The following is a 144,179-nucleotide window of genomic DNA, read 5'->3' as shown; positions in this document are numbered from 1 at the left end:
AGAGTGTCGATTAAAGCATATGGATGCCAATTAAGGTCGAGACCGTTCCCGTCGTAGTTGCCTATAAAGGCTTGATATACCACACCGAGTCGTATATTGGCATCAAACTTAACATGATCATTCATTCATTTATTAAACATTCTTTTCACAATCATTCCATTATATAACATGATAACTTGTGTATCATAACATAGGTAACAGATATTGTGGTACAAAAATGTCTAAATAATCATCATTCAACAATCTAAACATGAGTCATGAACATTACTTTGATTCAAACACATCACATACATTCAAGTGGAAAATACATAAGATCAATTTAACGACTTCAAAGAAATAATTGAGTAATCCCACTCATCGAATCAATAGTACAAGGGTTTCAAATCACCCAATAAGTCTTGATTTCCTACAAAGGGTCAAAAATCAGTTTTAGTGGGTGATCTTTTGTAATCAAAGACTGACCACAAACTCATTGCACTCCTGAACTGAAATTTTACAAAAACTCAAGGTAGGGGTCTCGTGGTCAATGCTAACGTTCGATCATTACTTCGACCATCACAAATAGAATGCCCCTTTGGTCTATCGGTCGATCTATGGTTAACCAAGAGTCCACTGTGATGATCCGATCGACCGTCTCGACCGCAGGCGAAAAATTTCTGCTTGAAGGAGCAGAACTTCAGTGGGGATGGGGATCATTCTAAGGGGTTTCTTCAACCCATCAATACAACTTTTCATTCACAAACTTGGGGCTCAAAAATGAGTTGAGTATAACCACGAAAACCTCAATTAAAACATGTATTTCTCTATTTCATTAATTTAACATTTTATTAGATAACTTACCAATAGAATTTCAGATGAACTCCTTTTTAGGTCAAACCTTTGTAGAAATCTTAACATCAAAACCATAGCACGATCAAAACCCATCTCAACATTCTCAAATTAACTCTAAATTCCACAATATATTTCATTCATCTGATGCTTACCTCAATAGTAATCACAACATCATCAACTCTTTCCCTAAAACTTTAAATTGATTAGATTGTCTTCAAGAAACTAAAATTCAGACCAAGCACTTGATGTTAGCACCTTCCTTGTTAGAAATCCTCACTTGATCATCATGCAACACTAAGATCTACAACAAAATACTTTGAACAATTCTCAAATGAGGATACAAACCCACAATTCCCTATTCAAAGTTAAATGACCCAACGGTAGGTTTGTAATATCTTCATTGGTCATACAAATTTCCACATTTATCCTTAATAGATTCCATTTCCATTAACCATATGAACCAATGAGCATGTATGTAAACCGCACCAAGCTCTTTCTATCGAAGAATACCCTTAGGTCTAAGTCATATTATGTGAGACCCCGAGTCTCAATTCCAGGGAAATGCTTGAGTTTTAGTATTTTAGTATAAAACTCTACGGATTTTCATATTATAATATAATACATAACTAATTTTTATGGAATAGAATGCATACTATAGTAATATATTTATATGATTTAAGTGATTTCATATGATAGACATATAAATAATGTGGATATAATATAAACTTTCATATAGGATATGTGATTTTGGGTCATTTAAGTTATGGATGGTTCAACCAATGGAACTGGTCCAATAATGGAATTATTGCACTTAAGGCTTGGGAGTGGTTTGGTTCAATTGGAGTGAGGGGTAAATTGGGTTCAATATAAGTGACATGGGTTGGATGGGTAGGGGGTTGTTGACCAAGGGTAGGACTGAGAGTGAAAGAGTTAGGTGAGGCTGCATGAGAGCCTATTGGTAGGAGTGTGAGTGGGGGCACTGTTGAGAGTACTGTTCACCATGGGTAAATTAAGAAAATTTATAAGAACTTGGGAAATTACATCATGTGCCATTTCAGTTGAGTTAGTTGGGTTAGTTAATAGGCTAATTAGGATCATCAGAGAACTAATTAGAGTTATACCTTTTTCCTATACATGATTCTATTAGGGATTTACCTGAGAAAAAGATTCTCTTCATGAAAGAAAGAAGAAGAAGAATAAGAAGAGAGTAAGAGAGGGAAGTGAGGAAGAAGAAGGGGGTAGAGAGGTATGGGTTGTGAATGTTGTTGTAGGTGCTCACACATACTAGAAAATAGAAGGAAAGGACTGGTGATAATGGTGTTAAGCTATTCTCACCATAGGTTCAGCTCAGTTAAAGGCTTGAAGTTGTTGCAGTTGCAAAACAAGAGGAGGTGGAAGATTGTTGTAGAAAAGGGTATAGTGGATCCAATGCTATGGAATTTCTAGGCTAGCATCTGGCATTTTCAAGTCTCCTTGTTAAGGAAATGTTGCATGCATGATCAAATCACCATTTGGAGAAGTTCTTAGAATGTTTAGGCAGGTGGAATCGAGGTTCAAGTGAGCTGTGTATAATAATCTGAGTTCTAAGGTATTTCTTCTTGATTTTGATGATTCCTTGCTGTTTATTTGATAGGTGTTTAATTAGAGGTTAGGATGTATTTTAGTAGTTGTTAGAATGCCCTTAAAGTAGTCTTTGAGTAGTGGAAAGCTCGCGCCATGGCTGGGGAAGAAAACCCCCTTCGAACCCTACCAGAGTTTGAGCTGAAAATCAGCTCGGATCCATCTTCTAGGCTCTATCGGCGAGCCGTTAGGATAGCGGTGGTCACTGCTAGCCTCTGAAACTTTAAAACTCGCAGAACTAAAACTTTCAGTGGCTAATAGATCGCATAACGGCGAGTCCACTAGTCTTATCGGCAATTTGTTAGATGCCTGGGTTGGTTTGGGTTGGCCCTAGGGCCTAGTGGCAAGTCCGATAGGTTACCGGCGACTCCGTTAGGCCCCTGGATGCTTTTTAGCTTGTTTTTTTTTGGACTAAACTGACGGGGATTGTAATGGGCGACACCTATAAGGACTCTAACATACTTTACTCCCCTTTTTCTATGAACATAAGGCAATGGCACAGACAGTGCGATGGAACCAAAGTGAGTAAACTCTACCTTGAGGTTTACTTCTCAATCTTGTTGTGTATATAATTATGTGAATACTTAAGCAATATCCTGTGAGTTTGATTAGATATTTTTAACTTGTAGGTAGTATGGAGTTGTGGAAATACTTGATATCATGAAATGTTGTATTAGGTTCATGTTCATTTTAGAAAATCCTTTATATTGATTTGGCTCTATACTTGACGATTATATCTTGTGATTGGGCTTCGTGTGGTACAAATCCTTAAGAGTTAATTGATGCAGCGAATGATATATTGTGTAGCACCTATAGGCATATGTTGTATGAATGATATTGTTATGAGGTAGAACATGTGAGTTATTCAAATCTTGCCAATTGTTGGATTGTATAGAAATGTAATGGGCACTATAGGGTGAAAATTAAATAAATTATTTAAGGTTGTAAATGAATGAGGGTTATGAATGTATTAAATGTATTGTGATTGGCAGCAAGTGTGCGTTGTGTTATTACTTGTGCTTGTGGATGATATGATTGTTAATGTGAGTCCATCTCACTTGAGGAGTGAGAATGAAAATAATGAAAATGTATACAATGTATTACGAGTGTTACCTCATCCAGCGAGGGAAGTTACGAGATGAGATGTTAATATGGATACCTCATCCAGCAGGGGAAAGTTATGGGATGAGAGTACTATTTGGATACCTCATTCAACCGGGGAAGTTATGGGATGAGATGATGTCAATGATGTATTGCATCTAGTGGGGGAAGTTATGGGATGGTGGATACAGTGGACCGAGGCCACGTGATCATCGGCAAAAGTTATGAAGTATAGTGAAAGTTAATGGTTCACCCCACTGTGTAAAGGTTATGATTGTGTGTAGCCATGTGAGAATGGCTAGTGATGGACTATTGTGTATTGATTGAGAATGAGTTTAATGTGACCTCCATCCACCATGAATGTGTGGAGATGGAGCAATGACTTTATCTTGATTTTGAAAAGGTTTTAAATGTGTGAGAAATTTATAATGTGTGACTGTCGACACCTTATTTTGTCTTCCCCCCAGAGATTTCCCGTAACGATAATGAGTACCCTCCAAGGCCTAGAGCCGTTGTATCTGAGGATGTAGTGTTAGTGTGCATTGCCCGAATCCATCTACTGATCGTCAATTCCCCTTACTGGAGCCCAAACCAGAATCTCCAAGACCTTCGAGTTCCCTTGGAAAGGCTAGCCCTGACCCAAACCCTTTGGAACCAGCCTGGCCTAGCATAGAACCTGGCCCAAATAGTCCATTTCATCCCTATCGACATCGAAGCCTAATTCGACAATCAAAGGCCCCGAGTCGACATCGAAGCCCACCTTCCACTGGCATTGACATATTCCATTTCACTGTGCAGCAGTGCATTTCTACTGTCTAACTTGCTTCGACATTCAAAATTTAGCATTCAACATTCAAACACCACTCCTTGATGTCAAGTGTTGTTCATCTACAACCACTCGATGTTGACCTCACCCCTTTTCAATGTCGACTCGGCCAATTTCAATGTCGAATCTCTGCAAATCCGAGAAGTTCAAACTTGCCATGTTTAGCTCCGATCTCTATTCCTTTCACGACCAAGCCTATTTGGCACCTTAGATCTCAATCTTGGCTCCCTTAGGCCCCAAGAAACCACTCCTAAGGTAACTAAACACATGTTACCCTCCTATTAGATCCTACCTTAACTTTACACCCACCTTTGATGCAAAGACCCCTACCTTGGATGATCCAGATCACACCTAGCATCCGTACACGAATTTGGAAGTGCACACACTAATCTACATCTATAGATACACCCCCTCTCACATTGAGGAGGATTACTTGGCCATTACATGCACTTCACATGAATTTTACTTGGTCCCTAGTTCATAGAGAGTGCTCCTTATTCAAGAGCTTTGAGTTCTAGCCTTTGGCCCTTCACCTGGCCTTAGTCTATTGCCTCTCCCCTTGCCCTTGAGTATTACTACAATCCACACTTGAGACTTCAAAATCAAGCATAGAGACATCCACCCGATGATTTTGGTGCTTGGACAATGAAGTGTCGCATACAAAGAGACAAGAGAAGCCCCCCTTTACAAGCGACGAAACTTGCACAACGTACAAACTTCCTGAGTTACAAAAGGGAAACCTCCAAACCTCCGTTTTATCCGTCTTCAAGCTAGGTAAGCTATTCTCTTCATTTTCAAACTTCTTTCTTCCATTGTTTTCTCACTTGTTCCATTTTGCATCTCCAGAGGAATGTGATCCCATCTCTCTAGATGGTGGTCACTCCTCTTCTCTCTTCATTCCTTCTTTACTTTCGTCTTGTAGATCTTTTGCATGCATTCTCCCATGAACTTCATCATTATAGTTTAGGATCCCCATGTTTGCATCCATCTTACAAATATTGTATGTTTTTGTATGTTATATATATGTCTTTCATGTATCTTTAATTTCATCCTACTCATCCATTGTCATGTCTTTTATTTTCTCCATGTTGTGCATTTAGATTAGGTCGTTTCTCTTATTTACATGTATCCATCATTTTATCATGCTTAAATTAGTGTCATTCATGCTTAAGTCTAATAGGTTTTGAGTCCTTTACTTTACCTTTCTGTATACTAACCCTTGCCTTGCAGCTAAACCTTCGGGTATATGTTTCTTCCCTTCATCTTTGTATTTTATTTCTTTACAGCTTTCTTTGCGTTCTACATTCTCTCCATAAGCATGTTATATCATTACCTTACCTAGCAATAGAAAGATCGGCAACTCTGGGCGGACTAGGGTGCCTAATACCTTCCCTGGACCTTAACTTGACCCGTACCCAGAATAATAGACCATTTATTCCCAAAAAGACGTTACATGAGAGTCATCACATTATAATTTCGGGTCCTAGACCCTCCTCTAGGTGGCGACTCCCTAACATTCAATGACACCTCTCTCTTTTCCCCCCAAAGAGGGAACTAGGTGAAGGACACGTGGCGATCCCCCGTAATCTATCATTTATCCTCATAGTGACCACCTCACCGTGAGTGTGGGGGTGGTGTTAATTTAAGAAAGAGAAAGAGATTTCGAAAGACTTGGTCTTCGGTGTGAGAATGATATTTCAAATTATGGTTTTGAAAGAAAAGACAGCATGAGGTTATTTTAGATCATCCGGTATTTTTTGTTGATGTTTGGATTGATGAGTGGGACTTAGAGTAGGCTTTACTCACTAGCCTGTGTTGCTTATCCCATGGGGACCCTTCTTTTTAGTCTTGCGTGGGATTTGCCTCAAGGACTTACTGTTGTTGGACTGTTGGAGCTTCTGCTACAAAGACTAGTGTCATTCATTTAATAATTGAATCTTATAATAAATAGATATATGTGTAGCATGTCAATCGGTTACTGTTAAGATGTAACTATGTTTTCATTACTTTCGTTGTGTTGAATACTCTGAGGTTACTTAGAGTGAAGTTGAATTAGTGATTTATGTGTATGTTATCTTCCATTACGGTGTAAACTTTGAGATGACAAAGGTTAATTCGTCATTGAATGTGATTTATGTATTGTGTCATACTAAAGGACCTATTTCCTAATAATCACTCCTGACCGTATGGTCATCACCCGTGAGGGTGGCACCTTTCCCTTATCCTGGGACTAGGGCGCTACATATTAATACAGCAAACAAGATGACTTAAATTGAACCATTATTGAACCTAAATGAACCAGATCATCAATAAACCCATAATGAAACCAACCTATTAAATTACATCAAACCATATTACACTAGCCTTATAAATCTCAATTAATCACCTTATACAATTCCAATAGTCCATCAAACATGAATCTAGTCAACTATGGCCAACTCCAACCCGGTCCCGTCGGTACACCTGCAAACATAAAATTAAAATATAGTAACTTAACCAAGATTAAGTATGGGGCATTATAGTGATTGGAGTTGGATTATCTCTTTCTTCAGTGGGAAATCATATTGTGATGTTTTTAGTAAGCTTGCTTTGGTGTCATTGTCTATCATATTTGCTACGAAAGGAGTATGAGAAAATGGACTGATAAGTCTAGGTCGAGTCCAGTAGTAGGCTTGGTTCTTGTTCCATTATTTTTTTTTTATAAGTAATTACAAAGAGAGCCAACTCAAACCCAAGCCAAGATCACAACTCAAGCTGAGAAGCAAAGAAGGATCTCTTTAAGAGGACATACACTAACTGGCGAACCAGGTGGGGAACCAGGAACAAAAGAAAGAAAAAGAACTAAGAAACCTTAACAAAATCTAAGAACTACTAGCCCAACACACCTACTATAAAGACGAAGAGGCCACGAGACCCCATTTCTAAATAAAATTACAAATCCTTCCAGATCTCTTACCCTTGAGTAGAAGACCACTACATCTGTCCTTAACTTCACTTTGAATCTCCACTAGTAGTTAGGATGGATTTTGATTTTTGGAGAAAGGTTCTAGCATTCCTTTCATACCATAGATGGCATAAATTAGAGCATAAATCAAGGCACACAACTTTACCAATGAACTCCCCATCGAATTTTATAACCACTCCTCCTTAATGATGTCGAACAAATGCTACGTCTCAATGGAGAGCAAAGGAAAAATTTTTCTAGCAAATAGACTTCAAGTACGAACAAAGGAAGAAGAGGTGGACTATATCTTCATCCCCAGTCAAGCAAAGGCAACAAAAGAAAGGTTTAAATATATTATTTTTTCTTAGTTGATCATCAACAGTGGGGAGTTCATCACTGTCGGGGGATTTCTCCAGTAAACCAAATATTTTTGTACCAAGACACAATATCATTACTATGACGAAGGACTTCTCAAGCATACTTAGAAGAAAACAAACCAAAATTGGAAGGAGTCCACACCACTTTATCTAAAGCATCCAAACACATACGAATGATGGAGGGCAAAGCAGCCCACACTTGCATCAAATCCGAGGTAAGGGAATGTATAAGAATCCAATTGTCATTGCATGAGATGGACTGAACCTTCACCAATTTGTCCTTATTCGAACTCCACTATAAGGGATCACCCTACTGATTCAGTAGGATACTATCCCTATTTTTTTTTGCTAAAGTTCAGCAAATGAATATTATTAAAATAAAATAAAGAATGAGAGGATACAATCTATTGAAATTACCATTCCACCTTCGGCATGACCATCGGCTAAACAACAACTCAACCAATGACAAACAAAGAAACACTATGAAAACCTATCTAGGCCTCATTTGAGCATCCCATAAAATATCTAAAGTTACAAAATTCGGCGCTCCATCCCAGCTTGTTGATGTCGTAGACTTTGCTGCATATTTGGCTAGTTGATTTGCCATTGTTAACTTCACGATGACAATGAGTTACAAACCAAGTGGAATCATCCAAATATTTCTTGAGAGATCTCCATTTCTGTTGAAATAACCAAGGGATAGAAATATACTTGATGCAGTACACCACTGACCGTTAGTCGCATTCCACCCAAAGTTTCTCTACATTCATGTCCTTCGCCTGTTGTATGCCTACAAAAAATGTAGCAACTTCTGCCTGGAAGTTCGTGGACACTCCTTCATAAATTGCAAAGTATCTAGAAGGAGTTCCATTACCATTGCCCAAGATTCCACTTGCCCCCAAACGGCCTGGGTTGCCCAGTGAACACCCATCAATATTGAGCTTACAAAATCCACCCGTTGGTTTATGCTAGAACACTTCCTTAATTCTTTCTTCTACTGATAGAAAAACATTAATATGAAGACTACGAGAGAGAACCAGATCAACCACCGACCTGGCATTGATGGAGGCCACCATAGAGAAATCCACTAGATCTCTGAACACCGCCTTAGACACTGCTACACATGACCTAGATAGATTATCAAATCTCTGATGATTCCTTTCAGACCAGAAATGGAATGGAATAAGAATAACTAAAAGAGTCCAAAGCTTACGAAGTGAAATAGCTGAAGATTTTCTTTTCCACCAAGAAAAAAGCTCCTCACTAGAAGGGAAACCTATCCAAGCTATATTAAAAAAAAAAAAAAAATTTGGTGTCTCAATTTTCCCTGTTCCTGACTTCATTAAAAACTATTATATTGCTTTCAATTGGTGTCTCAATTTTCCCTTTCCGGAAGCTATCCCCCCTAATGGTTTGCCTCTTGTTAGCAGTGTCTCTTACACCCCTTTTTCAGTTCTTCTCCCCTTTTGGGATTTTTTATAGCTAAGTTTTTTTGATAATATTTATTCACAAAAAAAAAATTCAAATATGGGCAATATAAAAGAACACTCACTATTCTTAACTTTTTTTGGTAAACACCTATTATTCATAAAATTTTCATTATTATTGCAATGCATCCAAAAGCCCAACTTGACACAGAGAAGCATAACTACTATAGTTTATTCCAATCGTCATATAATTTATAGTTTCCCTTTTTCCATGTTCAGACCCTATTCATCACAAGGTACAGGTGGGCGGTTCAACACTAAAAAAGCGCAGCTCTCAAAGCCTCTTGTCCTAGCAAAATCCAACTTCTTCACCAATTTCTAGTCCTCTACGTCTTACAAAGGCAGTATTCCACCCTTTAGTATGGACATAAGAATGCCCATTCTCCCACAAATATCAAGATCTCTCACTGTAATCTATAACTATTCACGATGGTTAATTAAGTTCTACTCCTCAGAAAGTAAGAGAGGCAAGATGTGCTTTTTCACTTGGTTTCTGGGCAGTACAACTTGGCTATAGGAAATGTATCTTGCACTACGAACCTTCTTGATGGGCCATTTTTTCAACAAATCCTTGAATTGAAAATCCCTGTTGTTGTTCACTTCTTGTGAGGGAACGTTGGGGTTGAAGAAGTCATAGTAAAGGGTTCCCTTCATCATCTTCTGCTTCTACAAAGAAAAGAGAGAGAGAGAGAGAGAGAGACTCATAATACACAATGACATAAAATTTAATATCGATAACTGGCGGCATCTACACAAGCTTTACAAACTGTTTGAGTCTAACATTCCTAATGTCTAGAAATATATAATTACAACAATTACACAAAAAGTTCAAAATAAGGTTTTTACAATCCACATCATATAATATTGACCAAAATAAAAATCTTTGCAAAAGAAGCAACTAGGTAGGTAGGTACGCTCAACCCCTATCCCTAAATAAGCACTCCACACAACGGCACTCTATATGCACAAGATCTGAAGATGATGAAACATAGGGGAGTGAGCTACAGCCCAGTGAGATGGAACATGCATAACTATGCTAAAATTAAACATAAGGTCACATGTTCCATAAATCAAACATTTAACATTTAAAGTCAACTAGGTCAAAGGTCACTACAGATAAGCTGCCAGAGCACTAATGAAATAAATAAGACATGTCATAGACCCTTCGATCATGGATATACAACAACAAGAAGCTTAGCCTTATCCCAACAAAATGTGGTTGGCTACATGGATCCTTGCAAAATAAAGTTAGGAAAACTAACTAGAAGTAAGAGGGGAGAAGAAATGCAGAGATGAAAAGTGAGAAATTAGAAATGAAAGTAAGAGGAAAGATGCACAACCTGTGAAGTAAGGAAAATCTTAGCTAAATAGGATCGACAACATAGATCCATAACCTCAAATAAGCTCTATCTATAGTCATAATTGGTACAAGGCCAGACTACGCATGTCATTCCTCATAACCTCTCATATGGTCAATTTAGGCCTGCCCCTAGCTCTTTCAACTCCTTCAATCTAAATCAGATCACTCCTCCTTATTGGGGCGTCTCCAGTCCTTCGTTGAACATGGCCATACCACTTCAAATGAAATTTTAAAAGCTTGTCATTGATTGGGGTAACTCCCAAATCAGCTTTGATATGTCCATTCCTTACTTTATCCTTCCTAGTCTTGCTGCATATCCATCTTAACATCCTCATCTCTGCTACACATAGCTTCTCTATTTGGCACTTCTTAATTGACCAACATTTTGCACCATACATCATAGTCGTTTGGACAACAGTCCTACAGAACTTTTCTTTACACTTTAAAGGAATATGACAGACACACAATACTTCGGTTGTCCCTCTCCACTTCATCCATCCCACTTTAGTTCGCTGCAAAACATCTACTAACCTTAAAGCCTCTTATTTCAGAGCATATCTCCCACATCTCTAACTTAGCATTAATCCTTGCTTTTGTCTCATCCACCAAAACGATATCATCGGTGAAGAATATACCCCGGGACATCACCTTGAATACTCCTGGTTAATCCATCCATGATAAGCGTGAACAAGTAAGCGGGTTAGGGTTGATACTTGATGTAACCCAATTGTAATTGGGAATTCCTAGCCCTGACGTCCCACAGATCTCACACTAGTCACCACACCTCCGTACATATCTTTTATTACATCTATACATTTACTCGACACCCCTCTCTTCACAAGAACATGCCTGATTAAGTCTCTAGGGATTCTCTCATAGGCTTTTTTCAGGTCGATAAAGACCAAATGGAGATCCTTCTTGCTAGCTCTATATCTTTCCATGAGCCTCTTTAATAGGTAAATAGCTTCTATCATGGATCTACCTAGCCTAAAACCAAATTAGTTCTTTGAGATATGAGTCTCTTTTCTCAGACGGGCTCCAATAACCTTCTCCCACAGTTTTAATAACCTTCGATCATGGCTATAACCTTGTTAAATCCCATTCACTACTTCTTTTTAGGGTGGCACATTCATTCCGTTCATGAGATACCATTTTTGAGGTAGACACTCAATCCATTTCATTCATGAGATACCACTTTTTAGGGTGGCACCCAATCCATTCATCTCATATACATACGAGGCATTCCGCTAGCTAGGCAGAGCATCTTACTCAAAGGTAAGTATGGGTACCATAGTCCTCCAGAGTGGTTTCAAAGGTTTTTGGGGTCCCTTGGCAATAAGGGGGTTCCAAGATCAAAATTCATATATTAAAATAAAAGGAATCACCACTTAGGATTCGGGCCTAGGACCCAATAGGGGTAGCCCCATCTATGGTGAGTGGAAAGCACTACCTGATTTCATATGATCTGGTAAGAGATTCTGGGTAATTAGTCAGGTTATGAGAATGGGAAGGTATTAGCATCCCATCTTGCCCGATTAAACAGATTTTCTACTAGATGCTTGATTTCGAACATTCTTCCATAATTATATGTCCTAGACCAACATGCAAAGCTAATTTGATGTGCATCAAGTTCATAAAGAGGAATTAAACATGATACTTGAAAATGAAAATACTATTATGTATGTTAAAATAAACTATTTTAAAGAACAATAAAAATTAAGTTACCTAAGCATGCTTTGAAGGAAACTAAAATGTAATGTTTTATGGATAAAACTTATTATTTACACTAATGCAAGATGCTCTAATGTCTACATTTTATCAAAAATGGGGAAAAGAAAAGATAATTAAACATACTTGCACATGAAAAATGCGAAAAACATAAAATATGAGTTGTCCCCCCGACTCAGGTGGAGACAGATGATCATCTCTCCTTCCTTTTATCAGGCAAAATGAGGGCTATGTGAAATGAGTTTTGCTACTGAGGCTTCAGGCAAAGTAATGGCTGCAATGGGAATCTTGCACTTGGACTTAGGGCAGAATTCAACTGAAAGTAGAACTATCGGTACTAAGATTTTAGGTAGAGTAACAGTTTGAAAATGGGACTTTCGCTACTAAAACTTCGGGTAGAGTAATGACTTGAAAAAAGACTTTTGCTACTAAGACTTTAGACAGGGTAAAAGTTTGGAATGAGACTTTTGCTACTAAGACTTCGGGTAGAGTAATGGCTAAAAATGGGAGTTTCGCTACTTAGACTTCGAAAAGAGTAACTACTTGGAAAGTGGCTCAAATGTGGACAAAGTTAGTAAAAAGTGGGATTTTAGGTGATTTGGTTCAAAGACAAGGTGACAGGAGCAGTAGTTGCAAATGGGGACAGATAAGACTTTAGGGCTTTAGGACATGAAAAACATGGGAAAAGGTGAGGGGAAACATGAATCCCGAGGTTGGGGGAGTCCCCCTTCAAAATGGGGGGGGGGGGGGGAGCAGGGTTGTTACACTTGGCATGTATTATGTTAGCATGAAAAAAAAACATGAGAAAACAAAGCTACAGAAAAAAATGCAAAACAAAAATAAGGAAGAGGGATCTATACGTTGCCTACTTATATTGTAATTTTATATAGGCCAATAACGGGCAATAAAACTATGCATGTAAATGGATTGTTGAAAATTTGTAATCAATTCATATTCATATCCATTTACATTTAGGGGAATACGTATTCAAAAATTCATTTCTAGTAACTATCAAAATCCATTTGAAAGTTAATTGGATGCGGATATAGATATTTCATAATGTATATTATCCAATCCGTTTAAGTCTGAATATAAAACTATGAATAGATAATATTTTTATAAATATAATACTAAAATATCCTTATCAATTCACTGTTTACAAATACTAAAACAAAAAAAAAGAGATTCATTAGGACATCTATGTGATTTCAAATATGGACTTTAACATAAATCCTAATGGGGTAGGGAATTCAACCCTTCATCCTTCTCATTTCTTGAAGTTTCATCTTCTCCAGCTCTCCGCTGCTCAACACAGACAATTGATCACAACATTGCTGTCTTCGAACTCATGGCTCCACTCTCCAATCCCATTAGGAATATAAATGGATGGTAAAAATTTGTATTTGATTCATGCTCATATCCATTAGGGGAATCCATATTTGAAAATTTGATTTTCGGAAGTGTAGATGTTGAATTTTGTCACCCCCTGGTAATGACAACAACGGGACACAGGCAATCATTGGCACCCCACTCAAAATCGGACCAACTGTTAAGAAAGTCAAAACCTTCATAAAACCTAAGCAAAGTCCCCTAAAGTTCCCAAAACCTAAGCGAAGTCTGTGGCACCGCTCAACTGTAGGAACCCTATAAATAGGGGTCTCCCCCATTTTGAAAGGAGAACTCCCCCACCACAGGAAGCGCATCCAACCCCTCTTCCCCCCCCCCCCTTTTTCATGCCCAAGAGCCCTCTTTTGAGCCCTCTTTGAAGCCTTGTCCACTCCCATTTGAAACTTATACTCTTGTTACCTTGTCCGTAACCCGAGTCACCCAAAATCCCACTTTTTACCATTCTTGACCACAGTTGAGCCCCCTTTTTAAGCTGTTATTTTGCCCGAAGTCTTAGTAACGAAAGTCTCACTTCCAGCCATTACTCTATCCGAAGTTCGAGTAGTGAAAGTCCCATTTCCAATCGTTACTTTGCCTAAAGTCCGAGTACTGAAAGTTCCATTTTCAACCGTTACTTTGCCTCGAAGTCTGAGTAGAGAAATCCATTTCACATAACCTTCATTCTATCTGATAAAAGGAAGATGAATTGATTGCCTGTCTCCACCTGAGCCGGGAGACAACTAGTACTCTGTGTTTTAAGTATTTTTGTGTGCAAGTATATTTTCTTTCTTTTTTTTCCATTTTTGACCAAAATGTAGGTCATTAAAGCATTTTGAATTAGTGTAAATAATAAGTTTTATCCATAAAACAATACATTTTGGTTTCCTTCAAAGCATGCTTAGTTTACTTTATTTTTTCTTGTTTGTTAAAATAGTTTATTTTGGCATTCATATTAGTATTTTTATTTGCAAGTGGCACGTTTAATTCATTTTCATGTACTTGATGCACATCAAATTAGCCTTGCATGTTGGTTTAGGACATATAATTATAGGAGAGTGTTCAAAATCAGACATCTAATAGAAGATCGGTTCAACCGGACGAGATTGGGTGCTAATACCTTCCCGTTCTCATAATCAAACTACTTACCCAGAATCTCTATCCATACCATATGAAATTAGGTAGCCCTTTCCACTCACCATGGATGGGGCTACCACTATTGGGTCCTAGGCCTGAATCCTAGGTGGTGACTCCTTTTATTTTGATATATGGAGTATGATCCCAGAACCCCTTGTCGCCAAGGGACCCCGAAAACCTTCAGACCCACTCTGCAAAGGTAGATTGAACCCCTCTCCGAAGGACCACAGTACCCATAGGAAGCTATCTGAATCCATTCGAAAGCAAATAGGATGCATATACAAATAGTATAATATTCGATTCAAATTTGATCCATTTACATCCTAAATTAAATATTTAATGATAAAATCTTATTGTAACATTACTAGTCCTTTTAAGATAATACACATTTTTTCAATGAGGATAAATCATGCATTTCATATAGTTTTATATTAAATACTGCATCCAATAACTTTCAACTTTTTTGAAAACTTTTTTATCCCCGTATTAAATACTACATTAAATAACTTTTGAAAATAAAGCAAGGGTAATTAAAAGAAGGGAGTGGGTTCTTTAAGCAAGCAAGGTACTCTACACCTTCTCACATTTATGTTTTTAATCATTGTTTCTCACACTTTTAAGTAAATACTAATGTGTGCTTAGGCTCGGAGAGTGATAATAAGAAAAAATTATTATATCTTAAGTATAATTTGTAACTTTGTATACAAAAATGAGTGACCATAATTACAGGAAAAGGCCAAAAGAGATTCACAAAAAGATAATAGGGTAGGAGGGACAGTAACAGATATGAGAGTATCACCCAGGGAGTCTTTTTTTTTTTATGAGAATAAAGAAGATATAATGACTAAAAATAAATTACAAACAAATAGAAGTAATATTATAACCTCTACCACTACAATAAGTAAAACTTACAGTAGTGAAATTGTTTGTTTCTTCAACTAGTTCTATATAGGCATCAATAAGGTTCCATGGAAGGCTTTGAGAGTTTGTAGGTTTGAAAATATTACAAAGATTCCTGTTCCTAAACCCCACTTTCTTAATTTTAATATTCAATATCTTTGCCTTTCTCCATCCTTGTAATATTCCAAAAAGTTCTGCTTCCTGGTCATCCTTTGTATGGAGGCTACCTGCATCGATTAAGATACTCTTGCCATCTATCAAAATATTAAAAGTCCAACTGGTTATGTTAGAGACTGGTTCATATATTCCCGCGCCAATTAAACCAAGGAATTTTATATTGGGGTTTGGAGGCAATAATATAGGAGATGAAACATGTGTGTGATGTGTATGATCCAATATAGTTATCTCCTTTGTTGGAGGACGAATATGCATATCGAAAATCCACTTCATCAAATCACGAATAACCAACATAGGGTCTGCCTTAGAAGAACAAAGGATGATTTTGTTTCTTACAGACCATATGAAATAACATGTTAAAATAAAGATAGAAAAAAAACACAAATTAAGGATTGTTTGTCAAAAGGTTCTCGAGCCAAGGAGTATCACCTAGGGAGTCTTGTATCTTAATAAAGTAAGGGACTAAGTGTGTTGGCAAAGGATGTATAGGATTCGGCAAAAGAATAGTCACTTGTTCATTTGTTGTCCAGACTTCACCTACTTTTATCTTGATATGAGCCACTTGCTCTAATCCCAATAGAAGACCCCACACATCCTCTTCCAATTCACCAGCTTTGTCCAAGACAACAATCAAAACAATATGGCCGTCTAACAAAATGGAATATGTCCACCCCACTTTGTCTAGGACCTTGTTAGATGATCCAATGAAAATTAAAATAGGATACTTCAAAACAGGGATACACTGCAAAAAACAGAAAGTTACAATTTCTTAATTCACCACTCTGGTCTCTGGTGATAACACAGTTGCACCCATATCAAAATGGAAGATAGAGAGCACCAATGAGAAGACAAGAGACAGATTTAATGCATACATTTATACCTAGGCGCAAAACTTTTCTTCCATTGCTTATGCTTCAAGGCAACTAAAGGACTACGAGAAGAACTACCCTACCCATGACTTGGAGTTGGCGGTTGTGGTGTTTGCTTTAAAAATTTGGCGTCACTACTTGTATGGCGAGAAGAGCAAGATCTTTAGCGACCACAAGAGCTTGAAGTATTTCTTCACTCAGAAGGAGCTGAATATGAGGCAGAGGTGATGGTTAGAGATGATGAAAGACTATGACTGTACCATCCAGTACCACCCAAGAAAGGCGAATGTGGTAGCCGACGCACTCAGTAGGAAATCACAAACCTTTTCTCTGGTAGCGTTGACAGTCAACAAACAGCTTATAGAGGAAGCCAAAAGGATGGAGTTGGAATTATTAGTTGATAGTACCACTATGTCACTAGCCGCCTTGTTAGTACAGTCCTCATTGGCAGAGAGGATTAAGGAAGCTCAATCCACCGATTCAGAATTACAGAAGCTGATAGATGGCATTCAGGGAGAGATGCAAGAGGAATCGGATTTTACATTATCTGGGGATGGTACACTTCGATTCAGAGGTAGGTTATGTGTACCTAATGATGAGCAGTTGAGGAAAGAGATTTTAAATGAAGCTCATTGTTCTCCATACTCGGTACACCCCAGCAGTACTAAGGTGTACAAAGATTTGAAGATACACTTTTGGTGGATAGGGATGAAAGCTGACGTGGTGACGTTTGTGTCAAAGTGTCTCACATGTCTGAAGGTCAAGGCAGAGAGACATCGACCTTATGGGCTTTTACAATCACTTCCAATTCCAGAATGGAAATGGGAACACATCACCATGGACTTCATCACAGGTTTGGCCCGAACTGTTAAGGGGGTTGATGCCATTTGGGTGATTGTGCATCGGCTCACCAAGACCGCACACTTTATTCCGATAAAGGTGACCTATACTATGGACAAATTAGCAAAGCTGTACATGGACTATGTTGTTCGCTTGCACGGGGTTCCAGTGCGCATTATTTCAGATCATGATCCCAGATTCACATCGAGGTTCTGGGGTAGCTTCCAGCAGGCTATGGGGACACTATTGAATTTTAGTACTGCTTTCCATCCACAAACAGATGGTCAGTCAGAGAGGACCATACAAACACTAGAGGATATGCTCAGAGCCTATGCCATTGATATGAAGGGTAGCTGGGATGAACATATCTCCCTCATTAAATTTGCATACAACAACAATTACCAAGCTACTATTGGCATGGCACCCTTCGAGGCACAGTATGGGAGAAAGTGTCAATCACCATTGCACTGGGACAAAGTGGGTGAGCGAAGGATATTGGGGCCCGAGTTGATACTGACTACATGTGAGAATGTAGACTTGATTCGAGCCCGAATCAAGGCAGCACAATCAAGACAGAAGAGCTATGCGGACTTGAATCGAAAGGACCTCGAGTTTGCTGTGAGCCACAAGGTATTCCTTCGAGTGTCGCCAACCAAAAGGGTGTTATGGTCAGGTAAGAAAGGGAAGTTAAGCCCTAGATACATCGGGCCATACGAGATCCTAGCCAGAATCGGACCCATGGCATACAAGCTGGCACTGCCACCATCACTGGCAGGTATTCATGACGTGTTTCATGTATCCATGTTGCGAAAATATATTCGGGATCCGGCCCATGTCTTGACCTAAGAACCGCTCGAACTATCTGAAGACCTGACTTATGTAGAGGAACCGGTGAAAATCCTTGAAAGGAATGAACATAATCTCCGCAACCGTGTCATCTCTTATGTGAAAATACAATGGAGGAACCATTCTGAAAGAGAAGCATCATGGGAGTGCGAGAGTGAGGTTCGGGCAAAGCACCCTCACTTATTTGACATGACAGGTAAGCCTTAATTTTGAGGATGAAATTCTTATAAGGTGGGGGGGAATGTTAAATCCATGCCCAAAACCTAGTTTAAAGCCTGGTCTGACCGGTCGGGTTTAAACTTGTGTAGAGTCATCGGCGGAGTACTACAGGGAGTTGTGGGCGATGATGCTCAAGCCATCTTATAAGATCATCAATCGAACGACAAGTGAAACCGTCGAGGATAGGTTCATCGATAGAGACAGGGGGAAATTTATCAAAAAATGGAGCATTCTGGGCATTCCCTCCGTAGGCGGACCCACAAGGCCCGGCCCAATTCGATGTACCACTTTGGGATGACTGGGGGTAAGTCATACCCACATGTTCTATTATTATACAAACATCAAGTGGGCTTAGGACTACAAGATCACCCTACCTAGAAATAAAATCTGGCCCATGGGCCTAAGTGAACTCTAAAGCCAATAACCCAAAGGGGCCTAAGAGTAAGACCTATCCAAACAAGCCCTAGGTAAATAGACCTAAGTACTTAGACCTACCCCAAACACACCCTAAGGCATAAATGGGTAAAGTAAATAGGAATCCAAGGGTTCACTATTCACTTCACCAAGAGGAACCCTAAAATGAATTTGAGAGGAAGAGAAGGAGAGAAGAAGAAGGTGGGAGGAGCACCCTTTCACCTCACCTCACCATTGAAGGTACACCCTCCTCCATCTCAATTTCTCCCTCTCTTTGTTGTCCTTGGAAGGGATCATGGAAGAGTAATGTCCTCCCATTAATGGAGCTCTACCTACCAATGAGGAGTGCCATCAATGGAGGACATTAATGCTTCCATTCTTATGCTAAATGAACTATAATGGCCTCTTTGCTTCCATCAATGTTAACCTAAGACCATTTAGGTAAACCCTAACCTGAGAACTTGTGATTTAAGGTTTTCCTTTGAGACCTTGAGCTATGCCCACATGGCTATGTGTCAAACAACTCATGGAGGTTTGATTTAGCATATCTTCCCCTCTTGTGCACCTCCATGAACCAAAAACCCCTATTATGTATGATGATCCATCAAACCCTTGGGTTTGTAGATCCATGTGATTGGAACCTATGAAACCCTAACTTGTGGTGTCCCTCTTGACCAATAGATCATAAAGAGCCATTGGTAGAAACCATTTTGGATTAAGAGGCAAAACTCACAAAACTAAAATGGCATTTGAGACTCAGATAAACACCGAAAGATGCCATCGGGCACATAGGAAGATGGAGCCCAAGTGACCATCTTCCTGTCTAGAGGCTTCCATTTGTCATTTCCTCTGGGGAAAATACCGGAAGATGACACAGGAAGATGGGTGCAGGAAGTTCATCTTCCTGTCCGAGGAAGTCCATCTTCCTGTGTCCTATTTTGGGTTTTTAAAACCTTATCGATACCCCCTCCTCTTTTGAACACCTATGTGCGGGCAATTCATGCATTTTAGTGTAATCTTAGGGCACCCAAGCACGGAGGCCGTACCATGTTCTAGGACGCCAGACCCCTCTTAACGCGTATTCGGTCCGGATCTCAAGGTGAGGAAATCGGATACTCGAACCTACTTGCATTTTATTATATGATTGTCATACACGTACATGTATGTTTACTTATCAAAAAATCTATTGTTTAATGATGGAAACTCTTCCATGTTGAGTGTAGACACTAGGTTGCACTTTACTTTCAATTACTATTATGATGTGATATTTGACTGAGAATATGGTGATGTATATTGTGAATGACAATGTTATGCGATTTGACAATGATGGAATCCATATGTTATAGTGTACGTACACCACTAGACAGTAGGTGTTGTGGCTAGGCTTTTCGTACCCAGTGCTACGACCCTTGCCAACAGGGATTTACGTGTTGGATGATCCCCCACGGGGAAACCAGCAATTCCGATTGAGGATTGGGATCGACGATTTCGATGGAGGATCGAAACCGTGGCATGGGATTAACCTTGGGGGTTTACTGGGTAAACCAGCAATTTTGGTTGAGGTACTGGGACCGGCGAGTCCGATCGAGGACCGGGACCGGCAAGCTCCCTACGCAACTCGGGTTTGACATCGCCGGATAGGCCATTTGTGAGAGATGGAGGGCCGGGGATGCTACCTAGGGTGTTGCAGTAGCACTGTACTTGGCTTAGAATTAGATTTAGGTGCACATTGTTATTGTTTATTTCATCATGTATATTGTCATCCATGTATTTAGTAACCAATTGCATGATTCGATTTGCTCATTGGGCTCATTCCTCGTGGAAACCCTTTTTTTTAGATTGTGATGCAGGTGTGGAGGAGCCGATTGGCTTAGAGTGCGTGGACCCTTAGGGTGGCAGTGGCGAGGATTGGTGGGCCCCTGAGGTAGGGGAACATGGACCTGGCTGCTACTGCTAGTCGTGCTACTTGGGAGAGTAGCGTTATTTGGTTATTTGGGCTAGTGGCCCTTTTTGATACATTATATTTTGCTACATTGATTATGCTACTATTATTTTGATTTCCCATCATGAGCGATGTATTATCTAACTATTATATAATACATAAGTTCTGGTGGGAATTGTCGGTATCAGCCAATGTTTGGATGACTTGAAATGTTAAACTTGGATAAACTGCCACAGTTATATATTAAGTTATAACATAGATTCTGCTACTCTGATTTTGGTTAAATAAATATATCTCATCTTTATCTTTGAATTATCAGGTGTGGTTTGGATGAGTTAGCTTAACTACTACATCTGTAATCCTGACAGAGGTGCGGGAGTGTAGTTGTACGCTCCGGTCACAGATTCCGATGGTTTGGGAATCAGAGTGTGACATTCTTGGCTCGAAGATTTCTTTCCATAGAATGAACCAACTAAGATGCAAATTAAACCCATCCACAAAGTAACCATCGGCTCCTGTCTAGCCTTCGAGGGTCCAAATTAAAACCCTTATTAGATTTTACTTGAGGAGCAAGGGATTACAGCTCACACACAACAACATATCATTAGCTAGAGTGAGAGGAAAGTTCTAGGCTGCTCGATCTCACCTCTCTATACAATCTCTACCTGTCTTTCCGATAACTTCATGTGACATTTCCGAAAACACATACAAATCAACTAAGAGTGTCAATTGGGCAGTTCGGTTTGGTTTTTTTTTGGTTTCGGTGTGAGTTCAAGGGAAACTGAAATCGAATCAATTTGGTTTCGGTTCGGGGGTTGGACTTGGGTTCGGTTTGGTTTGTGATATCGGTTTCAATTTGGTTTAATTTGGTTTGAAAACCTAGTATAATCTGATTTTGGGTAGGGATTAGGTAGGGTTTTTAGGGTTCAAGGGTGGTCAGTTTCAGTGTCCGGTTCGGTCCTATCGATCGGGCCAATTGGTGGCCCGTCGGTTTAGCTCGAATGAAACTAAGCCGAATGGTGTTCTAACCCGTAAACCAAACCCGAACCAATAAGGCCTCAATTCGTTCTGGATCGGGCTCGATTGGGCCGGGCCAGACCTGTTTGAATGGTTTGGTTTAGGTTTTGACACCCTTAAAATCACCCATGATCAAGAGGCCCATCACGATCTGGGCCCATTCATCATCCTCTTTTTTATTGGTTTTTTGCTCTAAAAACCTACATTATTCATATTTATTGATTGATTACTGTTCAACGGACATGATCATCCCTCATGTGGAAGATTCCCCAATACATGGGATCCAAAGGGCATCTTTAGGGGGGGGGATACGGCTGTAAATAGACCACACCATGCATGCTATGGGGCGTTTCAGTATTTTTGGAATGACCCCAGGCCCACTCAACAAGTCCATATTGCCCTACAAATCTGCCTGACACCATTTCAACGGTTGAAATTAAAGTGAACCAAGTCTAGCTGAAGTTGCATGTTGAACCAACCTAATCCAATGAAATTTTACTTTCCAAAACTAAAATTAAATTGAATATTCGCTATTTGAATTAAATGGATAATTTCACACAACTCAACCTAATCGAATGGAATTTTCACTTTTGAAAACCAAAATAGAATTGAATTTTCACTGTTGAAATCCCTTAACTGTACTAACAAGAGGGCAAGAGATAGATCTCTTTAGTGGGTTTCACATTTTGTCTGAGAAGAAAGAATATATGTGTAAATCTCACAACTCATTATGTGAGAGACAGAGATAAAATCACAACTCTGGTGCATGGTATTATGTATCGATGTTGGATCAGCCATGTCCGTCGATTCATATTGATATCTGTCATGACCAATATGATATTGATCGGTATCGGAACATGTGAAGGTAAAATGGTCATTGAAAAACTCAAGTGTAGTACCAACAACTGCCTAGCTCAGTTGGTGAGCCGTGGTGCGCTTCATGCCCATGCTCACTAGGAGGTCTCAAGTTCGAGTTTCTTGGCTGGTACCTTATCCCCTCCCCGGTTCGATCCCCCCCCCCCCCCCTCTATACAAAATATATATATAAAGCTCCCAATTCCACACAAAAAAAAAAAAAACTCCAGTGTAGGTCTTTTGAAGGTTAAAACGGTCCAATCTGACTTAATAGAACCGATACATATCAATATTGGTATTTATATCTGCGGTGTCTGTTACACCAAAATTGCCTCATGATCAAAACTCATCCAGTAAATAATTCCTCTTATCACAATGGGTTTCAAATAAACATTGCCTTGAAGAAATGGATTTTGATTTTTGACGAAAGATTCTAACACTCCTTTCATACCATAGGTGGCATAAAGTAGAACAAAAATCAAGGCACACAAATTTACCAATGAACTCCCCACCAAATTTCATAGCCATTCCTCCTCAATGATGTCAAATCTTCTAGCAAATAGACTTCGAGAATGAACAGAGGAAGAAGAGGTACTATATATCTTACCAAAAAAAATTCAAATATGGACAATATAAAAGAACACTCACTATTCTTAACTTTTTTGGTAAACACACATTATTTATAACATTTCCATTATTATTGTAATGCACCAAAAAGCCTAACTTGACACAAATAAGCACAACTACTATAGTTCATCCCAACCGTCATATAATTTGTTTACCTTTTTCTCATGTCCAAACCCTATTCATCACGAGGTACAGGGGGCGGTTCAACACTGAAAAGCGCAGCTCCCGAAGCCTCTCGTCCCAGCAAAATCCAACTTCTTCACCAATTTCTAGTCCTCTACGCCTTACAAAGGCAGTATTCCACCCTTTAGTAAGGACATAAGAACTCCCATTCTCCCACAAATTCAATTGATACTCACACATTGTATCAAGGTCTCTCACTGTAATCTGTAACTGTTCGTGACGGTTAATTAAGTTCTGCTCCTCAAGAAGTAAGAGAGGCAGGATGTGCTTTTCCACTTGGTTTCTGGGCTGTACAATTTGGCCATAGGAAACATCTCTTGCACTGAGAACCTTCTTGATGGGCCATTGTTTCAAAAAGTCGTCCTTGAATTGGAAACCCATGTTGTCGATTCTAATGTTCACTTCTTGTTCGGGAACTTTGGGGTTGAAGAAGGCATAGTAAAGGGTTGGCCTCATCATCTTGTGCTTCTGCAAAGGGGAGAGAGAGAGAGAGAAAGGTTAGGACTAAATTATAACAAGATCTGATCTGAAAGCGAAGGATCGAAGCTAAAAACAGTATTCTAGATTTATTTCTCATGGAAATTGATGAAATGAGTAAGAAAATATACTAAGAACTTACGTTACCATTTTATTGATTTCAACCACCAAAATTTCTTGCAATTGCACCATGCCATGCCTGGTTTTGACCATTTCATAGTGGAAGTGGATTGAGAAAAATTAAATTTGGAGCAAGAGTTCTCTGTGCTGGGAGAGGCTAATGGGAGCACACACGGTGGCATCAACAAGGTGGTTACTATCACTTTTCATGGGGTGAGACGGTCATTTTTCCTCCTCTATGTCTGGGCGCAGGACAAACACTCCCCCACAAGACATCTCCCTTAAATTTATCATAGCAAAGGGGAGTGTTCCTGACATACATTAGTTGTGACATGATTTCCCTGCATCACCCACTAGCTACTACCTGCCTTTCACTTAGCGGTCGGTGATGTAGTAAATCATGTAAACACCTCAGCAATGTTACCAACGCTCCCTGAATTTGAGCCTTCTCTGGTTCTATCAACCGGCTGATCAAGCTCTGAGATCTGATCTCTGGAGCACTTCTGAGTATGGAGAACCAGAACCTAATATTATCAACCAAGAGAAGAAACCAAAGAAGGACCCTAAGCAAGAAACAGTCTTAAGTCATAAATGCTAATGGAAGTACTGAAAAATTACCACAAATAAGAATTAGTGTAACAAAGAAGCATATTTCCATTATAATCACATGACTGATTGGAAATTGAAAATTTTCCAAATAGTGGTCTATTCCATCTATGCAATGGTTAACATGTTTATTTTTTTGGTAAACAATGGTTAACATGAAAATTCATCATTTAATGGCTATCGATTGTAGAAAGCCTTCCAAGCTTATCTGTGCTAGGAAGAGAGGAGAAAAGAGGAGATCAATGGCAATGCAACAACCAAGACAATTCACTGCATGCCCATGAGCATCATAAGCAGATTCAAAATTAACTTTTTTTTTAAAGTGGTGTGCTTCACATCCTTGCAGATTTGAGAAAAGAATACTATTCATATAACTATCAATATTGAAGTTTGATAAATAATTGATACAAGAATCATAAAGAAAAATTTTCAATAAGATCTTTCTCAAGATACCCAATTTATTTTAAGCTAATATTAAGATATATTAATTTATAAAAATCTTTACATGATAAATGTTACTTTTATACAAATATAGGTGGTTAATCTTAATTGAAGTTGGTAGTATGATGCATTATTCTTTTTAGTATTAGGAAGTAAACTTCTTTTATTTTCATCTATTAGGCTTAGTAATAAGAGGCCATGAAAGGTTATTTTCACTGTTCTACTTTAAAAGGCGATTATAATTTAAGAACAATGACAAAGGGATTTCTTTTTTCACATAAGATGACATATAGTTAAGAATCAACAATTTGTTAATCCTTTTATATACAATTTAAGATCCTTTTCTGTACTAGTTAAACAAATTAAAGAGAACTATAAATGAGTATACATAAATACTTCGATGCCTTTAGGTCTCTCTCACAATCTTCCTCTCCCTCAACTTATCCCCTCTTTGCCCAACGAGTTGCAAAGAGACAGCCGAGAAACCTTTACCATAGAATTGGGGATGGTGCTCACATTTTTTTTTTTTTTTTAATCTTCAAATACATATGGGCAATTACTAGAGAGGCGATATGGGGAGAAATAGTGACTTATCTCAACCCTATGGCCTACGTAGGTTCTTTAGTGTAATGTTAAAATGTGGCATGGTTAGATTATACAGTAATCTAACATTTGTGATGATCTGGTCAACTTTTCCATTTTGATTGAGTGCTGAGTGACCCATATCCCGGCCACAATCTATGATTGACGATTTCAAAACTATCATTTTCTTAGTTTCTAACCTGAGCAAGGTACATGGTTAAAACTTGTTATTATTATATCAGCTCGACTTTGCCACCTTTTCCCCTGTATATTCTCTTTTATTTCTTTTGAATAAATGTTCTTTACCTATCAAAAAAAAAAAATGTTCTAGTTTTCATGTGGATCATTCAAAAGATTAAAAAGATCATCAGTTCAAATGGTGTGAGTTCTATTGAGTTGCCTGGTGTAACACTCCTTTGAAACCTACAAGATGCAAAGGAGGTGGACTACATGAAGAACTACAACTTCAGATCATTGGTCATGAGATTTTTACATTGAACGTATAGCTTAGATTAGTAGATCTACTAATGGAGCAGCAAACTAAGCACTATTGCTGTCATAAAATATAAAAGTTTACAAGCATTCTCTGCCGAAATCAGCTTAAGATTGCTCACCTTAATTAAGTGCTCGCAACAACTCTCCTTGATGAATATGATCCAACCTTCCTAGGGCTATTTTGATCCTCTATGCAACCAAGATAACGAAAAGGAGAATTATCGAATGAAGATAACCAAGAGAAGAAAGAAAGAAGACTCTAAGCAGCACAGTAATATGAAAGCTGACTAGACATCCCACATATATATAGGTGGAGGAACTTGGAGTCCACCTAACAATGAGCTAACAACATACCAAAAATTCCTCAAGCTCTATACAGAGAAAGTATGTAACTACAATGGTCTAAGCTGAAACAAGGAAACAGATTGGTCCCTTCTCCCACTCTCTTTGGGAAAGGATTATTCTGAGATGTGAATCTAGGAGAGATCTATAGGAAGTTTCGAACATGAGTGGTGATGGATTATTTCCTCCTTCAATGGAAAATCTTGTTGTGACATTGTCAAAAAGCTTGCCTTTTGTACCACTATATATCATCTGGCTTGAAAGAAACTTGAGAAGATGGACAAACAAGTCTAAGATTTTTCAGATGATCTGAGGCACCATCGAATTTGAAATTTGAAGTAAAATTGGCATCGTGGCCCATGGTCCTCCGGACTCCCCTAGAAATCGCTTTATTGTTTCTTCTTAGGATCTTACTATTTCCTCTTTGGGCATCTCGTTTCTCTCCTTCTTCCCCCCCCCCCTCCCTTTTTGGAGCCTTGTAGATGCACTTTTGTTGAATGACTCAATGTAATGCATTCATGAAAAATGGCAGAATAATCCCTATAGCACAATGGGGTACACATGGTTGTCTATGCCAAAATACTTTCTCCTTTTAAAATGCCAAGTCATTGACACATGACAATAAGTTGTCTATGCTAGAAAAGTGTCTCCTTTTCATGTAGATATTAGTACTAGAAATTGTTGGAAGAGATATACATGAAAAGAAAGGAGAGAGGAGGAAATAAAGGTAAGTCCTAGAATATGGTTAGCTGGCCTTCCTTACCCAGCTCCATAAATGGGTTGTATGAGGAGTACTCATCGATACAAATCCCCTTAATGGATTACACCGTGATGGGATATGAGTGTCAACGATGTTACACCAATCTTTACGAAATCCCCTTTAAATGATCACTACTTATTTGCTGATTCTGAGTCGTGTTCTTTTCTGGTGGAAATATGCATGAAGGGTAAAAGTGGAATTGCATTTTAGAAAATATTATGGACAACTTTAAAATTGCACACAAATATGCATGATGACCATACATACTTTTATGTTACATGAAATCACTGATATGGCCTAAATTCATTGTGGACATGTCATGACAATTTTATGATGTATATTTATCCTATTATGGAGAAAGATAAGACATATTAAATAAATATATCTAAAATAACAAAGACGGGTTACATATACAAAAACATGATAAGCTGGATCATATCATACTTTGTGATTGTAAACCATAAAAACAACAAGTGTACATTTGTTAATATATTTTTTTTATTTCTTGAATTAAAACCTAGAAATGACATCTATGTCTTAGAAAGGATGGGAAGCATGCACAACATGACATATGCATGTTAAATAGTGGCTATTGATCTTACAATCTCAAGCACACCGAAAAGAACATCACACATTGTTTTGAAAAAATTTATGTATTTTGTACATTTATTATAATTTCTGAATAAGGGTAAAAGGAAAAATTACCAAATCTTGATCTTGACATTGAATTTGACTCACAGCAAAACACTTACATACTAAATCAATCATAAGATTTAACTTAGAAATAATCAGAACCCAAAACATGCTCCATAGTTTCAAATTTCACAAGTTGTTAATATATTCATAGGGGCAAAACTACCTAAATAACCACATTTAGACCCCTGGAAAATCAGTGAACATCAAGCACAATGGGGGACACGTTGCATAAGTGTTTCAAAGTTTTTGGAACACAACAACTATTTTTAAGAATTATTCTCCTAAAATCTTCATGTTTTTATTGAGAGAAATCTAATTAAATATAAAAATAGCTCCAAAATTTAGGGAAATTACCCATTAAGTGTGGGAGTGTCCTAGCTCAGTATATGGACCTTTAGATGGTTGGAATCTACCAAATGCCGCTCCAAGTGTGGTTGCTTCACATGCAAAGTATATGAACCAAGGGTATATAGGAAATTTTATAAAAATATGGGGGAGGTTATCAGAGTGTTGTAAGTTTTCCTTGAAAGAGGGAAACAAGAGCTACACTCCTATATTTTTTCATGAACTTTGTCCCTCTCTAAGCCCTCCAAATTGGGGGCTATTTATAGCCTCAAAGGTGTTTGATGAAATGCCTTATTTCCTATGTCGAGCAGCCTGCATATCAATTACGCATCTCTTTCTGGAATATGCATTCTCGGGCCAAGTTTGGATGGAGTGCCTCTATTACTTTAATGAGAGCTGGGAAGGGTTCCCAACTATGGAACTCCTTTTTTCATGGTGGAGGAGAAAAGCCAAGGTTGCATGCCTACCCGTAACTTGGGAAGTAATGCTGGTTATCATATGCTATAATTTATGGATCGAACGCAACATGAGAAGGTATGAGAACTCAGCGAAAATCCCTAAGCAGGTGGTTAGGCTTTGCTTTGATAAAATCACGAACAGCAGCACAATACGTGGGGTGCAGGTAAACTCCATACACGCGCTGGTTTTGGCAAGAAATCTATGGCTCTCAATCAATAGACCAGCAACAAGGAATATCATTGAGGTACATTGGAAACAACCTCCCATAGGCTGGTGGAAACTCAACATTGATGGATCCTCAAGGGGTAATCCAGGATCGGCAGGAGCAGGTGGAATCTTCTGTGATCACAGAGGAGCAGTAGCAAGATGTTTTGCGGCTTTTTAGGGGGTGGGAACTAACTACATGGCAGAAATGGAAGCGTTCTTTGTTGGGATGAACCAGGCACAAGAGCTGAATATGGAAAGAATTTGGATTGAGAGCGATTCGGCTGCGGTGGTAACTTGTATTCTTTCATGCAAAATTCCTTGGTGCTTGCTGCAAAAATAGTGGACTATTTCACCATTCCTTGGTTCAATCCATTGGAGCATGACTCATTGCTTCAGGGAAACAAATGTGGCAGCGGATAAGCTAGCGAACTATGCTGCAAAAGAGCAAACAACCAACTTCTGGAGTTCTCCTCCAAGGTTCCTTGCTCATGCAATCTCCTGGGAAGCATCCAGGCGTCCATATTACAAATTCACTTAGAATTTTATGGCACTGCTTCAAATAGCAAGGACGGATCACTCTTGTTGGAGAGGCTGAGAGCCCTTACCTCTCGCTTAAGTTTAAGTTTTGGTTATTTCATTTAACTTTTCTTGTATATTGTTTCTTTTACATTTCACTTAATCAATACATTGTTGATCTTTAGCAAAAAAAAAGAAATGCCTTATTTCCTATAACCTTCCCGCAACTAGGGAACCTTAACCGATTTTTTTTTGGTAAATATCAGCAACGTATATATTAGAATTGTAATGAAAATGTTACATAAAGAAGGAGTACAAAATCAGAATGTTTGGCCTTACCTTCCCACAATGGAAGAAGAATAAGGGCTGAAAACACCGTCCACTGCAGGCTAGAATCTGTAGTAGGGCCTGCCTAACGCTTCCCATTCGACTGCCTGGGCTATGAATGAGGGGGCAGCAGTCCAGGAGAAGGACTCTTGAAGCGTTACTGCTTTCTTGGCTAGTACATCCATTGCTGTATTTACCTCACAGTAACAATGAGTTATGCGCCATTGAATGGAGCCAAGGTAGTGTGAGACTGACCACCAATTCTGCAGGTAGTACCATGGGAATGTCTTTGAGAGAACAGTTGTGACCACTGAAGTAAAGTCGCATTCTACCCACAAGTTGCCGATTTGTAATTCTTTCGCTACCTTGATACCTTTAAAAAAGGCGGACAATTCTGCTTTATAGTTTGTTCCCACGCTTTGGAAAGTGGCAAAGCATCTGAGGGGTGAACCAAGGTGACTTCGAAAAATACCCCCTGCACCTGCAGAACTCTGATTTCCCAGTGAAGAGCCATCTAAATTCAGCTTTGTCCAGCCTGGGGGTGGATGCCGCCATTTCACCTCTAATACTGAATTTAGTTTTGGTCTAGTAATAGCTACTTGGAACTTTCTGGCCATTACTAGATCTACAACCGATTTCACATGAATTCCACCAAGGCGTGAGCAATCAGAGACCTCTTTTAGGCACCGCCTCACCACTTGCATCGGGGTTCCTCTAAGATTGTTAAATCTTCTTTTGTTGTGCTCTAACCATATTTGTTGACAACCAATGATCAGAAGGACCCACCAAACTCTTCCTAAAGGGACAATCTTCGCTTTCCTTCGCCACCAGGAGAAGAGAAGCTCCATCGATGGAAACCCATTCCAACCCTCTTGAAAGTAATATAGAACTTTTGTCCATACCTGGCACGCAAAATGGCGGTCTAAGAAGATGTGGGAGCGCGTTTCACATTCAGCTTGGCAGAGTTCGTAGCGAAAGACAATAAGAACTGCTTGATGCCTCACTTTCTCATCTGTTGGCAATGCTCCATGCATCAGACGCCACCCAAACAAAGAACTACGAGGATGGAGCTCTCACTGCCATACAGCCCAGAGCCACTCCGGGGGTGTTACCTTTAATCTCAGACCTTCCCATGTTGTCTTCACTGAAAAGGCGCCTATGGTTGAGAGGGCCCAAACCCGAACATCCTCCCTTGCAGTCAGGAACCTTAACCGATACAACCTACCACATCACTGAAATTTCTCGCAACTAGGGAACCTTAATCGATGAAACCTACTACATCTCTAAAATCTTCCCACAACCCTATCAATTCTCTGAAACCTTTCCCATTACTATACATTCATATTTTGTCTGAAATACTAACCAATCATATTCTTCTCTTTCATGAACTCTACCTGAATCCTGAATCCCATCATCATTTTCTCCATCATTGATCCATACCTAAATTCCTACCCTAATCGTCGTCTTCTCTATTTGAAACACTCGACAACATTTCTTGAACCCTACCTTGAAAACCTCTTTTTCCATCCTGTCAAACACTACAATCCCTATCTACCTGGAAATCTACCCTATCCTATCCTAATATATTTCTTTCCTATTGTGAAACCTTCTACAACAGTTTACGATCTTTTACAACTTTCTGAATACTACTGCTACCTACCCTATCCTTCTTCTATATGTTTTTTTTTTTTTTTTTTGCAAATCTGGCACTGATTATGTGTTTCTTTTGAACACTTGAGTCAAGGTTTTGGGAGTCTTCTATTATGGTTTTGGAGGGTACAGTTGAACGTTCTGTGGCTAGGGTTTTTTAGATTGGGCAGTGCTCTGGGGTGTCCAAGGAAGGTGATCTGGTGCCTTCCTTGGATCCGGTTGATGTTTGGAGTGGCTCTCTTTGGCTGTGCAATGACAGGTCGATGCTTGTTTCATTGGAAATCCTTCAAGGGTTTTTGTTGGGGTTGGTAATGGTGAGTTTCATGCAGTCAATCAGCAGGGAGGTGTTTTGAAGTCTTTTGCTTTTGCGGTACCTTCTATGGGGTCTCTTCCGAATCCAATTAGGGATGGTGTTGTAATGATAGTGAAGATACATCATCATGATTATGAAGAACATGTGATAAAGCATAGATTTACCTTGATTGGTATGTAAACTAATGGTCTCTCTCGATGCATGAGGTAAGAAGGTCAATTTTTTCTTTTTGGAACCTTAGTTTAAGGGTGGATATTGTGTCTCATTGGAAAAAGGGTTTATTTTATTTCAATTTGGATCTGAAGAAGATTGGGTGATATACCAAGAATAATCCAATCTATAGATGACCTACCTGTGGCAATGTTCGAAGTGAATCGCAATGTTACAACCTCTTTTGTAGGGGCTATGGAGCACTAGCCCACAGGCTGTAGGCTACACCTGTCGTGAATGTCAAGATGGGACAGGGCCAAAGTATTTATTGTTGGAGGCTCGAAGATGGGCCCGTCCCTTTCACATCCTTGATACATCCCATCTTTCCAGCCAAAGTACGATACAACATGGTGGCATTTAATGCCGACACGCTTAAGCCGATCCTGCACCCACTAAAAGGTATGGGTGCCCCACTTATAAGCCTAGCCCTGCATATAATGTGGTTATCTTTATTGTCAGGTCCAGACAAGAATTTAATGCTGATATGATCGAGCCAACTTTAACCACGCTAAAACACCCGAGTGCTCCACTGCCACGCTAGGTTAGACCAATCCTCCAATCCCTCTATAAATAAGGACCAAGGACCCCAAATAATGGATTCTATCCAATCCATTCTTGAACTCCCTTACTTTTTCACTCACAATGAGTCTTTCACCTTTAATTAGTTGCACTGAGATCTGACTTAGGCATCAGAGGATCCGCTCGGAGTCATCTCCGGTCACCTCTTGTGCTTATCCTTTTGGTTGCAGCTCCATCATCAGATGCCTAACATGCCCCTGCAGTTTTCACACGCATCAATTTGGCTCCAACCATGGGGGCTGACCCCATAACCACCTTCCATCACCTTTAAGAGATCCAAGTGAGTAAGATAGAACCATGGCAGGAACCAGAGGATGACGTGCTGGCTCCTGGTAAACCAACAACAATAGTACGAGAGAAACAATGGTCCTACCATCCAAAAATTCTACAGGCATCTAAGGGAACGCATATGACACCATACATCCAGGGATAAGGGAAGGTGCAGCCCTCACGAGTAGTGACCTAAAAGCCTTAAATTTCCTCACGGATACTAATGTAAAAATAACTAAATAAATCCCCATTCATTGATACCAATCAATTAATAATATCACTAATCAGAGTGTGCTACATGACAAGTAAATTAAATGCAATACTTGAATACCATCCTAAAAGCATTTACAAAATGTAACCCATACATAAATTGACATGTTATACCCTTTTTATAAGTACATTGTTTCTATACAAGATCATTCAATGTGACTACTGCATAAATCACAATGAAAAGAGGATATTCCCACAGGGGTAAGCTACAACTGCTTAGTGCATAAATTTATTGAATAACTTCTACTCTAATACTTTCAACTTAGAATATAAGTGGATCTCCAATAGTGAGTTTTTCCCTGAAAATGAAATGATAAATCGAATGGGATACTAAGCCTAATTCTAATAGCTAGTTTGTTGACCCCAACATCTAGTTTGTTTTCCTATAAATGGGTGGAGTCATATGATGTCATATACAAAAATATAATATAAGAACAATAAGTGTGCTCTAGCATGAATCAATCCATCACCTTGAGAAGTTGTTGTGTTTAAGCTATAGTATGTATATCATCTTTAATAGGATGAGAACAAGAGTTGCAATGTGTTCCAGATCAGAAGCCAAGAATCTTGTAGCGTTGATCATCTGAGCTTAAAAGTGTGTACAGTTTCAGGCTTGAAAGAAGAAGACATTTTTTTGTATTGAAGTACTTTATGTACTTAAGAAAGGAAATCCTCAGCTTATGTGGCTCTGGTGAAAATCCTCAGCATATGTAGCTTGAGTAAGAAATCATTGACCAAGGGTTGTCCGGGTGCTCAATTCAAGGTTAGTGGTTAAGCTATGTAAGGGCTTGATTCCTACTTGAGAAAGGAATAAATAGTGGAGAAATCCTTGGTTCATGATCAAGGTAGTGTACGTAGGATCATTTTGGTCTGAACCACTCCAAAGCAGTTGTGTGCTCTCTTGTCTCTCTGTCTATCTCTCACTATCACATCTTACACACACTCTATCTTGAGCACTTTGCAATATCACAAAGAACGTGATATTTTGTCATTCATTTGTTTTCGTTTATCTGTCATTTTGTGATGTTTGTATTGTTTATGGGTTTTGTTTCATTTTGTTTAAATTAGTCACAGCCCAATTCACCCCCTCTTGGGTTCCATTCGATCCTGCACTTTGTTTGAAAACTTTGACTTAATGAAAACAAAAAAGGTTTTTTCTAATCACAAACTAGTCTAGTTTTCTTTAGGACCATGATTAGTATACAAATAATCAATTTATTATGGAAAAATGTTGCACATGCTACAAGTGTAGCAATGCTCCTTTTTTCTCCATCCTCTCTGTCTTGTCCTAACAAAACCATTGTTGTCCTCTCTCATTGGCGTGCGTGGGAAATGTAAGCTACACTGGTAGCGTGTAGATCCTTCTTCCTTTTATTATGTTAACAAGATTAAATTTAAAATTATTTAGTCTACAGTAGTTGTTTCCCTTCTCGAAGTTATCCCCCACCAACGGCTTACCTCTTATCGACAGTTTCTCCTCCTCCCATCTTTTCTTTTCTTCTCTCCTTTTGGGTGCTTTTGCAGCTGTGCTTTGTTGATTATATAATTTATTAACCCTAAAAAAATTCAAATATGGGAAAAATATGAATAACACTCATTTTTGATAACTTTTTTGGTAAACACTAGTTACTCATAACACTTCCATTATGTTGTAATGCACTCGGAAGCCCAATTTGCCACAGAGAAAAGAACAACTACTAGATTGGTGCAAATCCTATGTAGGCTATACTAGTGTGCTTGGGAAGTGCTTGCTACACTGGTGGCATCAAGATCCTTCTCCTTTTTATTTGGGTGGCCACCTCTTCTGGGAGATTCTCTTCATCCACAGCATGGGAGTTTATTCGGTTGAGTAGGCTTGAGGTTTTAGGTCCATGTTGGTTTGGTTTTTGAAGAACATTTCAAGGCACATAGTTGCATAGTGTTGCACACCCTTACCATGTCTCTCCCTACATTGGATTTGTTCCAATCTAGGTAGATTTCAGTTTCTCTTCCCAAGGCCTTTGTTGGTATGGAGTGGCTTAAAATCCGTAGATTATTTTATTTTTGTCCCTTCTCTTGAGCCCTTAGGGATGTCATCATCCATTAGTACTGGTTAAGTCTGAGGTCTATAGGCGCCTTCAATTATAAGTGTTACGATCCAAACACCTAGACATAGGAGGGCCCATGACACTAGATCCGACTGAGACCCCATAGGGAAAACGTAACATTCATTCATAACTATTTAACATTGGAGCAAGCAACTCAAAACTTTATGGTATTTAAACTTTTGAACATCACATATAAACAGATACTTCATATTAATTACATCCATAATTGCCCAACTAATACCCTCATAATAATAGTGACATTGTTAGCATTTAAAACAATCTAGAATAACATGACATCAACATATATCTTTAATCATACATGACCTTATGTACACAAAAGATAACACATGTCTGATCCTTCACTCGGTCTTTTCTTGTTCTATAACTCTCTTTCGATTGTCTTTTGATACTTGATCTGGTATAAACATGAAGCAATACTAGGGTGAGCTATACAATCCAATGAGCAAGATATATAACCCTACAGTGATATAAATACATAGTAATCATAATTATTCATATAAATGTGTAATAATCAAGTTTCCTACGTTGGATCATAATATTCAATCATGTTTCAAAACATTCCATTTTACATAAGCAACTTATGAATCATTAATCGTGACCTATAATCATAGTTGAACATAGTTCCATCTTTAATCAGTCATTCCATAAGTTACTTTTCCCTCGTAGTCTTGGCCTCAACTCCCCCATTTGATGTGTATATACATGCTTGAGAGTGCCAATTAAAGCATATGGATGCCAATTAAGGTCGGGACCGTTCCCATCGTAGTTGCCTATAAAGGCTTGATATACCACACCGAGTCGTATATTGGCATCAAACTTAACATGATCATTCATTCATTCATTAAACATTCTTTTCACAATCATTCCATTAAATAACATGATAACTTGTGTATCATAAGGTTGTCATGATACATAGGTAACAGATATTGTGGTACAAAAATGTCTAAATAATCATCATTCAACAATCTAAACATGAGTCATGAACATTACTTTCATTCAAACACATCACACACATTCATGTGAAAAATGCATAAGTTCAATTTAACGACTTCAAAGCAATAATTGAGTAATCTCACTCATCGAATCAACAGTACAAGGCTTCCAAATCACCCAATAAATCTTGATTTCTTACAAAGCGTCAAAAATCAGTTTTAGAGGGTGATCTTTTGCAATAAAAAACTTACCACAAACTCATTGCATGCCTGAACTAAAATTTTACAAAAACTCAAGGTAGGGGACTGGTGGTCGATGCTAACGGTCGATCGTTACTTCGACCATCACAAATAGAATGCTCCTTTGGTTTATTGATCGATCTCTGGTTGACCAAGAGTCCACTGTGATGATCCGGTCGGCCATCTCGACCGCAGGTGAAAAATTCTTGCTTGAAGGAGCAGAACTTCAATGGAGATGGGGATCATTCTAAGGGGTTTCTTCAACCCATCAATATAACTTTTCATACACAAACTTAGGGCTAAAAAATGAGTTGAGTATAACCACGAAAACCTCAATTAAAACATGTATTTCTCTATTTCATTAATTTAACATTTTATTAGATAACTTACCAATAGAATTTCAGATGAACTCCTTTGTAGGTCAAACCTTTGCAGAAATCCTAACATCAAAACCCATCTCAACCTTCTCAAATTAACTCTAAATTCCACAATATATTTCATGCATCTAGTGCTTACCTTAATAGTAGTCACAACATCATCAATTCTTTCCCTAAAACTTCAAATTGATTAGATGATCTTCAAGAAACTAAAATTCAGACCAAGCACTTGATGTTAGCACCTTTCTTGTCAGAAATCCTCACTTGATCATCATGCAACAGTAAGATCTACAATGAAATATTTTGAACAATTCCCAAATGAGGATACAAACCCACAAATTCCCTATTCAAAGTCAAATGACCCAATGGCAGGTGTGTAATATCTTCATTGGTCATACAAAATTCCACATTTATCCTTAATAGATTCTATTTTCATTAACCATATGAACCAATGAGCATGTATGTAAAGCGCACCAAACTCTTTCTATCAAAGAATACCCTTGGGTCCAAGTCACATTATGTGAGACCCCGAGTCTCAATTCCCGGAAAATGTTTGAGTTTTAGTATTTTAGTATAAAACTCTAAAGATTTTTATATTATAATATAATACATTAATAATTTTTATGGAATAGAATGCATACTATAGTAATATATTTTTATGATTTAAGTGATTTCATATGATAGACATAAATAATGTGAATATAATATAAACTTTCATATAGGATATGTGATTTTGGGTCATTTAAGTTGTGGATGGTTCAACCAATGGAACTGGTCCAATAATGGAATTATCGCACTTAAGGCTTAGGAGTGGTTTGGTTCAATTAGAGTGAGGGGTAAATTGGGTTCAATATAAATGACATGGGTTGGATGGGTAGAGGGCTGTTGACCAAGGGTAGGACTGAGAGTGAAAGAGTTAGGTGAGGCTGCATGAGAGCCTATTGGTAGGAGTGTGAGTACTGCACCATGGGTAAATTAAGAAAATTTATAAGAACTTGGGAAATTACATCATGTGCCATTTCAGTTGAGTTAGTTGGGTTAGTTAATAGGCTAATTAGGACCATTAGAGAACTAATTAGAGTTATACCTTTTTCCTATACATGAATCTATAGGGGATTTACCTAAGAAAAAGATCCTCTTCATGAAAGAAAGAAGAAGAAGAATAAGAAGAGAGTAAAAGAGGGAAGTGAGGAAGAAGAATGGGGTAGAAAGGTTTAGATTGTGAATGTTGTTGTAGGTGCTCACACATACTAGAAAATGGAAGGAAAGGACTGGTGATAATGGTGTTGAGCTATTCTCAACATGGGTTCAGCTCGGTTAAAGGCTTGAAGTTGTTGCAGTTGCAAAACAAGAGGAGGTGGAAGATTGTTGTAGAAAAGGGTGCAGTGGATCCAAAGCTATGGAATTTCTAGGCTAGCATCTGGTATTTTCAAGTCTCCTTGTTAAGGAAATGTTGCATGCATGATCAAATCACCATTTGGGGAAGTTCTTCGAATGTTTAGGCAGGTGGAATCGAGGTTCAAGTGAGCTATGTATAATAATCTGAGTTTTGAGGTATTTCTTCTTGATTTTGATGATTCCATGTTGTTTATTTGATAGGTGTTTAATTAGAAGTTAGGATGTATTTTAGTATTTTTTAGAATGCCCTTAAAGTAGTCTTTAAGTAGTGGAAAGCTCGCGCCATGGCTAGGGAAGAAAACCCCCTTCAAACCCTACCAGAGTTCGAGCTGAAAATCAACTCGGATCTGTCTTCTAGGCTCTACCGGCGAACCGTTAGGATAGCAGTGGTCACCGCTAGCCTCTAGAACTTTAAAACTTGCAGAACTAAAACTTTCAGTGGCTAATGGATCGCATAATGGTGAGTCCTCTAGTCTTATTGGTGATTTGTTAGATGCCTGGGTTGGTTTGGGCTGGCCCTATGGTCTAGCGGCAAGACCGATAGGTTATCGGCGAGTCTGTTAGGCCCCTGGATGCTTTTTAGCTTGTTTTTTTTTGACTAAGCTGACGGGGAACGTCATGGGCAACACCTATAAGGACTCTAACACACTTTACTCCCCTTTTTCTATGAACATATGGCAATGGCATGGACAGTGCGATGGAACCAAAGTGAGTAAACTCTACTTTGAGATTTACTTCCCAATCTTGTTGTGTATATAATTATGTGAATACTTAAGCAATATGCTGTGAGTTTGATTAGATACTTTTAACTTGTAGGTAGTATGGAGTTGTGGAAATACTTGATATCATGAAATGTTGTATTATGTTCATGTTCATTTTAGAAAATCCTTCATATTGATTTGGCTCTATACTTGACTATTATATCTTGAGATTGGGCTTAGTGTGGTACAAATCCTTTAAGAGTTAATTGATGCAGCGAATGATATACTGTGTAGCACCTATGGGCATGTGTTGTGTGAATGATATTGTTATGAGGTAGAACATGTGAGTTATTCAAATCTTGCCAATTGTTGGATTGTATAGAAATGTAATGGGCACTATAGGGTGAAAATTAAATAAATTATTTAAAGTTGTGAATGAATGAGGGTTATGAAGGTATCAAATGTATTGTGATTGGCAGCAAGTGTGCGTTGTGTTATTACTTGTGCTTGTGGATGATATGATTGTTAATGTGAGTCCATCTCACTCGATGAGTGAGAATGGAAATAATGAAAATGTATCAATGTGTTACGAGTGTTACCTCATCCAGCGGGGGAAGTTACGGGATGAGATGTTAATATGGATACCATCCAGCGGGGGGAAGTTATGGGATGAGATGATGTCAATGATGTACTGCATCCAGTGGAGGAAGTTATGGGATGGTGGATACAGTGGACCAAGGAGGCGTGATCGTCAACAAAAGTTGTGAAGTATAATGGAAGTTAATGATTCACCTCACTGTGTAAAGGTTATGATTGTGTGTAGCCATGTGAGAATGGCTAGTGATGGCCTACTGTGTATTGGTTGAGAATGAGTTTAATGTGACCTCCATCTACCAAGAATGTGTGGAGATGGAGCAATGGCTTTATCTTGCTTTTGAAAAGGTTTTAAATGTGTGAAAAATTTATAATGTGTGACTGTAAACACCTCATTTTGTCTTCCCCCCGGAGATTTTTTGTAACGATGATGAGTACCCTCCAAGGCCTAGAGCCGTTGTATCTGATGATGTAGTGTTAGTGTGCATTGCCCGAATCCGTCTACTGATCGTCAATTCCCCTTACTGAGCCCAAACCAAAGCCTCCAAGACCTTCGAGTTCCCTTAAAAAGGCTAGCCCTGACTCAAACCCTTTGGAACCAGCCTGGCCCAGCACAGAACTTGGCCCAAATAGCCCATTTCATCCCTGTTGACACCGAAGCCTAATTCAACACTCAAAGGCCCCGAGTCGACATCAAAGCCCATCGACACCGACATAGACATATTCCATTTCACTGTGAAGCAGTGCATTTCTACTGTCTAACTTGCTTCGACATTCAAAATTTAACATTCAACATTCAAACATCACTCCTTGTTGTCGAGTGTTGTTCATCAACAACCACTCGATGTTGACCTCACCCCTTTTCAATGTCGAATCTCTGCAAATCCGAGAAGCTCAAACTTGCCATGTTTAGCTCTGATCTCTATTCCTTTCACAACCAAGCCTATTTGGCACCTTAGATCTCAATTTTGTCTCCCTTAGGCCCCAAGAAACCACTCCTAAGGCAACTAAACACATGTTACCCTCCCATTCAATCCTACCTTGACTTTACATCCACCTTTGATGTAAAGACCCCTACCTTGGAAGATCCAGATCACACCTAGCATCGCTACACGAATTTGGGAGTGCACACGCCAATTTACATCTATAGATACACCCCCTCTCATATTGAGGAGGGTTACTTGGCCATTACATGCACTTCACATGAACTTTACTTAGTCCCTAGTTCATAGAGAGTGCTCCTTATTCAAGAGCTTTGATTTCTAGCCTTTGGCCCCTCACCTGGCCTTAGTTTATTGCCTCTTCCCTTGCCCTTGAGTGTTACTACAATCCACACTTGAGACTTCAAAATCAAGCATAGAGACATCCACCCAATGATTTTGGTGCTTGGACAACGAAGTGTCGCATACAAAGAGACAAGAGAAGCCCCCCTTATGAGCAACGATACTTGCTCAACGTACAAACTTCTTGAGTTACAAAAGGGAAACCTCCACACCTCTATTTTATCCGTCTTTAAGCTAGGTAAGCAATTCTCTTCATTTTCAAACTTCTTTCTTCTGCGATTTTTCTCGCTTGTTCCATTTTGCATCTCCGGAGGAATGTGATCCCATCTCTCTAGATGGTGGTCACTCCTCTTCTCTCTTCATTCCTTTTTTACGTTCGTCTTGTAGATCTTTTGCATGCATTCTCCCATGAACTTCATCCTTATAGTTTAGGACCCCCCATGTTTGCATCCATCTTACAAATCTTGTATATTTTCGTATGTCATATATATGTCTTTCATGTATCTTTAATTTCATCCTACACATCTATTATCATGTCTTCTATTTTCTCCATGTTGTGCATTTAGATTAGGTCGTTTCTCTTATTTACATGTATCCATCATTTTATCATGCTTAAATTAGTGTCATTCATGCTTAGGTCTAATAGGTTTTGAGTCCTTTACTTTACCTTTCTGCATACTAATCCTTGCCTTGCAGCCAAACCTTCAGGTATATGTTTCTTCCCTTCATCTTTGTATTTTATTTCTTTACAACTTTCTTTGCATTCTATATTCTCTCCAAAAGCATGTTATATCATTACGTTACCTAGCAATAGAAAGACCGGCAAGTCTGGGCAGACTGGGGTGCCTAATACCTTTCTTGGACCTTAACTTGACCCATACCCAGAACAATAGACCATTTGTCCCAAAAAAGACGTTACATGAGAGTCATCACATTATAATTTTGGGTCCTAGACCCTCCTCTAGGTGGCGACTCCCTAACATTCAATGACCCCTCTCTCTTCTCCCCCAAAGAGAGAACTAGGTGAAGGACACATGGCGATCCCCCATAATCTGTCATTTGTCCTCATAGTGACCACCCCACCGTGAGTGTGGGGGTGGCGTTAATTTAAGAAAGAGAAAGAGATTTCTAAAGACTTGGTCTTCGGTATGAGAATGATATTTCAAATTATGGTTTTGAAAGAAAAGACAGCATGAGGTTATTTTAGATCATTCGGTATTTTTTGTTGATGTTTGGATTGGTGAGTGGGTCTTAGAGTAGGCTTTACTCACTAGCCTGTGTTGCTTACCCCATGGGGACCCTTCTTTTTAGTCTTGCGCGGGATTTGCCTCAAGGACTTACTGTTGTTGGACTGTTGGAGCTTCTGCTACAAAGACTAGTGTCATTCATTTAATAATTGAATCTTATAATAAATAGAAATATATGTGTAGCATGTCGTTCGGTTACTGTTAAGATGTAATTATGTTTTCATTGCTTCCGTTGTGTTGAATACTCTGAGGTTACCTAGAGTGAGGTTGAATTAGTGATTTATGTGTATGTTATCTTCCACTGTAGTGTAAACTTTGAGATGACAAAGGTTAATTCGTCATTGAATATGATTTACGTATCGTGTCATACTAAAGGTCCTATTTCCTGATAATCACTTCTGACCGTACGATCATCACCCGTGAGGGTGGCACCTTTCCCTTATCCTGGGACTAGGGTGTTACATATTAATACAGCAAACAAGATGACTTAAATTGAACCATTATTGAACCCAAATGAACCAGATCATCAAAAAACCCATAATGAAACCAACCTATTAAATTACATCAAACCATATTACACCAGCCTTATAAGTCTTAATTAATCACCTTATACAATTCACATAGTCCATCAAACATGAATCTAGTCAACTACGGCCAGCTCCAACCCGGTCCCGTCGGTACACCTGCAAACACAAAATTAAAATATAATAACTTAAACAAGATTAATTATGGGGCATTATAGTGAGTGGAGTTGGATTATCTCTTCCTTCAATGGGAAATCATATTGTGATGTTTTTAGTAAACTTGCTTTGGTGTCATTGTCTATCAGTATGAGAAAATGATCTGATAAGTCTAGGTCGAGTCTAGTAGTAGGCTTGGCTCGTATTACACCGTTGTTTTTTTTTTTTTTATAAGTAATTACAAAGAGAACCAACTCAAACCCAAGCTAAGATCACAACTCAAGCTGAGAAGCAAAAAAGGATCCCTTTAAGAGGACATACACTAGCTGGCGAACCAAGTGGGGAACCAGGAACAAAAGAAAGAAAAAGAATTAAGAAACCTTAACAAAATCTAAGAACTACTAGCCCAACACACCTACTACAAAGACCAAGAGGCCACGAGACCCCATTTCTAACTAAAATTACAAATCCTTTCAGATCTCTTACCCTTGAGTAGAAGACCACTACATCTGTCCTTAACTTCACTTTGAATCTCCACTAGTAGTTAGGATGGATTTTGATTTTTGGAGAAAGGTCCTAGCATTCCTTTCATACCATAGGTGGCATAAAGTAGAGCATAAATCAACGCACACAACTTTACCAATGAACTCCCCACCGAATTTTATAACCACTCCTCCTTAATGATGTCGAACAAATACTACGTCTCAATGGAGAGCAAAGGAAAAACTTTTCTAGCAAATAGACTTCAAGTACGAATAGAGGAAGAAGAGGTGGACTATATCTTCATCCCCAGTCAAGCAAAGGCAACAAGAGAAAGGTTTAAATATATTATTTTTTCTTAGTTGATCATCAACTATGGGAAGTGCAACATTGTCGGGGGATATCTCCAGTACACCAAATATTTTTGTACTAAGACACAATATCATTACTATGACGAAGGACCTCCCAAGCATACTTTGAAGAAAACAAACCAGAATTGGAAGGAGTCCACACCACTTTATCTAAAGCATCCAAACACATACGAATGATGGAGGGCAAAGCAGCCCACACTTGCATCAAATCCGAGGTAAGGGAATATATAAGAATCCAATTTTCATTGCATAAGATGGACTGAACCTTCACCAATTTGTCCTTATTCGAATTCCACTATAAGGGATCACCCTACTGATTCAGTAGGATACTATCCCTATTTTTTATTTTTTTTTGCTAAAGTTCAGCAAATGAATATTATTAAAATAAAATAAAGAATGAGAGGATACAATCTGTTGAAATTATCATTCCACCTTCGGCATGACCATCGACTAAACACCAACTCAACCAATGACAAACAAAGAAACACTATGAAAACCTATGTCTAGGCCTCATTTGAGCATCCCATAAAATATCTAAAGTTACAAAATTTGGTGCTCCGTCCCAGCTTGTAGATGTCGTAGACTTTACTGCATATTTAGCTAGTTGATTTGCCATTGTTAACTTCACAATGACAATGAGTTATAAACCAAGTGGAATCATCCAAATATTTCTTGAGAGATCTCCATTTTTGTTGAAATAACCAAGGGATAGAAATATTCTTGATGCAGTACACCACTGACCGTTAGTCGCATTCCACCCAAAGTTTCTCTACATACATGTCCTTTGCCTATTGTATGCCTACAAAAAATGTAGCAAATTCTGTCTGGAAGTTGGTGGGCATTCCTTCATAAATTGCAAAGTATCTAGAAGGAGTTCCATTACCATTGCGCAAGATTCCACCTGCCCCCGAATGGCCTGGGTTGCCCAGTGAACACCCATTAATATTGAGCTTACAAAAGCCGCTCCTTGGTTTATGCTAGAACACTTCCTTAATTCTTTCCTCTACTGGTGGAGCAACATTAATGTGAAGACTACGAGAGAGAACCAGATCAGCCACCGACCCGACATTGATGGAGGCCACCATAGAGAAATCCACCAGATCTCTGAACACCACCTTAGACACTGCTACACATGAGCTAGATAGATTATCAAATCTCCGATGATTCCTTTCAGACCAGAAATAGAATGGAATAAGAATAACTAAAGGAGTCCAAAGCTTACGAAGTGAAATAGCTGAAGCTTTTCTTTTCCACCAAGAAAAAAGCTCCTCACAAGAAGGGAAACCTATCCAAGCTATATTAAAAAATATATATATTTGGTGTCTCAATATTCCCTGTTCCTGACTTCATTAAAAACTATTATATTGCTTTCAGTTGGTGTCTCAATTTTCCCTTTTCGAAAGCTATCCCCCGTAATGGTTTGCCTCTTGTTAGCAGTGTCTCTTACACCCCTTTTTCATTTCTTCTCCCCTTTTGGGATTTTTTATAGCTGCGTTTTGCTAATAATATAACTTATTCACAAAAAAAAATTCAAATATGGGCAATATAAAAGAACACTCACTATTCTTAATTTTTTTTTGTAAACACTTATTATTCATAAAATTTCCATTATTATTGCAATGCATCCAAAAGCCCAACTTGACACAGAGAAGCACAACTACTATAGTTTATTCCAACCGTCATATAATTTATTGTTTCCCTTTTTTCATGTTCAGACCCTATTCATCATAAGGTACAGGTGGGTGGTTCAACAGTAAAAAGCGCAGCTCTCGAAGCCTCTCGTCCTAGCAAAATCCAACTTCTTCACCAATTTCTAGTCGTCTACACCTTACAAAGGCAGTATTCCACCCTTTAGTGTGGACATAAGAATGCCCATTCTCCCACAAATATCAAGATTTCTTACTGTAACCTGTAACTATTCACGACGGTTAATTAAGTTCTACTCCTCAGAAAGTAAGAGTGGCAAGATGTGTTTTTCCACTTGGTTTCTGGGTAGTACAACTTGGCTATAGGAAATGTGTCTTGCACTAAGAACCTTCTTGATGGGCCATTTTTTCAACAAGTCCTTGAATTGAAAACCCCTGTTGTTGTTCACTTTTTGTGAGGGAACGTTGGGGTTGAAGAAGTCATAGTAAAGGGTTCCCCTCATCATCTTCTACTTTTGCAAAGAAAAGAGAGAGAGAGACTCATAATACACAATGACATAAAATTTAATAGTGATAACTGGCGGCATCTATACAAGCTTTATAGACTGTTTGAGTCTAACATTCCTAATGTCTAGAAATATATAATTACAACAATTACACAAAAAGCCCAAAATAAGGTTTTTGCAATCCACACCTTATAATATTGACCAAAATAAAAATCTTTGCAAAAGAAGCAACTAGGTAGGTGGGTACATTCGACCCCTATCCCTAAATAAGCACTCCGCATAGCGGCACTCTATATGCACAAGATCTGAAGATGATGAAACATAGGGGAGTGAACTACAGTGAGATGGAACAAGCATAACTACGCTAAAATTAAACATAAGGTCACATTTTCCATAAATCAAACATTTAACATTTAAAGTTAACTAGGTCAAAGGTCACTACAGATAAGCTGCCAGAGCACTAATAAAATAAATGAGACATGTCGTAGACCCTTCGATCATGGTTATACAACAACAACAAGCTTAGCCGCATCCCAACAAAATGTGGTTGGCTACATGGATCCTTGTAAAATAAAGTTCGGAAAACTAACTGGAAGTAAAAGGGGAGAAGAAATGCAGAGTTGAAAAGTGAGAAATTAGAAATGAAAGTAAGAGGAAAGATTCACAACCTATGAAGTAAGGAAAATCTTAGCTAAATGGGATCAACAACATGGATCCTTAACCTCAAATAAGCTCTATCCGAGGTCATAATTGGTACAAGGCCAAACTACGCATGTCATTCCTTATAACCTCTCATATGGTCAATTTAGGTCTGCCCCTGGCTCTTTCAACTCCTTCAATCTAGATTAGGTCATTCCTCCTTATTGGGGCATCTCCAGTCCTTCGTTGAACAGGGTCATACCACCTCAAACGACATTCTAAAAGCTTGTCATTAATCGGGGTAATGCCCAGATCAGCTTTGATATGTCCATTCCTTACTTTATCCTTCCTAGTCTTGCCGCATATCCATCTTAACATCCTCATCTCTGTAACACATAGCTTCTCTATTTGGCACTTCTTGTTTGCAAGAAATAATTACCACAAGCGTACGGGTCAATCATAGCTACGGGTCGAACACAAGGAGATGTATGCCACTCTATTTTACTCACTTAAAAGCAACGCAAAGTGAACCAAATTAATTAAAGTGTTGGATTAAACTAACGGTAATTAAACTAACGTATCTTAACTCACAAGCATCTATCGAATCGAATCCTAACACACATCCATCTAACAAAATTACACATCTAACGAATTAAATTGGCGTCCTAACATACATCCATCTAACCTATCAATACTAACGTGGATTTGAAGAAATAAATCATCATAGCCACACACCACAACCACACAAAAAAAAATAAAGGAAAAATAAAGCTAAGAGATTAAAAAGGTAAAACCCGAAGGTGCTTGAACCGGATTGAAATTGCTTGTTTTTCTCTACCACACTTGAAATGCTTCTACCAAATCTGAAAATTAAACAAAAATAATTAAATTAAAAGTTTAACATAATGCATGATGATGATAGTGAATAAAAAAAATAAGATTTCACAAGCATGGAAGAATTAAAGAGGAGGAGAATAAGAATAAAAATAAAAAGAGTAGAGAATTAAAATCCTACTAGAATGGTGGGAATACAGGGGGATGAGAGTGAGATTAAAATAAAAATAATGGAAGAATTAAGAGATTAAGAAGAAGACAAAAATATAAAAATAAAAACTAATGCTCCCTTCTACCAAACTTGTGATTGCATGAATTGATTAGGCATTGAATGGATGTAGTTGATGAAGCTTGAACAACTTGAATGAACCTTGCATGGCTTCCTCTTCCAACTCTCTAAGTCTTCTCACAAGAATTAGAAACTTAGACTAGAAAGCTTTAAAACTAGAACTATAATTAAGATATTACAACTATATTGAAGACAATAATTGAATTAAAGCTTGCATAAAATTATTACAACCATTGAATTAAACTCATAAAATCAAACTAGAACTAGAAAACCACAAATTAGAAGGAGAAGTAGAAGAAAATTTCATTAAAATCTGAACTAGAATTGAACAACTTTACACCCCAAAGCCTTGTGTATTTATAGGGGAAGGAGAGGAGAAGAGAGGCCTCCACGGTTTTGGGAGGCTCTCTCCTTCTAAAACCGTGGAGGATGGAGAGAATCTCCCCCAAAAAATATTCTCTTATCCCTCTTTCTTCTTTACAAATAGCTTGAATCCCAAGGAAAATAAAAAAAAAAATAGAAAGTAGGAGAGATACAAAGCTTGGTCCAATAGTCCTGCTATTTTCCAAAAGGTAGACTTTCCAATTTAATTCTTGTGCTTCCTTTTTCATGCAGGAGTCATCTCCAAGTAAAGTGATCAAAGCATCTCCAATCTTTGACTTTTCAACCTTCCAAGGATGAGAGAGTCTTCTCCACAAAATATCCATCCATAGTCAAGTTCCTAAAATACCCTTGAAAAATTGGAGGAGAGAAGAGAGAGTGAGGGTGATGATTAGGATTCCATTCAAGGATTAAGTAAATCTCCATAATGTCCTTCAAAAATCGTGGAGATTGGGTGCTCTAAAAAAAACGTGGAGAGTGGATGAGAAAAAAAAAAAAGAAAGGAGATAAGCAATAAGAGAGAGAGAGAAAGATAATGAGAAAATCTAATTAAAAAAAAAGGGGATATTCGGTGGAGGGAAGTAGAAAAAAACAGAGATTTTAGGAAAGAGGGAAGAAAAAGAGGAGGAGATAAAATAGGAAAAGAGAACAAAAAAATTAAATAAATAAAGATATGGGAGAGAGAGAGAGAGATAACATGGAAGAGAGGAGAGATGGGAACCGTGGAATGAGATGGGATAAGGAAAAACAAAATAATAAAATATAAAAAATGGAAAAGTCAAAATGGAAAGTGGGTAGGAGAGAACGTGGAAAGGGAGACAAAATAGGGGAGAGAGAGAGAGAAGAAGAAGTTAGGAAAGAGAGAAAGAGAAACGTGAGTGGGAGAGAGTATCTTTTACTTTTCTGCTCTCCTATCTCTCCTACTATTTCTCCTTTCTTTCTTGCGCAAATCCCATCTTGGCTGATCCTTGCTTGCAGCCCACTTTCTAGTCAAACTTTTAATTTGAATATGAAATTCCTCCTTTGTCCTTGGTTGCTTCAGTGAGAATTATTCCCATCCTACCCTTGGTCACATGTGAACAGGTGTAGGTCCCATATGGCTTTTCTCTCTCTTCCAATAGTAAAAAATGAAAAAAGAGGATAAATGCTTGAGAGGATCTCAACCCTTGATCATAATTGTCTTCCTTGATGCCAAATATAACTCTCCAAAAATTCAAACTGGCCCAGGCTTACGTTTCGGCTCATTTCTGGCCCATTATTCTTTTACGGCCCGAAAACGATAATTGCTCGCATGATAACCTAAACGAATGCGTACTTGAATTCCGTCACGTCCATCTAGCATAAATTTTAGCTCTAAACACAGCCATGCAAAAACATTGGGCAGCTTTATGTGTTAATTTTGAGATTCAGCTCCCGATAGCATAAAATGACCAAAAAGACCTGAAACCTGAAAAACATAGAAAAATACCCGAGTAGCTCTGTAAAATGTGAGTAAAATATTGCTTATATACCCTAAGATTTCATCCATTAATGTGTTCATTACTTCTTAATTGCCCAACATTTTGCACCATACATCATAGTCGATCGGACAACAGTCCTACAGAACTTTTCTTTATACTTTAAAGGAATATGTCGGACACACAATACTTCGGTTGTCCCTCTCCACTTCATCCATCCCACTTTAATTCGCTGCAAAACATCTACTAATCTTAAAGCCTCTTGGTTAAGAGCATATCTCTCACATCTCTAACTTAGCATTAATCCTTGCTTTTGTCTCGTTCACCAATACGATATCATCGACGAAGAATATACACCAGGACATCATCTTGAATGCTCTTGGTTAATCCATCCATCATAAGCGTGAACAAGTAAGCGGCTTAAGGTTGATCCTTAATGTAACCCAATTGTAATTGGGAATTCCTAGCCCTGACCTCCCACAGATCTCACACTAGTCACCACACCCCCATACATATATGTTATTACATCTATACATTTACTCGACACCCCTCTCTTTACAAGAACATGCTTGATTAAGTCTCTAGGGATTCTCTCATAGGCCTTTTTTAGGTCAATAAAGACCAAATGGAGATCCTTCTTGCTAGCTCTATATCTTTCCATGAGCCTCCTTAATAGACATGAGTCTCTTTTCTAAGACGGGCTCCAATAACCTTCTCCCATAGTTTTAATAATCTTCTATCATGGCTATAACCTTATTAAATCCCATTCACTACTACTTTTTAAGGTGGCACGTTCATTCCGTTCATGAGATGCCATTTTTTCGGTAGACACTCAATCCATTTCATTCATGAGATACCATGTTTTAGGGTGGCACCCAATCCATTCATCTCATATGCATACGAGGCATTCCGTTGGCTAGGCAGAGCATCTTACTGAAAGGTAAGTATGGGTACCACAGTCCTCCAGAGCGGGTTCGAAGGTTTTTGGGGTCCCTTGGCAACAAGGGGGTTCCAAGATCAAACTTCATATATTAAAACAAAAGGAGTCACCACTTAGGGTTCGGACCTAGGACCCAATAGTGGTAGCCCCATCTATGGTGAATGGAAAGGACTACCTGATTTCATATGGTCTAGTAAGAGATTCTAGGTAATTGGTCAGGTTACAGGAATGGGAAGCTATTAGCATCCCATCTTGCCCGATTAAACCGATTTTCTACTAGAAGCTTGATTTCGAACATTCTTCCATAATTATATGTCCTAGACCAACATGCAAAGCTAATTTGATGTGCATCAAGTTCATAAAGAGGAATTAAACATGATACTTGAAAATGAAAATACTAATATGTATGTTAAAATAAACTATTTTAAAAAACAATAAAAATTAAGTTACTGAAGCATGCTTTGAAGGAAACTAAAATGTAATGTTTTCTGGATAAAACTTATTATTTACACTAATGCAAGATGCTCTAATGTCTACATTTTGTCAAAAATGGGGAAAAAAAAAGATAATAAAACATACCTGCATACGAAAAAATGCGAAAACATAAAATATGAGTTGTCCCCCCGACTCAGGTGGAGACAGATGATCATCTCTCCTTCCTTTTATCGGGCAGAATGAGGGCTATGTGAAATGAGTTTCGCTATTGAGGCTTCAGGCGGAGTAATGGCTGCAATGGGAATCTTGCACTTGGACTTAGGGCAGAATACAATTGAAAATAGAACTTTCACTACTAAGACTTTAGGTAGAGTAACAGTTTGAAAATGGGACTTTCGCTATTAAAACTTCGGGTAGAGTAATGACTTGAAAAAAGACTTTTGCTACTAAGACTTCAGACAGGGTAACAGTTTGGAATGAGAATTTTCCGACTAAGACTTCGGGTAGAGTAACGGCTAAAAATGGGAGTTTCGTTACTCAGACTTCAGAAAGAGTAACTACTTGGAAAGTGGCTCAAATGTTGACAAGGTTGGTAAAAAGTGGGATTTTGGGTAATTTGGTTCACAGACAAGGTGATGGGAGCACTAGTTGCAAATGGGGATAGATAAGACTTTAGGGCTTTAGGACATGAAAACATGGGAAAAGGTGAGGGAAACACGAATCCCAAGGTTGGGGGAGTCCTCCTTCAAAATGGAGGGGGAGCAGGGTTGTTACACTTGGCATGTACTAAGTTACCGTGAAAAAGAACATGAGAAAACAAAGCTACAGAAAAAAAATGAAAAATAAAAATAAGGAAGAGGGATCTATACGCTGCCTACTTATATTGTAATTTTATATAAGCCAATAATGGGCAATAAAACTATGCATGTAAATGGATTGTTGAAAATTTGTAATCAATTCATATTCATATCCATTTAGGGGAATCCGTATTCAAAAATTCATTTCTAGTAACTATCAAAATCCATTTGAAAGCTAATTGGATGCGGATATAGATATTTCATAATGTATATTATCCAATCCGTTTAAGTCTGAATATAAAACTATGATTAGATAATGTTTTTATAAATATAATACTAAAATATCCTTATCAATTCACTGTTTACAAATACTTAAAAAAAAAGAGATTCATTAGGACATCTATGTGATTTCAAATATGACACTTCAACATAAATCCTAATGGGGTGGGGAATTCAACCCTTCATCCTTCTCATTTCTTGAAGTTTCATCTTCTCCAACTCTCCGCTACTCAACACAAACAATTAATCACAACATTGTTGTCTTCAAACTCACGGCTCCACTCTCCAATCCCATTAGGAATATAAATTTATGGTAAAAAATTTGTATTTGATTCATGCTCATATCCATTAGGGGAATCCATATTTGAAAATTTGTTTTCGAAAGTGTAGATGCTGCATTTTGTCACCCCCTAGTGATGATAATAACGGGACACAGGCGATCATTGGCACCCCACTCAAAATCGGACCAACTGTTAAGAAAGTCAAAACCTTCACAAAACCTAAGCAAAGTCCCCCAAAGTCCCCAAAACCTAAGCGAAGTCTGTGGCACCGCTCAACTGCGTGAACCCTATAAATAGGGGTCTCCCTCATTTTGAAAGGAGAGCTCCCCCACCTCAGGAAGCGCATCCGACCCCTCTTCCCCCCCCCCCTTTTCATGCCCAAGAGTCCTCTTTTGAGCCCTCTTTGAAGCCTTGTCCACTCCCATTTGAAACTTATACTCTTGTTACCTTGTCCGTAACCCGAGTCACCCAAAATCTCACTTTTTACCATTCTTGACCACAGTTGAGCCCCCTTTTTAAGTCGTTATTTTTCCCGAAGTCTTAGTAACAAAAGTCTCATTTTCAGCCACTACTCTATCCGAAGTTCGAGTAGCGAAAGTCCCATTTCCAACTATTACTTTGCCTGAAGTCCGAGTACTGAAAGTTCCATGTTCAACCGTTACTTTGCCTCGAAGCCTGAGTAGAGAAATCCATTTCACATAACCTTCATTCTATCTGATAAGATGAAGATGAGCTCATTGCCAGTCTCCAACTGAGCCGGGAGACAACTAGTACTCCGTGTTTTAAGTATTTTTGTGTGCAAGTATATTTTCTTTCTTTTTTTTCCCATTTTTGACCAAAATGTAGATCATTAGAGCATTTTGCATTAGTGTAAATATTAAGTTTTATCCATAAAACAATACATTTTGGTTTTCTTCAAAGCATGTTTAGTTTACTTTATTTTTTCTTGTTTGTTAAAATAGTTTATTTTGGCATTCATATTAGTATTTTTATTTGCAAGCAGCATTTTTAATTCATTTTCATGTACTTGATGCACATCAAATTAGCCTTGCATGTTGGTTTAGGACATATAATTATAGGAGAGTGTTCAAAATCAGACATCTAATAGAAAGATCGGTTCAACCGGACGAGATGGGGTGCTAATACCTTCCCGTTCTCATAATCAGACTACTTACCCAGAATCTCTATCCATACCATATGAAATTAGGTACCCCATTCCACTCACCATGGATGGGGCTACCACTATTGGGTCCTAGGCCTGAATCCTAGGTGTCGATTCCTTTTATTTTGATATATGGAGTATGATCCCAGAACCCCTTGTCGCCAAGGGACCCCGAAAACCTTCAGACCCACTCTACAAAGGTAGATCGAACCCCTCTCCGAAGGACCACGGTACCTATAGGAAGCTATCTGAATCCATTCGAAAGCAAATAGGATGCATATACAAATAGTATAATATTCGATTCAAATTCGATCCATTAACATCCTAAATTAAATATTTAATGAGAAAATCTTATTGTAACATTACTAGTCCTTTTAAGATAATACACATTTTTTCAATGAGGATAAATCATGCATTTCATATAATTTTATATTAAATACTGCATCAAATAGCTTTCAACTTTTTTGAAAACTTTTTTATCCCCGTATTAAATACTACATTAAATAACTTTTGAAAATAAAGCAAGGGTAATTAAAAGAAGGGAGTGGGTTCTTTAAGCAAGCAAGGTACTCTACACCTTCTCACATTTATTTTTTTAATCATTGTTTCTCACACTTTTAAGTAAATACTAATGTGTGCTTAGGCTCGGAGAGTGATAATAAGAAAAAATTATTATATCTTAAGTATAATTTGTAACTTTGTATACAAAAATGAGTGACCATAATTACAGGAAAAGGCCAAAAGAGATTCACAAAAAGATAAAAGGGTAGGAGGGACAGTAACAGATATGAGAGTATCACCCAGGGAGTCTTTTTTTTTTTTTCTTGGATGAGAATAAAGAAGATATAATTACTAAAAATAAATTACAAACAGATAGAAGTAATATTATAATCTCTATCGCTACAATAACTAAAACTTACAGTAGTGAAATTGTTTGTTTCTTCAGCTAGTTCTATATAGGCTTTAATAAGGTTCCATGGAAGGCTTTGAGAGTTTGTGGGTTTGAAAATATTACAAAGATTCCTGTTCCTAAACCCCACTTTCTTAATTTTAATATTCAATAACTTTGCCTTTCTCCATCCTTGTAATATTCCAAAAAGTTATGCTTCCTGCTCATCCTTTGTATGGAGGCTACCTGCATCTGTTAATATACTCTTGCCATCTATCAAAATATTAAAAGTCCAACTGGTTATGCTAGAGACTGGTTCATATATTCCCGTGTTTGCAAGAAATAATAACCGCAAGCGTACGGATCAATCGTAGCTACGGGTCAAACTCAAGGAGATGTACGCCACTCTATTTTACTCACTTTAAAGTAATGCAAAGTGAACCAAATTAATTAAAGTATTGAATTAAACTAACGATAACTAAACTAACATATCCTAACTCACAAGCATCTATCGAAATTAAGCATGTAATGAATTGAATTGGTGTTCTAACACACATTCATCTAATCTATAAATACTAACGCAAATTTGAAGGAATAAATTGCAGCCACACATTACAACCACACAAAAAATAGAGCTAAGAGATTAAGGAAGTAAAACCCGAAGGTGCTTGAACTGGACTGAAATTGCTTGCTTCTCTATCACACTTGAAATGCTCCTACCAACCAAATCTGAAATTTAAACAAAAATAAGTAAATTAAGATGTTTAACATAGTGCATGATAATAATAGTGAAAAAAAAATAAGAGTCCACAAGCATGGAAGAATTAGAGAGGTAGAGAATGAAAATAAAAATAAAAAGTGGAGAATTGGAGTCCTACTAGAATGGAGGGAATAGAGGGGATGAGAGTGTGATTAAAATCAAAATAATTGAAGAGATAGGAGATGAAGAAGAAGAAGAAACTAAGAAGAAGAAGAAACTAAAATTAAAAATAAGAACTAATACTCCCTTCTACCAAAGTTGAAAGTGCATGAATTGCTTAGGCTTTGAATGAAACTAGTTGAAGAAGCTTGAATAACTTGAATAATCCTTGCATGGCTTCCTTTTCTAAATCTCCAAGTCTTCTCACAAACTTAGGAACTTAGACTAGAAAGCTTTAAAACTAAACTAGAATTAAAAGATTACAACCATATTAAAGATAATAATTGAAATTAAAGCTTGCATAAACTATTACAACCATTGAACTAAGCTCATAAAATCAAACTAGGACTAGGAAAATCACAAACTAGAAGGAGAAGAAGAAGAAATCTCATAAAAAAAAACTGAATTAAAATTACACTAAAAGCTGAACAACTTACAACCCCAAAGCAAGGGGTACTTATAGGGGGAAGGAGAGGAGGAGAGAAGCCTCCACGGTTTTGGGAGGCTCTCTCCTTCTAAAACCGTGGAGGGGAGAGAGAGAGAGGATCCCAAAGAAAAAAGATTCCCCTCTCCTTATAAAAAGATTTCAATCCAAAAAAATATATATATATAACGTAGGAGAGATACAAAGCTTGGCTCCCTAAACCTACTATTTTCTAAAAAGTAGACTTTCTAATTCCATTCTTGTGCTTCCTTTTCTTTGCAGGAGTCTTCTCCAAGTAATGTGATCAAGGCATCTTTTACTTTTCAACCTTCCAAGGATGAAAGAATATTCTCCACAAGAAATCTATCCATAATCAAATTCCAAAAGTACCCTTGGAAAGTTGGAGGAGAGAGAGTGATGACTAGGATTCCACTCAGCAATAAATCGAATGCCCATTATGTCCTTCTTCCAAATTCGTAGAGCCTGTGTGCTCCCTAGAAAAATCGTGGATAGCTAGCACTCTTAAAAAAATATCGTGGAAGCCTGTGGGTGTGGGTCCCCCCATATGGATGGCAGCTCTTCTCTCTCTTTAAGATTGGAAAATCTTTGAAACGGTCTTGTACTTGCCATAAATCTCCACCATTGATTAGAAATACCTTCTTTGATGTCAAAAATACCCTTGGGAAGTGGCAGAATGGCTATGGGCTTGCATTCCAGCTCATTTATGGCCCATTATTCTTTCTTGGCATGAAAAGAATAATCGATTGCATGGAGGCCTAAGTGGATGCGTACTTGAATTCCGTCACGTCCATCTTGCTCCAAATTTAGTCCTCTTTACAGCCATGGAAAGAAAAATGATGACTTTACGTGTAGATTCGGACATGTAGCTCCCGATAGCCCAAAATAGCATAAAATAGCCAAAAACCTGAAAAGCACAAAAAAGCACCGAGTAACTCTGTCCAATGTGGTAAAATGCATGCTTTACGCCCTAAGATTTCACACATAAATGTGCTCATCATTCCATGCCAATTAAACCAGGGAATTTTATATTGGGGTTAGTAGGCAATAATATAGGAGGTGAAACATGTGTGTGATGTATATGATCCAATATAGTTATCTCCTTTGTTGGAGGATGAATATGCATATCGAAAATCCACTTCATCAGATCACGAATAACCAGCATAGGGTCTGCCTTAGAAGAACAAAGGATGATTTTGTTTCTTACAGACCATATGAAATAACATGTTAAAATAAAGATAGAAAAAAAACCAAATTAAGGATTGTTTGTCAAAAGGCTCTCGAGCTAAGGAGTCTCACCTAGGGAATCTTGTATCTTAATAAAGTAAGGGACTAAGTGTATTGTCCAAGGATGTATAGGATTTGACAAAAAAATAGTCACTTGTTCATTTGTTGTCCAGACTTCACCTACTTTTATCTTAATATGAGCCACTTGTTTTAATCCCAATAGAAGACCCCACACATCCGCTTTCAATTCACCAGCTTTGTCCAAGACAACAATCAAAACAATATGGCCATCTAACAAAATGGAATATGTCCACCCTAATCTGTCTAGGACCTTGTTAGATGATCCAGTGAAAATTAAAATAGGATGCTTCAAAATAGGGATACACTGCAAAAAAAATAGAAAGTTACAATTTCTTAATTCACCACTTTGGTCTCTGGTGATAACACAGTTGCACCCATATCAAAATGGAAGATAGAGAGCACCAATGAGAAGACAGGAGACAGATTTAATGCATACATTTATACTTAGGCGCGAAACTTTTCTTCCATTGGGGAAAAAGGATCTCTCTTCCACGTACCTTGTGCTATTTATCAGGGATAGCGACCCTCTCCCTTTCTTATCTCCTCTTTTTTTTCGTTGTTTTTTTCTTGCAAACTTTCACTTTCATTTCTTCACCTAACTCCAACTACCAGAGTAAGTGACTGAGGTCGCTGAGGATGACAGGTGGCTTGCCAGGCTTGGGATGTTAGTTTTTTTTCTTTTGCTTTTTCCCTATTCCTCCCTCCTTCTCCACTATTATCCTCCATCTCTCTCTTTTTACTTTTTCTTTTACTCGTTTTCTTCTCTTGCTGGGTTTGTGAACTGTACTAGTGTGGGTTCCTACTGAGCGCTTCTGGGGGTTCTATGTTACTGCTCTGAGATCTACGTTCTACTATTCGCTAGGCCTGCTTGATCAGTATTCTTCTCCCTTCTGAGGAATACGGGTCTTGTTACTTTACCGTCTTTTACTGCTTTGTCCTAGCTGTGTTTTCTTTTCTGTTCTACTTTGATTGTGGATCTTGGGCTTGCTTATCTCTGAGTGATATACGAGAGTTGCTCCTTGTTACCTTGTATCTTTCACTCACTATGTCTTCTCGAAACCCTAGGTGATACATCCAAGATTCACCGAACCAGTCAGCGGCTACCACGTGTCACAAAGCGACCCGCTCCAGAACCAAGGAGAACCAACTGGGGGTCCCACCCGGGCGCGGCCAGCACCTAGGCGCAGCCTCACCCAGGCACGGCCTCACCCAGGCGTGGTCTCACACCCAGGCGCGGCCTCACCCAGGTGCGGCCTCTCACCCAGGCGTGGTCTCACACCCAGGCGCGGCACCGTGGACGCAGACGTGGTGTACACGGACACCGAGGCCACTCATCTATGACTTAATCATGTCACTACAGACTTATGCCACCACCAGGACTTTGGGCCACCGCTTAGAAGTCACGTCACCCAGACGGATTCAAGCACCAACGATGTTATCACCACACACGAGTATCTATCCGCCAAGGATCCTGATACCACCAGGACACTCCCTCCCGTGGGGAGATGGCCAATCAGGATAAAGCCCTGCTACCTAGGGCCTCTATCCACTCAACGGCACACTCGCCATCAAACTGGGACTCTCTATATCATCATACTCCACTATAAAAGGAAAGGTACACCACCCTCAGAGGGGACATCTGAACTCATATTGAATAATCACTATTCATCTATTTGCTCAGGAGACCTAACTTTGGCATTGGAGAGCCCTAGGCCGGAACCACACCGGTTCTCTCTGTTGACCCCTTGGCCCACTTACAAGTGACGGCACTTGCAGGATCGCTCAACAATTTCTTGATGTAATAGATTGGTGTCGTCTGTGGGAACAACGCTAGCCATTACATCTACTAGCTCGCTTCCATATTCATTCAATGGCACGAAGGAAGACTACCACCACCAACAACGTGGCGAGGGATGGATCACCACCCCCAGAGTGCTCTCGCCGCAGAGCCAATGACCAGGACCATGTCCCTCTGGAGGAAGAGATCCCCCTTAATGACCAGTTTGTGGTCGACGAGCTCAATAATGACGAGGCAGACGATGTGGTGGTGGAGGTGATACCTGACCCCAATGCACCAACAACTGCGGGTCAGATCAATGACCTACAGCGACAGATCCTTGAAGAACGACAACTCTTTCGAGACTACTTGACACAGCGTGCGACGTCTCATCGCCGAAGGACATCGCCGTCAGCAAGGGCAGAGTCCGTACCTTGACAAGAGCCAAACCCTAGGAGATCATCTCCCAGGGGCATGGGATCAGAGAGACTTGCACAATGGGCAACCCCCACTCCGCAACGGGGGGAGCCTTCCCAGCATCCCAGGAGAACAAGAGACCTCCCGCCACGGTCAGAGCATGGGAGGACACAACACCCAGGGCGAGGGTACCTAGCCCGGAGAGATTGGTCCGGAGGTCTGTGTTTGACGGACGACTTGAAGAAGGCCACATACCACGACGAAGTCGGACCTACAGAGAGGAAAGCCCCTCACCTTCGCGACAAGGTTCATCGCGGCGTGACCATTCACCATCCTACCAACACCAAAGGCGGGAGGGGACATCCAAGAGAGAGCGTGAACGAGGTCATAGTGAATGTCCTACCAGGCTTGAGGGACAAACACTGGATGAGGAGCTCGAGCGAAGACTCCACGACCTGGATGAGAAGCTGGAAGGGCTGAAGAAGCAGACCAAAGGCGAGATACATTCCATACCTGGACAACACCCATTCTCGACAGAGATCATGTCAGCCACGCTACCTTCCAGGTTTTGACTACCCACCTTTGAACTTTATAGTGGTACCACTGACCCTAATGACCACATCAACTACTTTAATGGCATGATGATGCTGTATGGTGGGTCAGACATGGTCTCCTGTCGGGCATTCCCTGCATCCCTCAAGCGAGCAGCCACATCATGGTTCTCCAGGCTACGATAGAGATCTATCGGCTCGTTCGCGAAGCTATGCAAATAGTTCATCACCCGCTTCCAGAGCAGTGTCAAGCAGAAGAAGACCACCGTCAACCTATTGAACGTGGTACAAAACCCTGGGGAATCTCTCAGGGAGTATGTTAGCAGGTTCACTAAGGAGTCCCTGGAGGTTCGAGACTTGGACGACCAGACACAGCATGCAGCCTTAGCAGGAGGTATTAGGGACCTGGACCTGATTAAGGACCTGGCACGTCATGAGACCAGGACTATGAAAGAGCTCCTGGAGTGGTGCAACGAGTTTGCAAAAATGGCCGAGGTACTACAAGCTAGAACGAAGATAATCGAGGCCAAGCCGCAGGACAACAAGAAGTCAGCACCTGATGACCGCAAAGAAAGTAAGAGGTTGAGGATAGAGCATCGACAAGAGAAGGGCGACCGCCCATCTGGGAGGACTAACCGTCGCCCAGAGAGAAGTGAGAGGGCAAGTAGCCTTGAGTTCACACCACTGAACACCACCAGGTCCCAGATACTTATGCAGATCCAAGACCGTGACCTACTCCATTGGCCATGACCCATGCTAGCAGGACTAGAGAAGCGAAACCCTAATAAGTACTGTCTCTTCCACAAAGAGAATGGGCATGACACAGAGGAGTGCTATCAATTGAAGAAAGAGATAGAACAACTTGTAAGAGCAGGAAGCTTGAACAAGTATGTGAAGGGGAGACGTGACAACCGCTCAGGCCAAGGAGGCAGAGATCGTGACGGAGACAGAGTAGAATTGAGAAGAGAAGAAAGAAGAACAGATCGAGAGAGAGACTACCCCGAAGAGTGGAGAGATGCAATAGAACCTAGTGGCACCAAGGGACATCCTATCCTCACCATACTTGGAGGACCGGGGCAAGAGTCCACCAGAAAAGCTAAAGCCCATGCCAGGTTCATGGGAGTGGCAGAGAAGCCAAGCAAGATAGCTAAGACCGAGATAGTGATATCCTTCTCGGATGAAGACCTGGAAGGACTAAGCTTCCCACATGAGGATGCCCTGGTAGTACAGGTGGAGGTAGCCAACCGACCTGTACACAGGGTACTGATAGACACAGAGGCATCTGTAGACGTACTCTCCTTGGACGCCTATTGACAGTTCGGGTTCGGGGATGATCAGCTCAAACCAGAGCCTACTTACCTCGATGGATTCTCAGGTGCCACCGCCTACATCAAAGGTACCATAGAACTACCCATCACCTTCGAGGTACACCCTCGACAAGTGACTATCATGGTGAACTTCATGGTTGTCAAGTCCGTAGTGTCCTTCAACGGCCTCCTAGGGCGACCATTTTTGATAGCCCTTAGAGGAGTCATATCGCCACTCCACCTGAAGATGAAGTTCCCCACCAAGAATGGGGTAGGCGAAGTCCGAGGAGATCAGAAGAAAGCAAGGGAGTGCTACACCACCTTCATGAAGAATAATAATGGTAACACCCGCAGAATGGCACTCTACCTAGAGAACATGGTCAATGACCAGAGAGATGAACTGACAAAGAGAAGAGGAAGACCAGTGGAAGACCTCACCCCATGGCCCCTCAGCAGGGACGACCCCTCCAAGGTCGTACAGGTTAGCTCGTGACTAAGCAAGGAACAGAAAGAAAGACTTGGACACCTCCTCCAAGCGAATATGGATGTCTTTGCATGGTCGACCTCTAACATGCCTGGAATACCACGTTCCATAGCAGAGCACCAACTATATGTCGACCCAACCAGGAAGCCCATCCAACAGAAGCGGCGTAACTTCACCCTCGATCGACAAGCAGCAATCAAGGAAGAGTTTAAGAAGTTGAGCCAGTCAGGGTTCATCAGAAAGGAGAAGTTCCCAACCTGCTTCGTAAACGTGGTCATGGTACCAAAGCTAAGTGGGAAGTGGAGGATGTGTGTCGACTACACCGACCTAAATAGGCATGCCCAAAAGATGAGTACCCACTGGCCTGGATCGACCTACTGATCGACGCCACCGCCGACCATGAGATGCTGAGTTTTATGGATGCCTACTTCGGGTACAACTAGATCCTCATTCATGAGGGTGATGAGTCCTACACCACATTCCGGACAGACAAGGAGAACTACTGCTACCATGTCATGCCATTCGGGTTGAAGAATGCAGGGGCCACCTATCAGAGGATGGTCAACAAGATGTTCGAGGAACAGATCGAGTGTAATATGGAGGTATATATGGATGACATACTCATGAAAAGCATCCACGCCAACCAACACCTGACCGACCTAGAGGAAGCATTCACAGTACTGAGGAGGAACCAGATGAAGCTAAACCCTACCAAGTGCACCTTCGGTGTAACGTCAGAAAAATTTCTGGGGTTCATGGTCTCAGTACGCAGAATAGAAGCCAACCCATCCAAGATCAAGGCCATCCAAGAGATGGCACCTCCTCGAACGATCAGGGAAGTGCAGAGGTTGAATAGAAGGGTCGCCGCCCTTTCCAGGTTCGTGTCGCAGGAAGGTGACAAATGCCTACCATTCTTAAAAACATTGAAAAACCTCCAAAGCCCTAAAGACTTCACATAGACAGAAGAGTGTCAGAAGGAGTTCGAAGAATTAAAGGAGTACCTAGAGAGCCCACCACTACTTGGACGACCAGAACCTAACGAAGAATTGCAGCTCTACCTGGCCGCCACCCCTGTCGCGGTCAGCGCAGTACTGCTGAAGGAAGAAGACAAAGTCCAAAGGCCCATCTACTATGTCAGTCATGTTCTGATCGATGCAGAGATCAGGTACACCAGGATCGAGAAGGTAGCTTATGCATTGGTAATCGCGGCTAAAAAGCTACGACCATACTTCCAAGCCCATACCATCACAGTCCTCACCGACCTACCTCTGAAGAAAGTGCTCCACAAGCCAGACGTCTTCGGACAATTGATAGCATGGGCAGTGGAGTTAAGTGAGCATGACATCAGGTTCCAACTAAGGACAACCATCAAAGGCCAAGCCCTAGCAGATTTCATTGCAGAGTGTACCCTATCTGAGATCGAGCTAGAGATAGGGGAACCCGAGGAGAAGGATCGCGGATTGTGGGACATGTTTGTGGACGGCTCGAGTAACGCGGCAGGAAGTGACATTGGCTTCATATTAACCAGCCCCGAAGGATTTTGGATCCAATATGCTCTTCGATTCACCTTCCAAGCAGCCAACAATGAAGCAGAGTATGAAGCACTACTAGCTGGACTTCGGGTAGCCAAGGACATCCAAGTCACACACCTATCCACCTGGAGCGACTCCCAGCTTGTGGTGAATCAGGTGAATAGAGAGTACGAGGCAAAAGATGATAGGATGGCATCATATCTAGCAAGTGCTGAAGAATTGATCGAGGGTTTCGTGAAGTTCGAGATGGTTTGAGTTCCCAGGGACGAGAACGCCGCCACCAACGCCCTATCCAGGCTAGCCAATGATGAACTCTGAAATTTGGCTAGTGTAATCTATGTTGAGATCCTGCATGAGCCAACGTATAAGGAAAAGTAGGTTAACGAAATCGAAGAGGGATCTAGCTGGATGGACCCCATACTCAACTACCTCCTGAACGACGTCTTACCAGAAGATAAGGCCGAGGCAAGGAAGATCAGGATGAGAGCTGCAAAGTACACCGTCCTAGATAAAGTACTATACAAGCGAGGGGTAACAGAACCACTACTCCAGTGCCTAGGACCCAAGGGGACAGAGTACGCCCTAGCGAAAGTCCATGAGGGGATATGTGGAAGCCACATGGGGGGACGAGCCCTAGCCTACAAAATCCTCTGCCAGGGACTGTACTGGCTACGAATGCAAGAGGAGGTCATACAATATGCCAAGAAGTACGAGCAATGTCAGTTGTTTGCCCCAGTACCCCATCTACCTGCCACCAAGCTGACATCAATTCTCAACCCCATACCCTTTGCCATGTGGGGGATAGACATCTTAGGAAACTTCACCGCAGCACCGGGAAAAAGAACGTACCAGGTCATCGCGATTGATTACTTCACCAAGTGGGTCGAAGCTAAACCCTTGGCCAAGATAACAGAGCTAGAGATGGAGAAGTTCGTTCATGATGACGTCATCTACAGGTTTGGGGTACCACAGATCCTAGTCTCAGACAATGGCAAATAATTCAATAATCCCAAATTCTAAGCATTCTGTCAAAGCTACAACATCGATTATCGGCCTGTATCAGTAGCATACCCACAGGCCAATGGTCAGGTGGAGGTCACCAACAGAACACTGCTGGAAGAAGTCAAGAAAAGGCTAGAGGGAGCCAAAGGAAAATGGGTCAAAGAGCTACCAAACGTTCTGTGGGTGTACCAAACTACAGTACGGACACCCACAGGAGAGAGCCCATCCCGCCTAACATATGGCACTGAAGCATTGGCGCCAGTAGAGGTTTGTGCCATGTCCCATAGGGTTCTGCACTTCAACGAACGTACCTATATCGACGGACTACGGGCGAACCTAGACTTTATAGATGAGGTCCGTGAGAGAGCACTCCTAAGGAACGTCGCCTACCAACAACGCACTGCCAGGTACTATAACGCCAGGGTTAAGGAAAGGCTATTCCACCAGGGAGATCTAGTCCTAAGGAGGGCAATTGCATCACAGCCACAGAAGGTAGGGAAGTTGTCAGCCAACTGGGAAGGGCCTTATATAGTCTCCAAGCAAATACGTCCAGGGACCTACCGCTTGAAGACTCCAAGGGGCAAGAAGGTAGACCGCACCTGGAACTCAGAGCACCTGAAGAAATATTATCAGTAAGGGTAGTAGTAGCAGTGGAAGCATTGAAGCAACACCGCCAGTAAAAGTGATAGTAGCAGTAGCAGTAACAGAGTCGGCGGTCAACCATGATATACAGTAGGTTTGCAATTTTTCAAGGATAATTCGAAAGATTTCCATTTGAAGTAAATAGCTGATTTCGGATATACTTGTCTACTTCTCCTACTCGATCGGGTCACCTCTACCACACCAAGGTCCGATGACCACCAAGGCGTAATGCCACCAAGGTCCGATGACCACCAAGGCGTAATGCCACCAAGGTCCGATGACCACCAAGGCGCAATGCCACCAAAGTCCGATGACCACCAAGGCACAGTGCCACCAAGGTCCGATGACCACCAAGGCACAATGCCACCAAGGTCCAATGACCACCAAGGCACAATGCCACCAAGGCGCAGTGCCACCAAGGTCCGATGACCACCAAGGCGCAATGCCACCAAGGAGCAATGACACCAAGGTCTGATGACCACCAAGGCGCAATGCCACCAAGGTTCGACGACCACCAAGGCGGTCCAATGACCACCAAGGCGCAATGCCACCAAGGTCCGATGACCACCAAGGTGCAATGCCACCCAGGTCCGAAGACCGCTAAGGCGTAACACCACTACCAAAGTCCCATGACTATCAAAGGGCACCAATGTGCAATCAACCACCAAGAGACAGTGCAATCAAAGAAAAGCAACAACGATCACATAGAGAAGTCATAATAGTTACAACTCAAGTTCAAAAAGAAAATGTTCAAGACGTTTATAAGTTTAATACGGCCATAGGTTCAAGGGACCACAGAGGGGTGGGTCACCTCAGACCCACCTTGAGAAGGCACGCAGTAGCACGCCCCTCAGGCAGGGCAGTCTCCACTCTGGCACTGGAACGCTCCCCACCATCTCAACACCAGGAAGCACCACAGCAAACTCAGAGAACCTGAGGATGGAGAAGTCATAACCGGGGGTCACCTCCAGGACACAAGCGGCTAAGTCCCGGATCCCTCCCTGATATGTTGGCTGAAGCTGCGTCTGATACAACGCCGAGAACGCCAAGGATGCCTGGAACTTAGCCATAGCTCGCTCGCCTGCAGATGCCAGCTCTGCCTCATAACTCCCCCTCAACGCATGAAGCTCCTCCTCCAAGGCAAGAATCCTGGCCGAACTCTCGGCTGTACCGGCAGAGGTCATTCAAAGCTCCTTAGACACCTCCAGGAGCTTCCTGGATGCCACCGTGAGCTCCTCTGACTCCCTCTGCGTGCAGGCCTTAGCCCTCTCACGGGCATCGATATGTCTCTGGAGCTCCCTCTCCACATCATGCAGGGTGCGCTGTATCCGTACCTCACGAGAAGCATGACCCTCCAGTCAAAGCACCGCCTCGGTAAGACGGTGATGGACCTATAATCAACATGACAAGCGGTAAACACTTTATGTATAAGAGGAGCAGCAAACGTGACGAAACCAAAAGGAATAACTCACCGAAGCCATATCATGGTAGAGAGTCTGGGCCAGACACGCGTCACTAAGCCTCTGTAAGGCTACTCTCGCGGTAAGAAGCCTCCCTTTGTCTACCCATTCCCATGACATACCGGACCCGACCAAGGTCGAACCCTCCGGCAAGCCAAGGTGATCGCCAAGGACTCATCCATAGTGGGAAGATTAGTGGCAGTACCACCGGAGGAACTTACCCCTTTTCCCTTGGAGAGGGGCAATGCAGAAGACCCGGAGGGGGCGACAGTAGGAGGCAAAGGCACAGAGCCTGAAACACCATCATCATCAGGAGAAGTACGGGGAAGGAGGACACACACATTAAAGCTTGTCACATTTACATATCCTGGACCACCCTTCCACTTCGCCCTAATAGCCACAGGCGCAAAAGGACCACCAACATCTGTTACTCCAATAGATGAACCACCCTGAGAAGCGGCCTTCTTCCACAGATTGCCACGGAGCAAACTGAAATCTGGATGCGTATCCACTGCATGACAACATCAAGCAAAAACCACCAACTAGTCAGATGGCATACATATTAAAATACAAGCATGCCAATCAAGTACAAAAGATAGTGTTCTTACCGGGACTCAGCTTCCAAAGGGACAGGAAGGCCTCCGAGTCTAACTCCTGGACATGGAATGGATCGCAACCCAGGCACCGCTTAAGGGAGTCACCCTCAAAATCACTCAGCTTAAGCCCCGGTTGACCCTCTTGAGGTCAATAACTTCCCTAATAGTCCACAGTGGGCATCAGGGGACCATAGCAAAAAAGAAGCGGTCCCTCCAATACTTCATATTGCTAGTGATCCCTGTGAGAAGCTCCAAAGAGGCATAGGGCCCCTTGAGCACGCGGCGAGCAAAGTGATAACATCCATGATTCCCCTTCTTCAGCAGATAAAAGTGGGAGAACAGGGGAACAGTGGCGGCAAGCCCCATGCGGGTGAAAAATACATAAAAACCCAGGATCACCCTCCAAGAATTGGGCAACACCTGCCCAAGGGTGAGGTGCCAATGCTTTAGCACCAACTCGACAAAGCGAGGGATAGGAAGGCGAAGGCCCTGGAGGAATAAGGCACAGCAGAGATAGATCTCATCTGCACGGTGAGAGAAGGCATACTCGTCAGGTCCGGGAATACATAACACAACCTCAGCAGGAATGTGGAACTCCTCACGAAGGGAGACCAAGTCGGAAGGGGACACAATACTAGCAACATGACCCAACATATCAGCAGGACCAGAGACATTAGAAGGTCCCACACCCCCATCATTAGCACTGGGGGAAGGTACAGAGGATGGAGTACACACAGAAGAAGGCGATCCTGGGGAACGCTCCTCTGAAGATCCAACCCCGACCAAAGCGGTGCCAGGGTCATTAGGAGACGTTATGAACGATAAGAGAAGAATAGACTACTTACTCGAGAAAGTGATCTCCCAAACAAAAAGCTAGCAAGAAAAATGAAATGAAAACCACCTGCAAAGTATAAATAGCATATCCATCATAGACAAGAAGAAGGAGAGTAGAGAAGCTTGAGGGTCCATCGTACCCACGGGAGCGACCTCACACCCATAGGCGAGGCCTCACACTCATAGGCTCTGCCACACCCGCAGGCGAGGCCTCACACCCATAGGCGCGGCCATACCCGCAGGAGCGGCCACCCTAGGCACGGCCTCACACCCACTGGCGCGGCTACCCCAGGAGCTGCCCTCAGCCCACAAGCGCGGCTACCCCAGGCACGGCCACCCTAGGCGATGCCTCACACCCACAGGCATGGCCTCACACCCATAGGCGCGGCCACACCCGCAGGCGAGGCCTCACCTAGGTGCGGCCCTGCATCAAAAAAAAAAAGAAAAAAAAAGAAGGGGTTGAACTTACCTTAGGGGGAAGGCGATCGTGCGGGGGAGCAGACACACGATGACTCGACCACACCATGGGCACGATCAAGTGACAGAGACCACCCAATTCAAGGCACTCAAGCCAAGCACCACTCAAGCCCTCCAAGTAAGCAAGACACTAAGTGAGCACAAGGCATACACAGGGACCCAAAACCAAAGGAAGGAAAACCAAAAAGTGGACACTAGTCTAGGTGACCCAAGGACAAGCACATGGTGGGCACCAAAAAGAGGACTAAAGACAAAAGTGCAATGCAAAGGAGAAATTTAAGAACAGCAAAAAGTGGGAGACAAAAAGTAAGAAAGAGAAATGATGAGAAAAAATGAGAAGTGAAAAAAGAAGAAGAGGGACATATATCTACAAAAAACAAAGCAAAAAAGAAGAAGAAAAAGTGTAGGAGGAAAGGTTTGAACCTCCAACCTCTCCTACCTCACTAACAGATTTACAAGCAAGCCCCACAAAGAAAGTTCATTCGCAGCGGACCCGTCACTATATAAAGGCATCTACTCTCTTGGACATCCTATCTCAAGAGAATGGGGGGCAAATGATACATCCAAGATTCACTGAACCAGTCAGCGGCTGCCACGTGTCACAAAGTGACCCACTCCAGAACCAAGGAGAACCAATCGGGGGTCCCACCCGGGCACGGCCAGCACCCAGGCGCAGCCTCACCCAGGCGTGGTCTCACACCCCAGGCACGGCCTCACCCAGGCATGGCCTCTCACCCAGGTGCGGCACCGTGGATGTAGACGTGATGTACACGGACACCGAGGCCGCTCGTCTATGACCCAATCGTGTCACTGCAGACTTATGCCACCACCAGGACTTTGGGCCACCACTTAGAAATCACATCACCCAGACAGATTCAAGCACCAATGACGTTATCACTACACACGAGTATCTATCCGCCAAGGATCCTGATACCACCAGGACACTCCCTCCCGCGGGGAGATGGCCAATCAGGATAGAGCCCTGCTACCCAGGGCCTCTATCCACTCAACGACACACTCGCCATCAAACTGGGACTCTCCATATCATCATACTCCACTATAAAAGGAAAGGCACACCACCCTCAGAGGGGACATCTGAACTCATATTGAATAATCACTATTCATCTATTTGCTCAGGAGATCTAACTTTGGCATCGGAGAGCCCTAGGCGAGAACCACACCGGTTTTCTCTGTTGACCCCTTGGTCCACTTGCAGGTGATGCCACTCGCAGGACTGCTCGACGATTTTTTAATGTAACACCAGGAGACCTCAATTGGTGGGTAATCGTCGATAGTATCGTGGCCGACGGGCGTTTGGTTACAGGCATAGAGGATCCCACAACCATTCTCCATCCTCCTTTTCCCCTCACGCTCGTGGTGCACAACTCTTCATTCAGGATGTACTTTACCCAAACAGATTTGTTTTTGAGGATTTGGTTATCTCCAGTAATGGAAATCCAGTCTTATTTGGCTTCTCTATTGGTTTCCCCCAGCCCTCAAACAACACTCTGAAGGAACTCTTCACTGAGCTATGGCATCCACTGGGTTTAATCTCTTTTTCCTCTGTGGATGAGGGGCGGTTTATGATCGAGCTAAACTCGACAGCTGCTCGTGATCAACTTATTTCACTCAGTCCTTGGTGGTGTGGAAATAATATTGTTCATGTGATTCCCCATAATTTTGATGAGGATATATTTTCTGCTGAATGTGACTATGTCCCCATATGAGCACAGGTCAGCCCTGTTCCAGCGGAAGCATTCTCTTTTGATGCCATTAAACAGGCACTATCATGTGTTGGTAAAGTGATTGATCTATACTTGAAAACCGATCTGGACCTCCTTCCTACTATGGCTAGGGTAAAGTTATTGATCAAGTGGAGAATTGCTCCCAATTGTTCTAAAATACAAAGCTTTTAAAATTTATGGACGTTGTGGCCTAATCTGTCATGATATCAGTTCCTGCCCCACCATCTTTGAACCATCAAGTCCCTCTACTGTTGACTCTTTTGCGGGTCTGTTTGATCAAGCTCTCACAACGCCCTCCACGTGAATTTTACTAGCTACCAGGTAGATAATCAGCCAAATGAATGACAGATTGATATAGTGCTTCTGATTGATTCAGGGTCCAATCCCAACTCGTTGGTTCGAAGGCCAGTGAGAGAAGGCCTAGTGGATGGTGATAGTAATGCTTTCATGGAGTGGGAGAGGATTGACTGTTTAAACCCTGTATCCCCGCATTTGGGCCTTAGTACTGGTTGTTTCCAGGAACTTTTGACCGATCCTCCCTTGAACCCATCTGTGTCACTCCCTGTGGCACCCTCTGAACTGTTACCCATCACCTCACCTACAGAATCCTGTGATGACTCTTTTATCAATGCCCTTTTAACTGAACCAAAATCTGACTCACTTTCTGCTGATGTTATACCAAATGAAAAAGAAATTCTGGACATCTTGGAAACTGGTGGTTCTTCTGCTCGTGCTCCTCCCCCTCTACCCCTGGACCTGGACCCTGACCCTCATTTTGGCATCACTTCTGACCCTGTGCCTGTTACCTCTCTTCCACCCCCACCTTCGGGGTTCTTTGCGGGCTTTCCCCTTGGATAGTTTAATGTCAAAAAAAGAAAAATCTCTTTCTCTCCTCTCCCCTCTTCTATCTCTGCTGAAACTCCCTCTTTGAAACTGCTTCTTGACCATTACCTTGCTTCCACGCGTGATCCTAGCTCCTTTTTTCAATTTCTTCATGCTTGGATTGATGAAGTTTCTTCATATCATACTTTTGGTTCTTCAAGTTTTAATGCTAATTGAAACATCCCATCTAGCTCGGTAACTGGCATCTCTCGGGGACCTCGGTCATTGAATCTGGTACATCTCTTCACTGTCTTTGTGGATTTCTTTAATTACTCATGTATACTGTTTATTTTGTTACTGTGTATATCTATAAGCATCTTGGTACTTAACAAAAGGGCTTTGAGAAGAACTTTCTCCCCACGTCGGTATAGATTTTGTATGCACTTTTTCTTCTGCCCCAGTTATTCTCTCATCATACTTATTTTGTCTTGGCATATTAGGGGTTTAAATAATAAATTTTCCCTTAAATGTCTTCAATTGCATATTAACAAACATCACCCTGATATAATATTTCTTTGTGAAACTAAATGTACGGATCACTCCAAAATCCGTCCGACTCAGTCTCTGTCTCTTTTCATTCTTGCTGTCATGTTAATAGCTCAGGAACTAAAGGAAGAGAGGGGGGGGTTTGTGGGTTCTTGTAAAACCCCAGATCAAAGTTATTTCTGTTGTGCCATCTACCCACTTTATTGCTAGTAAAATTTTCGTCTGCATTTACGCTCCACCCCATGCCATGGCCCGCACTTGTTTTTGGTCTGAGTTGCTTTCTTTCTTAAAACAACTGGATAATATGATTTGCATCATTGGTGACCAATGAAATTCTCCACCCGGATGAAAAAATTGGAGGAAATCCTTTGAAACCGTCCTCTGCCACCCTTAGTTTAAACAACCTTATGCATGACCTTTCTCTTGATGATATCCATTTTAGAGGTCCTCGTTTTACCTGGTCAAATAAGCAAAATCCCCCTCGTCTTATAAAGGAGTGCTTGGACCATGCTTTGGCCTGCCCTTTATGGCTTTCCACATTCCCTAATGCTAGTATTACCAGATTATCTCCTGTTGGTTCGGATCATAATCCTATTTTACTATCCATCATTGGGGGTCGCTCATCTTACAAAAAATTGTTTCATTTCAAAGATGCCTGGACCCATCACCCAGCTTTCCCAAATTTTTGCACATCCATCTGGTAGGCCAACTCCTGTGACCCCATTAACTGCAAACTCTCCAGCTTATCCAATGCCCTTCGAACCTAGAATAGGGAAGTGTTTGGGCATGTTTCTAATCTTAAATTTTCCCTAGCTGATTCTTTCTTACAAAATTCTGATAGCCCTTCCCCTAATAGACAATTTCTTCACCATATTGCTAATCAACTGCAGTGGATTTTCCAAGCCGAAGAATTGTTTTGGTTACAAAAGTCTAGACAGGTTTATATTAGGGATGGTGACAGAAATACAAAATTTAATCACTCGGTTTCTAAAACCAATTTGCGATCTAGAAGGATTGATTTTCTGATTGATGAGCACGGTAAACAGGTTGAGGGTCCAAAGCTTATGGCCCACTTATTTGCTGATCATCTCAAATCTATTTTTACCACTTCGGAGCCCCTAGATTCTAGCTTCATTGAATGTCTTTTCCCTAAGGTTATCCAACAGCCGGATTGTAACAGCATTATTTCTATGCCCTCCCTTCAGGAAATTAAAGAAGTGTTGTTTTCTTTTGGTCCTTTTAAGGCTACAGGTCCTAATGGTTTTCAAGCAGTTTTTTTTTCCAAAAATATTGAGATCTGGTGCAAATGGATTTACTTTCTTTTGTTTCAAATTTCTTTCTCAATGCTACCATTCCCTTAGGAACCAACCATACCCTTGTCTGTTTAATTCCAAAATCCGCTGCTAAGGTAGGTGATTTCAGACCAATCACTTTGTGCAATGTCACCTACAAAATCCTCTCTAAATTAATAGCTAATAGACTCAAGCCCATCTTGTCTTCTATTATCTCCCCTTTTCAGGCCGCCTTTCTACCTGGGCGTCAAATCTCTGATAATATTATTTTAGCCCATGAGATTTTCCATTTTTTTAAACATACCAGAAGCAAAATGGGTTTTGTGGCAATAAAAATTGATATGTCTAAGGCATATGACAAACTTGAATGGGGACTCATTACATCTCTTTTTGATTTTTTGGGTTTTGGCAATCATTAGAAAAATCTTATTAATGCCCTAATCTCCATCTCTTCTTTTTCAATTAAGTTGGATGGCAGTCCTTTTGAGTTTTTTTAGGCCTCTAGAGGCCTTCGTCAAGGCTGCCCTCTCAGCCCTTATTTTTTTATTGTTGCCATGGAAGTGTTATCTCAATTAATCTCTGCTTATTGAGATTTGAATCTTTTTCGGGGCATTAAGATCTCTCATAATGCCCCTGGAATTACTCATCTTTTGTTCGCTGATGACATTTTCATTTTCTGTCGGGCCTCCTCTGAAGATCTGCTAACCATTAAAGCAATTCTTGATCTCTTCTCAGATCTTTCAGGACAGGAAATGAACCTTGCTAAAAGTGTTCTCCATTTTAGCAGAAATGTGCCTTCTTCAATTAAGAAGTCCTCTCAGATCTAATTGGAATAAAAGAAATGGCAAAAAATTCTGTGTGTTTAGGGACTAACCTGTTTCCTTGCAGGTCAAAAGTTAAAGAATTTGGTGGAGTAGTGGATACAATGAAAAAGAAGCTTACTATTTGGAAATCAAATTTATTATCCTATGCAAGTCGTACGGTATTAATCCAATCGGTATTAGCTTCTACTCCAGCCTTTCTTATGAATTGTTTCTTGTTACCTGGTCAAATTTGCGGGGACATAGTTTCAATTTGTCTCAAGTTCGGCTTGTTTGAAACTCAAGATTCATCCCAAATTTAAAATTTTCTTAGTGATCCATTAACCCTCCACTGACAAGTGTGTGTGATATAAATTCATAAATTAAAGCGTGGAATATCGAATAGGTCAAGGCTTCCGTTTCCAAATGGCTTCAAATCGACCCCTCCTGTGCCTTCTGTGGAAATTGTATTGAATCCTACTGGCATCTATTCCTTTTGTGCGATTGGGTCAAACATATTTGGGTGGCTGGACCTCTGGATCTGCGTACTAAATCTCTAGTCTACGATTCCCTGAGCGACTTTTGTTTTAAATTTTTTTCTTCAAGACAGTTAGATAAGGCCTCAACCATTTGGTTTTTTGAGGTGTTTATTATTACATGCTACTTCATTTGGTCGACCAGAAACAAAGTTATCTTTGGTTCTGAAAAACCGAATGCTTTATGGGTGATTAACCAAGTCTCACGTTGGATAGCGGATTTAAAGTTACAATCCATTCCCCTCTGTCCCAATGATGTACTTAAGATGCCTGACAATATTTGCAACTTGGTTCCATGGTTATCAAGGTCTCAAGTGTAAATATCCTATTTTAATGTGTGCAGAAATCCAGACTCCAGGAGTAAGACTGGGAGGTTGGTCGTACATTTTTTTGTTAGATGGAAGGTTTTTGTGTTTTGCTGCAGGGAATATTTTGTCTTCTACGATCTGGGAACTAGAATTGTACAACATCAGGACTGGTCTAGCTCATGCAGTGCATATAGGCTTGGAGATCAAGGAGATTTGGTGCTCAAATCAAATCATTGCCAATGCTCTGCCATCCCCTACTAACTATCCTTGGCCTCATCTTTATATTAAAGATCTAATGTATATAATTGATAGATCTCTAGATATTTCTTTTACTAAGTTTAAAAATAACTTATGTCTAGCTATAGCCCTTAACCTTGCGACCTATGTGCAAGATAAACAATATGTATTCTATTAGGTTTCTTAAGTTTTATCCTTTTCTGTTCTCATAAAAAAAAAAAAAAAAAAAAAAAAAGGGAAAAAGATCTTTGTCCAGGAGTGTGGCCTATGCCAACACTCCCATGAGTCTATCTCTCTCCTTCCCAAGTGAAAAGACACTTCTAGCCCTTGTTTTAAGGAGGAGAGAGATAGACACATGGTAGTGCTAGCGTAGGCCACACTCTCGTGCAGAAAACTGCTTCCCAAAAAAAAAATAGAAGATATAGAGAGAGAGAAAGAGAGAGAAAGAGAGAGAAGTACACACCGCCAGCATATACTCCCTTTTCCCATAAAAATAAAGCAGAAACTGTGTAAAGCTTAAAGCCTGAAACAACCTGGAAGGTATGTCCGAAAGCAGCGAAGGAAGAGCGGTTGAAACGTATGGGAGTGTGGTAGACGGCAGTTGAAAGCTGAAGTACGTATACCTAAGAAATTTCAATTTAATGCCAAATTATATTATCGTAAATTAAGTTTCAATTAATAAAATCTCCTTTTGTTAGGTATTTAGATTCGTTTCCAATCTATAAACACGGAGTCAAAAGAGTTCGACTCATCAAAGAAATGATTTGATCATTGAAAGAAGCAGAGAAGAAAGAAAAAATGAAAGACAAGGAAAGAGAGATACAAGCCCATAGAGGGTACCATCTGTAGAGAATTCTTTGCCGTTGAAAGACTTGGAGAGTACTTTTCTGTGTTTTTTCCTCTTTCTCTCACTCTCTCTGCGTGTGTGTATAAACTGAACTATTGCATTCCTCCTTCTCCCTCTCTGGGTTTCTTCAATTTCTGTGAAACTTGAAAAATTGGAGACAGTGGCTAGGGGAACAGAGAGGAATGGATCTCAGAAGATCGATATTTGGGTTCTCCATTTTGGTTTTCTTTTTGGTTTGCCATGTATCTGCCAGCGTGGTATTGAATGTGGTAAATAAGTTTGCTGGGCGGCAGCATGGGTCTCTGAGTGCCATGAAAGAACATGATAGTCGCCGTCACCGTCGGATGCTGTATAACATTGATCTCCCCTTGGGTGGAAATGGACTTGCAAATTCTTCTGGGTTAGTCTCCAATTCTCTAGTTTCATTCTTAATTTCATTACTTTGTTGAATATATATTTTTTTGGATGTGTTTGATGTTTTATCTTGACGTTTGAGGGTTTCTGCTCATTGGGTTAATTTTTAAAATCATTAGGTGGAAGTTAGAATGAGGGACTGTGGGATTGATTTGGTTTGGCTTGTGAAGTTAGTTGCTGCATTGTCTTTCAGATCTCATCGTTCAATTATATATAAATTCTGGGTTTGCTTCTTTTAGGCTTTATTTTACACAACTTGGAATCGGCTCTCCTACAAAGACATACTATGTTCAAGTTGACACAGGAAGTGACATTTTATGGGTGAATTGCGTCGGATGTACTAATTGTCCAACGAAAAGCGATCTTGGTGTATGCTTATTCTTTTGCTTTTTCATTTGATTTCCATTCCTTATTCACATTCTTTTTATTTCTTTTCCTTTTTTGATTTGAAAAAGCTTTTGTTTTAGTACCAAGCAATGTTCATACAAAAGCTTTCTGTCTTACAGCCCAAACATAACATGAGGCAGACAGAACTTGTGCTTATCCGAGTTCTTGGTTCAGCTTCCTCTCTGTAATACACGTTGTAAATTATGCATGTGTTATTTTACAGGTCGATCTTCAGCTGTACGATCCAAATGCCTCGAATACTGCACAAATAGTTAGTTGTGACCAAGAGTTCTGCGCTGTTGCGTCTGGAGGCCCCATTCCTGGTTGCACCTCTAATTCATCCTACTGTGGATATAATGTCGTGTATGGAGACGGGAGTTCAACTTCTGGATACTATGTGAATGATGTTGTACAATTTAATGAAGTTAGTGGAAACCTCCAAACTTCACCAACAAATTCAAGCATTATATTTGGGTAAGTTTCCTTTCTATTATTGTGCCAAATGATGAGCTCATCGCAAGTACATACGATAGGGTATAGTGAATGACTGCTTTTATTTTTTCTTTCTTTTATATTGGACCTGGCTTGGATTCTCTCAGGATTTGAACTTCTTCTTACTCATATTAGAGTTTAGACAGAAACTTATTCAGAAAGACAGATTCTCTATACATCAAGTATTCCATGTCAGCTTCTGTTGAGAGTAAACCACTCTGATATTCAAGCTGCATGTGGTAATTTTGTTTCGTCTTAAAGCAAAAAATTAGACAGGCAATATACAGTTTAGGGGAGGGTCCTCGAGCAAAGCTTTGGAAGAAGGGAAAAAAAAAAAACAATTTCAAGTTGACTAGCCTTAACCCCAACTATGTCATGTGTGTCAAACCATAATCTGGACCCAGCTTGTCCTTGATGAGTTTCTATGTCAGTGATATAGGGTCAAAAAGAGATGCGTGTAGAACCAACTATATTGGTACTTGGCAGGTGCTTTGTGATTTGTTTTACTTCACTGTTGTAGAATTATATGTGGACATGAACAAATCTTTAATGCCTTTCCTGATTCCAAGTTCCTCAAAACTTCACTATGTCAGTCTAACGTCCAACCTTTCTGGAGGAAAATTAATACAAATCTTATCCTTTCCTCGCTGCATGACGTACATGATGTATCCTAGTTTTCTGTTTTATCTTAATTCAATTCTTTTCTGTTGTTTCTGCCACTATCTGATTTTATTGTTCTGATCTATCTCTCTCGTGGGAGCTTTCTTTCTCTTTGGTGTTTGCCTTACCCATTTTTCTGTTCAAAGTTTTCGTTGCAACGCTGCATCTATAATATATAGAGTTCTCTATGTTTCTGTGGTAGGTGTGGTGCTAAACAATCTGGTGATCTAGGTTCATCTAATGGAGCTCTTGATGGCATACTTGGTTTTGGACAGTCAAATTCGTCCATCATTTCACAACTGGCTTCATCTGGAAAAGTAAACAAGATTTTTTCTCACTGCTTTGGTGGTGCTAATGGAGGTGGAATCTTCGGTATTGGAGAAGTGGTACAACCGAAAGTAAAGACAACTCCATTGGTACAGAATCAGTATGTGATGTTATCTTCTTTGTGAAGCAGTTTATTAAGTTCCTCATTTATGGCTTCATGATGATGTGGATTTACTAATTAGGTTTAATAGTGCCAGTATGGACAGAAATGTTCTATTGGCTGGCACATGCTTGCAGAAACTTATGTGTATGTATGTATGCATTTATTTTCTTTTTTGGGTTATCGGCAGAGGAAAATTTGTGTTTTTTAAAATAAAGAGAGAAATGAACAAGGCGAAAGATTTGAGAAGAGACATGAGAATAAGCAAATACAATAAACAAGGCCATGCTGAAATTGTCACTCCCCTGATGCAGACCTTGGGCTGGCTGAACCCTAACTTGTGCAACTTAGGAGAATAGAGAAAGATGCTTGCTGGTTCTGCTTGAGAAGTTAGGATTCATATATGAAAACTCTGAAAAATTTAGAACTGAAGTAAGACACCAGATTAATAGTACAAGAAAATTCAGAAGTTCAGAAGTTAACAGAATATAAGTTTAATTAGGGAAAATATGAGAAATCTATAAGGGCTGAAAACGGAGTTTTAGGAGAAAATTTATATCTCAACGAAAGCTGACCTCTTGGGGCAAAATTCTGGTTGAGAAACCCTCTTTATATGGCCCGACTGATGTGTAAAATATTACTGAAATCTATGAAGAATAGAATGGTATGACTGAAACTGATGTATAGAAACTTGAAGGCAGGGTAGGCTATTAAGATGGATGTGATAGAAATTGAAAACTGAAATCTAATAATCATATTTGAAAGAAAACAGTTACAGAATCTTAACCGTGAATTTCCAGGAAAACTAACAAGTATTCCAGCAGCTATGAACAGAAGCCGTTGAGCCAACTTGAAGGGAAAAACAGGGTATCACAAGGTACTTTTAAGGAACTAGAAGCTGACCTGTTAATATGGAATCAGGTTACTCGGAATGAGAAGAACAAAAAATTAGCAGTAGACTCCAGACCATGATCCTGCGAAATTGGGAAAGTAGTCTCAAAATTACAACCAAAGCTCCACTCGAATTGTTCAACCAGCAACCAGAAATCTCTATTCATTAATCTTAACAATGATTTGTTACAGCGATGGACTTTACCTCTTTATAGACTCAAAGAAATCCCCAAATTACTAATGTGAACATGACTGTAAAATCTGAAATTAAAATATCAATAGGAATCAGACTCAATTTAGAATACCTAATAGCACAGCTCTCCCCAATTACTTAAAAAATAACTACTAATCTTGGAGTTGATTAACCACCCTAGTATGTGGACCTATAGAAAAGGCCCATTTACCTTGGAAACAAGAGGCTTTAAGTTTATTAGAATGAAGACGGAGTATATGATGTGTAATTTTAATCACACTATGTTGTATGGTGCGAATTGAGGAAAGAAAGATCTGCAAAGTGACTATTTTAGATATCTAGGGTCAATTATAAATAAAGAAGGTGACATAGAGGATGATGTTTCATAGAGAATTAAAGTGGGATGGATAAAGTGGAGAGGTGCATCCGGAGTGCTCTGTGACCGTCGTATTCCTTTAAAACTCAAAGGAAAATTCTATAGGACTGTTGTTCGACCGGCCATGATGTATGGGGCAGAATGTTGGGCAGTTAAGAAGTGTCATATTGATAAGCTTTGTGTAGCACAGATGAGGATGTTAAGATGGATGTGTGGAAAAACAAGGAAGGATAAAGTATGAAATGAATATATAAGAGCAGACTTGGGAGTTGCTCCGATAAATGACAAGCCTAGAGAGAGTCGTTTAAGGTGGTATGGTCATATTCAACGGAGGCCTAGGTGTAATGCCCTGCATTTCCATGTTAATAATATAGTAATAAATTGGAATATTTTACTATTATTTTAATATTATTTCTTAATTGTTAAAATATAATATTACTATATGAAGGTGTTTGGAATATTCTCTATTGATTTAATTGAGTTTATTTGATTGATTTTTATTATGTGAATAGTGAAGTAGGTGGTGGCAGGTTAGTACTAACCATAGTTTCTTAGTGTAATTAGCATTATTTAGACTAAGAAGGAATTAAGTGTCTTAAGTGGATTTTTAGTGGTGGCTGATTAGGATTGGTCCACATGGTTTCATGTGGTGATGCCACCATGTGCATGGGAGAGGTGGAGGTGGCAAGGTAAGGATAGACACTTAACAAAGGAAGGAGGAGGTGACATAGTGGATCAGCCACCTTGCTCATGCAAGGATGAGGTGGCATGGAAGGGGCTGTCACATGACTTAAAGAGGAGGAGGTGGCTTGGGACTTCAGCCACATAAGGGGAATAGGTGTCTTTATGGTGCTGGGATATTATAATTAGTAGAGGTTTGACTTGTTGGATATGTATGTCCATCAAAGCCGGTTCGTTTCAGTTCAACCAGGTTTACTTTGTATCGAACCTTTTCTACATTTTGGTTTAATATTATTACATGCGATATAAACTTTTTGAGCAATATATATCCGTAAATTTACACTTAAAATGGTAGTCGCGACTAGGATTTGGGCTGGACACCCTTATCATATGGTCGTCACATTGGGTATGCCTAGACATGGTCAAGCTACGAATGCGAGTACACATATTAGTGTGTTTTGGCGAAGAATCTACATGTGTCGATTCCCTCATGTATCACTGTCGGATGTAGATATGGAATAGACGTGTCACCGAGACCTAGTACCTGAGTGGGCCTTGTCACTGCAAAATGTGAATGCATTCTTTGGTTCATCAATGATTAAAGTTCAAGAGAACTGAAGCTGATTTTTTGGAAATGCGGGAACATTTTGTGAGTGAAATAGTTATTCAACATGGTCTCCACTGCTTGATTGGGGAACACCAAGGATAGTTTGTCTGTGGATGGTCGAATGAAAATCAGGATCCTATACCGTTATAGAAATGGTTTGCGAAGAATCTACATGTATCGTTATATTAGTGTGTTTTGGCGAAGAATCTACATGTGTCGATTCCCTCATGTATCACTGTCGGATGTAGATATGGAATAGACATGTGTCACCGAGACCCAGTACCTGAGTGGGCCTTGTCACTGCAAAATGTGAATGCATTCTTTGGTTCATCAATGACTAAAGTTCAAGAGAACCGAAGCCGATGTTTTGGAAATGCGGGAACATTTTGTGAGTGAAATAGTTACTCAACATGGTCTCCACTGCCCGATTGGGGAACATCAAGGATAGTTTGTCTGTGGATGGTTGAATGAGAAACAGGATCCTATACCGTTATAGAAATGGTTTGCAAAATTTATTTTCACATAAAATGATAAATTATTTTTATGTATTTGATTAAAGAATTTGGTCGTATTTTGCGAATTCCGATCACGTACACAGAAATTCTAATGTGGACATGTACTATGGAATGGGGTTTGGTAGTATTGAGATACATGCCCTAGATTCCATAACGATGATGTTGTTTAGTGGAGGGTTGGAGTGTAATAAGTTGGTTTTTTTTTTTTTGGATGAATAATAATAAGTTGTTATTATGCGGGGTTTTTCTGGGATTTGCTAATTCATAATTAATCTATGAATAAATTACTCCCCCCTCCCCTCGATGATGCCCGAATGACAAACCCCTCCCCTGGGTATTGGTAATAACTCTCCCTCCCCTGAACTCAGAAGATTCTATCAACTGTACCCATTCTGTAAAAAATGGCTGTTAAGTGTTAGAAAAAGACTATATTACCCTCTGACCCCTTCTTCTTCTTCCTCCTGCAACTCCTCCGCCCCCAATCTGTCGATTTAAAAATAGAAAAAATAGTAACAGCTTTTTGTTACGGATGGGTGAGATGCCCAACCCTTCCTTTCCCCCTTCTTCCTTACTCGATCTCCTCTCTTTTCTATTTTCTGTTTGTTTAAGAACCTGCAACCAAACTATCAAGTGAGCATTCTGGTGTTTTGATTCAAGCTTGAAGATCCTTGGAGCACTATGACAACGCAGATTCAACTGCTGATCTGAAGGAAACAAACCAGGGCTGCCGATTGCTATTACTTTCTATTTTCTGTTGGAGGTTCGAAGATTCTGATCTGTGCATACCTGAAATCATCTGTGGTGAAGTTTTGATCTGGTTTTTCTGCCCTATTCAAGCTATACTCGATCTGTTATTGAAGGCCTACTGAAGATAGCTTTGGCTTCCATCCTTGAAGAGCTCCAGTCGATCCAGGTTAGAGCCATAGTTGTTGGCTGAATCAAGCCCTAGTTTAAACCCTAGTTCCTACCTTCTAATTCTGAATCTAATTCTATTTTGGTTTACTGTTAATTGTTATTTCTCTGCTGGACTATTTGGATCTGCTGTGGAGGGTTATCTTTTGGGGTTAGGATTATTTACAACCTAGCCTTACATTAGAATGTCGTGATGATCTACACATTCTCAGACCGGTTTGTTCTCAAGGTGAACATGGTGACTCAACCTGTATTTGGGTCAGAACAGTGGCTATGTTTTGTCATTTGACAAATCGATCTTTGTCTCATAAGGGCATTTTGGAGTTTAAATGAAAATATTTTGGGTGATGTCATCACTTAACAGCCATTTTTTACGGAATGGGTATGGTTGATAGAATCTTCAGAGTTCAGGGGAGGGGAGAGTTGTTACCCAATACCCAGGGGAGGGGTTTGTCATTCGGGCATCACCGAGGGGAGGGGGAGTAATATACCCTTAATCTATTTCATTTTAAATGGACCTGATGCATTTAATTAAAAGCCCATTAATTAAAAATTAAATCTTTTTAATTATTTTATTTTCCTTTTAGATTCTGCTTCTTCACCAATTGGAAGCCCATCGAGAAATCCCTTTAGTTTTCAAGTCAAATTTGGAGGAGAGTGTGTGTCAGACTCTCACTGGGGATTGGCATGAGCTCTTTAGAGCCCATCTATATAAACACAGGGAGGGGGGGGGGGCGGCTTTTCAATGCTTGGCTGAATTTCCCTGCTCCCCCCTCCACACGAATTCTCTCTCTCTCTTCTCTCTTCTCTCTTGTGCTCTTATCCTCTTTGAGTGGAGAGCCAGTTAGGGTTTTGGAAAACCCTGTTTTTTTGTGAAAGATTGGATCTTTCTATTCTTCGGAGAAGCTGTGTATTTGACTTGGGAATCTTTGGCTGCATCAAGAAGGTTCAAGAAAGGGTTTCTTAAAGTGCTCGTTGGGAGAAGAACCATTATCTGGAGGAGGAGCAACACTTGAGGCTCTACAAGTTAGCGAATCTTGATGTTTTTATTTATGCATTGAGTTTCTTTTATTTAATATCCATGGGATGCGAAAGAACACCCGAATCGATCTCTTTCCGCTACGCATTCGGGTATGGGATGATTTTCTCTTTCCATGGGATGGAAAAGAGATGATCTTTTCTTTTCTTGTGAACCCTAATTTTTATGTGACAAGAAAAGAGATGGGTTTAATAAATTTTTATACTAAACCCCATGATGCTTCTTATTGGTTTCCCATGGGCAACCATGGAGATGATCCCATGATTACCTAACATGACTAAGGTAAGCTAGTTTAATTAATTAGATTGGTGGTTAATGTTAATTAAAGGGAAAATATCATCCCCCTCCCCTCTAAGTTTGCCTAATATCAATCCAGTACCCAAGTTTTGAAAAATATCTACCCCCTCCCCTACTTTATAAAGATTATAGCAACCGTACCCTAACCATGTAACAGTGTTAAAAAAAACCCTGTGTAAAGACAAAATTACCCTTTTTAATATCTATTGAAAGCATATGTCTTTCTCCCTTGCTTGTGAAAAGACTATATTACCCTTATGTAAAGTTAAAAGGCAAAAGCCTTTCTTCTCCCTTGCAACACCCAAATCGAGAGATAGAAGAAGGGGGAGAAAGAAGAGAAGCTGAGAGATTGAAGAAGGGGGAGAAAGAAGACACTGTTGGAAACCTGTGTATAGCACAGCTTGATGACTGTATTTTGGAAGGCTGAACCAAGAAACTCTTTTGATTTTAGTGTTATTCATTGTTCTCTGTTAATATTGATTCATATCTATGAAAGCCTATTAAACCCTGCGGCTGCTCTGTTTTTAGAGCTTGATTCAGTGCCCATCGATACATGTATGAGTTTCCTTAAAAATAGTTTTTGATTCTGTTGGTTTTTTTGGTTTGGATGTTCTGGTTTTTTGTGGGAGCTGTTGAAGTGAGCTGCAAATGTTAATGGAGTTTTGGGGCTATTTGAGATTCTGTTGGTTTTTTTGGTTTGGATGCTCTGGTTTTTTGTGGGAGCTGTTGAAGTGAGTTGCAAATGTTAATGGAGTTTTGGGGCTATTTGAGATTCTGGGTTTCTAATTTTTGGAGCAAATTAGAGCTGTTTTGGAGTTTTGGGGCTATTTGAGATTCTGTTTTGAAGCTGTTGAAGTGAGTTGCACATGGTTCAGTTGGTCATGATAAACTTGTGAAAATTATCAATCATGTTGTCATAATTCATAGAGGCCCAATTCTGACATTTAACATCTCTAGTTCTCATTTGCAAACCTGTTCAGAGATCTACAGTTGGATTTTTTCCCCTTTCATTAAATTCTTTGACAGAATTTCAACTTCAGATTTCTGAATCCTCCCTTCCTCATAATGTTCTTCCATCTTTGTTCTCTTTCAAACAATTGACTCATTTAACACTGGTTTCCTGCGTAATCGTACATCCTTTGACCTTCAAAGGCTTTAGCTGTCTCAAAACTCTGTTTTTGAAACAAGTTAAACTCTCTGATGCAACATTTAAATGTTTGGTTTCTTCCAGCCCTGAACTTGAAAGGTTGACATTAAAACATCTTGATGGTCCTACTCATATTGAAGGTAGCAATCCAAAACTCAAGTACTTGGATATTTCTGGAAGATTCATTGTTATATGCCTCAAAGATTTACTTTATGCAAGTTTTAATGTAATTATTGAGGATCGTTCTGACCAACGGAAAACCCGCAATTTTATCAATATTCTTGGCTCTCTACCTGATTAATGATTGGGTTGTACATACATTAAGGCAGACAGGGTGGAGAAAGTTTGGTAACTTATTTTTGGGTAACAATTTCTTGAAAAATCGAAAACGAATGGAAGAGATAGCTACTGAGAGTATCTTTCTAACTACAACAAACATGGCCCAAAGATCATTAAGAAATCAAATACGAAGAAGAAACCAGAGAAGCAGAGGAAGAAGAAGAAACGGGACAGGCAGTTAGAGACAAGAAGAAGGTGGGGCCAGTTCGTTTGTTCGTCTTCTTTGTTTTTTTTTCTTTCTTTTTTGTGGTAGAACGTCTTCTTTGTTTATTTCTTCATTTTTGGGTTGCAGGTATGAAAAGGGCTTTGGCTTTTGGGAAAAAACGATGAAATGGGATTTGATTTTGAGAGAAAAACGATAAAAAATGTCTTTTGCTTTTGGGGGGAAAAAGGATAAAAAAGGGGATTTTGGGATTGGAGGGGTAAAATTGGAATTAAAATAACTTAAGGGTAATTTGGGGTTTTAGATAAATTAGACCTGTCCACGTCATCAGTTAATAGTTGTTTTTAATGGTTAGGGTACGGTTGATATAATCTTTATAAAGTAGGGGAGGGGGTAGATATTTTTCAAAACTTGGGTACTGGATTGATATTAGGCAAACTTAGAGGGGAGGGGGATGATATTTTCCCTTAATTAAATGAATTTGATGTTTGATTAGTTAATGAGTAAGTAATTAGACATATGGGTTTAAGTGAATGATTAGGAAATGATATATAAGGGTATGACTGAATGAAAGAAAGGGATTAGATACTCAACACATCAGAACCGAATTCTGGAGTTGAGAGAAAAAGAAGAAGAAGTAGGGGAAAGAAGGAAGGAGAGAATTAATCTGGAATAGACTGTTGGTCATGGAGTTGCAGAAATGAACTGTTGATGTTCTTGTTACTGCTGAATCAGAATTTCAAAAGGGAAACGGTGGGTGAAGGAAAGTACCGTTGAATAGTGAAGGAAAAGATTTGGTTTTCTATGATTTAGAACTGTTTTAGAGGTGATGTCTTGAGCAATGAATTCTGAAGATGACCATTAGAGATTTTGGAATTCCAATTTGAAAGGACATGGAGAAGAATTGAAGAAGAGCCAATTCTGAACTGGGAAGAAGAAGAAGAAGAAGAAGAAGAAGAAGAAGAAAGGAAAAAGAAGAAGAGAAGGATGGACTGTTGTTGCTGTGGAGCTTAGGATCTATGTGGGTTGAGTTGATGAATAGGAAGCTAGGAAGGCAATCATGGCTGTGAGTGTTGGGTTCTATACTAGGGAGAAAGAGGAAGAAGAAGCTGTTAGCTGAACATCAGTTTGGAACTTTGTTTGAAGGGGATTCGTTTGTACCCAAATACTTATAAGTCTAAAGACGAGTGCATCAAGAGGAGTAAGGAAGAAAGGTGAGGGATTCATATACTGTACTGTACTAAGGATTGTAACGTTGTTGATTATATGTCACACCCCGGCCCGGTTTATAAGGGCCAAGTGTGACTGGATGTCTCTCACATCCAACCAACCCACTAGGATCGCAAGTGCTGTACTCTATTCGCAATCACATTCACAAATACAGAATTTAAATGCAGCGGAAGCAATTAAATATATAAATAAGGCAGTAAATAAGGAAGAGCTAGTGATAACAGCTGTATATATAGATTCAAGTGAAATTGAGTTACATTGGTAGTTCACAAACAGTAACCCAAAACCCAAAAAGACTTATTACAGTAGTCTATACAAAAGTGTTATACGAAAAGAGAGGAAAGAGGTAGCCTGTTAGCCAGGCGGCTCAAGAGAATGCGCAGTCGTCGCATGAGCACGAAGCATCGTGCTCCATCAAGTGAGGAGTGTCAACTCCGTGAGCTGAAGGAGAGTCCTGTGTAGAGGAGACTCCCACAGAAGCACCAGAAACAGTAGAATCATCTGAAAAATAAGGTGATCACAGGGGTGAGCTCCATTGAGCCCAGTAAGGAAATGCACGCAAACATAACACAACAATCCATGATGAATGTCCTAATCAAGCGTGCTCCTAACATGAATTTTTAGTCACATGAGGTATAAGTACTGTTGTAATAGAATACTAGCCTCGGTCCTGGAAACACATAACCAGACGTCGGTCACTCGAGCGAAAGCATTCTACTACGGTGGAGACCCGGCAGCTCATGCATCATACATCTGACGCTAACGGACCCCCAGTGACTAACCCTACTGTTTGTTCCCACAGCGGAGTACACACGCTAACATGGGACAGTGAATGGCATTCCGGATTTACCCTTCGGACCTACCACGGGTTATCCAACACCTCTTCCCCTGTTGGTAAGGGACGTAGTACTGGGTAATGATATATATATATATCCTAGCCCAATGCAGTCTATCATGATGGCACATGTATGTACAGTTCAATTGTAAAGTAAACAGTGCATCATTATCATCAATTGTACAGTATCAAGTAATATCAATACAATGCAGTATGCCAATGCAACCTAATTCACATGCAGTCTAGTGCAAAGAATTTAAAGTTAGAAAACTACATGATCTGAGCAGTAACAATGATGCATGGCATGGCATATTAAACAAGAAGAAATTAAGACAATAAACACGCTGAGATTAAGTCAAATTCCCTTACCTGATGTGTTAAACTAGTGTAGGGTAGTAAAACTCCAGTAATCAGGCAGGAACAGTCAAGAACAAGGCAAGAATAGTCCTAAAACAATGGCAGACATCAATTATTCGGGTCAGGAGACAAACCAAAGTCAATCCAAGGTTCAAGGGGCATTTTGGTCCAAAATGACAGAACCGGATTCAGGGGTCAGACCAACCGGTCGATCGGTTCAAAACCTGCATCTACATCCGATTGAAGGGGCAGGATTGAGGGTTTTGCTTGTAACCCCCAGATCTTGACATGCAGGCAGTGAATTTCATGTTTCAGCTCTAAATTAAGGTGGGTCTAACCAATTTGGGGATCAATTTCAGAATTTGGTTTCAAATTTGGGGATTTTTGTTAATTACTTTCAATTACCCATTTAGGGTTCATGAATTAGACAATTCAACCAAGAATTGGGTTCCTAAGATGGGGATTTAGGTCACAGCCACATCTGAACCATTAATTGGTTCAGAACAGGATTTAATTGGGCATAATTTGGTTAAAAGCTTAGCTCTTAGAGTTTTCATGGCAGATTTCAGTTTAGGCATAGTCTAGGCTTGAGTTTAGAGAAAGAGAAGATGGGAACAACAAGGGTTTTTATGGCTTACCTGAAATCAGTAGACAACAATGTATAAATAGCTTTGAAATGTGTAGCAAGGTGTGCAATTGAACTCCAAAGCTCCAATTTCAGGTAGAAGATCAAAGCCCCATGGTATAGTCCTCTCTTCCCTTCTTCTTCTCTGTTCTCCTTCTTTTCTATCTCTTCTCTAAGCTTTCCAAGGCTGGATCGGTTTTGCCCTCTTTGGTTTTATGATTTGTGATTTATGAATAGTGAAATGACTTATATATATATATATATAGTTGTTAACTATGGTTTGTTTGTTTTAAATAGTTAAAATCTGTTTTTATGACTTAATTCTTAAATCTGATTTTAAGTAGAATTAGTTACAAATTAAGTTATTCTAATTATATAATGATGTTATATTACATCAAGGGTAATCTGGGTACGGGTAACTATTGGAAATAGGATTCCCCAATGGGGATGCGGGTCCCACAGAGGTAAATTACTAAATTACCCCTATAAACTCTAATTGGTCGTATAATACATTAATAAATACAAGTAATTTCATACTTACAATGGCGTTAATTGATGGAGAGGTTCTGCATGCTGTCCAGGCAGCAGATCAGACACAGGTGGCTTAAGTGCGGGGTACCAGCAGGGTCCTCCGACTCCAGAAGAGCAAGTTGGGAAGATTCTCCGGAATTCTCCATAGGTGTGTCGAGGGATTGATCCATATCCTCGACAGATGCAACCCATAGCATCGAAGCAACCATGGCTACAGAATTGGAACCTGAAATCACACAAGTTCCGAAGTTTAAATTTATTGCGGTTTTCACATTATATGTTTATATATGTGATGGATTTGTATTCATGTGTATATTGTATTCTTGATTAACATTTATGCTTGAAAGTTAATGTTAGATTTTAGAATATTTTTATCTATTTATCGATTATAAATTTATTTTTATGATAGACCACACTACAATGTCAATATGGAGTCAGTGGAGGTCGGTGGTACTATTCTCCAACTTCCCACTGATGCATTGGATACTGGGAACCAGAAAGGGACTATAATTGACAGTGGTACGACCTTGGCTTATCTTGCAGAAGTGATTTATGAACCTATGATGAATGCGGTATGTGAAAGTTTCTGGAGTTTTTCAGTTCTACATCTTTATTATAGATTGGGTGCTCATGTTTGTTCATATGTTCAATTAGATAATGGCTCAAAACCCCAATTTGACATTGCATACTGTTGAGGATCAATTCTCATGCTTTCAGTATCCTGACAGGTATGTTCTATCAGCCAACTGCTTAGACCTATAGCAGGTTCCCTGTTTCTATACTAGGGAGTTGGTCTGTTTCTATAATAGGATATTGGTTTTGCATAATTTAACTTGAAAAGCTGTGTATACTTGCTAAAGTGGTGACATATAAATTACTTCAAACGACAGATATGGTCAAGGATCTCATTATAGCTTTTGAAGTTTGGTATGGACAAGTTTTATCACAGGGGTCTCTCTTACTGTAGTTATTAATATTTATGTTACCCTCCCAAGTGCTCTTCTCTGGTGAATGATATTCAGGATTAGATTAGTACTTATAATTTCATTTTCTGTTGATTATTCTTTGAAAGAACATGTATTAGAAAAGTGTAACATGTATTAAACAAGTGTATGTACAAAAGTGAGGGAGGAAAATTCCTGTCATCAGACAGGACTAGTATACAATAGAAAATCAGAAATTTGTATAAAATATACTTCCTTCTGTCATTCTTAAAATCTCTGAGTGTCACACATACGGATCTTAAGAACAATGGACTATTCCTCAAAGTTCAAATTCTTGGGATGGTTCAAACTTATGCAGCTATGCAGGAGAAGTTGCACAAAAACTACAAAACATTGAGCCGAAAGGGCTTTGTTCATGGTTTGAGACGGTGCTAAAGCCTATCCACCAAAATCTTTGTGATGCAGGAACAATGGACTATTCTTCAAAGTTCAAATTCTTGGGATGATTCTAACTTATGCAGCCATCCACAAAACAAAAATATTGAGCCAAAAGGGGGCATTATTCATGGTTTGAGATGGTACTAAAGCCAATTCAGCAGTCTTTGTGATGCAGGACGGTTTGATAGCCTGCAGGTAATAAGCCCAATCAGGGATATCAGAACAAAATAGGTCCGAGTTCTAGAATAAGGTATGGACAAAAATCTGAATATAATAGGTGGAATTAGTTTCCAGAGCTGAACTAACAAGAGTGATTAGAAAAAAGCTGATTTATGTGGAAGCAATATGAAAGCTAATCTGAACTGAAAGAAGCATTTATCTGTAAATTGACATACAGGGAATTGATGAGAAGGGAAAAGAAAACAAGTAGCATTTACTGTGGATCCATGCCTTACCAAAATGTGTAATGCCAATGTGCCATTGCATTCCCATTTTCTTTTATCAAACACTGAAAAGCCTTTGTATTACAATATCTGAAGGGAGCTTATCATGTACAATAGGGGAAAAACATTCCTTGTGGTATAGTAAAAAATGCATGGTATGGTCTTTATACAGTTCAGGCAGACTATATAGGTTTTGACTATCACGAAAACAGAGACATATGACCAATTTGAGTCTCTCTGGTGCAAGTAAAATCCCAAGCTAGAAAACTAGAGAGTGATTTGAAAACACAGGGTTTCCACGAATCGGGAAATAGCTAAGCACGTTCAGAATTAAGGGTGAATAAGAGGAAATTATATCTCACAAAGGATTGGTCAGAATGACCTGAAACTGAGGACGAATGGTCTATTTGACAGACTCTATTAACCTGCAGAATTTCATAGAAATCTGAGAACAGGACAGGTGTCCTAATTGTACTAGGAAAACAGAGCAAAGAACCAGAATCTGGACTCTAGTTGATCAGATTCAGTAGCTGGAAACAGAATTTGAGGAACATGTAAACAGGAACTGTAGTGCGACATTTGAAGGGAATCTAAGTAATAATAAAAGATATATAGAAATAGAAAGCAAGCTGTAAATTGTTATAGAAAAAGGGTACAGCAGTATACTTGGAAGAAGAACTCACAAGATCTCGCCGAGTTTCTCGGTTTTTCAAGACCTCGAGATGTGATGTCAGGCGATACAAAAAATTACCCCATCTCGGGCGAGATCTCGTGGTTTTGGTCATCTCGATACCATTTATTACCCCATCTTGGCAAGATCTTGTGGTTTTGGTCATCTCGGTGGGAAATCTTGGTATACAGACACCTATTTATGCAAACCTTGGTATACAAACACTAATTATGCCAGAAACCAGGACAAATACCTATTTATGCCTAATATCATTTAAGTAAATGTTTTTGTATTTGTATTTCATTTACTAAGATATTATTCATAAAAAAAGCAAATACCTCCTATTTGAATCCAATAAAAGTAGTTAAAAAATTAAATTCCAAAAGGATAAAAGTCAACCCCCAGTTTAAGAACAAAAACTGGATTTTCGATGGTAGGTGCAATTTTCAACTTTTTAATGCTGGGGTTTTTCTCAAATCTAAAAATTCCATAAATCTTAATACGGTAAAACATTGCTAAAAATCAAAAGTGGTAAAATATTCATTTGTTTTGATATTCAAAAAAATATTTTCATTCAGAGCAATTTTGATAGCATTCGCACACACCAAATCAAGTTTGAACGGTGCATAACTCCTTCAATATAAATCAGATTTAAGCAATCTTGGACTTGTTGGAAAGTTTTATGGAATTTTTAGATTTGAGAAAAGCCCCAACATTAAAAAGTTGAAAATTGCATCTACCGCCGAAAAATTTCAGTTTTTGTTCTTGACCTGGGGGGGTTGACTTTTTATCCTTATGGAATTTGATTTTTTTAACTACTTTTATTGGATTCAAATAGGGGGGTATTTGCTTATTTATGAATAATATCTTAAGTAAATAAAATACAAATACAAAAACATTTACTTAAGGGATATTAGGCATAAATAAGTGTCTGTTCTGTGTCTGTATACCAAGGTTTGCATAGATATGTGTCTCTATACCAAAATGGCAGTCTCACTTGACAGAGAACTTGCGAGATCTGTCGAGTTCTGGAAGTCTTTATAGGAAAAAAGGGTCAAAATCTGGGTTAGGTCGAGATCTCGACACGACTGAGCTGGTGCACTTTTGGGACTCGGCTAACATCTCGTTTCGACCACTTCAAAACCGAGATTTCGCGAGATCTCACGAGTTCTTCTTCCATGGGCATAATAGTGGACAAAGATCTAAAGAAGGATGTAGTGGAGGTAAAAAGACTGGGATAGAATTATATCCATCAAACTGGTGTTGGAGAAAGAAGCTATCAATGTCGTTTGTGCCTATGCCCCCCAAATAGGATTGGATGAAAGTACTAAACGTCAATTTCGGGATCACATGGATGATTTAATGCAGGGATTTGGTCAGGATGAATCGATTATTATTGGAGCTGACCTGAACGGACATGTTGGGAGTGATCGTAGAGGATATGAAGGTGTCCATAGCGGTTACGGGGTTGAGGAGAGGAACGATGAGGGGACCTCAATCCTAGACTTTGCGGTAGCTTATGATCTTCCCATTGTGAAAACTTTCTTTGAAAAAAGAGAGGAATACTTAGTTACCTATAAAAGTGGGAATCATCACAGCCAAATAGATTTCTTCCTAACAAGAAGAGCAGACAGATTGGTGTGCAAGTACTGTAAGGTTATCTCTAGGGAGAGCCTTACCACCTAACATAGATTGGTGGTCTTGGATATGCCCCTCAATACACAAAAGTGTAGGAGGAGGGAACCTATGCATCCTAAGATAAGGTGGTGGAGATTAAAGGGAGTACTTAAGGACATTTATTGATATTGTGGTCAAACAAGGAAAGTTGGACTTTGAGGGAGACACCAATGCGATTTGGAATGAGATGATGACTTGTATTAAGAGGGTTGCCAAATATGTGCTAGGGGAAGCAAAGGGTAGTCGCCAGGACCCTAGGGAAACTTGGTGGTGGAACGATGAGGTCCAAACAACCATTAAGACAAAAAAAGATTGTTTTAAGACATGGCAAAGGAGTAATGAGATAATGGATAAAAAGAGGTATTATGCTGCCAGAAAAGAAGCCAAGAAGATTATGGGGATGGCTAGGGCGAAGAAATATGAGGATCTCTATATCAACCTAAACACAAAAGAAGGGGAAAAAGCTATATATAAGATAGCTAAGATGAGAAAAAGGAAGAGTAGAAATTTTGAGCAGGTGAGGAATGTCAAGGGTGACGATGGAAGGGTGTTGATAAGGGATGAGGACATTGTGAAGAGATGGGATGAGTATATCTGTAATCTACTAAATGGAGATAGGTCGAGTAGATTTGACCCGAACGAGTATTCTTTTTAACATGATACCACCTGTCATAGCTAGGTAAGAAAGGTTAGTGTGGTAGAAGTTAAAGAAGCCCTAAGAAAGATGAAAGCAGGCAAGACACTAGGCCTAGATGAAATTACAATAGAAGTGTGGAAAAACTGTAGGAGGTTGTGGGGTTTATTGGCCAACCAAGCTGTTTAACAAGATTATGAATACAAGGAAGATGCCAGATGAATGGAGGAGAAGCATTGTTGTCCCGATTTACAAAAATAAAGGCGATATCCAAAGCTGCAATAACTATAGAAGCATAAAGCTAATGAGCCACACTATGAAACTTTGGGAGAAGGTTATTGAAGCACATTTGAGACGAGAGACTCATATCTCGGAGAACCAGTTTGGGTTTATGCTAGGTAGATCCACGACAGAAGCTATCTACATATTGAGGCTCATGGAACAATATAAAGATAGCAATAAGGATCTCTATATGGTCTTTATTGACCTGGAAAAATCCTATGACTGATTCCCTAGAGATTTAATCAGGCATATTCTAGTGAAAAGAGGAGTGTCAAATAAATATGTGGACATAATAAAAAATAGGGTAAATTACACTTCACCCCCTAGTTTTCAAACGAAACTCAGATTACCCCCTGGTTTTTGAAAAAACTCAAATCACTCCTAATTTAGACCCCAATATGACAAATTAGTCCCTACCGTTAGTTTTATGTTGTTAAGTGATGATGTCAGCCAGTTAAATAAATTTAAATCCCTAAACTACCCTTGACCAATGTTGAGGATGAAGGAAGGGTAATATTGTAAATTTAATTCTAATGTTTTAGTACAAGGGTAAAATAGTCCTTTCACACCAATAACTAACAGCGGACTAATACCATTCATTAGAGGGGGTGATTTGAGTTTTTTCAAAAACCTGGGGGTGATCTGAGTTTCGTTTGAAAACTAGGGGGTGACGTGTAATTTACCCTTAAAAATGTGTGAAGGTGGTGACTATTGTAAGATCTATGGGAGGTCAAGGGAAGGAATTCTAATTACGATTGGGTTACACTAGGGATCAACCTTAAGCCTTTATCTATTTGCGCTTATTATGGACGACCTAACCAAGAGCATTCAAGATGAGGTCCCGTGGTGTATGCTCTTTGCTGATGATATCGTTTTGGTGGGTAATACAAAAGAAGGGATTAGCGCTAAGTTAGAGCTATGGAGATCAACCTTGGAAACAAGAGGCTTTAAGATTAGTAGATCAAAGACAGAGTATATGATATGTAATTTTAGTTACACTACGATGGATACTGACATGGTGTGAATTGAGGAAAGAGAGATACCGCTAAGTGACTTTTATATATCTGGGGTCAATTATAAATAAGAAGGTGACATAGAGGATGATGTTTCGCAGCGAATTAAAGTGGGATGGTTGAAGTGGACAGGTGTGTCCGATGTATGGAGCTGAATGTTAGGCAGTTAAGAAGTGTCATACGGAGAAGCTATGTGTAACAGAGATGAGGATGTTAAGATGGATGTGTGGAAAAAATAGGAAAGATAAAGTACGGAATGATCATATTAGAGCTGATTTGGGAGTTGCCCCGATAAATGACAAGCTTTGAGAGAGTCATTTGAGATGGTACGGTCATGTCCAATGGAGGCTTAGGGATGCCCTAGTAAGTAGGAGTGATATGATTTCGATTGAAGGAGCTAAAAGAACTAGGGGTAGGGCTAAAATGACCATAGGAGAAGTTGTGAGGAAGGACATGCATTGTTTGGGTTTTGTACCAAGTATGACCTCAGATAGAGCCTGTTGGAGGGCTAGGATCTATGTTGTGGACCCCATGTAGATGATATTTTCCTAAGTTGCTGGGCTGTGCCTCGTTCCTCTTACTTTCATCTTTCGTTTTGCTATTATTTTCCATCTTTCATCTGTCATTTCCCGTTTTTCATTCCCCATCCCTCTTTTTCCATCTCTTCATCCCCCTATTTCTGTTTAGACCTTTTTTTTGTGGTGAATAAATAATGTGTTACCAAAGCCCAAGCGGGGTGAGAAGGAGAAAAAGGGGGGAGGGGAAAATACAAGGAGGGAAAACGGGGGGGGGGGGGGAGCACGGACCTCAGACCCGACTAAGTGTGGGAATGGGGACGTAAGAGGGCACTATCTAAACCCCAGGATACAACAATATGCCCGTTCCTTGGGGTATCCAAAAAAGCCTTATGAGGAATAAAAGTAAGCTTAGAGGAGACATTCCAAAAGATGGCTTTCCAAATCAAGTCAAAGGAGCGAGAGTTGGAGGTCCATCTTCTAAGGTTCCTCTCCATCCAAATGTAGTAGAGTGTAGCGTCAAACACAACCTACAATGTCGCAGATAGTGCAGCCAGGGAAAGTCATGATCAGCCAGAGCCATTCTCCAGCGAAGGGAAGGTGTCTTTTGCTGCGAGGCCAGATAAACGACATGGCTTTTTTCCAGATGGTAGAGGTAAAGGGGCAAGCGAAAAAAAGGTGTTCAATGTCTTCGGTACCATTCCAACAGAAAATACAAGAATGGGGGACTGGGATTTTTCGGTGAGTGAGGAAAGCTTGGGTAGGGAGACATAGGGTAAGGGTTCTCCAGGCAAGGAATCTATGGAGAGGGATGTGACCTTTGAACCAGACTAGCTTGTGCCATAGGACAGTGGGGGCTTGGTGCCTAACTAGGTTCTAGGTAGATCTAAAGCTAAAGAGGCTGTTTGAGGAGGGGAGCCAAATAACCTTGTCCGCATGAGCAAGGGGGAGGGAAAGGGGGAGGGGGGGAGGGAATTCCAGACCAGGGATAGGGTGAGGGGGAGAGAGAGGGGGGGGGGACCAAGATCCATCAGAGATGATGGAGGAAAGGGGGCAAACTTGGGAATGCCGGAGGAGTAAATTGCTCTAGCCCCAAAGAAGTTATAGAGAATTCCGATGGGGTGCCAGGGGTCAAGCCAGAGGGAGGTGGAGGACCCATTAATAATGGAAGAAGAAGTGGCTCTAAGAGCCAGAGGGCGAAAGAGGAGGATCTTGCGCTAGACCCAAGAGGAATCAACATGGATGGAGACGGTCCAAATGGAGTCATTCTTGAGGAGGTGGGAGTAAACCCACTGGACCCAAATGCAGTCGTGCTTAGAGGAAATTTTCCAAATAAGCTTCAGGATTCCCGCAGTATTAGAGTCCCGGATACGGCGAATTGCAATGCCTCCATCGGGTTTGGGAAGGCAGATGGATTTCCAACTGACAGGGTGAAGGAATCTGGAGGATTCCTTCCCTTTCCAAAGGAAGGCACAAAAGAGGGATTCCATAGCTTTGGTGGTGGCTTTAGGAAGGGCAAAGATGCCGCACCAATAGATGTAAGAAGATTGGAGCACCGATCTGATACATTTAAGCCTACCAGCATAGGAAAGAAGTCTACCCTTCCAGAGTTGGAGACGCTTGCGAATATTGTCAAGCATGGGGGTGCAATGGTGATTAGAGAGTCTAGCAGGGATAAGGGGGAGGCCTAGGTATTTCACTAGGAGGGAACCCAGAGAAAAGCCTGTGAGTCGGAGGCAGAGTTTGAGAACTCGCGAGATCTCGCCGAGTTTCTCAGTTTGTAGAAAAAATGAAACGAGACCTAAGGCGAGTCCCAAAAGTATGAGATCTCGCCGAGATCTCGGATCTTAGTTCGAGACCTCGTTTTGAACCATTTTTATGAGGCATCTTGTCCATTTCTTGCCGAGATCTCGGATCTCGGGTCGATATCTCGGTTTGATCCATTTTTAATGCCCATCTACCCTTTTAATGGTCCATCTACCATTTTAATGCCCACTTAAGTTACACTTTTAATGGCCCTTCGCCTCTTCTATTCCCTAGGATAGGGGAGTTGGAATATGTTGATGACAACATTTATATGAGTGATGTGGCAAACTATGTGCAAAACTAAAGCAACACTATGACATGGGAATTCTATGTGGATATGGTTGGGGTTGAATACATTAACATATCACATTTTATATAACATTTGTTTAAAGATTGATGTATTGTACACTGTAACATTTCTAATGCTTATTTAAGTTGTTTTACATTAATTGAATGTTTTGATTGCTTTCTATTACTAAACTATCTGTAGAGTAGGGTATTTTAGTACGTCGTCGCCCTCGACACCTACCAACCTATGGTTCGAAGTGAAACTCATATTTGGACTTTGTTTTTGCAAAATCCGATAGTGCCATTGTGTTTAAATGGCCTAAAATAGGCTGAATACCAAATTTCAGACCCAAACTAGGTCTAAAACCCACCGAGATGAGGCTTCGAGTTGGAAAAAAAAAATGCACCAACTCGGCGAGATCTCGACTTGACTCGGTTTTTCCCAGAACTGAGTTGGTACCGAGATCCAAGTTTTAGAACCTTGGGCGGAGGAAGGAGTTTCTAACGGTGGTAGAGACACCAGAGAGGAAGAGTTTGGATTTAAGGAGGTTAATGCGGAGACCAGAGAGACTCTTGAAGAGGTGAAGGGAGGACATGATAGCGGAGATGGATGAGGGGGAAGCTTTGGAGAAGATCGTGAGGTCATCCGCAAAGGCCAGGTGGGTGCGATTAAGGTGCTTGCATTTAGGGAGCAGGGAGATTAGGTGAAGGTCCGTTTTGGCTTGGATGCTTCTCGAAAGAACTTCCAAGCAAAGAGAAGAGAAAAGGGGGGAGAGGGCATCCCTGGCGAATTCCAACTTTGGAGTGGAAAAAGCCAGCGGGGGAACCGTTGAGGATAACCGAGAAAGAGGGGGAGGAGATGCAGGCAAGAATCCAACGGATGAAAGCGGGGGGAAAGCCCATCTCAGAGAGTACATTGCAGATGAAGTCCCATTTAAAGGATTCAAAAGCTTTGTGAAGGTCAATCTTCATGAGGGCGGCGGGAGAGTGGGATTTTTGGTCAAAGCCACGCACAATTTCAGAGCAGAGGATGATGTTATCCGCAATGCTTCTACCAGCGATGAAAGCAGATTGGTTGGGGCTGACCAGGGATGGGATGATAAGCTGGATTCTGTTTGCCAGGATTTTGGCAATGAACTTATAGTGGAGATTGCGGGGAGAAATGGGTCTGAAATCAGAGAGAGAGGATGCTTCATCTTTTTTAGGGATGAGGCAAAGAAAAGTCTGATTGACCTGGGCAAGCTTACTGGGGTTAAAGAAGAAACTGCGGACGACTTTGATGAGGTCATCCTTGATATAATCCCAGCAGCTAAGAAAAAATCCCATGCTGAAACTATCAGGGCCGGGGGCCTTGTTAGATTTGTGGGGCAAGATAGCCTTGGTAATCTCCTCATCCGAAGGGATAGAAAGGAGAGAGCTAGCCAGGGAGGAGGGGACAAATTTATTGATGAAGCCAGGAGGGAGGGGAGAGGAAGGGGGGAGAAGGGGGTTGAAAAGGGAGGAGAAGAAGGAAGCAGCCTCAATCTTAATATCGTGGACAGAGGAAAGGGGGGATCCATCTCAACCAATGAGCAGGGTGATGGAGTTGGAGCTCAACCTGGCTTTAAGAGAACGATGAAAGAAAGCCGAGTTAGAATCACCTAGCTCCAGCCATTTAATACGGGATTTCTAGCAGAGAAAGCTTTCTTCCAAGGAGGAAAGGGAGGAGAGCTCTTTAGAAAGCTTTCTCTCTTCCTCAGCCACCAAAAGGTTGAGCGGATCCGACTGGAGCCAAGGTTGGAATGGCAGGAGGAGAGACGGGAAGGAATATTGCCAAAGGTGGCCGAGTTCCAGATTTTGAGGCTGGATTTGGTGATACGGAGCTTCTTGTCGAATGCAATGAGAGAGAGGGAGGGGCAATGGTCTAGGGAGCTCCAAGCTTTAAGAATGGTAGGGAGGTAAAGATGATGAGAGGTCAACATGTCGAAGAAATTGAAAGGTTTGGGACCGAAGGACGAATAAAGCTGGATGAGGTGGTGGCAAGGGTTGTGATCAGAAAGGCCTTAGAGAAGGAAGTTAGCATGGGAATGAGGGAAGGTGGAGAGCCATGCTTCATTGATGAGGAAGCGATCCAGCTTACAAGCAATTCGGTCGTTGCCCCCCCTACGATGTGCCAGGTAAGGAGGGGTACCTGACCAGCGAAGATCATCAATACCAATATCTTCAATACAATCATTGAAGGCCTTGACGGACTGGAAGTCCGGGGGGCGGCCTCCAATTTTCTCAGGTTGGAATTTGACAACATTGAAATCTCCCCCCACCCCCCAAGGAAGAAAACCAATCCAAGCCTTAATGAGAGCGAACTCATCCCAAAGGGAGGCGCGGTCAGCAACCTGGTTGAAGGTATAGACGATCGTGATGTAGAAGGAAATGGGGGAGTTGGGAAGGGAGAGAAGGAGATGAATAAGCTGAGAGGAGTGAGAAATGGAGATGTTAATTTGGAAGGGTCCCAAAGGATCCAAATACGGCCATTTGGAGAATGGTTGTAATTGGGGATGAAGGACCAGGATGGGGCAACAGATGCCACAATACGAGATGCGTTCTCAAGCAAGACACGAGTCTCCAGGAAGGCACAGAAGGATGAATGAGAAGATTTGATGAGGTCTCTCAGGTCTTGGTGTTTGGCTAGGGAGTTAAGACCCCTGACATTCCAGAAAAAACTGGCAGACATGGAAAACTAGAGGGGGAAGGGCATCGAAATCCTAGGGGGAACATTCTTGTACCTCCTACGAAAGTAAGCTAGGGTAGGGCGTTGGCGGGCAATAATGGTAGTTGCAAGGGAGCTACCAGATCCGCAAGGGGGAGCCAATGGGAGAGGGAGGGGTGGGGATAACTAATCGCAGGGAGGGGGGAGGGGGCACTCAGCGGACAAGGAAAGGGGGAAAAGGGGTTAGAACAAAGGAGGGGGGGTAGGGGTGGGGTTGGGTGAGGGGGGAAATGATAAGGCAAGGGGAGCGTGGGGGGAACAGAGACAGTGGGAATGGTGGAGTTGTGGATACGTATAGAGGGCCGGGAAGAGGGGCGGGTAGAGTAGTAAGAGGGACGGGTTATGAAAGTGGAGGTGGAGATGGGTGAAGAGGCTCTAGAATCGGGTCAGGTAGAAAGGTAGGAGGGTCGGGTTTGGTTGGTGGAGATTTGGTGACCGTGACTTAAGGTAGAAACGGGATATAAGTGAGGTGGCGGGGGTAGAATGGGAAGGTTGTAAGAAAAGGACGATGGGATCTGGTTCAAAGAAGATGGTTTGGTTGGGGGGTAGACTGGGTTGGTCGAGAGGTGGGGTTGGTTAAGAGAAGGCAGGGGCAAAGTGGAGAAATGGTTGGAGGTGGGACCAGGGAGTTAGGTAGAAGGGGTGGGGGGGAGGACGGAACTGGAAGTCGACAAAAAGGGGTTACCAGGGGAAAAGGTCGAAAAGGAGTCGTTTGAATTACCTCGCAAAAAAGCTAGATACCCATCGAGAGAGGCGCTTCTGAGGGACTGATCCCTAGTCTGATCTGCTGCAGGGGAGGTCAGCAGTAGCAGGGCTCTAGACTTCGAAGCGTCTAGGACTGGAGAGGAGCAGCCGAGGGATTCAGGTGCCAAAATAGTGAAATCGACCCTACACAAGCTGTTCTGCAGGGAGCTCTGAACAAAAGTGGAAGCGTCCTTTGTCATAAGAGTCTCAGGTGGACCAATGGTAGCATTCACGATTGAGCAAGACGGAGAAGCCAGCCTTTGGGGACCAAGGATCGAGGCGTCATCGTGGATCGTAAACAGCAGCGAAGCATCGGATGAAGCCAACAGAGACATAGACACAGGAATGGAGGGGATTTCCCTGCGAGACGGAGATGCAGAGATGGGGTGGCCGAGGCGATGTTGTCTGCAGCGGGGGCTCACTCTTTCTCTTCCTATGTTGAGAGGTCTGGAGAGACTTGAGGGCAGAGGAGGAGCAGGGTAACACTCGGAGCTTGGGCGACGATCAGCAGAGGAGGAGGAGGCAGGGACCGGCAGGCTGAGCAGCTCGTCAGGAGGAGGCGAAGGGTTGGGGACGATGGCAGCTTAGGCACGAGAAGTTGGAACATCTTCAGGGGCAGCAACGGTAGCTTGAACTTGAGAAGACAGCCATCAACAGAGGAGTCGATTGGAGCTTTGCCGGAGCAGCTGCGAGAGTGATGCCCAAAGACTTTACAGTGGATGCAGTGGGAAGGGATCCAATCAAACTTGATGGGCTGTTCGAAACTGAATCCATCTTCTTCGACGATGGTGACGGAGGAAGGCGGAGGCCGATCAGCCGAGACGTCAATGCAGATTCTACCATAAGAAAGTCGATCCATTTTGAGTGTGCGAGGGTCGGAGTAGAGAGGGAAGCCCAAGACTGAACCGATTCTGCTTAGGGTATCTTGACTCCAGTAATGAAAAGGGAGACCTGGCAGGGCAATCCACAAGGGAATGGAGCTGAAGTTGACCTTGTGGAGCTGGATGTAGGGATCCCACTGGCGGAGGAAGATTGGTTTGGAGCCTACAAGCCAAGGAGCACCATCCAAAGCTCTGGCCTTGGCTTTGTCGAAGAAGAACTTGAAGACGAAGACACCACTGTTGAGAAGGAAGATATCTAGCGAACTGTGAGCTTTCCATTGCTTAGTGAGGGAAGCTTTGACAGCGTTGAACGAGGGCCTCGAACCAAGGAAATGACCCACGAGGCACGATTTCCATTTGCTGATTTCTGGAGAGAGAAGATTGCTGGGGCAAAGGGTGAAGGAAGCACCATATTCAGTAGCAGGTTTGACATAATGGAGGGAGGGAACCGAGCTCGAGGGTGAGGTGGGAAGAGAGAACAGGGACGACCAAGGTTTTGGCCCAGGTGTGGGGGAGGTTGCGAAGGTGGCTATGGGGATGGTGGGCGAAAAGGTGTCGGAGGTGATGGTGGTTGAGGAAGAAGTTGTGACGGGAGGCCTTGAGGTGGTGGCGAGGGTGGTGAGGGAGGTGGAGGAGGAGGGCGGAGGTGATGGAGGATGGATATGGGGGGAGCTCATATTCGGTAAGATTCTGTAGGTGCTATGTTTAAACCTTAATTTTCCCTACTATGTTTGTTCAATCCATGTTGCCGGCCCCATTAAGTTGGGATAAGGCTGAGTTTGTTGTTTTGTTGTATGGAGGTAAAGGGGCAAGAAAAGAAAAGGTGATCTACGTTCTCTATATCATTCCAGCAAAGGATATAGGAGGGGGAAACTGGGATGTGGCGATGTAGGAGAAATGATTGGGTGGGGAGGCAACGGTTAGGGGATCTCCATACATTGGAGCTATGACGAGGGATGTGACCTTTGAACCAAACTAACATATGCTAGGGGACAGGGGGTGATGATGTATGAGAAAGTCCCAAGCGGAACTGGTACTGAAGAGGCCGGTTGGGGGAGGGGATCCAGATGACCTTGTCTGAATGGGAGGAGTGGGGAGGGGGGGGGGGAGAGGGAGCGAGAGCCAGACTTGGGTGAGGCATGAGGGGAAAGGAGATGGGGGGCACCATGAGGCATGGGATATGATGGTAGAGAGGGTGCAGATTTGGGAATGCCAAAGGAGTATACTGAGAGGGCTTCTAATGTAGTGTATAGGACTCCTAAGGTGTGCCAAGGATCAAGCCAGAGGGAGGTAGAGGTCCCATCAGCAATCACAGAAGAAATAGCTCTAAGGACTAGGGGACGAAGGAGAAACTTTAAGGAGAAATAGCACTAAGGGCTATGGGATTTCAACAGGTTGATATGAAGACCTGGGAGACGCTCAAAGAGCTTTAAGGAAGACATAATGGAAGAGATTGAAGAAGGGGAAGCCTTGGAGAAGATCGTGAGATCATCAGCGAAGGGAAGATGTGTAAGCTTTAGTTCTTTACTCTTAGGAATGGGGGAGATAAGGAGTTGATCAGTTTTAGATTGCATTCTCTTTGAGAGAACCTTTAGGGCAAGGGAGAAGAGGAAAGGAGATAGAGGGCACCCTTGGCGGATTCCAACTTTGGAGGGGAAGAATACCGGGGGGGGGGATCCGTTAACGATGACCAGGATGAAAGGGGAGGAGATGTAAGAGTGGATCCAACGGACAAAGATGAGGGGCAAGGACATTTGAGTCTAGACATCGCATATAAAGTCTCACCGCAGGGAATTAAATGCTCTATGGATGTCAATTTTCAGAAGGGCAGCAGGGGAATGAGACTTACAGTCAAAGCCCTTGACAATTTCCGAGCAAAGGAGGATATAATCTGCAATGCTTTTGCTGGAAATGAAAGCCAATTGGTTAGGGCTGACCAAGGAGGGGACCACCAATTGAAGCCGATTAGCAAGGATTTTGGCAATGAATTTAGGATACAACTAACTATTTAAAATATGCCACTTATCCCTCATGTATGGGTTGTCAAAATAGGCCCATTACAATAGAAAACATAAAAATTTCCAGCCCATGACTCATATGACCTATTAGGCTACTTATTTAACTCATTAGACTTGGATTTGGGCTTGTTCTGGCATGAATACTTGTGCTGGAACCTCTCTTGATCTATGTAACAGTATAAGCAAAGAGAAAACCAAAACCGAGAGAGAGAAGAGAAGAAATGGAGAAGAGAGAAGGGGACTGGAGATAGAAGAGATCGAACTGTCCTGTCCCCTCTCACAACCCTGTATTTATATGTATAATCAGATTACAACTTAAGACTCCTAATCTAACTAAGAATCACTCCTAATCCTACTAGGAATTACAAGAAATAGAAAATACCAGCAATCAAAATAGAACTAGGACTAGGACTAACAATTATAACAATATTGTGAGACACCTAGGAGCTAGGTATCTTGATCAGAACTAGGAGTACTCTAATCAAGATATACTAACCTAACCCTAAGAGCTCGATAGACACATCCTCAACACTCCCCCTCAAGTTGGAGCTTACAAATCACCAAGGCCCAGCTTGGAACAATTTCTTCTGAAGGCAGGTCCAAACAACAACTTGGTAAACATATCACCTAGTTGATTGGCAGTAGAAACAAAGGGAGTAGAAATCAGCTTCTTTTGAACAGCATCTCGAACAAAATGGCAGGCAACCTTAATGTGCTTGGTCCTCTCATGAAACACTGGATTGCTAGCAATGTAAGTAGCAGCCTGATTATCATAATACATTTTCATTGGTTGAGAAATAGAAAACCCCAATTCTTGGAGCAATGATTTGACCCACATCAACTCAGTTGTAGTATGAGCCATTGCTCGATATTCTGCTTCAGCACTAGATCGAGCAACGGTAGTTTACTTCTTGCTTTTCCAGGTGGCCAAATTTCCACCCACAAAAATACAATAACTAGTAGTGGAACACCTATCATCATCAGCACCGGCCCAATCAACATCAGAAAACACGACAAGACTAGCATCCGATTAGGTCGATAGATAAGACCCTTACCAGGAGCACTTTTTAGATATCACAACACACAACTGGCAGCATCTCAGTGAGCTTTCTTTGGACGTTGCATAAATTGACTAATAACTCCAACAGCAAAAGATACATTTGGGTGAGTGACAATAAGAAATGAGTTTCCCAACCAATCGTCTATACCGGTGAACATTAGAAAAATCCTCACTCTTAATGGACCTAAGTTTCTTATGGGGGTCCATGGGAGTATCTGCAGGCTTGGAAGCAAGAATTCCAGTGTCAGTTAGAAGGTCAAGAACATGCTTCATTTGAGATAAGCTAACACCTTTCTTGCTTCTCAAGACTTCAATACCAAGATAATACTTGAGAACACCTAAGTCTTTCATTTGAAAATGTTGATGAAGATATGATTTAACTTGAGCAATACCAGAAACATCATTACTAGATATATAATATCATCCACATAGACTACCATCACCACCAATTTGTTGTTCTGACGACGAACAAAAACAGAATGGTCAGAATAACATTGCGCCCAACCTGAGTGGCAATGGAGCTGAACTTATCAAACCATGCTCTTGGAGATTGTTTCATCCCATAAATTGCCTTACGAAGTTTGCAAACTTTGGTTGAATTCTCCCACTGAGCAACATACCCTGGAGGTTGCTCCATATAAACCTCCTCTTGAAGATCACCATAGAGAAAGACATTTTTAATATCCATCTGATATAAGGGCCAATCGAAATTAACAGTCAGAGAAAAAAAAGTACGGACTAAATTGAGGCAGCAACAAGGGAAAAAGTCTCAAAGTAATCAACACCATATGTCTGAGTATAGCCTTTAGCAACTAATCGAGCCTTGAGCCGCTCTACAGAATCATCGGGATTACATTTTGATAGTGTAAACCCACTAACACTTAACTAGATCATTCCCAGCTGGGAATGAAACCAGAGTCCAAGTATTTCTAGATAATAACGCATCCATGTCGGTATCCATAGTAGCCTTTCAACCAGGGTGAGAGGACACCTCATGATGGGTTTTAGGGACAGAATTAGTAGATAAGGCAGCAACTAGGGGGTGATAGTTAGGTGGAAGATGAGAAACAGAAACATAATGCTCAATAATATAAATAGTTAAGGATTTGTGGGATTTTTGAGTACACGAACGAGTACCTTTACGGAGAGCTACTGGTAAGTCAATGGAGCCTTCAACATCAGAGTCAGATTGACTGTCAGGAGCAGTAACAGCTGTAGTAGATGGCACATCCAGAACACTAGGAGTAGACGTAGTAGGCTGGACAGTGGGAGCTGGCACGGTAGGAGTGGTGAAAGGTACTGGTAAGGGATGTTGGCGACGGTGATAGACATGAACCGGGTGAGGTGAGGCCAGTGGAATGGTTACTATTAAGGGAGGACCTAAAAGATCTTCATTTTGCACTATGGGCGGTGGACCAAAAAGGTGACATCAACACTAACAAACTGTATATTAGAAATTGGATCAAAACATTTATATCCTTTCTGAGTATGAGAGTAGCAAAGAAAAATACATTTAATGGACCGAGGAGCTAGTTTATCTATGACAGGTTGAAGAATGCGAATAAAACATACACAGCCAAAAACATGTGGTGGAGAATTAAAGAATGAACTATCCGGGTAAAGGATAGAAAAAAGGGACCCTATTATTTAAAACAGAGGACGACATATGATTAATAAGATAACAAGCTGTAAGGACAGCATCACACCAAAACCGTTTGGGGACATTCATGTGGAGCATAATGGACCGGGCAACTTCCAGTAAGTGCCAATTTTTGCGTTCAGCGACACCATTTTGTTGTGGAGTGTACGAGCAACTAGTTTGGTGAATAATGCCATGAGTGAGGCAAAAATCAGAAATCTCAGTTTGAGTGTATTCAAGAGCATTATTAGATCGAAAATTTTTTATAGAGTACCAAATTGAGTTTTTATTTCTTGATAAATTTTTTTAAATGTAGTAAGAAATTGAGTGCGGTCCTTTACAAATAAACCCAAGTGGAATGGGAATAATCATCCACAAAACTAACAAAATAAGAAAATCCTAACCTATTACGAACTCGACATAGACCCCAAATGCCAGAATGGACTAAAGATAACAATGAAGAACTTCTAGGTGCAGTACGGCTGTACGGGTAGGAAAGGAGGCACAATGATGTTTGCCTAGTTCACAAGCTTCACATTCAAGATGTGAGGTAGACTTGCAGCTAGGAATCATTAACTGGATTTTAGATTGGGACTGGTGACCAAGACGTAGATGCCACTGCATGGTAGATGGTATGGTAGTAGATGTGACAGTAGTAGAAGGACTTGTGCCATCTAGGTAATACAACCCATCACGCTCAGGCCCTCCACCAATCATCTTCTTTGTCTAAAGGTCTTGAAATTCTGAAAAACATAATAAGAAGGATAGAAGGTTACAACACAGTTAAGTGACTTAGTTGACTAATAGATAAGAGACTAAGAGGTAATTTAGGAACATGGAGAACAAGAGAGAAGGTCAGGGAAGCTGTTGGAGAAACAGTTCCATGACCAGCTACCTGAGTAGAGGACCCATCAACAAGGATAACATTGGAGGAATTTGAAGAGGTGTGATCATTAGTGATGGAAGAAAATAAATTGGACTTACCAGTCATGTGACATGAAGCACTTGAATCGATAAGCCATGAAGTAGAGGAAGGATAAAAAGCAGAATGACCTTTATATGCTAAGGTGGCAGTAGAAGAGGAGGTAGAGGCAGCTTTAAGTTGTTGTAGGAGTTTGACTAGTTGGTTATAGTCATCATGAGATACAGAGGATGAAGTACTAGAACTTTGCCTTCACATCACCAGTAGGTTTCTCAGGAATAGTGTTAGTCATGGCAGGATTGGCTAGTTCATTTTCCTACTCAGGTTTTCCATGCTTGGCCCAACAGGTGTCCACTGTATGATTAGATTTGCCACTATATGATCACTGGCGGGAAGACTTGTCAATAGGAACCATGTACTTCGTCCACCAGTGCCACGGCCACGGCCATGGCCACGGCCTCTGGATTGGCCACGACCACGTCCTCGCCCACAATTAACAACAAAGGCTGAGTTGTCCTTGGAAGAAGTATCAGTTTTGAATGGAGTAGCCTGAAGATTAATACGCGAGAAAACTTCATTGAGAGAAGGGACCTTCTATTCTGTGAGCAACTGACTCTTCATAGATTGGATGTAGTCCAGCCAGAAACTTCGCAACATGGAACTCAGCTCGTTGCTGTTTTAATTGATCTAGATTGGTAGTTAGGGGCTGATGTATCTAAAGTTCTTCAACTATGCCCTTGTAGCTAGAGAAGTATTCGTTCAAGGTTTTTTCTCCCTGTTGGAAATTTGAAAGTTTCTCATAGAGATCATACATGCGGGAGATATTTCTTTCTTGAGAAAAACTTTCACGTAAGTCACTCCAGACATCTTTAGCAAGTGAGTGAACCATCACATTCGATGCAATAGCAGGTTCAACACTATTCCATAACCAGATCTTGATAATAGAATTTTCATGGATCCACTCATCTTGTAGTAGGATCCTTTGGATCACGGTCAGGAGGATCATCATTAAGGTATTTGATTTTACCTTTGGCATAACTGTAAGCTTGCACTGCCTGGGCCCATAAGAGATAATTTGAAACCTCGGAGAGCTTAATAGTAGTAATCTGAACTTGGACATTGTTCATAGGTGGTTTAAGATCAGCCATAAATGAAGGCTGTGATCAATCACAAGCAGCAGCGACCGTAGTAATGTATCTAGGGTTGTAAAACCCAATGTCAAGAGTATCGAATCAACAAAACAGAAGTAATAACTGGATCTGGAACAGAACCAGATTAGGGTTTTAACTAGCCCAAAATCAGCAGGTATCAATTGAATGCTTGAGATTGCAACTCTCAACAAGATTCCGCAGCAGTAGACAGTAGTAAGTGGTTCGAAAACAGAACCATTTTAGGGTTTAAAAACAACCCAAAAACAGTGGCAGCAGGGGGTAAATAAGTGTTTAATAACCCAATTCCAATAGAATGAAGAAGTAGGGTAAACCAACCTCAAATATCAGCAGAGAAGATGGACTGAGGATTGTAGAAGAAGCAGAAATACCAACCGCAAGGTCCTGTAGTAGATAAGAGATCGACTGGAGAAGAAAAACTTGATGCAAAAAGTCTTTAACAGATACCACAGGTATAAAACAGCCAGAAAAGCTGAGAAAAACCACTAAATATGCAATCTTCAATGAGGATTCACTGATATGAATTGAATGCAGGCAGGAATAATCTCTAATCAACCTTGATAAGAATTAAAACCCTAGTTTTCAATTGAAAACTACATCTAGGGTTTAATCAGCAACAGTATGCAGCATAGGGTGCTGCGCCCTTTCAGAGAAGCTTGAGAAGATCTTCAAAGCAGGATCTAATTCAACAACCAATCTATCGGTTGTGCTCTGATACCATGTAACAGTATAAGCAAAGAGAAAACCAAAACCGAGAGAGGGGAGAAGAGAAGAGATGGAGAAGAGAAGGGGACTGGAGACAGAAGAGGTCGAACTGTCCTGTCCCATCTCACAACCCTTTATTTATATGTAAAATCAGATTACAACTTAAGACTCCTAATCTAACTAGTAATCACTGCTAATCCTATTAGGAATTACAAGAAATAGAAAATACCAGCAATCAAAATAGAACTAGGACTAGGACTAACAATTATAACAATATTGTGAGACACCTAGGAGCTAGGTATCTCATTTAGAACTAGGAGTACTCTAATCGATATACACTAACCTGACTCTTAAGAGCTCGATAGACACATCTTCAACAATCTATATCAGTGAGTCTCCAAAGCCCTAAGGGACTGGTTGACACTTGATTGAATGCTTTAAAGAGGAGGGGATATTCATTGTATTCTCTATCCCCCATCATCCTTACATAAGATACCAAGTGACCACCACATTAATCTTGACTGATTGCGGTGTCTTTCTTGGGGAGAAGTCTCTAAAAATTTGGCTGCTACCACAAAGCAGACCACGAGCCAAAACAGTCTTCTAAAAATTCAAGTATATTATCACTATCCACCATAGATGTTAAGGCGTCGCTGATTTCTAGGGGTCTAGGCGACTTTCGCCTTGGTGCAAGGCATCTTGCACTGGTTTAATTGGTATCGGACCAGGTTCCGGCTTCATTTACTTAAGATATTATTTATAAATAAGCAATTACCCCCTATTTGAATCCAATATAAATAGTTAATAATAAAATTCCAAAAGGATAAAAAGTCAATCCCCCTAGTTCAAGAACAAAAACTGGATTTTTGGCGGTAGGTGAAAATTGCAACTTTCTAATGCTGCTGGGGTTTTTTTCAAATCTAAAAATTTCTTAAACCTTAATGTGGTAAAACATTGCTAAAAACCAAAAGTGCAGTAAAATCATAGTTATCAAGGCAGGAAGGCGACCATGGCGTTTTTGAGGGGCAAAAGTCAAGGCGGTAACGCATGGCGGCAAGATGCAAGCATAGGCGCCCAAGGCGTCCAAGATGACCAACAAGCTTGGATGCCATGGTGACGCCTTGATAACTATAGGTAAAGTATTCATTTGTTTTGATATTAAAACAATATTTTCATTCAGAGCGATTTTGATAGCATTTGGACACACCAACTAAGGTTTGATCGGAACATAACTCCTTCAATATAGATAAGATTTAAGCAATATTGGAATTGTTGGAAAGCTTGTTTTGTGCTCTACCTAACACAAAATGTCTCATGTAAAATAAAATCATTTGATCAGTCAAACTTCTTAGAGAACAAGAACATTTCTCTAAATCGAGAGCAGTATAATTACTTATTGAAAAGATCATATTTTCTAAGAACAATATAAACCAAATGTGAGACTAGGTATACCTGGACAATAACCAATTCCAAGAATAGTATAAACTAAATGTATGTTTTGATTGTTTCAAACTTCCAATAACTTATTTCTTTTGTTCTGCTGTCTTCTAGTTCTATGTTGATTTTTGATGACTTGATGTGACTTAATATTGATTTTTGATGTCTTGATGTGATTTAGTGTTGATTTTTGATGACTTGATGTTGCTTAATGTTATTTTTTTATGACTTGATGTGGCTTAATGTTGATTTTTTATGATATAAGGTACATATTGTAGCATACTAAATAATATTAGAAAAGAGGGGAAATGAAAAATAACACTTGGGAGCCTTGTTGCCTAAGCGCGTAGGCACTCCTACATCGCCTTAGGTCGTCTTGCCGCCTTGACAACTATGCTACCCACCCTAGCTGGCCCTTAAGCAACATGATGCATTCTTTTCAACTTAATAGCCAAAATTTGGCGTCAAGAATAAGTACGTATTAGAAGTCACAAGACTATAGATAGCAGACTTAATAAGGCATAGTCTCCAGTCCTATCCTTGCTTATTGTATTTGGATATGTAGTTGCAACAATGCGAACACTGGTTTGTTTATTAACTTATCTATATTTATTTCATTCTGAAGCAGCAGGAGCATATTTTCTCTTCGAGTTTTTCCCCCCTTTATGCAACCATTTTTATTTGTTATTGCAGTGTGGATAAGGGATTTCCAACTGTCACTTTCAATTTTCAAAATTCACTCGCTTTGGTGGTTTATCCTCATGATTATCTATTCCAGCTCCAAGTAAGTATTAAGTAACCCATCGGATGTTCTTATTATATATTCTTCTCTCTCTCCCCCCTCCCTGCCAGTAGCATGGTTGTGTTTCCTTCAAATCGCAAGTGCATTGCCTTTCTGTGCTAATAATTAGGCTTACATGCAACCTTGCAGGCTTGCTCTAACAAACTCCTACCATTCAATGTTTTATTTGAAAACTTTGTTCTGTATTGTTCATTTTTTAGAATAATAGTCTGTAATTTAAAGAATTGTAATGGGCATACTTGTAATTTTTACTTTATATCTATATATATATATATATATATATATATATATGTCCTTAGTTGTAATAACCAGAATTGTAATGGGCATACTTGTAATTTTCACTTTATATAAATATGATGGTACTGTATAGGTCGAGAACCAACAGTCTTCTCTTCCGTTTATTTTTCTTTCTCCATCAACTAAACTGGATATTTTCTCCATCAACTAAACTGGATATCCATCTTACCAGATCTGGTTCCTCCCATCAGATTTCATACAAATGCTAACTTGGTATCAGAGTGAAGAGGAGTTTTTGAGAGTTGAATCATATTTTTCCTCTCTCTATCTGCAAGCCTTGGAACTAAGCAAAGGCAGCAGGTTTTAGACTTGTAGAGTGTGGGAAATATGAATAATGGCTTGTGACAATATGATCGCAGCCTCACTTTATTTATAATGAGTGTAGGAACATTCTAGAATAGGTACAAGGACAAAATACCCTTGAACCCATATTACAACACTCCCCCTCAAGTTGGTGCATAAATATTAAACATGCTCAACTTGCTAACTATAGAACAAAAACTCTTACTACTAATTCCCTTAGTAAGAATATCAGCTAACTGCTCACTAGACTGGATAAAAGGAACACAAATGACTTGTTGTTCTAACTTCTCCTTGATGAAGTGACGATAAATCTCAACATGCTTGGTGCGATCATGTTGAACTGGATCATGTGAAATACTTATTTCTGATTTTCTGTCACAATAAAGGTGCTTAGGCAGATCAACAACACATATGTCTTGAAGAAGTCCTTGGAGCCAGAGGAGTTCGCACATTCCATGAGCCATAGCCCGAAACTTTGCTTCAACACTGGATCGAGCAACAACACCTTGCTTCTTGCTTCTCCAAGTGACCAAGTTACCTCCAACAAAAGTGCAATAGCCTGATGAGATCTTCTGTCATTTGGACACCCTGTCCAGTCAACATCAGTGAAGGCCTCAACTCGAAGATGATTGTGAGGAGAAAAAGTATGCCCTTTCCAGGAGAAGACTTCAAAAATCTCAAGATCCTATCTGCGGCCTCCAGATGAGTAGAATAATGATCATGCATATATTGGCTACTATACTCACTGCAAAACCTATATTTGGCCGTGTGTGGGATAGGTATATTAGACGCCCAACCAATCTTTGATAACTGCCCTTATCCACTGAATCTTCAGCCTTACTTTTTAAATGAGTATTCGGTTCCAATGGTGTATCAGCAGGCTTACATCCCAACATTCCAATGTCAGTCAACAGATCAAGTGTATACTTCTTTGAGAAAGAGAGATGCCTTGAGCTAAATGAGCAACCTCGATCCCAAGAAAGTATCCAAGCTTCCCGAGGTCCTTAGCTTCAAATTCTGTCCCCAAATAAGCTTTTAGTTTGCCTATATCTTCAACATCATCCTAGTGATTACTATGTCATCCACATAGACAATCAATATTGTAATATGCTGGCCCATCTTCTTGATAAACAAGGTATGATTAGCATTGCTCTGTTTGTACCCAATAGACACCATGGCTCTATGGAAATGACCAAACCATGCTCTCGAGGACTATTTTAGGCCATATAAAGCTTTCTTCAGATGACACACCTTTCCCTATGTCTCTGGGGCAGAAAAACCAGGAGGAATCTCCATGTATACTTCTTCTACTAGCTCCCCCTGGAGAAAAGCATTTTTTACGTCAAGTCGTTGAAGATCCCATCCTTGGTTGACAACACAGGAAATAATTTCCCTAACCGTATTCATCTTTGCTACTGGGGTAAATGTTTCCTGATAATCAGTCCCATAGGTTTGGGTAAAGCCTCTAGCAATCAACCTAGCCTTGTATCTTTCTACCGATCCATCAGTCTTCTGTGTAACAGCAAAAACCCATTTGCAGCCTATGTGTTTCTTTCCTGGAGGAAGTGTTACCAATTCGTAAGTGTTATTTTTTCCCAGGGCACTCATTTCTTCATTTATTGCTTCTTTCCACTTCGAATTAGCTATTGCCTCCTGCCAGATGTTAGGAATAGAAACAGAGGACAAAGAGAAACAAAGGTATGGAAAGAGGGAGAAAGATAATTATATTAACCAACATTAGAGATGGGATATTGAGTACAGGTTCTTTTTGGCTTACGAATTGCAATTGGTAAGTTAAGACTAGGATCAGAAACAGATTTAAGTCATTTCTTTATTTTCCCTAAGTCATATTTTTTCAAAATAAAACTATTTTTAAATTTAAAAATAAGAGTTTCCTAATTGGTTAAATGTAAGTATGGAACAACACATTAGTAATCACTTTCAGTTTAAAGCTAAACAATAATTTAACAAATTTTCATGATTTTTCAATCCAAAACAAATTATTTTCCCTATTTATCTTTTTTTTTCTGGATTTAAATTATCTTTTATAATTAGGAAATTTAAAAAAAATGGATTTTCACGTAGAAAAATCAATCCAACTTCGTGAAGTCATAGATCGGCCAATAGTGTCCAACATATATAAATGGAGCCCCAACCATATCTATTTAACCTTTTTTTTTTCTTTCAAAAACTACTTTAAAGAAGAACAATTTTTCATAAAAAACATAAAATTAAAACCTACTCAGTGAAATGTCAATCAGCCTACGGTGTCTAAGATATTGAAAATTGAATACCAACCAATATATACTGACTCTATTTGTTGCAAAAATTTATTTCAAGAAGGGGGTTTACCTTTAAACTTGAAATTGCACATATGTTGCTCAATACTACCAAAAGATTTCAGAAGATGCTCCAAAAGTCGACCACCAAGCCTTGATACTGAAGTTTAACAGAAGATTTTGGAAATCCGGGTTTCCTGGTGTTTCCAGACCTCTTGGTTGAAATGCGTGAAAGAGACAAAATTTCAACAAAATGGTTCAGAATTGGGATTTGGGTTTTATAATTAGTGGTTTGTATCGTTTCATTGCAATGATCGAAACGATATGTTTTGGTCATTTTAGGGAAATGTTACAAATTATATCGTTTCGGTGTTGTTACACTATCAGAAGTTAGAAACCAGCAGAGAAGAGAAGAACAAATTCGAAGGAGAAGAGAAGAGAGAACTGCAAGCAAAGCTCACAGCCGATTGCTTCTCCCTCTCTCTCAAATCTTATTTATAATAAAGCAGACTGATTACAATAGATTTCCTATTCAGAATAGGAAAGAAATATATCCAAAAATTTAAAAGTTAACTAGACTCCTAAAGCCAATATGAAACTTAGAAACTAGATTAGGAAATTAACCCACGATAGAGGGACTCCCTTTATCGTGGTTTACATATGTGGGACCATGATAGTTTAACACTCCCCCTCAAGCTGGAGCATACAAATCACCCATGCCCAGCTTGGAACAACTCTTCCGGAACATCGGTCCGAACAAGGGCTTACTAAACAGGTCACCAAGCTGATGTGCGGAAGAGACAAAAGGCGTGAAGATTAATTTCTTCATAACAACATCTCTCACAAAATGACGGTCAACTTCAGGTTCTCTCGCGAAACACCGGATTGCTTGCAATGTAGATGGTGGTTTGGTGATTGCAAAACATCTTCATGGGAGTTGAAACTGGGAAGCCCAACTCTTGTAATAAAGATGTCAGCCACATTAGTTCAGTTGCAGTATGAGCCATAGCTCGATACTCAGCCTGAACACTAGATCTAGCCACATTACACTGTTTCTTGCTGCGCCAAGTGACTTTTTCCTCCAACGAAAGTACAGTACCCAGTGGTAGACCTTCTATCACCAACAGAACCAGTCCAGGCAGCATCTGAAAACCCAACCAGATCTACTCGCTGATGTGATTTATAAATCAGTCCCTTTCCTGGAGCTCCTTTTAGATATTGTAGAATGCGACAAGCTGCCTCCCGGTGAGGATTCTTGGGAGAATGCATAAACTGACTAATGACACCCACTGCAAATGTTATGTCTGGTCGAGTAACAGTCAAATAAATAAGTTTACCAACCAGTCTCTGGTATTGGTGTTTATCTTCAAGATCTTCACCATCATTAGCCTCTAGCTTGTGATGAGGATCCAATGGGAGTATCAACTGGTTTAGAGGCAAGCATACCTGTCTCGGATAAGAGATCCAACACATATTTTTGCTGGGATAGACGGATTCCTTTCGTACTACACAAAACTTCAATTCCAAGGAAATATTGAAGAGGACCTAAATCCTTCATTGAAAATGTTGATGTAGATAGGACTTTACTTTTGCAATTCTTGACTAATCATTCCTAGTAATAATTATGTCATCAACATAGACTACTGGCACAACAACCTTGGTATCCCTGTGTCAAACAAACACAGAGTGGTCAACATATCACTGAGAGAACCCGCAATGAGTAACAAAAGTACTAAACTTGTCAACCCAAGCTCTAGGTGACTACTTGAGCCCGTATATAGCTTTATGTAACTTGCACACTCTGGTAGAATTCTCCCCATGAGCAACATACTCGGAGGTTGCTCCATGTAAGCTTCTTCTTGAAGATCATAGTAGAGGAAAGCGTTCTTAATATCCATTTGGTAAAGGGGCAAACACAAATTGATAGCCACGGAGATGAGAACACGCATAGAATTCAAACGAGCGATAGGAGAGAATGTCTCAAAATAGTCAACACCGTAAGTTTGAGTGTACCCTCTGGCCACAAGCTGGGCCTTGAGACATTCAACCATACCATCAGGATTGTATTTGATAGTGTACGCCCAACACCATTTGACAATATCTTTCCCTGGAGGTAAATCCACTAAAGTCCAAGTACCACGAGACAATAAGGCATTTATTTCAGTATGCATAGCCAGTTTCCAGCCAGAGTGAGATGAGGCCTCAGAAAGAGAATGGGGAATAGAATTAATAGATAAAGAAAATGCAAAATTGTGAAAATGAGAAGGAAGATGAGAAATAGAGACATAGTTTTCCATGGGATAAGCAACTAAAGACTTATGAGTACAAGTACGCGTACCTTTGCGATGAGCAATAGGGAGATCAGGAGAGACCTCCAGACTTGGATCGGATTTGGATAGCCGGTGGAGTAGGGTAGCACTAGTAGTAGGCACATGCTTCTTCCGTCGTTGGTACACCTACAAGGGTTTGGTAGGAGAGGTGGAGTCAGGAGACTCAATTAGTGGGATAACAGGAGGAAGAGGAGGAACATCCGAACCAGCAGTAGGAGGAGAAGTAGGAGCAGAATAATATGGTGTATTTTCAAAAAATGTGACATCAACACTAATATACTGTTTATGAGACAACGGATCATAACATTTGTATCCCTTCTGAGTGCGAGAATAACCAAGAAAGATACACTTAACGGCTCTAGGTGAGAGCTTATCAACATGAGAATAAAGAATTTGAACAAAACAAACACAATCGAATATCCTAGGTGGAAGAGAAAAGAGAGAAACAGTAGGGTGGAGAACAAAAAGTGGAGAGTTGTTATATATCACGGAGGAGGGCATGCGGTTAATGAGAAAGCATGCAGCCAGGACAGCATTACACCAAAAATATTTGGGGACATGCATGTCAGCATGTGAATCATAAGAGATCGGGCAACTTCTAACAAATGTCGATTCTTATGTTCAGCAACCCCATTTTGTTGAGGGGTATAGGAGCAACTGGTTTGGTGTAGCATACCATTAGCCAAGAAAAATTGAGAAATATCAGATTGAACATATTCAAGTGCATTATCAGATCTGAAAATCTTAATAGACATACCAAACTGAGTTTTTATTTTGTGATAATAATTCTTGAATACAGTAGGAAACTCAGACCGGTCTTTCAACAAGTAGACCCAAGTGGAACGAGAATAATCATCCACAAAAGTGACAAAGTAATGAAAACCAAATCTATTACTGACACGACACGGACCCCAAATATGTGAATGAACTAAATGAAATAAAGACAAACTACTAGACATCTTGCGAGAGGGAAAAGAAGACCTATGATGTTTTCCTAATTCACAGGCTTCACATTCAAGACGGTTATTGGACTTGCAGCTGGGAACCATAAGTTGTAGCTTGGACAAGGGCAGGTGACCTAAACGAAAATGCCATTGCAGAGGAGAAGAACCACGAATAGATGTAGCAGCTGTAGTAGATGGCCTTGTGCTGTCCAAATAGTGCAAACCAGCTTGCTCAACCCCACCACCAATCGTCCTCCTTGTCTAAAGATCCTCAAAAACACAGTAAGATGGAAAGAAAGTGATAGAATAGTTTAGTGATTTAGTAAGTTGTCTAACAGACAACAAAGACAAAGGTAAGCGGGGGAACATGTAAAACTGATGACAAAGTCATGGAGGAAGTAGGAGAAATAGTACCATGACCGGTCATCTTAGAAGATGAACCATCAGTAAAAATGACAGGAGAAGACTGACGAAGTTCAGAAATAGAAGTAAATAAATCAGCCTTACCAGTCATGTAAGAGGAAGCACCGGAATCTATGATCCAGGGAGTGGTGGTAGTAAAGAAGGCTGAATTACCTATGTGAGCTAGAGTGGCTGTGGGAGTAGCAGTAGTGGCTTCAAGTTGTTGCAAGCGTTTGAGGATCTGAGTATAATCATCACGAGGAATGGACATAGTGGAAGCATAGTTCAAATCTCGCGAAATTTCGATCGAGATTTCGGAAATTTCGAGCTGCTCGAAACGAAATGCTACTTCGAATCGAAAAAATACAATATCTCGAGCGAAATTCTTGAAATTTCGTGATATCTTGAGATTTTTCCAAAATCTCGCGAGATTTCGAATTTGTCGTCAAACCCCTTTGTATAAAAGACCACATTTCGTCAGTCTCGGTCGAAACGAGACTTCAAAACAACTCTGGTTTTTTGGTTTTTGCTTGGTTTTTGCTCATTTCTTCTTGATTATTCCACGTCCCATTTGAATCCTTGCCGCATCTACGCCAGAACCACTTGGAGAGCACAAGATTCAAACTTCTTAGCACATCTGTGAAGCCTTTCCACTATTGCAGGTAAAACCATATTCTCAAAATTGGTTTTTTTTTAGGGAAATGCATGATCAATATGTTTGTTTGTGATGAAATAAATATATGTTAGACACCAGAAGCCGATCTACAACTTCACGGTATCGAAAACACCATTTTGGGTGACTTTTTTTGCAATTTGAACATTTAAATGTGTTTATATAGCCTAAAATAGGGTTTCCATGAAGTTTCAGGCCTTAACTTGTTCTAAAACCCACCGAAATGACCTACTTAAACATACCAGAAAAATACAATATTTCGACCGAAATATCCGAAATTTCGAATATTTCGGATATTTCGGTCAGCCCAAAATACAGAAACGAAATGAGTTCTCGAACAATGAGTGGAAGTAGGTCCAGGTGTAGACACTGAGTCGCCAAAATGTATCTTCTCAGTAGTATGGTCGGTCATAACAGTATTGGCCAACTCATTAGTCCACTTAGGCTTGTCGTGCTTAGCCCAACAAGTATCAACTGTATGATTTTGTTTTCCACAATGGGTGCAAAATCGGTTAGACTTAAGTGGAGAAAAGATTTCATTCAATAATGGTACTTTCTCACCAGCTAGAATTTGACTCTTAACAGACTGATAATCAGGATGAAGGCCAGCAAAAAATTTAGCAAAATAAAACTCTGCCCATTGGAGTTTCAGCTACTCCAAATCATTAGTGAGTGGTTGGTGGTCTTGAAGTTCTTCAATAATCCCTTTGTAACTGCTGAAATACTCATTCAGAGTTTTATCACCTTGGGAGAAGCTGAATAACTTTTCATACAACTCATAATTACCAGAAATATTTTTCTCCTGGAAGAAACTTTCCTTTAAATCATTCCATATGCCCTTTGCAGTTTTGTGAAACATAACATTGGTAGCTATGTGTAAAAGTAGTAGGATCTTTAGGATCAATAGTGGGCACAGAAGTCTTTGGATCAGCCATCATAGAGACTGGCAGCATACACAGTAGGTATTAAAACAATGTAGAAGACCAAGGAGACTCAGCAAAATTGATATCCGGCAATCGGCAGAAGGCAACAGCTAAATAAGTGACTCAAACCCAGATTTCTTGGGTGATTTCAATGACCAGAAGATGTGCACGACAGAATACCTTAAAACTTGGATCGAAGGTACTTTAGATGTAGTAGAATAGAACCCCAAAAACTCACCCTGATCAGCAGGCTTGAGCAGTCTCAATGGTAGAAGCAAGGCGCCATAAAAACACCCAAAAAAAAAGAAGAGCATCCACCAGGTATACGGAGAAATTAATGGAAGAAAATCAATCAAGTGGAATTATCCCAAACCTGGATCAAGTAGTATAAGTAGCAGACAATATCCTCTGAAAAATTCATCCATATAAGATGGTGGCCCAGGGAGTAGTGTAGAGGTCTTGTTCTTGAAGAAAAACCCAGAACAGAGATCTCGCAAGCACCATAGCAGTAAAAAATCGATCTCTTGATCAAAATATCTTCATGGATCGATAATAGTAGATAGCAGCAGTAGAGGGGAACCCTAGTTTACTTCATATCACCAACAACTAGGGTAAAAAATATGCACCACAGGCTGCTGCCGCTGAGAAGGCAAAACTTGTAGAAGAACACCAAAAAACCAGAATCGTTGGATGAAGGAGCTACTGGTTTCAAACCTCTGATACCATGTTACTAATGTAGTCCTAGACTGGAAGAAGACCAACTAGTAGCCAGTAAACCAGGATCTAATATGAACTGGTAGTCCGATTGGGATAGAATATGATTTTAGGTCAAAATCAGGGTTAGGGTTTGAGGTGTTGGTTATGCTAGGCAGGTGTAGGGGAGTCTATCAGTGAAGGTCCTGAGATGTTTTGATGAGCGGAAGTGTGTTGATTTGATTTAACAGCAATATAGGGTTAGGGTTACGGGTTTTGCAAAAGAGTAGTTTAATGGATTCTAGGGTTTAGGATGGAGGGATGGGTCTAGGACTTGGATTGAGTGTTAAAAAAGGTGTGAGGGAGGTTTGGTCCAAATATGGACAGATTCTGATGGTGGAATGGTGCTGTGCAGGTTTTAGAGCTTATCGGGTTTGATTTGAGATGGAAGGGATTAGGGTTTTAATGGTGGGTATGGGCAGCAGTGTGGATCAAGTATTCCTAATGGGCAGGAGGTGTTATGGGTGAAGTTTGGTGAGTTTTTAATGGCTGGTTATGTCTGTGGGTGATTTAGGGTTGTGGGAAATTGAAAAACAAAAGGGGGAAGACTGAGGGTTGGGGCTGTAGAGGATTAGAAGAAGAAGGGAGGGGATGGGGATCACTTCTAACTTTCTGTTGTTGCAGATGCTCTCTGGCAGCAGCTTGTTGGAAGTTGAAACTTGAATAAAAATCAGATCTTGGACAGAAACTTGGAAGTAGAACTTGAGAGGAACCACTTGGGCTTCACACCGCAGAGTGTCGATTGGATCACACACCAATCCCATCAATGAACCACCCGGGCTTCACACCGCAAAGTGTCGATTGAATCACACAGCAATCCCACCAGCTTTGATCATACACAGCAGATCTTCAATAGAATAAAGGTTGCAGCAGCTTGCAAGAGCAGATTTCATAAAACATTGAGGTAAAGAGGAGCCCCACGGTTGTTCTTTATTTATATTGGTCAAAAGCCTACGTTCCTATGAAGCCTAGGAATAGGAAATCCCAGGCTGAGTCCAAATACAAAACCCTCCCTCTCTAAATTTGTTTAGAGGTGTGGACCCTAAAAAATAACGGTTGCCTACGCCGTTGTTTCTTTAGAAAGTCCTTGATGCAGTACCAGACCCTCGGTTTTACTCCTAGGCAGGCCCATGTGATGGATAAATTTAGGCCCACATGCCCACCCAGTTTTATGTCCGAATATTAATCGAGCAGCATCTTAAAGGAGGATATTTTCTTCAGATCTGTGGGGCCCCTTAATTATTTGTGTGGAGATATTTTAGCTACTTGCGTGGAGGTGCTTAAGGAGAGCAATTGCATTTGCATGGAGATATCTTTCGAGGGATGTCAAGCTGTCAAGGAGATACTTTATTTACTTTCTATTTTGTTAAGTTTCTAATTAGTTGGTTTTTTTTTTTTGTTTTTTTTTTTTTTTTTAAGTATTTAAGAGTTAGATTTTATTTTTGTCATTAGTTTCTATTTCAGTTACAAGGTATTAATTGGATTTCAGTTTCTATTGTGAATTGTAATTAGTTTCTATTTATTTTGTAACCCTTCCCACTCGCCAAAGGGAGTTACTATTTCTGTAATCATGCATTATTATTAATAAAGGGAGGGGGGTGAGGGGCTGTCTCTAGCCCAACGATTTGAATGATGAAAAGAATTGGTTATGCAACCAAAGCTGTCAGATGCAGTGAAGGAGAGATTCCTTAGGTCTGTGAGAGACATACCAAGGCCATAGGTGAGAGGCCTTGGTCATATCCCTTTCCTTTCTTCTTCCCTTACAATCATTTGTTACTATTTTTATTGTTCTGCAACAATCAAGTTTCTGAGGAGATCCGAAGCAGTGTCTATTCTACTGAAGCTACTTGTTGAATCATTGAAGGTTATTTCATCAAGTTCAGATTGAAGATCCAAGAACACAGCCTGCGGCTTTTCTGGGAGGGGACCTATTGGAGAAATCTTCAACCCCCTTGATTCCCAGATCTGTTCATCAGATCCTGCCCCAGTTTTGATACAATATGCCCTTCCATATACACTCTTTCGATGTTGAGTTCAGCTCCATCTAATGGTTGAGTGTTACTGAAAGTTGTGAGTTACTATTTTGAAATCAATCTTACTAATTCCTACTCTCGATTGGGCTGGATTCTCCATCAGATTTAGTAAGTTGCTATTTTTGAGTCATGCTGTTTTCCTGAATTTTAAAGCCCATCCTGCTCTGTCGACGGTGGGGGTTATTGTCCCGTTTTATTTCTGTGGCTGGGTTTTTATGTCCATACTGTGTTTCAGACTTGTGGTTACAACCTAAGTACCTATATACCTTGCCATTGACTTTCTGTTAAGTTGATTGCCTACTGTTCTATAGCTGGAACCATGTGTTAAACTTAAACCTCCTGTTTGTCAGTACCTCGATCCTACTGTAGGTTAGGACATCATTGACCTATCCCTACATTAGTCCTCTTATTAGGTTACTGGGGTCAGTCTCATGTGGTCTCAGTTTACCACAAGTGCGTCTGTCAAGTTCAATTTTGATGGAACGTAGCTCTAGCACTCCAAGGGTGGGATGATCACTCAAAAATCACTTCTTGGGACCTTGTATCAGGTTGAAATAGTCAAATTTTAAGATTCATCCCAAGAGGTTTGGTAAAGGTTTATTTTTATACTGACTGCCAACCTAATAGGCCCACATTCGTATACTTTTGCTTGAGATTTGTAATGGAAAAGCGCTGGAAAATTTGTCACCTCATGTTATAGATTGGATAAAAGTATAAAAATAATTATGGCAATTTGTTGTACACAAGTACTTACAGAAATAAGACGAGAATAATAAAGAGAAAATAGTTGTGAACAAAGAAATAAATTTTGAAGAATGAAATGGAGAAGCATAGGTACATGACATGGTTCCAGATTTTTCACTTTCCTCTTCCATTAAGTCCTTGATTACCCTGGAAGAAGTAAGAAATGAAATGTTTAGAGTTCATCCTTCAATGACACCTTTAAACATAATTTTTATCCATATCCATTAAAAAAAAGTTTTAATCCAATTACTCATTTTACTATTTAAGAGGGTTTTTTTAATGCCCACTTTCCTAAGTCTGTCCGTCACACCCATGATTGCTGCCACTAGGCAGCTTGGGTGTGCCCCAAAATTGGTGGATGCAAGCTGTTTACACCATCATCTACTTTATGATCAAACTTTCAAATCAGCTTGAAACATGTGTCAAGGTTTAAACTGAGTTCGAAAAATCCAAGTGAAAAAACTGAACTCAACAGGACCCAATGAAAAATCAAAGGATAAATTAATACATGATAAGGCTATACAGATGAGATAGACCACCAAACTTGGCAGGTAGTTTATTGGAGGCGTCCTAAGCCCTATCGCACAGTTAGCCTACAAAATAACCAATCCATCTAGCCCAAAATGCAAGCGTGAAGGATAGGGTATTGACAACAGGTGTACTGGAAGTATTTTCTCTACTATTTTATTCGTCATTCCTACTTCCAACTGAAATTGCTCATTGTTTTATAAAATTATGATTATTAACAAGGTTTAGCATATTTTCAGTCAACTTTATTGTTATTTTGGGCAAGAGATCGCTGCTTGGTCGTGTAGCCCCTGCACTAACGTGGGAGCCAATGAGAGCGTGCGCAGGGGCATCAACACGGATGAGATTTTTTTATTTCAGGAGGGGCTGGGCATAATTTCGTGCGCTCCTTTGTCTGGGCATAGGAGCCACACGACCAAGCAGCGTTCTTTTCCCCTATTATTTAAAATTTTTTTTGTTATGTAGATTTTCTTGTGTTCTTCAATGTCCTTTGTTAATCTTCTCTGTGATCATTCTTTATAGTACTCTATTTGTTGATATATTTCCAGGGAGATATGTGGTGCATTGGTTGGCAAAATAGTGGAAATCAGTCCAGAGAGGCAAGGGATTTGAACCTCTTGGGAGGTATACAGTATACTCCAAATATTCATGTTTCAGTACTAAATGAAACTCTCATTTTTGTGAAATGTCTCTGAGTATATTCGCTATCCTAAGAATCTGGGTTTTTCCATATCTTATGATATTTTTAACTGAAACAGGCTGTAAGTACCCAATTTTCAAATCAGAGATATTTTATTGAGTTCAATTTTCGGTTAATGGAACATTGTGAAATGAAATGAAATAATTTTTCCATCTAAGCTTGCCATATCTCTGGTTTCTAGAGGTCTTATTATCTCCGGCGATCAAGATAATAGTTTGGATTTTAGAGCCTGGTGATGTCTTCTAAGCAACTTATTTCCACTGTTTTTAAAGGTGCGACTTATGTCGTTAGACTTTTGGGCGAGCATGAAGGAAGAGCCTCAAGATTTAACGTTTATACTCCTAGTGTGAGATAAATGACATGCATGTCTCAAACTATAAAATGTTGGGGTTGTACCGTTTAATTATCTTGTATTTCCTTCAAACAATATCTTCATATATGTTTTATATTTCAAACTAAAATTTTCATTTTCTTTTCTTCTTATATGAATGTCATATATTCTATGTATTTGTTTAATTACTAAAGAGTCATGCTTCGTGGGGCACTCAATACTGTAATGCCAGATCCTTAGCTTTAAGCAGTGGAACACCTCACATCGTGTTTTTAGTATTTAAGAACACTGCTTTGTCCATTTTGTGTCCCTCTTTACTAGAAGGCTTTTAAGGAAAATTTGCTGCTTTCAAAAAAAAGAAAAGAATGTTTTTACTAGATTCTGATCACTATAATGTAGAACATGAATTGTTTGATGTGGTGGAGCATTTTTGCCTAATTTCTTCATTCTGTGGCAATTAGTATGTTTTCATGTGCCATGTGTAGCCATATTCTTGTATCCTTATGATGCATCTTGCTTATAATGTGTCAAAATTGGTGAATGGAAGACATATAGAGAGATAAAATCTTCAATCACTAGATGGTGAACCTGATTATTGACAACATCCTTGCAGATTTAGTCTTATCAAATAAGCTTGTTATATATGATCTTGAAAGTCAAACCATTGGGTGGACTGAGTACAACTGTAAGTAACAATTTGCTTCCTTTTCCTTCTTTATTTATTTATTTACTCATCCTTCTTTGATTGTTGATATGCTGATATTTTGCCATCAATCAATGCCCCCCACCCGTCATTTTATGTTATTTCCCTGTTATTGTGCTCTTCATAGTTGCTGATACTAAACTATCTAGACCTTTTTTCTTTTTGACCCTACAGTAAATAACTAAACCAACTAGTTCTGTATGGAATCATCCAATTCTAAAATATCACCTAGAACATAACCAGATTGAAGTTTTTGTGACTACCCAGTCCTAGTTGAAACCTCATAGGAGGTTTAAATCCCTAGACGAGGAATGTGATGCATAATTTTTTTTTAATTAGTAACTTCTAAATTAACTCCTCTTTCTCTATTGAGTAGGCCTGTTTGGATGCACATCATTTTAAATTGACCCCAGCATATGATACTTTACCATAGTTGCCAAGGTGCCTAGGCACCCCAAGGCGTTGGAGGGCTGCCTAAGTGCTTAGGCAACATGGTCCCAGCCTAGTGACGTCTGGGCGACCTTGTATTTTTTTTTTTGTTGTATCCATTATATCTAGTATAGTAAGCTAATCATTTTACAGAAATCAAAAGATAACTTGGACACAGTTATCAGGGCGGGAAGGCAACCATGGCGTTTTAGAGGGTCAAAAGCCAAGGCGACACTACCATGGCGCTCAAGGCGCCCGCCATGGCGCTCAAGGCCTCCATTGCGACCAAGGATCCTGGACGCCATGGCGTCGCCATGGTGACGCCTTGATAACTATGCTTGGACACATGATCAAGCAAGCTGCACAATCAAAATAGCAATTATCCAGGAGAACAAATTGAAGTGACTCAATCAGCTGACACATCCTAAAGAAACTGCTAAGATTGGAAAAATGAAGGATAACAGTAACAGAAAATAAATTTTGCAGCAAACAGTATGCACACAAACTAATAGCAGTAAACACTACGTTTAGAATTAGTAACAGAAATAAAGGGGAAAAAATGTAGTAACCAATGAAAAAAAAATGTTCCAGAAGCAGTATACACTATGCACACAAACTCTATAGTATTTTTAGAAGAAGAAACTACTGAATCAAGGGCACTGCCAGAATCACAGGTACTGTCGGAAAGAGGGTGATGTAGACAAGTCATAGAAAGGGCTTATTTTATTTGAAATAAGATTTGGGTTGGGTTATCAATGTGTTAGGCCTCTGATCCCATGGATTTTCTTTTTAATGGGCCTAAAATATGGGTAGTGTTAGAAGTGTTGAGTGGGACCCATCTATGGGTCTCGATTTGTGTTTCTTTTATTCTGGTTTTTTCCAGATTTGCCCCTACCCCTATTTATATTGTATTCTTTTCATTATGAGGTTAATAGATAGTTGCGGCTGCTGTTCTGTTCTCTTCTTCTCTTCTTCGTCTTCTCTCATTTCCTATATTACATGGTATCAAAGCTGAGTTACTAGCACTGGTACACAGCCGTATGTAGTCCCGTTTTCTTCCTTTTTTTCTTTTCTTTTCTTTTTTTCCTTTTATTTTCTGCGATTTCTGGTAACCTACCAGTGACTTGCGATCTTAAGGAAAAAGGGGTGATTTCACCCCTCATCTTTGCTGGTTCGTGGATTGTGGATTTGGTTGTTGCAGTGAAGGATTAAATCTGCTACTCTATAATTAAAAAAAAATGAGCAGATTTCTGAAGGTTTTTTTTTTTTCGGTGGTGCTATGCGAGATTTGATGGTAGTAAGCTATTGATTAGCTTGATATATGTTTTATGGTGATTCGATTGGGATTGGTGGCTGCATAACTTTCAGGTTAGTGACAGTGCCTTTGGTGTGTTTTGATTATTTGGTGAGAGATTCTTGTTTTTTTGGTGGAGTGGTGTATTTCGGTTTTTGCTGGAGTGGTATGTTCTCGGCTTTTTTTGTTGGTTGGTGATATTAGTCACATGTTCCACTACCAAGTATGGGTGATAAGACAAAACAGAATATGGTTACAGAAGTTCTTTCTTCATCTTCCAATCGAATCACGGAGAAGAAACCTGAAGGTGTTACAAATTTCCAGCAATGGAGGAAAATTGTGAACCTGGTCTTGACTGGTTGTGGCCAGCGGGCACATCTGACGAGCACCAAACCTGCTAGAGATACAACTTGGGAATACCATCGATGCTAGGATTCTTGGTCCGATGTTAATTTCGATGGAGAACCACATAGTGGATTTGGTTACTCACATCGACACGGTTAAGGAGTTATGGGAGCATGTTGGAGTTTTATATTCTGGTCAGAATAATTTGTCACGAATTTATGAGCTATCTCAGGACTTTTATCGGACAGAGAGGAAGGGGCAGTCTATCACCAAGTATTTTGCTGATTTCTAAAGAATGTATGAGGAGCTGAATTCCCTCCTTCCAATCTCTCCTGATGTGAAACAGATGCAGAACCAATGGGAGCAGTTGGCGGTTATGGGTTTCTTGGGAGACCTTGGATAGGAGTATGAATCTGTTAGATCACAGATCCTTGGTGGTGAGACTGTTGCATCACTCACCGATACATTTTCTAGGGTGCTTTGTGTATCTCGTGAGAGTTCTCGTGATGCTGCTCCTATAGTTGAGAATTCAGCCCTGGTATCCCAAACAGGGGCTGGTGGAATTGGCCATGGTGAAGGTGGAAGTCATGGGGGAGGCCGTGGCCGTGGCCGTGGCACAAGAAGGGGACTGGGACCAAATCAATAGGGTTTTGGCCAATCTGGTACACCTTTTGATGGATTGGGTACTATACGGACTTGTCACCATTGTGGCCAGCCTGGACATATTCAGAGGTTTTGTTGGAAGCTCCATGGGAAACCAGCACAACAGCAGCAGTTTGCTAATTCAGCTACTACTTTGGATTCAGCCCCTCAGTCTCAATCATCTGAGGGTAAGGTAGTTGTTATGTCAGAGGAGGAGTATGCCCGGTATAATCAGCTTCAGATCTCACAGCCCACTTCTTCCACTGCTACTTTAGTTAAGACTGGTATCTTTTACATCCCTAATTCCACCATCTAGGCCATTGAGCGCATCTTCTGCTCCTTCCTATGGAAGGGCAGCGACACCCCCAGATTTCTCCACCCTGTTAGTTGGAAATCCATCTGCCTCCCTAAATCTGAGGGTGGCCTAGGAATCCACCGTATCCGTGACTCCAACACGGCGGGCATTCTTAAACTCATCTGGAGAATCTCTTCTTGCCAGGATTCTATCTGGGTTTCTTGGGTCCACTCTCATCTTCTTAAATCTGACTCCATCTAGACTGTCCCCATCCATGTCAACTCCTCTTGGATTTGGCGCAAGATCCTCACCCTCTGCCCTTTAGCCTTCCGTGGTATCTCCTCTTCCATTTCTGATGGCTCCTCCACCTCCCTCTGGCTGGATCCTTGGCACCCCTTAGGAATCCTCTATAATTTGCTGGGCCCCAGGGCCATCTTTTATTTTGGCCTCCCCAAGGCCGCCACTGTCTCTTCCCTCATTTCCTCAGGCTCTTGGACCCTTCACCCTTCCCTCAACCCTGACATCATCTCTCAGATCTGGGCTACCCTCCCCCCATTACCTCAGAACCCCCTCGCCCACGCAGATACGGTCACCGGCTGCCCCCCCCCCCCAAAGGCACCTTCTCTCCTCCTCTGCCTGGAACCTTTCCAGGGACCCCTGTCCCTCTGTCCCCTGGCACAAGTTAGTCTGGTTTAAAGGCCACATTCCCCGCCATAGCCTAACTGTTTGGAGAGCCCTAAGACTTTGCCTGCCTACCCAAGTCTTCCTGATTCTCCGCACTATCTCAGGTCCTCCCTCTTGCAACCTTTGTTGGATTGGCCGTGAAGATATCCCCCATCTCTTCTTTGACTGCACCTTTACCTCTACCATTTGGAATAAGGCATTATCCTCCATCTGGCCGCGTAGCAGAAGGATCAGAAGCTTTGATCGCGAATGGCAATGGTTGCTCAACTCGTTTTCTGGGAACTCCATTTGTGACACCATGGGCAAGCTAGTCTTTAGCGCCGCTATTCATCATATTTGGATGGAGAGGAACCTCAGGAGATGGACTTCCAGCTCTAGATCGTTTGATGTGATTTGGAAAGCTATCTCCTTCGATGTGTCCACCAAGCTCAGTAGTATCAGCCAGAGACCCTGCCTGGACAACCATAGAAATAGACACATTTTGACTTTTTGGGGCCTTGATTCGGCCCTTTTGCTGTCTTCCTCCTCTGCGTAGGCTAGTCGATCGCCCCCCCTATTTTTCTCCTCTCCCCCCCTCCTTTTCTTTTCCTTCTTCTCTTTCTTGTATATTGTTTCTTTGGTTCGCTCTCCCTTGCCCCCTCTTGGGGTTCAGTAATATATTCATTCACCAAAAAAAAAAGACTAGTAATGCCATTGCATGTCTCTCCACTACATCTCGTCCCTGGATTATTGATTCAGGGACATCTGATCACATGTCGGGAATGTCAGGTATCTTTTCCTCCTTGTCCCCATCATCTTTCAGTGTTAACTTTAGCTGATGGGTCCTTAGTAAAGGTTAAAGGCAATGGTACTGTTTATCCCAGTTCTTCTATGTCCTTGCCCTCTGTTCTCTACCTTCCCAATTTTCCGTTTAATTTCATGTTTGTTAGTAAGTTAACAAAGCTCTAAATTCTTCCGTAACCTTTTTCCCTGATTCGTGTGTTTTTTGGGATCTTGCTACAAAGAAGACGATTGGTAGAGGACGGGAGTCAGGGGGTCTGTATTTACTAGTAGGTTCGAGTTCGATTGCTTGTTCCAGTGTTGCTTCTCACCATCAAATTCATTGTTGGCTTGGTCATCCATCGTTGGAGAGTCTTAAAAAATTAGATCCTAGTTTTGCTTCTATTTCTAGTCTTGAATGTGAGTCGTGTCAATTTGGGAAACTCCATCGTGTGAGCTATCTCCCTAGAGTCTCTAAGCGTTCAGCTTTTCCTTTTGCTTTAGTCCATTCTGATGTATGGGGTCCATGTCCTGTTACCTCCAACTTGGGATTTAAATGTTTTGTTACTTTTGTTGATGACTATTCAAGGGTCACTTGGTTATATTTAAAGAAAAATCGTTCTGAGTTGTTTTCTATTTTTTGTGTCTTTATTTCTTAAATTCATACTCAATGTGGTGTTTGTATAAAAATTTTGCGTAGTGTCAATGCCAAAGAGTATTTTTCTATACCCTTTTCTCCTTTCATGGTTCAGCATGGTATGATTCATCAATCTTCCTGTTCTGACACGCCTCAACAAAATTGTGTGACAGAAAGGAAAAACCGATATTTACTTGGAAGTTATCCGTTCCATGTTATTTGAGATGCAAGTTCTAAAATTTTTTTGGGCTGATGCGGTAATGACAGCCAATTATCTTATTAATTGTATGCTCTTCTCCGTTTTGAAGGGCAATATTCCTCATTGTTTGCTATTTCCTAAAGAGCCATTGATTGCGTTACCTCCTCGTATTTTTGGGTGTGTTTGCTTTACTCGTGACCATTGGCTTGGTTTGTCAAAGCTTGATCCTAGAGCTCTTAAATGTATTTTTCTTGGCTATTCTCGTACCTAGAAAGGATATCGTTGTTATTCACTTGTTTTGCATAAGTATTTTGTTACGGTTGATGGGTCCTTTTTTTAGTCCACCCCTATCTTGCTGAACCAGTCCTTGCTTCTGAATTGGATGATGATGTCCTTGTTTATGTTATCCAGTCCTCTTCACCAAAGGGTTCTGCTCCCACAGCTGCTGCTCACCGTCCTCCAATTATTCAGGTTTACACCTGGCATCTGAAGGTAGCTACTGCCCCCCCTGTGCTCACGGACTTGGTCCCGTCTTCTTCTGCTGCAAATCATAATGCCAGTCTGCCTACAGTTGATCCTATTGTTTCTGATCTTGATATTCCCATTGCTAAACGAAAAGGTACTCGTAGCTGTACTCAACATTCTATTTCCAACTTTGTTTCATATTCTGGTTTGTCTTCTCCTTTCCATTCTTTTTTTCTACTGTTGAAGTTCATCCCCTTCCCAAGTCTGTAACAGAGGCGTTAACTAGTCTTGGCTGGAGGACAGCTATGGAGGAAGAATTGTTGGCTTTGGAGATCACACTTGGGAACTTGTTCCGCTGCCCCTGGGAAAGACTGCTATTGGTTGTAGATGGGTATATGTTATGAAGGTGAACCGTAATGGTTCTCTTGCTCATTTAAAAGCGAGACTTGTGGCGAAGGGTTATGCTCAGGTTTATGGTGTAGATTATTTGGATACCTTCTCCCCCGTTGCCAAACTTACTTCAGTTCGTATTTTGATATTTCTTCGTACATCCAATCATTGGCCTTTGTTTCAGCTGAATGTCAAGAATGTATTTTGCATGGTACTTTGTAAGAAGAGGCGTATATGGAGCAACCTCCCGGATTTGTTGCTCAGGGGGAGTTTGGCATGGTTTGTCGATTAAAAAAGTCTTTGTATGGGCTGAAACAGTCCCCTTGTGCATGGTTTGGTCGCTTTACTGAGGTTGTACTTGAATTTGGTCTATCTAGGTGTGGAGGTGACCACTCTTTCTTTTATAGACACTGAAGTGTGGGGAAGATTTTTCTGATCGTATACGTGGATGATATTATTATTATTGGTGATGATTCAGCAGGTATTATGGATTTAAAGTCATACCTGCAGCAAAAATTCCAGACTAAGGATTTGGGGAAGTTGAAGTACTTTTTTCGGAATTGAAGTGGCTCAATCAAAGAAAGGAGTTTTTCTGTCACAGAGAAAGTATGTTTTGGATTTACTTACTGAGACAGGCATGCTTGGGTCCAAGCCTATTGACTCTCCGATGGATCACAATGTGAAGCTTATTGCTGAAGGGGGAGATCTTCTTGATGATCCTGAGAGGTATAGAAGACTGGTGGGTAAGTTAAACTATTTAACCATTACCGACCAGATATTGCATTTCCCGTTAGTGTGTGAGCCAATTTCTCTCTTCTCCTCAGACTACTCATTGGGATGCTGTTATATGTATTTTACGATATCTCAAGAAGGCCCCTGGTAGAGGAGTAGTGTATCAAGATCATTGTCATAACAGAGTTAAGGGATTTTTAGATGCTGACTGGGCAGGTTCTCCAGTAGACAAGAGATCAACTACAGTGTATTGTATGTTTGTTGGAGGAAATCTTGTTTCTTGGAAAAGTAAGAAACAAAGTGTTGTAGCTCGTTCAAGTGTTGAATTAGAATATAGAGTTATGGCACACATAGTTGTCAAGGCGGCAAAGCGACTCAAGGCGTTGGAGGGGTGTCTAAGCGCTTAGGTGACAAGGTGCCCCTAAGTGTTATTTTTTGTTTCTCCCTTTTCTAACATTATTTAGTATGCTACAATATTTTTTTTTATGGGATGAATAAAAATTTAAATTACGAAGAAAGGAGCCGGAATGAACACGCCCAAGGGCAAAAAGCCGCAGCTAAAGGCTAGCTAGGGCGCAAAATGGAGAGGGGAAGGCCCCAAGAGACAACAATGAGCCTGTTCCTTGGGGTGTCCAAAACACTAGAGAGGGGGAGGGAACTAGCTTTAGAAGAAACATAAAAAAAGATGGCATTCCAAATCTTGTTGAAAGAGCAGGAGTTGGACGTCCATCTTCTAAGGTTGCGTTCATCTTCTAAGGTTGCTACAATATTTTAGTATGCTACAATATATACCTTATGTCATAAAAAATCAACATTAAACCTTGTCAAGTCATCAAAAATCAACATTAAGTTACATAAAATCATAAAAAATCAATATTAAGCCACATCAAGTCATACTGAAGAAGCAAGCTGTTGGAAATTGAAACAATCAAACATATATTTGGTCTATACTAGTCTCACATTTGGTTTATACTGTTCTTAGAAAATATGATCTTATTTATAAGTAATTAAATTGTTCTAGATTTAGAGAAATGTTCTTGTTCTCTAAGAAGTCTGACTAGTCAGATGATTTTATTTTTACATGAGACTTTTAGTATTAGGTAGAGCATAAAACCAGCTTTCCAACAAATCCAAAATTGCTCAAATTTGATTTATATTGAAGAGGTTATGTTCCGGTCAAACCTTATTTGGTATGCGCAAATGCTGTCAAAATTGTTCTAAATGAAAACATTTTTTTAAATATCAAAACAAATGAATATTTTACCGCACTTTTGGTTTTTAGCAATGTTTTACCATATTAAGATTTATAAAATTTTTAGATTTGAGAAAAACCCCAGCATTAGAAAGTTGAAAATTTTACCTACCATCGAAAATCTAGTTTTTGTTCTTGAATTGGGAGGTTGATTTTTTATCCTTTTGGAATTTTATTTTTTAACTATTTTTATTGGATTCAAATAGGGGGTATTTGCTTATTTATGAATAATATCTTAAGTATAAAACATTTACTTAAATGATGTTTGGCATAAATAAGGGCCAATACCGGGTTCAACACCAATAGAAACCAGTGCAAAGCACCTTGCACTAAGATAGAGGTCGCCTGGGCCCCAACAAAACCGTCTGGACGCCTAGGCGACGCCTTGACAACTATGATGGCACATTTAACTTGTGAGATGATGTGGATACAACAACTATTGCCTGAGTTGGGTTTTATGACCTTGGTTCCCATGCAACTATGGTGTGATAATCAAGCGGCCGTTCATATTGTTTCAAATTTTGTGTTCCATGGGAGGACGAAGCATATTGAGATTGATTGTCATTTTGTTCGTGAGAAGATGCAAAGTGGTCCGATTCTTCCAAGTCATGTCAGAATAGGAGAGTAGCTTGCAGATGTATTTACTAAGCCTTTGGGTAGTGGGCGGATCAATTATATTTGTAACAAGCTGGGCATGAGTGATATATATGATCCATCTCATAGTTGTCAAGGCGTCGCCTAGTCCTGGCGCCTTGCCTGTACCTTGAATTCTGGTGTCGTCTTGGTCGCCTACAAGGTATCGCCTTGTTTTTCAGCCCCTTCGATCGCCTTGATTCGCCTAGGCGCCTTGACAACTACGCTCCAGCTTGAGGGGGAGTGTTAGAAGTGTCGAGTGGGGCCCATCTATGGCTCTCGGTATTAGCATCTGAAGCTAATATCGAGATCCTTTGTGGGTCTCGATTTGTGTTTCTTTTATTCTGGTCTTTTCCAGATTTGCCCCTATCCCTATTTATATTGTATTCTTTTCATTATGAGGTTAATAGATAGTTGCAGCTGCTGTTCCATTCTCTTCTTCCTCTTCTCTGATTTCCTATAGTATAGGTAGAAAGTAGGAAAACAGGATTTATATTCATTAGTTTAGTTCGACTCCTATTTGAATCATTTTCTTTCATTATTTTGTTTCCTAGTCGATTTATATTACCTTATTTGTTAAGGATTAGGTTAGGCCTTTCCTTTTTAGTGTTTGAGTCTATTTTTGAGTCTTCTATATAAGTTTGTAAAGGTCTATAGTCTTGTATACGAATTTGATTAATGAGATTTTGGCTTGAGCCTTTTTTTTTATTCTATGAGACTTGGATGACTGTGTAATGTAGTCCTAGATTGGTAGAGGCCAACTAGGAGCCAATCAACCAGGATCTGTTATGAACAGGTGAATCGGCTAGGTCAAAAATAGGTTTTTGGTGAAATTAGGGTTAGGGTTTGAAGTATGGTTATGCCAAGTTGAGGTAGGGGAGTCTATCAGTGAAGGTTCTCAGATGTTTTGATGGATGGAAGTGTAAACTTGAATGGCAGCAAGTTAGGGTTAGGGTTTCTGGTTTTGGAAGCGAGGAAAAGATGGATTTTAGGGTTTGGCTGGACAAGAGTTAACCAAACTTGAATGGTTTTCTTTGGAGGGTATAAGGGATAATCGGTCAGATTTGTAGTTCTGACGGTTGGTATAGCTGGACGGAAATTAGGGTTTTGGGTTTTGATTTGCCTCCCTTCTTTGATTTCTTGTTTTTATTTTATTGTTCTGCAATTTCTTGCAAATCTGAGAGCTCTGATCAAAGTATTTATTGTTACTGGACCTAAAGTTTGCAATCCTCTTGTGGACTGGTTATCATTTGTGATTGGTCTACATTATTTGGTATTAGAGCCATGGAGGGACGACAAATGGAGTCGACGGTTAATGAATTCTACTTCTCATTGAAGGATGACCGTGAAAGTCTGATTCGACATCTCTACCATACTCATGGACAAATTTTTTTTTTTCCCAACCAGAGGAGAATAGATGTAGATAAGTCGCGTAAAGTGTTTATTTTATTGTAAATAAGCTTTGCGTTGGGTTATTTATGTGTTAGGCCTTTGGTCCCATGGGTTTTCTTTTTAATGAACCATTTTAATGGGCTTAAAATATGGGTAGAAAGTAGGAAAACGGAATTTATTTCATTAGATTAGTTAGACTACTGTTTTGAGTCAATTTCTTTCATTATTTTGTTTTCTAATCAGTTTGTGTTACCAACTTACCATATTAGTTAAGGATTGGGTTAGGCCTTTCCTTTTTAGTGTTTGATTCTATTTCGATGTCTTCTATATAAGTTTGTAAAGGGCTACAGTCTTCTACTCAAATTTGACTAATTTGATTTTGGCTTGAGCCTTTTTTTTCTTTTATTCTGTGTGACTCAGATGGCTGTGAGATGCCATTGGTGAGACACCAAAATACGGTGAGAGGCCGTGGGTGAGACTCGAGTCTCTGAGAGACTACCCTATCTTCTTTTTCCCTTCTTTGATCTCTTGTTTTTATTTTATGGTTCTGGAATTTCTTGCAAATCTGAGAGTCCATCGAAGTATTTGCTGTTGCTGGACTTGAAGTTTGCGATCCCCTTTGGACTGGTTATCATTTGTGACTGATCTACATTAGAGGGTGCCGTTGTTAGGGGTGGTGGCTATTAGGGTTTTAGAGGCCAAGCTGTGGTGAAGTTGCAAACAATGCAATTGAGCTCGATCGAGTTTTTGTCTTTCTTGTTCTTTTTTATTTTATTTTATTTTTTGCTTTTGTTTTGTTTATTTTGTTTTTATATCAATGTGGTCCCATACTTCTCACCTACAGATATCATATAGGCAAACTAAAAGCAATGTTAGAAGCAGAATCATTGTATACAGTTTAAAAAAAAAAAAAAACTTAAATAGGAAAAAGGCATTGTCTAGGTACTTAGGCGGCCCAAAGCGACTCCAAGAGCACCAAGACAGTCACCTTTTGTGATTACATTAAGTCAAGGATCCGCTAGCTTCGAGCAACACACCTAGATGCCAATGCATCACCTTGACTACAATATTTTTGAGAAGCATGTTAATGGTGAAGATCATAATTTATAGTATCGGTCCATATTGTATCAGTATCGGCCGATACATATCAGTATCCGTCAGTACTGATATGATACATATCGATACGTATCTTTTTTTTTAATTGTATGTCTCGATTGTTATTGTATTGTATTGGCTGTTACAGCCCGATATGATATGCATCAATACAATATGTACGTTAAAGGGCTTTGTGCAAGTTTCGATACGTATTGGTATGTATCGAGCGATACGGCTCGATACCAACCAATATACATCGATACGGCTATAAAAGGTCCATGTGACTATCAGACTCGATACAGAGAGTCATTTGGCAGAAAATGAAAAAAAAAAAAAAAAAAAAAAAAAAGGGAAGGAACTCCAAACCGAGACTCTCAAAACTTGCCTTTAACCAAGTTGTTTCAAAAAATTGGAGTTGGAGGTTTTAATCTATACTAAAAAATGATTATAAAAACTTAGTTTGCATCATTCAACAAGCTGAAATAAGAGATTGAAGGAGATTTCACAAATAAAGCTAGGTTTCAAAAAAACTTGATCGTTGCGTTTAAATCATGGTTTATATTCCTATTCCTTGTTATAAATCGATGGATTTAGGTAAAACTAAGTTAGTTGATGCATCAAACTTGGTCATTTGGAATTGAAACCCACCTGAGCATGCCATTGAAATTGAAAGGTAAAAAGTCAACCCGACATGAACCTCCCTTCTCACCCCCCTCCAGCCCTCTGCCGCCTCCACCATCACCGCCACCCCTCCCTGATATCCCCGGCACCTCCTCCGGTGTTATTTCCCCCTCCTCCCTGCCCCCCCTCTACCCCCCCCCTTCCACTGTTGCTTCTCCACACCCTGCCATCCCTACCATCCCCCCCTCTGCTTCTACCTCTAGTCCCCATTCATGGTCCTCCCTTTTACGCCAGGCTCCTTCTTCTCAGCTTGACACTTCCCTTCATTATACAAAACCCCCCACTGAAAATGGCATTCCAGTCGCCCTCTGCCCCAACTCCATTCTCTCCCCTGAACTCTCGAAATGGACCTCCTGCCTTGTGGGCCACTTCTTAGGTGCTCGGCCTTCTTTCACCATTGTCCAGGCTTCTCTCACCAAGCAATGGAAAGTAGCTGGGCTGCTTGATATCCATGTCCTTGACTCAGGAGTGTTCCTCTTCAAGTTCTTCTCTAACGAAGCCAAGTCTCGCGCCCTGGATGGTGCCCCTTGGATGGTAGGCACCAAACCTATCTTCCTTCAACAGTGGCAGCCACACCTCCTCCTCCACAAGGTCGACCTCAACACCATTCCCTTGTGGATTAATCTCCCTGGTCTACCCCTACACTACTGGACCAAAGAGAGTCTCAGCCGTATTGGGTCTATTCTGGGCACTCCGCTTCACACGGACCTGTGCACTCTCAAGTTAAACAGGCTTTCGTATGCCAGACTCTATGTTGACATCTCGGCAGATTCCCCTTCCCCTTCATCCATCTCTATCAAGGAAGAAGACGGCTTCTGGTTTGAACAGCCTGTGCGCTACGAATGGATCCCCCCCCCACTGCCAGCAATGCAAATCTTTTGGCCATTCAAACACTGCATGCCCTGCCTCCTTGCCCCTTTCCTCTACAGCCATTGCATCAGAAGCCACGCAGCCTGCTTCTCCTTCTGATCACCTTCCTACTGCGACTTCTTCTGAGACCCTGACTAATTCTTCTCTCAATGAAGTCTCGGCCACCGCTGTCTCGCCCATCGAAGCCCCTTCTCTTTTTGAGTTTCGTGGCAGAACCTCTAAACGAAATAACCGCCAGCGTCGTCGCCCTAGCCGTCGTCCACGAAGTTCCACCGCCATCGTCGCCGTCGGAGTCACTGCTACTTCTGAAGAGGCGCATGTCCCAGTCACCGAGACACCTCAGGCTCTCGCTCTGCAACCCTTGCAGTCGCCAGATCCCTCGATTACTAATCAGGTTGACAAATTAGATGATCCGGAGCTAGAAAATCTCGCTAACAGAGATCTTCCTGACTTGCCTCCCTGCATCTGCGCAAGCACAACGATGACACCTCTGCACCGGGACACAGTCTTCCCCTCTGAGCTTGGAAGAGCCTCTGACTCTTCACCTACCCCCTCTAGGACGTTATGCAGCTCCCTTGTTGAGATGGGTCACGTCGCCGCTGTCGCAGTTGAACCCCTGCTGCAGGCCTGCCCCCCTTGCCATTCTCTCGCCTTAACCCCTTCCCCTGCGAAGTCTCAGTCTCTGCTTGAACCCCTCTTTTGAACACTCCCCTCCTTACGTCCCTCTTACATCGCTCTCCCCTTTTTACCCTCTTTTCCCTCCTTTTTACCCTCTCTACCCCCTCTGCTCCCTACCCCCTCCACGTCACCCCCCTCTCATAACGATAGCCTTCCACCCCATCTTTCTTCTGTTCCCTTTGGGTCTACTCCCTTAGCCTCCATCCCCCCTTCTCCTTCTCGACCCACCACTGAGGCCCTTTACCCCCCCACCCACCCAACCCTTGCCCCTGGCCCAACCCCCCCTCCTCTCTGGGCCCAGTAACCCTGATCTCTCCTTTGCCCCCCTCTCAACCCAACCCACCCCTTCTCTTGACCTCTTACCCCCAGCCCAAGCCCAATCTTTCTTTTCCTATAACCTGCCTATTTGTCCGCCCCTTGCCTACCTCTACCATAAACTCTTCCCCAACCCCCCTTCCCAATCCCTCATCAGGTCCATCTCCTTCCCTTCCCTCTCAGACTCCCCCCTCCTCCTCTCTTTCCCCCCCTTACCCCCTAGTTCCATCTCCCCTCCCCGCCCTTGATCCCCCCTCCCCCCCCCTCAAGCCTCTCCTTCGTTGCCCGACTCTTGTCTTCTCTCGTCGTCGCTATCGTAGCACCCCTTCGATGCATACCCTGCCATTCCCCATTTAGTTCTCATGTCTGCAGGATTCCTTTGGAATGTCAGGGGTCTTAACTCCCTGGCTAAACATCAAGATATCAGGTCTCTTATCAGTTCCACCCATTCTTCTTTTTGTGCCCTTCTTGAAATCCGTGTCCAACAAGACAATGCTTCCCGCATAGCTGCCTCTATTGCCCCTTCCTGGTCCCTTCTTTCCAATTATAATCATTCCCCTCTCGGTCGGATTTGGATCCTTTGGGACCCTTCCAAAATCACCACCTCTCTCCTTCATTCCTCTTCCCAATTCCTCCACCTCAGCCTTTCCATCCCCAATTCCCCTTCCACTTTCTTTCTGACGGTTGTCTATGCTAGTAACCTTGCTGTTGACCATTTATCTCTTTGGCACGACCTCTCCCTCCTCAAGCCCTCCTCGGACTCCGTCCCTTGGGGCTTAGGTGGTGATTTCAATGTGGTTCGTTCCCAAGATGAGAAACTTGGAGGTAGACCGATTGACTCTCCCTCCGTTCTTGCTTTTAATGAGTGCTTAGAAGACCTTGGCCTTGACGACCTTCGGTGGACTGGTTCCCCCCTTACCTGGAATAACCGCCGCTCTGGCCCTGACCGCATCGCTTGCAAGCTTGATCACCACATCGCTTGCAAGCTTGATCGCTTCATCTCTAATGAGGCTTGGCTCTCCTCCTTCCCCCACTCTCTTGCCAATTTCCTTCTTCAAGGGTCTGTCTGATTACTACCCCTGCCACATCTAAATCCACTCCTACTCTTCTTTTGGCCCCAAGCCTTTCAAATTTTTCGACATGTGGACCTCCCACCATCTTTTCCTCCCCACAGTCCTTAAGGCTTGGCGCACCCCAGTCTTCTCTCCTTCCCTCCCCCTCATCGCCCTTTCCAGGAAGCTCCGCAATACCAAAGCTGCCCTGAAAAGGTGGAACCTCTCCACCTTTGGTAACATCTACTCCAGGCTCTCCTCTTGTAAATCCAATCTCTCTTCCATTCAGCTCAGACTTCAATCTGACCCTCTCAACCCTTCTCTTGCCTCTGAGGAAAAGATCCTCTCTGAGGAATTGCATTCCCTCTCCTCCCTTGAGGAAAGCTTCCTGCGCCAGAAGGCCCGTATCAAGTGGCTTGAGCTGGGAGACTCTAACTCAGCCTACTTCCACAGATCTTTGAAAGCTCGCCTCAACTCTAACTCCATCACCCTTCTTCACTCCTCTGATGGCTCCCCCCTCACTTCGGTCCATGACATTAAATCTGCCTCCATCTCTTTCTTCGATGATCTATTCAATCCCCCCCTTTCTCTGCCCCCTTGATTCCCCCGGATCTCATTAAGAAGTTCCTCCCCCCCAGGTCGCGGACTCCCTCATTAGCATTCCCTCGGATGATGAGATCTCCAAGGCTATCCGCTCCCATAAGTCCAACAAAGCTCCTGACCCTGATGGCTTCAATATGGGATTCTTCCTCAGCTGCTGGGATTCCATCAGAGGTGACCTCTTCAAAGCCATCCGCAGCTTCTTTTACAAGCCCAGCCAGCTGGCCCAGGTCAATCAGACCTTCATCTGTCTCATCCCCAAAAAAGAGGGAGCCACCTCTCTCTCGGATTTCAGGCCCATCTCCCTCTGCAACCTCATCTACAAATTCATTGCCAAAATCCTTGCCAACAGAATCAAGGTTGTGATCCCCACTCTTGTTAGCCCAAACCAATTTGCCTTCATTTTTGGTCGTAGCATCACAGACAACATCATCCTCTGCTCCGAGATCGTGCGGGGTTTTGACCGCAAATCTCATTCTCCGGCCGCCCTCATGAAGATTGACCTCTATAAAGCTTTTGACTCCCTTCGATGGGATTTCATCTGTGGAGTACTCTCTCAATTGGGTTTCCCCCCTGCCTTTGTCCGATTGATTCATGATTGTATCTCTACCCCCTCCTCCGATCTGGTCAATGGTTCCCCTGCTGGATTCTTCCATTCCAAAGTGGGAATCCGCCGAGGCTGCCCCCTATCCCCCTTCCTTTTCTCCATCGCCTTGGAAGTCCTTTCCCGCAGCCTCCAATCCAAAATGGACCTCCATCTCATCTCTCCCATCCCTAAATGCAAGCATATCAATCTCACCCATCTCGCTTTTGCTGATGATCTGATGATCTTTTCCAAAGCTTCTCACTCTTCTATCTCTGCTATTATGGATTCCCTCCACCTCTTTGAATCCCTCTCCGATCTTCGCATCAATCTCCTCAAATCCAAAATCTTCCTCTCTGGTATTCCCGATTTGGAAAGGGACTCCCTCCGGCACCTGACTAGCTTCACCTTAGGCACCCTCCCAGTTAAGTACCTTGGTCTTCCCCTCATTCCGGCTCGGCTTTCCAAGCACCATTGCATTCCTATGCTGGACAACATCCGCAAGCGTCTCCAGCTCTGGAACAGCAAACTCCTTTCCTATGCCGGCCGCCTCGTTTGTATTCGCTCCGTCCTCCAAGCTACTTACATCTACTGGTGCGGGATCTTTGCCTTACCAAAAGCAATTTCTTAGGAGATGGAGCGCCTCTTTTGCACCTTCCTCTGGAAAGGGGCCGATACCTCCAGGTTTCTTCACCCTGTCTCTTGGAAGTCCATCTGCCTTCCCAAATCTAAGGGAGGTCTTGGGATTCGTCGCATCAAAGATTCCAACACTGTTGGCATGCTCAAGTTGATCTGGAAAATCTCCACCCGCCATGATTCCATCTGGGTCAACTGGGTCTACTCTCACCTTCTCAAGTCCGACTCCTTATGGATTGCCTCCACCCCCTCTGATGCCTCCTGGATTTGGAAAAAGATCCTTGCCCTTCGCCCCCTGGCCCTTCGTGGGATCTCTACCTCCATTGCTCGTGGCTCCTCCACCTCCCTCTGGCTTGACCCTTGGCACCCCCTTGGTATCCTCTTCTGCGTTCTCGGTCCCAAGTCCATCTATTCCTCTGGTTTTCCAAAAAATGCCCCCCTTTATCATTTCCTCTGGTTCCTGGTCCCCCCCCCCCCTTACTCAACTCCTCTATTGATGATCGGATTTGGCCTACTATCGCCCCCCTCCCCCTCCCCCCCCCCCCCCCAATGATGACAAACTCTTGTGGTTGCCCTCACCCATCGGCCTCTTCACCTCTTCCTCTGCTTGGAACTTCGTCCGCCACTCCGCCCCCTCTGTCCCCTGGCATAACATTGTCTGGTTCAAAGGCCACATTCTCCGCCACAGCCTTACCACTTGGAGAGCCTTCCGCCTTTGCCTCCCAACCCAAGCCTTCCTTATTCACCGTTACATCCATGTTTCCCCTACCTGCTCCCTTTGTTGGAATGGTCTTGAAGACATCCCCCACCTCTTCTTTGACTGCCCTTTCACCTCTACCATCTGGAAAAAAGCCCTTTCCTTCATCTGGCACCAAAGCAGGTGACCCCTCCCCTTTGACAGAGAATGGCACTAGGTGGCTAAGTCCTTCTCAGGGACCTCAATCTGTGACACCATCGGCAAGCTGATCTTTGGAGTTGCTATACACCACATCTGGATGGAGCATAACATTAGGAGATGGACTTCCAACTCTCGATCCTTCGATCTGATTTGGAAAGACATCTCCTTTGAAGTCTCTTCCAAGCTCAGCCATACCCCTCTTCGCTCTATCAGAGACACCCCTAGGAACAAGCACATTGCAATCTACTGGGGTCTTGATCTGGCCTCTCTTCTTATTTCCACCTCTACGTAGGTTGGCTATTGTTTCTCCCCTCCCCCCTTTCCCCTTGTATATTCCTTTCTTCCTTTTCTCCCTGCCCCCCCCTGGGGTAAGGTAATACATATTTATTCACCCAAAAAAAAAACTTGGTCATTTGCAAGGATACGTACTCAAATCCATGAAAATCTCGTCTCGTTATATGTTATTCTCCATTTTAGTGTTTATATATGATACATGTTATATATTGCTTATTTGTATTGTTTTTTGCGCCAAAAGTGTATTTCCATGTGTGTCTTGATCATTTCCATGCATATCTTTAGTGTACCTTGCGTAGCTCCGATACGATACGATACAATGCATCTCTTAAAATCACCCTTCCGATACCATATCCAATACCGATACTTTAAACCTTGGTGAAGATATTGATCAAGAAATTTGGTTAACATCAAACTCTTCAGCTATATTTTCATTGAAATCACGAACGTGAGTGCTTAGTCTCTGCATATTTCAGTTTCCTCAAGCAGGAACAAATTCAAATGTTAACAAGGATGGCCCTTGACTGCAGTCAGGATATTGCTTTCATATTATTGATTTGGTCATGTTTGATTCCAGGTTCTTCCAGCATTAAAATGCATAATGATCAGTCTCGAGCTTCATTTCAAGTAGGTTACCATCATATTTCATCTGCTTGGAGTCTTGATATGGGAAGGTTTATACCCTTCTTGTTACTAACGGTCATGCTGCATAATTTAAGTGAATTTTTTGTTCTAATGGGTTGTTTGAGTTCCATTGATTTTGTTGTATCATAATTTTTTTTTATTCAAATGTGCAATTGATAGTTGATACTATTTATACATCCCCCAATATTTTTCAGTGTACATTTTTCAGAGACAGGACATATGTCTATCCCTGTGCATATCATGTAGTTTCTTATAAAAAAAATTTGATAATCATACATTGAGTATCTTATTTAGGATAATTATAGACTGATCCGTGTATTACACATAATTGTTGTCTACACCATAAATCTATTCATGTGTTAAATTTCCTACTAATCTAATTTCTGAACTTGCCACTATTATGCTTTCAGCCTTGTCTGGAAAAATCAAATTATGTTTGGGATTTTTTAATTGAGAAACATGGGAAAGTCCCTTACCTATATGCCCATAGAGTTGAGAAATGAGAAGTGCTACCAAATTTGGCATGTGGTTGTTGGTTTATCGGAAGGAAATCCCCATCTTTCCATGGAATGCCAAACCATCATTTCCATGTGGCAAGGGGGAACAAAAAAAGAA

General features: G+C 40.8%; 1 protein-coding gene and 1 long non-coding RNA gene across 3 annotated transcripts; one reads left to right on the top strand and one right to left on the bottom strand.

Moving 5' to 3' along the window:
• The first annotated feature begins 74,843 nt into the window (after window positions 1-74,843).
• Window positions 74,844-143,802, top strand: LOC122656161 (aspartic proteinase 36-like). Of its 2 annotated transcripts, XM_043850617.1 has the most exons (12): window positions 74,844-74,941; window positions 75,027-75,203; window positions 75,352-75,575; window positions 75,829-75,958; window positions 76,200-76,450; window positions 77,331-77,555; window positions 88,703-88,865; window positions 88,948-89,021; window positions 111,018-111,108; window positions 123,884-123,959; window positions 124,980-125,051; window positions 143,497-143,802. In XM_043850617.1, exons 3-12 carry the CDS (start codon window positions 75,358-75,360, stop codon window positions 143,691-143,693), a joined length of 1,497 nt encoding a protein of 498 aa, XP_043706552.1. In that variant the 5' UTR covers window positions 74,844-74,941; window positions 75,027-75,203; window positions 75,352-75,357; the 3' UTR covers window positions 143,694-143,802. The 2 variants fall into 2 exon arrangements, with proteins under 2 accessions (XP_043706552.1, XP_043706553.1); XM_043850618.1 differs by having other exon boundaries at window positions 74,938-75,203.
• LOC122656163 lies at window positions 77,030-84,137 on the bottom strand. Its single transcript, XR_006332053.1, has 3 exons — window positions 83,933-84,137; window positions 78,790-78,791; window positions 77,030-77,040 (listed from the first exon to the last, which is right to left on the bottom strand). It is a non-coding gene; the product is annotated as an uncharacterized LOC122656163 (long non-coding RNA).
• Window positions 143,803-144,179: the final 377 nt, after the last annotated feature.

This window comes from Telopea speciosissima, chromosome 3, assembly GCF_018873765.1.
Source record: "Telopea speciosissima isolate NSW1024214 ecotype Mountain lineage chromosome 3, Tspe_v1, whole genome shotgun sequence".
Taxonomy (NCBI): Eukaryota; Viridiplantae; Streptophyta; class Magnoliopsida; order Proteales; family Proteaceae; genus Telopea; species Telopea speciosissima.
This window is presented reverse-complemented; position numbering and strand designations above follow the sequence as displayed.

What these genes read in the sequence shown, in the direction of transcription:
- LOC122656161 (XM_043850617.1), top strand. Translation starts at nt 75,358, where the DNA reads ATGGATCTCAGAAGATCGATATTTGGGTTCTCCATTTTGGTTTTCTTT. An exon ending in GGACTTGCAAATTCTTCTGG is followed by an intron (nt 75,576 to 75,828) that starts GTTAGTCTCCAA and finishes TGCTTCTTTTAG; the next exon opens with GCTTTATTTTACACAACTTG. An exon ending in ATGAACCTATGATGAATGCG is followed by an intron (nt 88,866 to 88,947) that starts GTATGTGAAAGT and finishes ATGTTCAATTAG; the next exon opens with ATAATGGCTCAAAACCCCAA.